Source organism: Sus scrofa, chromosome 15 (assembly GCF_054392235.1).
Source record: "Sus scrofa isolate SSC_HxYL_T2T_F1_AM1 chromosome 15, Sscrofa_HxYL_maternal_Yorkshire_Landrace_v2.0, whole genome shotgun sequence".
In the NCBI taxonomy this organism is placed as follows: domain Eukaryota; kingdom Metazoa; phylum Chordata; class Mammalia; order Artiodactyla; family Suidae; genus Sus; species Sus scrofa.
In genome coordinates this window covers 124,642,742-124,786,920 of record NC_139397.1, presented here as the reverse complement: position 1 = coordinate 124,786,920, position 144,179 = coordinate 124,642,742, and the positions used below count along the sequence as shown (strand labels likewise).

Below are 144,179 nucleotides of genomic sequence, written 5' to 3'. Positions count from 1 at the left end.
GCTCATTGTGTCATTATTGTATTAAAGCAATAATGAGTGAAGTACAGGAGTTTATTGGGTAGCTTTGAGTGTATAATTGTCAAAACAATCGAGATCAGAGAATACACTAGCCTAGCAATTTAGCCATAATTACACGTGGGTTCGCATGGGTCAGTTTCACTTCTAACTCAATCGGAATCTCCTTGAGGGAAGAAGCCGATTACTCTCCTACATCTACAACAATTCCTTGCATAATTATGGGCATGTATATTTACCAAACATGTGTTGACTGATTGATCAACTGGCCTATGGGTGTCAGGGCCTCTTTAGATGTGTACGAAGCTGTTTTCAAACTGATTAACAGGGCTGGATAAGAAATAAAGCCCAAATTTCACTGTCAGGGCTTAACGACACTTTATAAGCAAACATATCTACACCTACATCATCGCAAATTGGAGAAAATCTTCCATCTGCAGCTATTCTTCATTTTCTCATTGGCTTTGCAGTGGCTCATTAGTGTAATGGAGATGCCTTGAGGCAAGCTTCTATAGCCTTAGAGCACAGGCAGACATCCCTGAGCTCTGGAAAGTACCTGGACAGACCCTGAAAGCATGAGGGAAAGCTTTGGAGAAGGCAATTGAGAAACCTCCTGGCGAGACATTGTCTGCGGATCACTGGCCCGATATCACATAAAGGCCCCATCTGAGCCATTACAGCCTATTGTGTCAATGTGTTTTCTGGGAGGCTGTCATCCATAGATCACAGTTGGCAGCGAAGGTAATGCCTCCATGGGAACTGTTACTATTTCCCGTCGGTGAATTCTATTAGAGGTCCGTGGGTTACTGCCACTGGAGTTCATATTAACTCAGTCAAAGGGATGGTGATTGATTCTGTGGAATTTTGTGAATACACACAAAATACATTTCATACTGTCACCTGGGTTTTGTATTGCACTTCCATGATCCCTGCTACATGGTAAATCCAATATCATCTACTCGAATTGCTACGGAGAAAAAAACCAAATTTCTCATGCCATTTTAAAGCTGAAATGCCTGCCCATTTCCTTTCTTCTCCAGTCACAAAAGATTTAGACCTAGCTGTAAACCATTGACTTCTCTTCTGACTTAACAACTTGATCTGATGGGAAGGGCATTTACTGAATGCCCACTGTGTACCAAGAAAGAGCAGTGGGAACTATGGATGATACAAAAAAATTAATAGGTTTATGCTTCCAGGGAATTTACAATATAGTTAGAGAGACGGCCCTCATAAAATGATCAAAGAATATAATTACAAAACAAGTAAGAGGAAGTGCCTGAATAAGACACAGTTGCATCACAAACATAGTGCAATAGCTATGTTCTTGTAAAGATGAATGGGTACTGAATCCTATGAAGCAAGGGAAAAAAATAGCTATTTATAGAAGTCCTTTATGGTAAAGTATTTTTTTTTCATAGCCTAACTTATTGATATTAAAATTTCTAAATTGTGTACATCTGTTCCTTGATGTAGGTTGTATACTTTGGGCTCCAGGCCAAGAAAAACACCAAGTTGAGGAGTAACCTTAGAAAGTTTCCTCAGAGTTCCTGTCATGGTGCAGTGGTTAATGAATCCGACTAGGAACCATGAGGTTTTGGGTTCAATCCCTGGCCTTGCTCAGTGGGTTAAGGCGTTGCCGTGAGCTGTGGTGTAGGTTGCAGACGTGGCTTGGATCCCACGTCGCTGTGGCTGTGGCGTAGGCCAGTGGCTACAGCTCTGATTCAACCCTTAGCCTGGGAACCTCTATGTGCTGTGGGAAACGGCCCTAAAGAAGGCAAAAGACAAAAAAAAAAAAAAGAAAAAGAAAAGGTTCCCTCAATTAATTTAATTTTAGATGAGATGCTGAAAGTGAAGGCCATGAATTGGTAGTGATTTTAGAGAAAGCTGACTTTCCTACCTGCTCAAAGTAGAAAAAAATAGCATCAGGTCTCCATTTCCTTCCTAAGTGGATGTTGTTCTTTTTAGGGAGAGCTGGTGCTAAGATGCTCATGTTATCTCCATTGGGGTTTTGTCACTGGTGTGAGAGTCCTTCCTTTCTTCCTGAGCTGAATTCTGACATACTCTGTGTTCAGCACCTCAACAGCTGGAGTCCTTGTGTATACATAGAGACTCTTGGTGGTTCTCTGACCCCACATCTGGACTCCTAGAGGAAAAGTAGCTACTCTCAGGACATCCCAGGTTACTGTGGTTAATGGGACTCTGAGTGCAAGGAAAGAGAGAGTCTCATTCATTGTGGAAATTCTTTTGTTCCCATGACTCTTCTCTCTGAAAGTCTTCAAAAAATGGCAGTAATGTTGGAAGTTTCATTAGAATGAGGTCTCCATCATGGAGTAATGATCTGGATGGATAAAGTTCCTCCTTATTTCTTCCTAAAAACTCTCACAATATTCCTTGAGTTTGTACCTCCCTTTAATTATTAAACTCTCCTGGTTGTTTGGATCCTCCTAGACAGACAGTTAGATAGATAGAGATAGACAGCAACAGCCTCTTAGATGGTTATTCTAATTTTCACCTCTCTTTGGTCCAACCCATTCTAATACTAGCCAGGATGCAGCTATCCTCAAGTTCAGAAACCATCACATCACTCCTCTGATCTAGAATTTCCTGTTACTTACGGTAACATGTCCACATTCTTTACTCTAACATCAAGTTCCCTAATACATGCCCTCTCATTGCAGCCAAATCCTCTCTCCCTACCTCTCTATAATCATCGACAGTGCTCCTCCCTCTGTACTCTCTGCTCTCTCCTAGAGGTAAAGTTTCTTCCTCTTCTGTAGTTTTTGGTGAGCTATCCCACTACTCAAAACCCCATCACATCTCCCTTCCAAGCCACACTTTTCGGAGCATACATTTTTCAGATCATAAATCGAATGTGGGAGTTCCCATCGTGGCTCAGTAGTTAGTGAATCCGACTGGGAACCATGAGGTTGCAGGTCCGATCCCTGGCCTTGCTCAGTGGGTTAAGGATCTGGCATTGCCGTGGGTTGTGGTGTAGGTCGCAGACGCGGCTCGGATCTGATGTTGCTGTGGCTCTGGTGTAGGCCAACTGCTACAGCTCCCCGATTCAACCCCTAGCCTGGGAACCTCCATATGCTGTGGGTGTGGCCCTAGAAAAGACAAAAAGACAAAAATAAATAAATAAATAAAATAAAATGTGGTTAAAAGAACTACTCACTTAGACACCTTGTTTCCCTGGGATGATGGGTCTACTGCCTGCCAAGAAGGACTGAGGAATGCTGTGTGGGAGTCTCAGACTTAGCAAAAATGCAACCCAATATCCAAACACCCCCTTTGGAGGGAGCCAGTATTGGCCAAATGCAGACATAGGCTCTGCAGGGCTGAGAAGGAATAGAGGATACTTGCCTTAGGCAAGACCCAAAGCTGAGAACTGTGAGCAGAGAAGCAATTTAAGTCAAAAAGGTAGAGGGCAAGCCAATGCTCAAGTTCTAGAAACACTATCTCTTAAAAACACCTTCTGATGTTCGAGTGTAAGGGTTGCACACCTGAGAGTTCAGAGTTAGACAAGAGTCCATCACCAACAAGAGTCCCTGGGAGCTGATGGGGTATGGCAGGTACGTGATATGGGAGAACCCCCTTCTGAGCCTCCAGAACCAGGAGAATAAATGTTTGTTGTTTAAGCCACCCAGCCATGGTATTTTTATTAGAGCAGTGTAAACTGACTAAGAGCAAAGGACCTAGTCAAAAGTGAATCACATATATTGAAAGGCTAGTTTAATGATATTAGTCAGTGAACAGATCTAACTTGAAATCTTGCATCCACATGTCAACAGTGGGTAATATTTCTGCCATAAAGTGATATACATACTCTTAAAAAAAAAAACCTCAAACAAACAAACAAAAACCCTTTGTGTTCTGCAAAAGTCCGTACCAAAAAGAACAATACTTTTGGGAAAAATAATGTTGAGGCAGACCAACTAACACTGAGGCAACACCGTAAACAAGTACTAATAAAACAGTAATTGCAATAAAATCCTAGCCTTTTCTAATTCAAAGTCATACTAATTTCTTAATAAATATATTCTGTAGCATATATCAGACTTTAAAAATGAAGGTGGCTTGTTGAAAGTGATGTTGAAGGCAGTATTGAGTCTGCAGATGTTGGATACAGGCCAAAATACAAAAAGATTGGGGAAACTGTAAATAATCATGTCTAAAGCAGAGCAGAGTGAGCGGAGCAATACTGTCTTCCTCTGTGACTTGCTGCCTTGAGCAGGGCTGATATACTCTGCATCCAGCTGCCATTCCTATGTGACACACAACATGATTGTGCTGGCAAGAAAACTCTGTGAAAACCAGTGTGCTGTTTATATTCCATTAGTACAGTTTCCTTGCTTACCAACCATAGAGCAGCTCTTTTACATTCTGAAAACTTGTTTAGAAGCAGAACAGACTGAATATATACATCTTGAGCAACGACAGACTAGAGAATTATCTCTCTCTTTTTTTAACTTATCTTTTTTTTTTTTTTTTTTGTCTTTTTAGGGCCGTGCTTGCAGCATGTGGAGGTTCCCAGGCTAGGAGTCAAATCGGAGCTGTAGCCGCTAGCTTACGCTACAGCCACAGCATGCAAGATCTGAGCCGTGTTTGCAACCTACACCACAGCTCACGGCAATGCTGGATCCTTAACCCACTGAGCGAGGCGAGGGATCGAGCCCGCATCCTCATGGATCCTAGTTGCGTTTGTTAACCGTTGAGCCACGACAGGAACTCCAGAGAATTATATCTCTTGAACATCATGAGCTTTACATGGAAGAAGGTTCATAATGGCTTATAGAAGTGTTTTGTGTGGTTTACAAAAAAAAAAAAAAAAAATTGAATTGGTATGTCCAATATTCAGACATAGAGTTTTGTTTTTTGTTTTTGTTTTTGTTTTTTTTTTTTTCTTTTTGCCATTTCTTGGGCCACTTCCCATGGCATATAGAGGTTCCCAGGCTAGGGGTCGAATCGGAGCTGTAGCTGTCAGCCTACACCAGAGCCACAGCAATGCGGGATCCGGGCTGCGTCTGCAACCTACACCACAGCTCACGGCAACGCCGGATCGTTAACCCACTGAGCAAGGGCAGTGCTCGAGCCTGCAACCTCATGGTTCCTAGCCAGATTCGTTAACCACTGCGCCACGACAGGAACTCCAGACATAGAGATTTTATATAGAAACGTGGATTTGCTTCCCCTTTATTCTTATGTGGCAAGAATTTGATGGTCTGGATAGTGACTACCTCCATTTAGGGAGTGGCTCTACTCATGTGTGTTATCTGCCTCATGCTGCTGTAGGCATTGGTGTTGGCAAGACTGGTTACATGTTTTATTCTCCAGGGCTCTGCTCATATGCATGTGTCTTCATAAGTTGGATGTTTGCAGGGTAGGGAATGCCTGCATTTTATTTATATCCATGGTCCTCTTGTGGACGTTTCATTACCCGAAGATGCATACTCTTTAATTTAAAACTGACCCAGATCCATACTAAACAGGTCACAGGTAAGTGAGATAAATGAATCCCAGAAATAGAAAAAGAAATAATGAGTTTTATGGGCAAATCAAACATTATCCTCCTAATTATCACAGTTAGATGCTTAAGAAAGATCTGTTGATCACCTTTGAACAGTGAGTATTTTAGCGTATTCTTTTAAATTTAATTTGTCTTGATTGCTGTGATTCTTATAGAAAGACAAGTATATATAATGTCAATGTAATTTTATTAGCTGCCTCCCACACAATTGCTTTAAAATAAGCTAATTCTTCTTTGCTACACCTTGAGGTTCAATTTTTTTATAAACACAAACAGAACATAAAACCTTTAATTTTTGTGTGTCAACTATCTAATTATTATTTTTACTGTTGATCTTGAAATGAAATCAATACACATTGACACAGTAAGTTAGAATCTTTCAAACAAGACGATGAGCATGTTGTATTAATCTAGAAAATAATGCTATGGAAGTTCCCGTTGTGGCTCAGTGCTAACCAATTTGGCTAATATACATGAGGATGCAGTTTCAGTCCCTGGCCTCATTCAGTGGGTTAAAGATCTGGCATTGCCATGGGCTGTGGTGTAGGTCACAGATGCGACTTAGATCTGGCCTTGCTGTGGATATGGCTGGCAGCTGCATTTCCGATTGGACCCCTAGCCTGGGAACTTCCATATGCTGCAGGTGTGGGCAAAAAAGAAAGAAAATAAAACTAGTACTGAGTGACTCCTCAGAATGATTCTTATGTTAAAAAATTTTGCTTTGAGATTTGGGCTTTCTTTATATCTGATTCTTGTGGCAATGTAATCATCCCCCTACCCCAAGAGAGTGAATAATTAAGAGCCCTGTTTCTGTGTTTGACCATGGAAGGGTTTGCATTATGTTTAAGCCTTATTTAAAACAATTCATATTCTTTTCTTTTTTCTTTTCTTTTCTTTTCTTTTACTTTTTAAAGCTGTACCCATGGCATATGGAAGTTCCCAGGCTTGGGGTCGAATCAGAGCTGCAAATGCTGGCCTACATCACAGCCACAGCAATGTGGAATCTGAGCCAGGTCTGCAACCCACACTGAAACTGAGGGCAACTCTGGATCCATAACCCACTGAGTGAGGCCAGGGATGGAACTGGCATCCTTATGGATACTAGTTGGGTTCGTTTCTGCTGAGCCACATGGGAACTGCCCCTTGACTTGATTTCAGTTCACTGCAAAACAATTCACCACATTCTGTTCCAACAATGATTGACAGCCTTGATTTAAGACCAGTAAGTTAAAGTCAGATTGTTCAAAGATGGCCACTATTCCCTATCAGAGTGTGAATAGTCTATAGAAGATATACAATCCATAACCTGTTATACCTTTTCACAGAAAGAGTAGAAATAGAGCACAAAATATAAATGTATTAAAATATTAATGTAATAGGTTTTTTTCTCATTATTTTCCCTGGTTAAAAGATTATTGACACCAATTTGAACAGCCATCTCGTATGACATAATTAAGTGGATTATAACTGAATATTTGCAAGTCATTGTTAATTTAATACCCCACCAGACCTGGAAGCTCAACTTACTGTTCCTTTCGGTGTTATTGCTAATTAGTTGTGTTTTCAGGGTCAGAAATAGTCAATGCTTTTTTTTTTTTTTTTTTTTGGTTTTGCCCTTCTAACACTCAAGTGTTATATAAATATTTTTGTAGATTTAGTTGTTGATTCTGCAAAGACCTTGTGATTGTCTACCTTCCTGTCCTTCTGTTATCATAGTATTTCTATGGAAAGTAAAGTGATGTCAGAACAGAAGATGAGGAGTTCCTGTCATGGCTCAGTGGTTAATGAACCTGACTAGCATCCACGAGGACATGGATTCCATCTCTGGCCTCGCTCAGTGGGTTAAGGATCCTGCGTTGCCGTGAGCTGTGGTGTAGGTCGAAGATGTGGCTCAGATGTGGCTTTGCTGTGTTATAGGCCAGTGGCTGCAGTTCCTATTGGACCCCTAGCCTGGGAACCTCCATATGCTGTGGGTGCAGCCCTAAAAAAAATAAAAAAAATAAAAAAAAAATAAAAAAAAAGAGAGAGAGGGAAAAAAAAGAATAGAAGATCAAGTATATTTCCCAGAAAAGAAGAGCTCTCATCCTCTCAGCATCATCTGCTACATCTACTCCCATTGTTGTCTCCAACCATCTTGAGAGGTTTCTTTTTTAGCTTTTATCTCTGAGTTCTTAACTTAGTACCAAACTACTTTATATATATTCCCCTTCCCCAAGTAGATGCTTATTTGTTATTTTCCAAATCTCCTTACCATCATGGTTTCTAACAAGGATGTCTACTCTCACCTTTGGTCATTGTATTCATGAGTATTAAATACATTCTTGAATAGTTACTTGAATTGCCTGTAAAACATTTTAAAAATTACTTTCAAGGAGTTTCCAGCTAGGAAGGAAGCCTGTATGTGTGCACAGCGTGCCACTCATGACAGCAAGCCTTCATGGCCGCAGAGATACCACAGATATTGTCAGTGACCGTGAAGTAACAGTGAGCCCCAGGCTTCAGACACGCAAGCCTGTTTAGAGAGGGCACTAGCATTGGAAGTTGGCAGAGTTGTCCTGATCTTTACAGTGTAAATATTTAGTCGTCCCCCACCTCTTACCACAAATGGTTTAGGACTATTTACAACAATATGGCAACAATAATAGAGGGAAGCAATAAGCCAGGACAAATGAAAAGAGACGAGACATGTGCCAAGCCTAGAGTTAGCAGAGTGGCTGTTGTTGAACTGGATATCAGAAGAAGAGGGTTACAATCCAGGGTCCATCCACATTCTGGTGGCCTTGAGCAAGATGACACTTCTCTTGTCTGTGACTTCCTCATCTGGGCTGTGACTTCCTCATATGGAAAGTATAGGGATTATTAGGTAATTTCTGAAATATTATCCAGCTTTAAAATTCCAGGTTTCTAGGATTTAGGGTTTCATAAATTATTCAGCTAAATATAAAGGAAAAAATGGTTTTAAGGCTGAGGCACATCTTATAAGTCTAACTAGTTATCTTGCAGATGAGTCAATCTTACTATTGACTGTGGTGTAGACAGTGCAAGAAAATGCAGAAATGTGGAACCTCTCTCACCTGTTGGGGTGGGGGTGGGGGAGCTCAGGGCTGACTATGCTTTCATTTCCACAGGGATAGCATATGCAGTTATCCCCCAAGAACTACAGCCTCTTCTTTGCGCTGCAAAATCTCATTTGAATTTCAGATACAACCTATTTTTCACGTTTATCTACTCATTCAATTAGGTATGAATATCTGACGTTTCTTTTAAAGGAAAATTACTTTGTAGTTTTTATATAATATATATTTTTGTATTACAAAGATATTGTAAACAATTCAGGAGAGTAAAGGCAGAAAGTAAAAACAAAACAAGCAGACAAGAAACACGACACTAAATCTCAAAACCCAGAAATCATAATCATTGATTACTCAGGTGAAAGTACTCTGAAAGAAAGGAGGTAAATAGAAATGTTTTTATAACATTGGGTCATATTATATTTACTATTTCAAACAAGAAGAATTCATTTTTAATTTAATGCAAATTTAATACAAATAAAAAACAAACTGGAGTTCCCGTTGTGGCTCAACAGGTTCAGAACCCTACATAGTGTCTGTCGGTGAGGATGTGGGTTTGATCTCTGGCCTTGCTCAGTGGGTTAAGAATCCGGTGTTGCTGCGAACTGCAGCATAGGTCATAGATGAGGCTCAGATCTGGTGTTGCCATGGCTGTGGCAGCTGCAGTTCCGATTGGACCCCTAGCCTGGGAACATCCATACGCTGCAGGTGCGGGTATAAAAAGAAAACTAAAAACAAAACAAACAAACAAACTGAAGTAAAACAAAAGGAATTACTGAGCTTCAAAATGAATGCTTGCTCCCAAATATCTGTTGTGGGGAGGAGACCTCTGCTTAGTTTATCCCACATATTTATGTTCACATATTAGGAGGTATAGAGACCAAAAATTTTAATGCTGAGCTCATTCCCCTCACTTGATTGTTTTCTTCTACTGTGATATTTAAGTGCAACATATGACTGTATCTTACAGTACTCTAGTTGAACTTGAGTGTTTGAACCACTGGTACCATAAAGGTAGGTGCCACTGAGCCAAAAGGAAAGAAAGTCCGTATGTTTGTATTTAATGTCTGATCCTCAGGGAGTTTCTACAGAGATGATATTGGGGCCCCGAGTATCATCAGTGCGTGGCATGCGCTCCTTTGCACAAATTTGTTTACTTTCGAAAACTGGCGAGAGGCAGAATGATCAAATAGATGTGTTGAGGAGAGTCTGAGGATCTGCCCCCCTACTCTGACACCCCACTCAGTAATTCAGTGGTTTCCAAATCAGAGAGAACACAGGATAATCTTTGAGAAGAAAACGAATGTTTAACTCAGTGTTACAAAATCTCTATTTTTAGTGCATGCTTTATAATATACATAATATGTTACTGCAGTGGAACAAGTGAAAATCACTTACGAAGAAATGAATAAAAAGATATACTTTGAGGTGCAAGTTTAAAATTTTCTTAGAGGTAGGTGTGCCCAGTCAAGACCCCTACATTAAATGGTGGGAGCAGGGCCGGACTTTCTTTGTGCCTCTGTCTCCCTGTTTACTAATTGAGGCTCCTCTCCCTTTTCTTTCTGCCCCCTCCCTTTCAGAGAAATTGGGAGAGCCCGAGAGAACCCTGTTGCCCTAAAGAGCAGAAAATTCCATAAACGTTCTGCATTAAATGGGGTCATTTAATTCAGATTAAAAATTTGTTTTATAGCACTTATTTTAGTTCATATGTTAATGGTCTCCATTTCCTTTGTTTAATTCATTTTGTTGGGCATTATCCCAAAAATATATCCTGAGTTAAATTAAGAAACAAAATATACATATATATATTTATATACATTTATATAAATATATACATATATTTATGTAGTAGAGGACTTTTCACTATACCTGACAGATTCGTATTAAATCCTTGTGTCTTAATATATGACTGAAGGAGAATAACATAAATGGACTCTGAATTTCTCCCATGTAGCTCATTTACAAGAGTACCTGAGCTTACTGAGAATTTGCCTCTCGTTGGCCATTAGAACACTTACTAGAATATTTATAGTTATTAACACAGAAATTGTGTTTGTGTGTGTCCACGTGCTGAGAGAAATGTAGCTCCCTGGCTACTTGTCATTGGGGCTTGCTTAGATTATAATATGTCATACATGAATTTAAAAAAATAACTAAATTCAAGAGTGAACTGATGTGAGAACTGATTGGCTAATGGGGGCAAAAGTGGAGAGAACCACTGTGCTCAGCATATCTTGTGTTTCTGGAATTCGGAGATGCAGTCCCTCAATAAATCCAGGCTGTGGAACTATTTATGTCTGACTCCGTGGCTGTATCCATTTGCTAGGGCTGCCACACAAAGCACCACACACCGGGTGACTTAAACAACAGAAATTATTTTCTCATTGTTCTGGAGGCTGGAGGTCTGAGATCAAGGTGCCAGTGTTTTCTTCTCATGTCTCCCTCCTTGGCTTGGAGGTGAGTCCCTTCTCCTTGTGTCTTCACTTGGTCTCCCCTCTGTGTGTCTGTATCCTAATCTCCTTTTCTTTGAAAGACATATTTAAGGACATATACAATGTAAGGATGTATTTGTCACATGGGAGTAGGGTCCATCCTAGTGACTTTATTTCAGCTCTTACTTTATCTCTTGAAAGACTCTATCTCCAAACACAGTAATTCCTAGAGACTAGGAGTTAGGACTTCAACACATGAATTTCAGGGGGACACAATTTAACTAATAAATAAGGGTCAAGGTCAGCATTCCATCTAAGTTATAGCTAACTTCACACTGGACAGTAGCATTTTTGCCTGGAATATATACACTACTGTGAAATGTTTTATGGTGTAGCTGTTAAACAAAGTTTGTTGCTTTCCATGCCAGAAGTGGCCATACTCCAGAAATGAATGCAATGTTTCCTATGGCTTTTCTGTAATGAGAGGTGGAGAGGAAAGAAAATTAGGGCCAGTACCATCAGTTACTGTTATAAAGTATTTAGAAGTACACATTCTAATCTTATTTGTAGGTTCATTTTCATAGAAAGAATTTGACTTCTAGATGAACATACATTGGGTTTATTTTCCTTCTGAACTTGAACTCTTTAGAATATAGAGAAGAGGATAAAAATATAATTAGTTTACTAAGCTGTCACAGAAGATTCTCTTGTAACTTTTGCAGTATTTTCCTTAGCTGACCAAGCACTTTTCTCGCAGGAAAGTAAATAGCAAATAGCTATCTATGTAATGGGTCAGAGCAAATAAATTTGGTCAGGTGCAGGATAAATAGATCACAGATTGACTAAAATCATCCTAAACAAAACGAAACAATCTCTAAGCCATACATATCCAACCTGACGACTTTCAAAGGCAAAACAAACAAAACAAAACCAAACAATCTAGTGTATTCATGACTAGTTCATATCTCTATCAAAGGTATGTTTCCTAAAATTTTATTCTTGTAACAATAGACGACCAGGGCACCAACCAACCAACCCAAAACTGTGAGCCTGACAGATTTTTTTTTTTTGTCTTTTTAGGGCCAAACCTGCAGCATATGAAGGTTCCCAGGCTAGGGGTCCAATCGGAGCAGTAGCCATTGGCCTACGCCACAGCCACAGCAACACGGGATCCGAGTCACATCTGCAACCTACACCACAACTGACGGCAGTGCCGGATTCTTAATCCACTCAGAGAGGCCAGGGATCAAGCCTGCATCCTCACAGATACTAGTCAGATTTGTTTCCACCGAGCCACGATGGGAACTTCCTGACAGAATTTTTTACAAACTTTAATACTCTATGATGTCATAGACCAGAGAGGTGGTCTAGAGATTCTGGAACTCTCAAAATTGAAGAGAACTAATGGAATGATTGCTGCCTCAAGAGAAAGGAGGACAATAGGAAAGGTTTATAACTAAGTCTGATATTTTAGATAATGATGAATAATCTCGTAATAACTAGGAAATAATTGGAGAAAATATATGGATAGAATGTATGGATAAAGAAAATATTCAACTTTCGAAGTAAAACAAAATCCATCCCTTTCATCAAAGATGAAACAAACAATTCTTTATTTTGTGTTCATGAAGATAATTAGAAATTTTTTTTTTTTTTTTTTGTCTTTTGTCTTTTTTTTTTTGTCTTTTGTTGTTGTTGTTGTTGCTATTTCCTGGGCCGCTCCCGCAGCATATGGAGGTTCCCAGGCTAGGGGTTGAATCGGAGCTGTAGCCACTGGCCTATGCCAGAGGCACAGCAACGCAGGATCCGAGCCGCGTCTGCAACCTACACCACAGCTCACGGCAACGCCGGATCGTCAACCCACTGAGCAAGGGCAGGGACCGAACCCGCAACCTCATGGTTCCTAGTCGGATTCGTCAACCACTGCGCCACGACGGGAACTCCGATAATTAGAAATTTAACAAATCTGTTAGGTATCAACTTCCAAAAACCTTTGGATTTTTCTCATTTTTATTTCAGTTGCATCAATTTCTTAGCAAAACCTGATATCATTACAACTGTCAACTGGAATCATAGAATTCTAGAATTCAGTGGAAAGGTAACGATTTTCCTTCCATGAAACTCCCTTAGTTTTGATGGTATTGGTCTATCTATCTTGACTTTTCTTCTACCTTTCTGGTTGATTTTTCTCAGTCTTTTTTTTTTTTTTTTTTTTTTTTTTGCTTTTTAGGTCTGCATTTGCAGCATATGGAGATTCCTAGGCTAGGGGTCTAATTGGAACTACAGCTGCTAGCCTACACCACAGCCACAGCAACTCGGGATCCAAGCCACATCTGTGACCTCCACCACAGCTCACAGCAACGCTGGATCCTTAACCCATTGAGCGAGGCTAGGGATGGAACCTGCATCTTCATGGTTTCATTTCTGCTGCACCACAACGAGAACTCCTTTCTCAGTCTTTTGTGCAGACTCTTCTTTGTCTGTCCATCTTCAGATATCACTGGTTCGGTCCTTTACCTTCTTCTCACTCTTTCTGGTTAATCTTATTCACTCCCATGTCTTCTGCTGCCATCTTGTTGCTGGTGACTCCCAGTAACCTCTCTCTTCTGACCCACAGCCCATTAAGTCCAGCTCTTTTCTGTCCTTCCCCACCTTGATACTGCTTGATAAGTACTCTATGCTCAAAATTGAACATCCCAGACTGAAGTTTTCACTGCCAGGCCAGAAGATGAACCCCACCCCATGATCCCCACCTCCTGATTTTTATGCCTTTGTACCCTTTCACACACTGGATAAAGAAGATCTGTGTGACCAAAAGAACACTGGAAATGATGAAGAATGTCTTCTGAGGCTTAGTCATAAAAGATATTATGGCACCTCTCTTCCTCTTGCTTGAGCATTTGCTCTAGGGGGAGCCTGTTGTCATGTCATGGGGACACTTAACTGCCCTATGGTGAGGACTGTGTAGAGTGGAAGATGTTTCCTATCAAGAATCAGCACAGGGAGTTCCTGTCGTAGTGCAGCAGGAACGAATCCAACTAGGAACCATGAGGTTGTGGGTTGGATCCCTGGCCTTGCTCAGTGGGTTAAGGATCTGGTGTTGCCATGAGCTGTGATGTAGGTCACAGGCGAGGCTCGGATCTGGGATTGCTGTGGCCATGGCTGTGGCCAGCTACAGCTCCCATTCGACCCCTAGTCTGGGAAGCTCCATATGACACAGGTGCAGCCCTAAAAAGACAAAAACAAACAAACAAACAAACAAAAAGAATCAGCACTAAATTGCCAGGCATGTGAGTGAGCCAAGCTGGAAGCAGATCTAGCCCCAGTTGAGCCTTCAGATGACTACAGCTCCAGACAACACTTTGATTCTAATCTCATGGGAGACTCTGAATCAAAGCCATCTATCTAAGTCACTCTCAAACCTTGTATCATAGAAACCATGTGAAATAATAACTGTTTATTCTTGTTTTGAAACACCAAATTTGGGGTCATGCAGCAAATTTATAACCAATATGCCAACAAAACCTAAAACTCCTCCTGCGTTTCCTTCCTCAGACATGTACATGAAACCACAATCCAGTTTCAGCAATTCACATAATAGGAGGACCTTGTTTAAGATAGTGGCAATAGATATAACAGAAAATGAATGGACTGAAGAGACATTAAGGAACAATTTGATCGACTTGATGACAGGACATGAGGAGTTAGAGAGTGACAGGAGTGTAGGATATGTTTGATCACTTAATTTATGTTTCACTGAGCTCAGTTCCAAAAAGAATGAGAGAAAAATCCAGCCAATAACCTTTACAGAGCTAGATCTTCTTTCATACATCAGCTTGCACAATTTCTTCACAGGAACAAGATTTTAAACATCACGATTGAAGAGAGAAAATAGGAAGAGGAGGTTACCCTCAAGGTATATCAACAGTAATCTTTCATGCTCTCATATATCTATTTGTACCCTTAAAATTTCCCTTATATGCATTGCCTCATTTGCTGCTTATGACAATATTGTATATTAGCTCAACCAGTTTTTATGTAAGTTTACAAAATGACAGAAGAGCCAATTCAAGCTGGCTTAAACTAAAAGAGTTTTATTACTAAAAGCGGACAAACAAGTACAGCTTCAGATCGCTATGATTCAGTCCACAAAGCTGCCATAAGAATCCATTCTTGGCTCTTTTATTGTTTCCTCTGGGCTGGATCAATCTTAGCCTCAGTGTGACGTGGTTCAGTGTCTTTAGGCTCGTAGCATGACAACACTCAACATCTGACTGATAAAGCTAGAACAAGTCTCTTCAAGTAGCTTTCAGGGAATTCCTGAGATTCACTCCACATAATCCATGAAAATATGGAATTCTGATGGGCCAGGCTTAAGTCACAGACTTCAGCCCTGGAGCTGAGAATGGATGAAGTCTATCCTGAAGCTGTGACTGGAGGAGAGGCAGTTTTCAGAGGAAAATCTGAGTAGAGTTACCAATGCAGGCAACTCAGGATACCAAAGAACCAAAAATCAATAGCTGTCCATGAGAAATATTATATGTAAAAGCTGGGAACATGTACCTGACCCATAGTCATTACCAAGAAAAAATGTTGTTAGGTCTAAATGTGAAAACTGCAGCAAAGAAAGTATTTGAGCTAGAATTCGACCCCAGATAGCCTGCATATTAGATTGATTTGGGCCACTTCTACCCTGGCCCTGCTAAAGTGGGAGGTTAACAGTCCCACAGGTTGCAGACAGTAGATGGTTGGCCTCCCATCTCCACCCCCATCCACTTTCTCATTTCGTGGCTGGGCTGAATCACCCTGTATTCTACATACTGACAGTGGAGGTCAAGGCTATGCCCACATACAGTCATCTCGGAGGCTTCTGTGACTGCAAAGATCCCCGAGACTTGCAGCATAGAAGCAAAGTTGAAGGTGGGGAGACAGTTGGCTCCAATGAATCAGGCAGCAACCTGGAGGGAAGGGACACCTCTACCCGAGCTTGAGGATCAGAATGGATGGCTGAGCATCCTTCATTTGCACATACTGTGCATCCTTAATTTGCGCCAAGACCACTGCTAGCCTGGAGTCCCATGGACGGGAAACTTTCCTCTAATCCCACAGTATGGAGCACAGTGTCAAGCAGGGACACTGCAGCAGAGTTGTGGCAAAAACTCTGAAGTAGTATGGGAAAGTATGTTTCCAAGGAGGGGCCAAATGGATTCTTTGTAAGCAGAGTGCTGGGAAAATATGAGTAAGAGGTGGATGAGGTAGGCCAGGCATGATCACTTAGTCATAGCATCACAAGAATGCTACTCAGAGTCCTTACAAGGTTGTCCAGTAAATGCCCTGGATCAGGTGGGTCAGCTTTGAAACCATCCAAAATACCCAGTCTTCTGTTCTAGTTTTAAAGGAATTTGGAAAGGATGATCCCTAATTTGGAAACGTGTTCTAATGCTGAAGCACTCTTCCAGCTGAAAATTCTTTCTTACATATTACTATCTCGTTAAAGAGAGCTAAGTAATTTGAATATAGGAAGTGAATTGAAGGACCAATTTTTCATGTCTGTTTGACCTCACATTTTGTCATCTGACTTTTCAGTGTCCTTTTGTATCTATAAATCAGAAATGATAAGTAACCTCCTTTATGGTATGATAATGAAGATAAGACACAATAAAAAATATATTGAGCCAGAAAGACAAAAAGTACTCTTTAAACCAGTGTATTATTATAATCCACTTTATTACAAATAATCATGGTTGTCATGATACAACAGGAAGAAGAGCATTTCTAGTTTGGACAAAGATATACGTACATACAAATTAAGGAAAGATGAGTAGTAACACTTAGCTGTCACTTGATTTTTCTTTTTTTTTTTTTTCTTTTTTTCTGTCAGTTTTCTTCTGTACAGCAAGGTGACCCAGTCACACATACACATATACATTCTTTTTCTCACATCATCATGCTCCATCGTAATTGAGTAGATAGAATTCCCAGTGCTATACAGCAGGATCTCATTGCTTATCCCTTCCAAAGGCAATAGTTTACATCTATTAACCCCAAATTCCCAGTCCATCGCACTCCCTCCCCCTCCCCCTTGGCAACCACAAGTCTATTCTTTATGTCCATGAGTTTCTCTTCTGTGGAAAGGTTCATTTGTGCCATATGTTAGATTCCAGATGTAAGTGATATCATACGGTATTTGTCTTTTTTTCTGACTTATATCACTTAGTATGAGAGTCTCTAGTTCCATCCATGTTGCTGCAAATGGCATTATTTTCTTCTTTTTATGGCTGATTGGTATTCTATTGTATATATATCCACATCTTCTTAATCCAGTCATCTGTGGATGGACATTTAGGTTGTTTCCATGTTTTGGCTATTGTGAGTAGTGCTGCAATGAACAGAGGGGTGCATGTGTCTTTTTCAAGGAAAGTTTTTTATGGATATATGCCCAAGAGTGAGATTGCTGGGTCATATGGTAGTTCTATATATACTTTTCTATTGATTTTGCATTTGTTATAAGGATTTCACATATGTTTTGCATTGAGAATCCCTATCTTTTGGGGTGTGCATGTGTGTGTGTGTGTGTGTGTGTGTGTGTGTGTGTGTGTGTGTGTGTACTGTACAAAGAATAAGCAATGTTTTGCATTCAAGGCCAAAACTGGAAATCAGGGTGACTTAAAGTTTTGTTCATTAATTTTCATATCTGTCTAACCCCCACCCCCAGGTTTGTTAAAACCAATCTTTTGCTGTCTAATTTGGGAGCATTTTCTGATGTGAATGATCATAAGTCTCCCAAAAGGAGTACTGCTCACTTCTTTTAAAATCAGATTGTTATGATCAATATACAACTACAGATGTGATAAACTCATTTGAGTAATTAAAAAAACAAAAAACAAACAAACAAAAACTAATGGTGGAGTTACTGTCGTGGCACAGTGGTTAACCAATCTGACTAGGAACCATGAGGTTGCAGGTTCGACCCCTGGCCTTGCTCAGTGGCTTAAGGATCCGGTGTTGCCATGACCTGTGGTGTAGGTTACAGATGCGGCTGGGATCCTGTGTTGCTGTGGTTCTGGCGTAGGCTGGTGGCTACAGTTTGGGTTAGACCCCTAGCCTGGGAATCTCCATATGCCGCGGGAGTGGCTGAAGAAATGGCAAAAAAAAAAAAAAAAAAAAAAAAAAAAGACAAAAAAAAAAACCACCTAAAACAAAACAAAAAACTAATGGTGATTCCTAGGTGGGACCAGATAGTCATATATCTTACCCACAAGCATTAGATTTTTCCCAGCAGAGATGCTCAGTAGAAGTCTGGAAATTTCTGTAGTTGCCAGCAATGTCATGACTACTGTCCGAAGCAGAAAGGGTACATCATTGAATTCTCCCTTGTAATGCAATCTTGTCTTCCTGGAATTTGTAATATATTTCTAATATGGATAGGGAATATATATATATATTTTGAGAGTGCACAGTCATGTTAAAGTAAATACTCTGGGGAAATACTTTCAATTAAAATTCAGAAGGTTTAAAAATCCAGGCTAGAAAGGATTTCCCTGACCTACAAAGCCTAATAAGATTTTTCCTTTCCATTTCTCCTTCCTCAGCCTCTGTAAGTGTGTGGAGCCGTCCTGCTTTCTTACCTGGTGGCCCCATTTAGCTCTGCCCTCTAGACATTTAAGTCAGAAAATGACTTTAAAGAATGTTTTGAGAAAACTTGACATACTGATCTACTCTGAAACTCAATGAATTTTTTTTTTTTTTTTTTTTTTTTTAAGCTGGGAAAGAGGAAGAAACCACAAAAGCAAAGCAATAGTAAAATCTTATAATCAAGTAAGAAAAACCTGACTTGGAGATGAAGAGGCAGAATTTGTAGTGATTAAGGGAATTAAAACAAGAAAATCAGGGATTTTAAGGCCTGAAGTGAGTACGGGAAGTGAGGGCAGATGTGGCACTCTTGTGGGAGTGGCCCTGTCTTCTTTCAGGTTGGGGACCAGTCCTTTACTCTCTCTGGGACTCATCTGCTAAGTGGGCTACAGATGCATAGACTAAAGAATTTCTTAGTGCATGTTAAACATAATATATGTAAAATATCTCTAACTTTAGGCACATAGGTCCTCACTAATTTGGAGTTAACATTGTAAAAAATTAAATGCCTGGGTATGAAGAATAGAAAATATCTTTTTTCTGTGATTGTGTTTTCATCAGGATTATGGTTAAAATTATAGCTCTTCAAGTAAAATTAATAAAATATACAGGTCAGAACCGAAAAGCAGGCATATAGCAACAGAAGTGAATTTGAGGAGATAAGAGTGTCCATTAGAGGAGTTCCCTGGTGGTGCAGCGGGTTAAGGATCTGGCATCATCTGTCACTACTGTGGCTCAGGTTGCTGCTGTGGTACAGGTTCCATTCCTGGCCCTGGAATCCTGGATGCCACAGGTGTGGCCCAAAACAAACAAACAAACAAACAGAGTGTTCATTAGAGGTCATTCTTACCTGAAGGCAGGGCTGGACAAGGGTGAGGCAGAAGAAACACCCAGGGCTAACGTTAAGACATGCTGACCTTACATTGCCCAGTGCTGAGAGTGAGTGCCTGCTTCAATTTTTCTGCCTTGTTCTAGTCTCTGTCCCATTTGGAGGGCATCCTGCCTGATTCTTTGGTAACTACACCTTGCCCTCTCCCCAGTACTTTCTTTCATACTTACAGTATCTGGAGACACAACAGCCACTGCTCTCAGACTTCTTTGACTTCCCAAAGAATTCCAAAAGAGATCACAATAGGACGCAGCCTGTGAAAGGGAACAGAGGTGCATTGAGAACTACAAATTTTAACTGCAGAGATGATCTCATGTTCAATTGTCAAAGAAGTTCATGGAGGGACTCGCTAAAATTTCCACTGTTGAGGGTTACAAGTCATGACCTCATTTTCTCAAATGATGGCCTTAGTATAAACGCTAAGAATAGCAAGCAGGATCTTTTTTCTTGGCTTGTCAAGAACACCACTGGGGGCTGGAAGACCTGCCACCTTCAAGAACTAGCCACAAAAGGGAGTTTGATTGCAGTTGGTGAACAGCCTCCAACGTACATATTTTTCTCAGACATTGTTTTCCAGAGTGTCTGCAAAGGTACGGTACTTTCATTATTCAAGCTGGTCAAGCCCTTTTCCGATCTAAATCATTTGTAAACATAGCTTGATAATAACTAGCACTTTTACCCTGGATTAATTGGTATTCTTTGATAAAATCATGAAAAGCCAGTTCTTGGAGAATGTGATATATTAAGATGCATTTGGCTCTAAATAACAGAAAATCCACGACAAGGACATTTAGTATAGGGGTTAACTTGTCTCGTGTAAGAAGATAAAGAGTCAGGCAGTTCCTAATGTTGGTTCAACTCCTTAGTGCTCCTGGTTTTTTCCTTTTAATCCCAATAAGGCTGGGCAGCTCCAGCTGCTGAGACAGTATATAAGGCAGAAAAAAGGAGGGACCGTGGAAAGATAGCACACTGTGGCAGTGCCCTTTTAGGAAGAAAGCAAAACCTTCCCCAGAAACCCATACTCTCCCCATGTTAGGTTTGAATTGTGTCCCCTCAAAAAAAGACATGCTGCAGAACTAAGCCCAAGTGTCTCAGAATAGGACCTTACTTTGAGATAGGGTCTTTACAGAGGTAATCAAGTGAAAATGGAGTCATCAGTGTGGGCCCAATCCAACATGACTGGTGCCTTTATGCACAGAGGAAATGTGGACACAGAGATGTGCCCACAGGGAGAACACCATGGGAACTGGAAGGCAGCCAACTTCAAGCCGAGGAGAGATACCTGAAACAGATCCTTTCTTCATAGCCCTTGGAAGGAACCCATCTTGCCAACACCTTGATTTCAGACTTCTAGCCTCCAAAGCAGTGAGATAATACATTTCTGTTGTTTAAGCCACCCCAGTTTGTGGTATTTTGTTATGGCAGCCCCAGCAAACTAATATATTCTACAAGGCTTCTATTTACATCTTATTGGCCAGAAGTGTGTCCTTGGCTACTCCTAACTACAAGGAAAACTGGGCACGTATGTAGGTAGCTGAACATACTCCAAGCAAAGCATTAGGATTCTAGCAGCAAATTTTAAAAGGAAGTTGGGCATTAGGTAGCTAAGCAAGAGCATTTTTCCACAGGGGAGAGACTATTTGCTTGGTAGGTGGTAGGATGGGTAGTTCTCCCTCCAACATGGCTCAGAAATTTGAATGAATGCTTTGGAGATCTGATTGAGCAGTGGCAAGAATACAAGGGGTCTGAACACTAGCACTGACATTGCCGTTGCTTGCTATATGGTTTCACACAAGTTGCTTTAACGTCTAAGCTTCATCTTTTTTATCAGGTAAATGAGAATAATAATCTATGCTCTGAGAATTTTAACACTAGCTATATCATAGAACTGCTGTGAGGACCAAGTGAAATAGCAGATATGAAAGTACCTTTGAACTTACCTATAGTGCATTCTGAATAGTCTCTTCAGATATAAAAGGATAATTAAGGAGGATATATTTCAACTTCTGTGTCTTGGAAATGAAGGAAAGTTGGAACAAAACAGACCTCTCTTAGAATTTAGAGGAAGTGAAAGGGGAACAACAGTTCCTCTCAATCCAGTTCTAACCATCTAGAAGATACCAGCTGATGAAGTGACAGTGACACCTCAGGAAACACCTGCTTTATCTCCGAATAAATACAAGTCAGGGAGATGGGTATAGCTAGGTGGAACTGGCTCTAGGGCATCAGAAAGCCATTTTTAACAAGTTCAGAAAAAGAAAGGTTGTGAGTCCTTGGCCTATAACAGTGCTTCTCAAACTTTACATGCACACACATTATCTGGGGATTTTGTTAAAAGGCATATTGTAATTCAGTAGGTCCATTCTGCAAGTCTAAGAGCTTATCACTGCTACTGACCCAAGAATCACACTTGGTTGTTATTGCTTTTAGGCCATACCCATGGCATATGGAAGTTCCTGGATCTAGGGGTTGGATCAGAGCTGCAGCTGCTGGCCTGTACCACAGCCATAGCAATGCCAGATCCGAGCTGTGTCTGTGACCTACACCATTAACCCACTGAGTGAGGCCAGGGATTAAACCTGCATCTCATGAATACTAGTTAGGTTCATTTCCACTGAGCCACATCGGGATCTCCTATAGGGTTGACACTTTGAATAGCAAGATCTACATCACTGAAAAGGAAAGCTGAACCTAAGAGGGACAGGAGTTTTTTAAAACTGAAATTCTGACAATACGTAGATGAATGATTCTAAGGAAAAAGATGTAAGGAATCTAAAGATTCCTTGACTGTCTTAGGGTAGTTTCAGTAAGCTCAGCTTCTAAAAGAATGTGTAAAAGTTGGAAGGGGAGACATATAATCAAGGCCAATTATAAATAAATTGTCTAGAAGCTTTAGAACAAAGTAAGCTATTATTTTAAAAGTTATTTTAATGTTATTTAAAAATTAGTTAAATTTTTAAAAAAGAATGCAAGGGTACCCAGGAGATAGACCTGTTTTCCTTGGTATCGTGGTTGTCCTTATAATGACCTATTTGGGTGTCCACCAAAATCTCCTCCTGTGTCAGACTGTATTCTGAATCTTGACATCATTTCTTAGTAAAATTCTAGAATTAATTATTAAACCAATAATTTGTATGGACCCAGAAATGGAAGCCACAATCCCCAGGGCCAGCGTCTATGCCCCAAGATAGAGTCAGGCCAAAACAGCCAAATGTTCTTGTATAAGTGATGACCTGGGCAGAGGCAGAGGAATTGTGGACATAGTACATCCATGCAAAACAGCCAATAAAATCTTTTAAGGTATCCTCATGGACAAGTTGAAAGATCTGTGTGATGACCAGTCCACTGACTGTATAGGTCTCCTCAGGTGGCTCAACTTGGAGGGTAGTCTTTAAAAGGGTTCAGCATTCTAGTCTTGTCTGCACAAATTGCCCTTAGCAATTTGGGGGGTGGGTAGGTAAGAAGCATAGGGTAGTGACTGAGCATAGGGTAGTGACTTTGGCTTCAGATTTGGCCTATCACTTAGAAGCTATGTGGCCCAGCGTTGGTTACTGAGCTTCTTTGGGCCTCAGGTTTTTTATATGTATAATGGGTATACAATTAGTACCTAACTTGGGGTATTATGAGTGCAAAACAATATATGTAAACAGAACAGTGTCTGGCACATGAGAAGCTTCCTACATGTTAGCTATTAATATTAGGTCTATTCAATTTGTCGGTGACATGGAATTGAGGGGGATAGCAAATGTGGTAGAGTATAAAATCAAGAAGTTCCCGTTGTGGCGCAGTGGTTAGCAAATCTGACTAGGAACCATGAGGTTGTGGGTTCAATCCCTGGCCCTGCTCAGTGGGTTAAGGATCTGGCGTTGCCGTGACCTGTGGTGTAGGTTGCAGACGTGGCTTGGATCCTGCATTGCTATGGCTGTGGCGTAGGCTGGTGGCTACAGTTCCGATTAGACCCCTAGCCTGGGAACCTTCATATGCCATGGGAAGCGACCCTAGAAAAGGCAAAAAGACAAAAAAAAAAGAATGTTTTAGATATAGGTTTTTTGACAGAAAGGAAATTTGAGCCAAATGTAACAAAATTTTCCAGTGAATAGCCATGTATTTATCTAGATCATGCCATTACCATTTTGCTATACTTGATTTGTTACATATCTGTCTATATATCATCTTTAAAAATACATTTTAAAAATTTTTATTGTGATACTGTCTTTAACACATAGGGTATTTAGTAATACATTCCCTAATTTCCAAACACATGGAAATTATTTTTGTTATTGATTTCTGCTTGATTCCCTCTATAGTGGGAATAGTCTCTTTTTGTACAGTTTCACTCTGGAATTTGCTGAGACTTTCATATGGCACAATATATGGTCTATTTTGGTAAATGTTCAACACCCACCTGAAAATATGTTTTCTATAGGCATTAAGTGCTATATTCTCTGTTTGACAATTAGGTAAACATCGTGTTGCTCAAATTCTTTATATTGTACTGATTTTTTTCTGTTTGTTCTATCAATTACCAAGGAGAATTAAACTCTATCAATGTGATCATAAATTTTTCTACTTTTCCTTTAATTCTTCCATTTTACTCTATCATTTTGAGGGCATATGAACAGATTTATATGTGTTCTCTCTTTTTGGTGGACTCATAAACTATCATTTTTATGTCTAGTTTATTAACTTAAAATTGTCTAATATTCTCAGAACTAAGCCAACTTTGTTTTGGTTATATATACATGATTTATCTTTTTTCTTTCATGATCCACCCTTCTTTTTCTATAAGCAGCATACATTTCCATTTTTGATCTACAAAAATAGAAATTTCACTGTACTTGAGTTTTTTTTTTTTTATTTTGTTTGAGAGTGCCTTTTAATTGGATGTTTTAGTCTATTTTCAATTATTGGAGTAATTAAGATATTTGAGCCTAAATCTACCATCTTACTATTTGTTTTCTATTTGTACTAATTGTTCTATTTCTTTCTCTCCTTTTCTAGATTAGTAGTTTTCTTCCTCCCCTTTTATTTCTTGTAATTTAATATTGTTATTCTTTTAGTGGTTACCTTAGAAATTATAACATTTCTCTTTGGTTTGTTAAAGTCTGATGCACATTTGAACTTGTTACATATCCTAGGATCATGGAATATGAGAATATTTAAACTCCATTTACTTCCCTATTGTGGTCTTTTAATTCCACATAACTTAAAGCTTCATAAACATTATTATTATTGGTTTAGAGAATCAATATTAATATCCAGTATATCCAATCAGTATTTATATTCTCCACATCTTCATCTGGCACCACTATCCTTCTGACTTTAGAACTCTCCTTAGCAATATTTTAGAGTGAATCTGTCCCTCAAAATTTTTGAAGGACATTTTCACTGAGTATAGAAATCTAAATTGACAGTTGTTTTCTTTTAGCACTTTTATGTGTCATTCCACTGCCTTCTGCTTCCAGTGTTTCTGTTGAGAATAAAGAATTCTATCTTATTTTTGAACTCATAAAAGTAAAATATCTCATACTTAACTGTTCTTCAGATTTTCTTTTTGGTTGTCAGCAATTGTTCTATGAATTGCTTAGAAAGAGTTTTGTTGTATTTATCCAACTTGGGGTCTAGAGCTCTTCGTAGTCTGTGGCTTTTGATGTATTTTGTTTAATTGTGGAAAATTCTCAGTCATTATCCCTTTGAATGACGCTTCTCTCCTGTTTTTTCTTTTCTGCTTAATGGAATCCACTTACACACATGACAGAATGTTTCATCTTGTTCCCTTGCCATTTATGTTCTTTATCCTTTTCACCATCTTTTGCATTACCATGTTGTTGCCCATACTTCCAATATTCTCTTTATCTGTGTCTAATTGGTTAAACTGTGGATTAGAGTTCTCTCCAGAAACAAAACTAATAAGATATGTATATATGTATATTATAGGGAGTTGGCTCATGCAATCATAGAAATCCCACAGTCTGTCATCTGTAAGTCAAAAAGCCAGGAAAGCCAGTGGCATAATTCAGTCCAAGTCTGAAGGCCTGAGAACCAGGGGAGCCAATGATGTAGATTCCAGGCTGGGTCTGAAGAACCAGGAGTGCCAAGGTCAGAAGATTGATGTCCCAGCTCAAGCAGTCAGGCAGGAAGGGCCAAATTCTTCCTTCCTCCACTTTTTGTTTTTTTTTCAGGCCCTTAAGGAATTGGATGATGCCCATCCACAGTGGGGAGGAAAAACTCCTTCACTGAGTCCACTAATTCAAATGCTAATCTCACCCCGAAATACACTTACAGACACATTCAGAAACAATATTTAACCAAACATCTGTGCACCATGTAATTCAGTCAATTTGACACATAAAATTAACCAGGACCATCACTTCCATTACATTTTTATTTTTGATTATTGTGATTTTTAGTTCTAGGATTTTATTTTTTGTTAGTCCCCAGTTCTATGCTGAGGTTCTCCATCTTGTCATTTAACTTCTTGATTGTGTTAATGACAGTTATATTAAAGTGTATGTCTGATGATGAGAATGTCTGTATTTCTTATGGGTCTATTTATACTATCCGGTTTTTAAAATCCTGGTTTTGAGGAAGTTTTACATTTTTATACCTGTTTGTTTTTAAATGAGTGCTGGACATTAAATATAAAAAAAATAGATTAGTTCAAGGTTTTGGATTACCTTTTCAGAGTGAGAATTTACTCTTTTCTTCCGAAGATGGCTTGACTAGGAGTAGACTATTTTATTCCAATTGGATCTATGATATGTCAAAGCTGGACTTCAGTCCTGGTAAGGTATGGTCTATTTCTTCTCTCCATATTGCCTCGCCCTCAACCTACTGGTCAACTCTAAACTCTAATATTTATACTCCCAGGCTTTGAATTTATTGAATCCTTTGCTCATCTTCCTTTTCAGCTGTGTTTTCTGCTCAGCTTCATGACCGCTCAGTTTTCTCTTAGGTAATTACTTCCAGTGAGATAAAACCATGCTGATCTTTGCATTTCTCTTTGAATTTCCTTTCTTTCCAGGATCCAGGCTTGATGAGTTATTGCTAAATTATTACTTCTTCAGTACCTTTATCATGTAATTTTTTTTTTTTTTAAATCTTATCTCTGCACCCATGACACATGGAGGTTTCTGGGCCAGAGATTGATTCTGAGACTCAGCTGTGACCTACTCTGGAAACTTTAACCCACTGTGATGGGCCAGAGTTTGAAACCACACTTCCACAGCAACCTGAGCTACTGCAGTCAGATTCTTAACTAACTGTACCACAGTGGGAACTCCCATCATGTAATTTTTATATTTTGTCTAGATTTTCTCCAGGGCAAGGAAGGGCAGGGTTTATCCACTACCAGTTAGTCTATCTTTGCTGGAAGCACGCATGATAATTTTTAGGCTCTTTTTAATATACAGCAAGTGCTAGGAATATTAAGTTTAAGAGTGCACACTGCCAGAAGCAATGTTGAATACCACTTTTGCTTAGATTTTAGCTCAATAATTCCCTATCTTGTTCACTCATCAAGGCTTATGTCTTAGAATTTTGGTTGTTTTTATATAGAGGGAGTCTGTAATAATCTAGTATGTCATATTACTCTTATACTTTTAATTTAACTCCCTCTTAGCAAGTTAGTTTCAGAAGGGCAAGAATCACATCTCACTCATTCTTTTAGCCCCAAGCCTGGTGAATGACAGAATAGGTGCTCCATAATTATTCATTAAATGAAACCAGGTGGCTTTAAATGAGACAATCTGGGCACATCCGAGTGGGCCCACCAGAACTGAAAAATATGAAGCTCAGTTTTTGCTGAAAAAACCAAATGTCTGCACTCACAGAGACAAGATTCTGTGCCTTGGTTCACACCAGGCAAATTTGCAAGGAACTAATTTATAAATAACAACAGACCTTGATCAGTGTGTAATGGGAGATACAGCTGGAATGATAATGGATACCTACTATATTTCTTCTTCCCTTATCCTTTGGTACTTAACTTCTGTCTTTAATGCTCATAGTTTTCTGTACTATGTTTCCTATGTTTTAATGTCTTTATTCATACTTCTCTGAAAGTAGAAGAAATAATAAACAAGAAGGTAAATAAATAAAAATTGGTATTATGTGTTTACAAAGGGCAGTCCATTCAGAAGACCAAATTACAGATGAGAAGATTGCCATGGTAAAGCCAGGTCAAAAAAGGGGAAATTCAGGGTTACCATATAACTTACTTTCAAAATACTAAAGTAGATCTCCTTCTATTCTAAGTGATCTTTAATTAAAGGTCATTTAGCATCAGGACATCCTCTACCCCAGGACAGCATAGAAGAAACTGGCATTTAACACATTTCTGTTCTCCAGCTTTCTTTTTGCTAACATTGTTACCAGTTCCCAGAAAAGTCTGTTACTACATCACTTTGTGCAGTGTTACAATATTCAAGATTACAGTCTCTCTTAAAATGTAACAAATGTAGCAGTGACTGTTTCCTGATAGACTGGGTAGTATCTTATTTTAAAAAAATGTATATTATCTCTAAATCATTCTCTTTAAGTGGGTTCTTTGACAATGTATCTCACCCACTTTATGTGGACTTTGGTAGCTTTAATTACAGAGAATTTCACTAGGAGCCTTAGGGCTTCTATTTTCTTTCAACCACATTTGACATCATTTGAGGTAATGCCATTTTCTCCTGTTTAGGCCAGGCTAACAGAAGCCAGCACAAACAATACAGTGTCCAAACAATAATGGAGAAAGAGTAACACTGTTTTAAATTTTACTCAAAACATTTTGTATGATCTTTTTAAAGTTGGTTTTTAAAAAAAGTTTGTGCTTATCATAACAGATATTAGAGTTATCTAATAAATGTTCCCTAGGAAGTTGCAATCTCAAAAGGGCAATGATGCATATGAGCACATGGAAAGGACGATAACACTTGAGAGGGGCTTAACATGGACACCCATCAAAGATTAAGAATCGATACTACAGAAAAGCAAAGTTTAGGTTAATGTATGGCATGGAGAGAGCTGGATCGAATACTCACGTTTGGACAAGTTGGGTGGAGGAAGTTAGCTTCTCTGAGCCATACTGACTTTTGGCCTTCATTAAGTGGTATTTCCCTAGCTTCCCAGCAAAGCAGAAGAGCATGTCATATGTGGGGCCCAGCTTGGGCAAGGCCAAAATGTGATGAACCTGTGTAAAATGTGACCCCCTTTGCTTAGAACAATCTCTGAGCATTGCAGAGCAGTAAGGGGAGATGGTGAGAGCTGGGAGAGGATTGTGAAACATTCTGAAGTAGATATAGAAGCATTTAGACCGCATACATGGAAAGGTAGGGCATTTGCCATGCTTACTTCTGAGAAAAGCAGTAACCAGTATTAAAAGCTGACTCTTCCAACCATTCAAATAAGCATCCTTCTGGTAAAGAAAATTCAGTGACATTCAAATGAGCAACAAGTCAGCAAAAAACTGCTGCCGATGTTATTAATCTTCCAAACTACCCAGTTATATCATCCACATAAAAATCCATCATTGGACACTTGTGGAATAGGTATCCCTCACTTAAAGGAATGGTCATTGTCAGCAAAGTTTGCAGTCCAGACTTTCTATCAAATCAATCTTATTCTCCCATTGATTTCCATTACCAAATCTGAGATGCATTCTGCTGTTAAATCCCATTAAGTGTGTACCAAACCCTCTGGAAATGACGTGTTTGAAAGAAAAATGAAAATGTCCTGGTAAAACACAGACAGTGATATTTAGTATATTAATAGCAATGCTGTGCTGTATTCACCATGTCATGACAGAAATTACTGTGATGAAACATAACACAGTCCTACAAACGATGCTTCACACTCTGCAAAGGATAATAATCCCTAAAACACCAGCAACTTAATTTCTCACTAGCTTCACATTTACACCTTGGCATTTCTATGATTACATAGCCAAAGGAATTCTTTTTATTATTTAAAACCCTTCCCCATTTTCTACTGGACTCTTTTCCAAAATTGTTGTCCAGAAACCCCTGAATAGCTTGTGATGCTGTTCTCAGATGGGGAAAATCAGCCAACGAGACTCAGTCATAGTGGTTTATCCCAGTCCTTGCTGGGATTTCCCCATCATTGGAGCAACTGGGCATCTCCTAGAAAGAATATTGCAGAGGAAAGCAGTGAATCTGTGAAAGTAGGACTAAACACTTCAAATGCTTTTTCTAGCTTCTGAGACACAGTGCTACTATCTGACATTGATAATGTATCTGTGTTTACCATTCTATTTTCAACCTATGCACTTTGCATAATGTATGTTAAATGACCAAATGTTTTGCATAATATATGCTGAATGTTTTGCATAATATATGTTGAAGGACTGATTGAATTTTGATAATGATTTTGTTCTTCATTAGAGAATATCGATACTTCTAAGTGCTGGTACCTCAGGCCGGAAAAGTGACTACACACATTATTCTCCACAGGAATTATGCACCACAGGTCATAATGGCACTAAATGTCCACCATTCTAAGGTCTGGACAGGACTTTCCTGACAGTGAACTTTTGCTGAATGTTTGAATTCTTTACCTTTATCATTAAGGTAAGTCAATTTTTGTTAATGACTACTGAAGTCAGAGCAATGTGCCCATTACCAGTAATGCACTCCAGGTATTCCCTTTAACCTCTTTCGTATAACCCACCACAAGGCAAATTCAACATTCAGGGTTGGTTTTAACATTTTATTTAAAAAATGGATATTGTTATTAAACTATAACATACACACAGAATTCTGAAAAATCAATGATAAGATTGGGATGTTTTCTGGAGATCAGCAGGGTACATGCCAAGAATTTTCGGTTATTTCACCAAGAAAAGGGCTTATTTTGTTGTTTGTTTTTTTATCCATCATGTCCAGAAACCTCAACATGTCAGAGTCTCAAAATTGAACACACCCAGGGAGTCAGGCCCATGCTATGCTAACTAAATTCAAAAGGAACACATGTATAACTACAAGGACTTTGTGTGGACAAAAACAACCAAACTGTCACAATGAGCACCAGGCTCCTGTGGTTGTAACCAGCACATTCTTTCCCTAGAGGCAAAACAAATGGGAAGTCAAATTATGAGCAGAGGGTACGTAGGGAATGAAAACGAGGAGATATATATTCTCAAGGAATATTTTGTCTGAGACATAAGCATCCTGATAAAGCTGCTGTTAATTTTATCAATCGTGAAACAACTCTCGAGTTGTCCATGTATATATATGTATGTATGTCATTGTATATATGGATACATACATCTTCTTCCAGGTTCAAACTGTCTCTCAGAGTCTTGTTACCAGTCTCCATCTCTTTGGCATTCTTGTTTTTCTCTGATACAAACAGGCTGCTTCCCAAGTTCATACTTTGTTCCACTATAGTAAGACTGTAAGAGAAGCAAAAGTTAATAATGTATGAAAGTTTTTATTAATGATATGGCCACTTACAAATTAGTCCACTTATTAAAAAAGGAGATCTTTTAACACCACACTCCTCTTCCCCCCAACCCCCTCTACAAACAGTGCAAATACAGTCAGTTCTGTTGCAAAGTGAAATTGCAAATCTTACAAAAGGTGTAAGGTGAAAGAAAGTGAGGTTGGTAAAACTGGCACAGGAGGATCTGTAGAATTAAATAAACGAATGGAGGCAAAATCAGCTGGGATGATGACTGTGTTGATGCTTCAGAAGAGAATAGTTTGAATATCAGAGAATTAATTGAGAGCCTTGGGAAAACTAAAGAAGCCCTCAAATATTTTTACAAAGATAACCATCTTTTTTTGATTATTCTCTAAAAGTCAAATATGAAATAAAGCATGTTGTAAGGTGCTTCACATTGTGGAGAAAAAATTAAGCCCACAAAAATCATCTTGATTTATTATTTATTCACCCTATAATTAGCCCATAGTTGTACTTATAAATTTTATTCACTATAGGATAGAATAAAGGTATTTTAATAATGTTGAGTTTTATTTTCAAAAAAGTCCCTTTTTTCACTAATTGCGCTGAGATTTGGTCTTTGTTTTAAGTAGATTTACTTTAAGGAGGCATTTCCAGTACTAATCACACTAGGATAATAAGGACTTCCTATACTAATGACAAAGAACTTTTCTAGTAGTAATAGTCTGATGTCTTGATTGTTTCTTTTTACATGTTAAATTTTCACTATTTTGTTCACAAAATATCCTCATTTCTCACTTCTCGGAGGGTCACTTATTGACAGAACAATGGGCAAAGTATGTGCCTATTCTGAACTTTGGTATCTTCGTCTGCAAAAATGAGCAATAATAGCTCTATTGCAAGACTGTGGTGAAGATCAGATGTGAACATGTATAAAATGCCAGGTACAGAGAAAGTATTCAATCCGTGGTAGTTGTAACGGTGCTATTTATTTTTGGTTTGACTGCCAAAGTCCCCTGTGGTCTTAATTTGTTGATTATTTTGTATGTTTGGATTCTTTACATGTGCCTTGCAAGGTGAACCTGGGGTCTCTAGGCTATTAAAGGTAGCTAAATATGACTAATACTGAAAATGTGCCTTAAGGGGCGCCTTGTTACATAAATCTCTTTGATGAATTTTAATCTATAAAGCTTTGGAAAAAGCCATAATGAGGTTTTTAGGATTTACATGGTAAAATTTTAGTTCTTCAGTAAGTTGGTTAGCTGATATTTACATGGGAAAAACCCCAATGGAAGCCTTACTTCTTCACATCCAAGCAATTTTTATAAACAAATCTTGACTTAAAACCAAGAAAGCAAGTCTTCACCTTGCAGAGAGCCCTATGCAGAGCACAATTGTGGAAGTCAGATGCTCTAGGGTTTAAACCCCTGTTTGACTGCTTCCTGGTTGTGTGACTTTGACGAGCTTAATATTTCCAAGCCTGGGTATCTTCATCTGTAAAGCTGGGGACAATTTGTTGGGGTTGTCATGAGGACAAAATAAGACATTGCGTACAAAATGTTTATGTTATGTGCCCACACAGTTTGGCACATTGTGCTTAATAAATTATATCTATTATTTATGAGATTTTCAAATTCATAAGTTAACAGGTATATAAATATACTGTTCAAAATGTTAATAGTGTAACACAAAAACAAAAAAATAAGTTAACTTGAATCTCAAACATCAAATTATATTCTTTTGTCTTGCTTTGCTTTTGCCTCGAGTTTCCTACATTGAAGTTTCTTTCCTTCCGCTATTACTCACAAGCATGACTCCTGCCCCAGTACTTCTCAATGGCCTCCTCCCTGTCCTCACACACAATCAGAATAGCGTGTCGAGGGGGAGAAGGGGAAACTATTCCAAATTGGCAAGACATTTCTATCTCCTTCTTCTAAGACTGGTACATCACCCCCATGGGTTTGATTAGTTTAGATATTAATTTACTTAAAGCCAGGAGATTGTGGTGGCTAACATTTAGAACTTAGCTAATAGTACCAAATACTATGCTAGGTGAGTTACAAACATTATTTTATAACATTTTGATTGTTCATAATAACCAGGCAAGGCAGATACCACTATTCCTGTTTCTGAGATGCACAGCCCAGAGGGTTTGAGCCAGTAATTTTCTTAAAGTCTCATGGCTAGGAAGTGGCAGTAGGGATGACCATAAGGAGCAAGTTAACACATTCATTGGGATGTGATGGCTCTAAGTGCTTTTCTACCTCTGGGAAAGGCCCAGGCAGTCTTCTCATATACTGGCAGTTATATGTGTGCTATCGTAATACCACCTTATTCATGTAGGACTTTTAACCTTTTTATACCATTTATCCCCTGGCACCATGAATATGTATGTATAATACTAAATGCACCAAGATCTGTGTAGTCCATGCACATACATTTACAGTAAATTCACAATTATACAGGTAGATCTGACCAACAGAATCCCAGACATCAGAAAGTAAATAAACTAGATTGTCCTCAACTCAATAATTCCTGTTTAATTTCCCCTGACAAATACTGAATTTCAAATGGTGTTTGTTCTATAAAACAGAATCTTTCAAATATTGAGATATGGAGTTCCACATAGTAAGAAGGCGAGACAGCTGAGAAGGGTGATTAAGGTGGATATGTTTCTTCCACTGCAGGGTGAATTAAGTTTCTCATCTCTGAAGAAATACCAAATTCTGCAATCATTCCAGAAGTGGAAGTTCAGCTCTCAGTGCATTTTGGGGAAGCTTGAACGACTAACCACTTAAGGTCAAGCAAACAACTGTTCAACCCCAACAACGTGCGTAGTGCAAGGGTTTCACCTAAGAGACAACAGGGTCTCTATAGATAAAACTCTATATGATAGCTTCAGAAAGTAATTCGGTTCCTCTCCTCTCACCACCGCACTTTGGGCAGGTAGACATCCTCTCTCCAAGCCACATGGGGAGCCTTGCCTTTAACACCAGAGCAAGTTGCCAGCTCCAGCCTGCACCCCACGTCCACCCAGCTTCCCTCTATTGTCTTTAACACACTCCAGTAAAGTGTCCCCTTCCAGTCAGCGCTAACTGGGGGTCTGACCCCGGCTGCATTCCCCCTTCACGGGGTCAGAAGGCAGGACAGGCTGGGGGGCGGGGGGCGCACCGCGGCGCCAAGGGGCGTGGGGGGCGGGGACTGCGTGCGGGCGCGGGGCGGGCACAGGCTGCTCTCTGCGCTCCGCTCCCCTTTGTTCTGCTCCATTGTGAGCGGCACTTTCTCCTCTGGCGCTTCTTCTCTGCACCCTGGCAGCCTGTGGGGAATTCGTGAAGGGGCTTTTGGTGACTTTTTCTTTCCCGCCCCCCACGCCGGTTTATCTTTTAGGAAGTGAGGAAGTCCTTTGCGCTGCCCCTCCCTCGCGGTTCCCCGCCCCCGGGCCTAGGAGGTAGGTGGAGTGGGAAGTGGCCGGCCCTCCTCCCCACGCTGGCTTCTCAGTCCCCCGCCCCGCTCCTCCTCCAGGAGGCATCTTAACCCAGCGTTCTGGACTTTCACCTCCTGACCGGCCGCGTCCACGCCAGAACGGCAACATGCGACCCTTTCCCTTCTCAGGGGAACCGGCTCCGAACGCCCTGGCTCCGCTAGGCACCAAAGCGAGGGTCGGAGGCCGGCGTGCAGCCCGATCCCGGCCGCCTCGGCGTCCCCGGAGCCAGCGCAAGTGTCGCCGCGACCCTCCCCGTCCCTCGCGCTCGTGTTACCCGGCAGCCCGGCGGCAGCCTCAGCCCCCTTATATAGCCCTCTAAAAATAGCTCGCCTCGCACCGCCTTGTAAGGCAGCAGGGAGATCCGCAGCGCGCCAATCCAAGCCCGTCGCCAGGACCAAGCCCCGCCCCAGGCCTCGCTTCGTGCTCCCCATTGGTCTTCAGTGACTTCATGAGCCCCCTGTTTACCTTACATGGTCACACGCGGCCTAATGGACGCCCTCCTCCGAGATCCCACGGCTGCGCGGAGAGCCGGGCGGAGGGAGGGAGTTTGGGGAGGGGGAAGAGCAGGAGGAGGAGAAAAGGAGGGGGGGAAGACTACAAACTAGCAAGGATGGGGTGGGGGGTGGGGAGAGAAGGAAAGGGGGGGAGAGAAGCGATCGCGAGAAAAAAAAAATGCAACCTCCCAAAATAAAGAGCAAAGATTGCATTAGGAGCGAACAGCGCTGCAGAAATAGATGGCAGCTTCGTGTCAGTGAGTTTGCATCCCCCTTCCTGATCCACGAGCTGGAGTGATTAGAGCCCTGGAAGGGAATTGTTACTCCCGTGGAGAAGTCCCCTTTTCCTGGCAGCCGTCTGCACTGTACACGCTGGATGCCTCTTTCCATCCGCCCCACTCAGTCTCTCCTTTCTCACCTCCTCTCTCCCTCTCTCCTGCATTGATTTTTTTTTTTTTCCTTTTTAGTTGACTGAAACAAAACAAAACAAAAGGGCCACTGGATGTCTGCCTTCTTGGGGGGTGAGCCAGACAGACTGACAAACAAACAGACCCAACTGTGTTCGGGGGAGGGTTTCTCCTCCCGTTTTGCCCGGCAGCAGCAGCATGGACGTGTTGGCTAGTTATAGTATATTCCAGGAGCTACAACTTGTCCACGACACCGGCTACTTCTCAGCTTTGCCATCCCTGGAGGAGACCTGGCAGCAGGTGAATGATTTAAATTACTTGTGTAAATCGTGTGGCGGCGGCGGAGGCGCAGGGGCTGCGTTGGTGTGGGCTTGGGGTTGAATTTTGTGTTGTTGTTGTTTATTTTTTTCCCCCTTTTTGGCTGTTTGTTATTTAAAATGTTTTCGGAAACAGTCATCTGCTTACCTCTCCACCCACCCCCTAACCCCTTAGTGTGCCGAGCTGAGCAGCCGGTCTGAGCTGCCTGCGTTTCAGTCGCCAACACGCATCCTTGCGCACACGTTGTCGAGCTCAGTGTCCCCCAGCAGAGACCTCCCTAACTTCTGGGGTTCGGAGGAGAGGGTTGGGAAGGTGGTTTGGGTTACAAGTCGTCGGTGACAGGTACCGCTTCCCTATATGCAGGAGCTCTACCTACTTGAATCTTGAACCTTAAATCAGGTTCATCTCTTTCAACTGTGCTAACGACCGTCAGGTGGAGGGGAGGCGGTAGGAGCAAAGCGGAGTGTTTTCCCAGTAATTAGGGAGTATCTGTAAAGAATAGAAACTTGATTTTGAGATTAGAAGGTGGGCAGAAAGAAGAGGAGCCCAGTGATAAGAGATACTTGAGGATATTTCCGAGGAGGACTGGAAGATGTTATCTGTCTAATGCTGAACGTGCATTGTAGGTCTTTCCAGTGCAACGTCTTCAGAAAGAGAACACCTTCTCTATGTGTGTCCTTGCTTCTCTTTTTTTGGAGGGGGTCCCTCTCCACTTGGCACAACCTCTGACAAAGGGTGATGTGTACTTCCATGCCTCTGACTTTGTCTTAGAGGACTAGTTAAGAAACTCCTAAGATGCTGAAGGGCACTGATGCCAAGTTGGCTGGGTGTCCCAGTAAGGGGGAAGTGGGGCTGGTGACAAGTTCCCTGGGCTTTGTGAAGTGGAATAAAGAAAGTGCTGGTCAGTGGAAAGTGCTAGATCTGCTGCGGAAATGGTGGTTTTCTCAGTAAGGATTAGGAGCTGCTGAGGGGACATTAAATGCAGGAAAGATGGTGGATGGGGGAGTGGAGGAACACGAGTAGTCTTTCAAAATTCTGCAGTGTGCATCATGGAAAGTCCAAGAAGACGGTTTGAATTTGCACATTGGAAGTGCGAACCTGCATGGTCCGCCTTGGAAAAACGTGCTTGCCCTTGAGGAGGGGCTGCAAGAAGCTTGGTGTGTGGCTGCTCGTGTAACTTCTCCGCTCCGTGACAGCAGCTTGTTAAGGCTAATGAACGGCTGAATTTCCTCTGCCAGTATCCAAAGCGGGATTTGCCAGCTTGAGCCTAGGATGTAACAGTAGCTGCTTTAGGGAGAGAGGTTTGGCTTTTGGTGTAAGGAGCCAATCCTCTCTCTGTACCATTGTTACTAGTTGCTATTCTCCCTTCTGATCTGAGGCTATGAGTTTCTCCAGGTACTGGCCTCCGGTGTCTCTGCATCCACACATGCATTCCTGCCCAAGGATGCTGGCTGATGGATTTGACCATCTCCCTCTAAATGCACACACAGCTCAAGCGTTTTTAACATAAGGCATTTCTTCAGTGTATCCTTTCCCTCATCCTTAAGGAGACTATCTCACCAAGGGTCTCACTAGAGCTTTTTCGTTCTTTTATTTCACATGCTAATTAAACCAAAAGGTGGCCAGAATTTCATTTTCTGAAATAGTCTTCATTTCACACTGTCAGCCCACTGGTGTCGAATCCGTTTCCTATTAACAACTGTCTAGACAGGTTAGGGAAGAGAATCTGTTGATTTAGTCAGCCTGCCCAAGGCAGCCCTTGTTTGTGACCAACTGTTAAGCAGTGTTGGAGGGAAGAAAGTTGGCTTTATTTGTTACAACGTTCCCTCCTGATGAATCACCCAACTTTGTTTTGGTTCAAGTTTTCACAGTAGTAAAGCCTGCTTTGGGGAAGGCCTCTCCAGACAAAACCTGCTTTTCTAGATCTGGTTAGACCATCCATGAGAAAGTCTAGATCTGTAAAGAAGCATCACTCTTTTGCTAATTAGAGGATGTATTAGATCTATTGTTTCCTCGGAAGCCTTCTCTGCTTTTCTCTTCCTCCCCTCTTCATCTCACCCCCTTCAAGGAACCTTTAGCTTAGTTTCTGTCTGTAGGCAAAGGACTTTTCACTCTCCCTGCACTTCCCTCCTTCTTTCTTGCCTGAATCCTTTCCAACTGCCAGCTACCCTCACCTTAAAACCCTTTGCCAAGCTCTTTCAGAGGCAGGCCCCTGTTTCCTGCTGAAACAGAACTTGTGAGGACACAGCCCTAAATGAGATATCACTCCAAGGAACCTTCTTCTCTGGACTCTGTAGTCACAAATGCTTTCTGTAAAGGTGACTAGGGCTTTTAAGTTCATGTCGATGACATAACCTCCAACCTCTATCTCTTCCTTCCTCCCTCTCCCTGCCCCCTTCCCTCTTCTGAGTAAAGGAGAGGAGTGTGGTTATATGCAGTCGTTGGTTCCAAATCAGCCATCAGATGGTGAAATTTTAAGGCTACTCTGCTCAGATCGGCTCAAGAAGGTTGCTGCAAAGAACCCCAGGCAGGAGGAAGTTTCCTCATGCTCTGGGGTAATCAGATTTTAGAGGTCAAATGAGGAGCAATCATTGGATGTACTTCTGAAAGTGAACAGTGTACCTTGAGGAGATGAGCGAAATACAGAGATTCCAATAATCTGATTTGGTTCGTAAGAAAGAGTGGCTTGGATGATAAATCCAAGAACATCTGTGCATTTGAAAATTGAGGATGGACTATTTGAAGATTTTACTTTACACTTTCATCTGAGATAATTGTCTTGCTTAATAGTCAGCGAGCTTGTCATGGCCCTCCTTCTCAGGGGTCATCATTTTGACATTGGAATTTCAGGCGATAATGTCTTAGGCACATACAGCTCCAACTCTGAACATCATTGCCGGTGTAATTTTAAAATCCAGATGGACATCCTGCATTAACAGCTCTCCATTCCTGGGCTCTGACTGCATACTTAAGCACTTGGCCCAAGTAACATCATCCCTGCCTGTCATATAACTGTAAATTACACTGTGCTTATGTGGTCTATTATTTTATGGAATTCAGCTGACGCACAACTCTGAAGGCTACCAGCCTTAGGCTCTTTGAAAACTTGCAGGAAAATTTCCAAGAGCTGTATGAGCAAAAGTGGGAAAAAGTCAAGGGTAGGACGGAAGCTATAGTAGCATATAGGGTACCACTTGATGATGGCTAAAGGGGGACCTGTTCACGAATTTTGTTGCCATTAGAAATCATTTTTCTGGACCCTCTGCTGACTTGGAAAATAAAAGATTTGGTACAATACTGTTGGTTGTTTTTTCTTTGGGAAGCTACAAAGACTTTTAGAATTTGCATACACTTTTTATCCCTAGGCTACTGTTTCATGATTTCCAGTCAAGTAATGATATTTTAAGTCTTATTTGCACTTAGCTTTGCTTCATGCCATTGAGAAGCATGGTATGTTTACTTGAAAACTCTTATGGAATTATGCTTGTTGGTAATGCTGATTCATAATTGGCAGATGGGGTCAGCTTCAGGCCTCCCTTTTGCTCAGAGAAAATTTTCCACTGCTACTGGAAACAAATAAATAAATCATAGAACATTCCTCCCTCCTCCTCCATTCCCCGATTGTTTTAAACTAATGGCATACTTGGCTACTGTAAGAACGACACCCGTCCCAGTAACACCACAATTTCATCTTGGTTTCAGGCACCATGAAACACTTTTTTACAAGGGCCTTTGGTATGAAGCATCTCTGGGGGACAACCTACAAAAATGGTTGCCTTCATGGAGCTAGGGATGGGATTTGATGTGTGAGTTTCATTGCTTCTCCCTCTATATGGGGATAGTGCCTTTGCCTTGCCTTCCACAGGCCTGAGCAGTCAGGGGCTGCCTCAGCCAGAAAGACAAAGCAAACTATAGGGTCCCTGCATTCGCAGGTTTGCCTCTGTCCCCAGTTTGCAGAAAACCTTGTCATGAATTAGAATTTCTTGGCAACAGCACCACCCAGGGAAATTTGTAGACACAAAGGAGCCTTGCTAACCACACTGAAAGGATAAAATAGCTGGCTTTTTTTTTTTTTTTTTTTTTTTCTCTCTCGTATGTGATTTGTGTGCTCTTTAGTTACCATAAATCTATGGGTTTTTTTATTTGAAGCAGTGACTTGGTAGATAAAAAAAAAAAAATTACAACTGCCACTGTTTTCCAGATTTTCTTTATAAGGATGCAGTCACTAAATAAATGTAGCTTTTTTGCAAGTGAAAGCACATGTGAATGCCATCAATCACACACTTAGTCTTTCTTTAATAGATTCATTTCCTTGTTGTTTTTAATAGATACATCTTTGTGTAGATTTGGGAGCTCTCAAACATTATCATTGAGCCTACCTGTTTGCAGTTGCGGTAGTTTAAAGTGAGTGAATGTTACAATGCAGATATTTTTATTACATTTGTCTTTAGTTGGGGGAATAAAGGAAGTGGTGACTTCTTTGTTCTCCATGAAACTCCCACCCCCTTTCCCTACCCGGAGGAGAACGTGATGTTGGGGTCCAATCCATTTAAAGGGCAGAGCAGAAGATGCACTGTGACACCTCACCCTGAAATGATTTATGTATGGGTATGTCAGAGACCTTCAGTGTTCAAAATGGGCTCTTCCTCTCTCCCAGTCCATTCTAAATATAAATGCCAGCGGGGGCTATTTGCCTTTTCACTTAAACGGGAATAGTTTAGAGAAGGTCCTAATGGAGCTTTTAGTAGCCATTGTCTTATAAATCTTCAGATTCTTCCCCCTTCAGAGAATTCCTGTATTTTAACTTTTTGAGCACAAGAAGGCAATGCAGTCTTCTCTAATCATTCTGTGCGTATAGGGGAGAAAAGACAGTTTCCTCTGGCCAGTCCCACCTGGCCCATGTTGATAGGATAGCTGACCAAATGGACTGGCAATCACCCACCATCTCTGCAGTTTGTAGTAGCGTGCAAGGGGTTTTAAATCACCTTTGCTAGACTCCATGATTGGCAAAGGCAGAGAACAGCTCTGTGATTCTGGTTCACTTGGTTTGTCAGTTAGTACGTATGTTGGAATTGGGATTTGCTGAAAGTTTGGGACAGCTCCCTAACCTCAGTGGTGTCAGAAGGGTGAGGGGGCGGAGATTTATCACTCTACAAATTAATCCCTTTGTTTTTCCAAATCACCTGAGCACTTGCTTAGCGTAAACAGATGGAAATATTTTAACCCCAATTGCCACATCTTACCCAATGCAGTGATCAGGAAGCTCTGCAAGTACTAATGGTGTTAAAGTCCGTGGAACAAGATACAGCCTCTAATCACTGTTACACGCAGCTTCCACAAGATAAGAAACACTCTTCTCTGCCCGGTTACATTGTGTGCTCATTTTAAAACATCCACAGGAGAAACCAGTCCTTACTCAGTTTAAGAGTTCCCCAAATCAAGTATTGCATTTCTTGGACAAGCTTTTACCTAAGACTGGTCATAGTCTTGTTCCTTGCCCTTCTTCAGCTTCATTTTCTGTTAATTTGGAGAATCATTTTTCCTGCCTCAGGTCCTTTTTGTTTGCCTCACTTGGTATTTTGTCATGGCGCTGAGAACTTGGTCCTGCTGAGTGTATTGTGTCCATTAGAGCAGCTTCCAGCTGCCCCATCCACCATGTGTGTGACAGACGGATGGACAGCTGAGGGTCAGCAGCAGCCTTGAGATGTGGGTCCAGTATCAGCCTCCTGGAGATGGAGTGACTTCTGGTTTCCTAGTGATACCATTGCTGTTTGAGCTGGGAGATGCCCTCAGTCACACCTTGTGGGCTTTTCTCTGTTTATATTAAAATATGGAAAATATTTCACAGTCAGTACTTCATTCCTTAATTCTGCTTATGTTCAAGATACCCTTTGGGTGATGCCAAATTGAATTGGGTGTAGATTCTGCCCTCTATGAGCTTGACTTCAGTAGAGAGAGTGAGCATGTTCAAAATTAAGTAATATAATATTAGAACCCAGTTGCCAAAAAAAGAGATTTTTAAGTCCTGGATTTGAACACTGACCCTTTCTATATTTACCCACTTTGTTACAACCTCGTTTATAAATCATAAATGAGTTCTGTTCTGCTTTTTTAGCTAATGGCGTATTGGGGCCAGTAGCCCTTTTAGGGCAGATGAGTAGACAGTGTGAATACACATGTCCATCATGGCCAGGAAACAGCATCCATGTCTATGTCATTCGGAAATGATTATAGGTAATTAAAATAATTAATGTAGAGCCATATGCAATATCTATTTCTGAATATGGATTTATTGATGTTTCCTGAGGGTCATATTGAATGTCAAGCTCCAGTCCTTGTACCAAAGCTAGACACAGAGTATCTTAGAATTTCAAGTCCTGAAAGGGTCTTGGTTTCTTCGCCAGGACTAAGACTCTTTCAAATGCCCAAATCAGTTTGCTTGCTTTTCATCACACTGTTCTGAATATAATTTGAGTCACTTCTTATCTTTTCTCCTCTCTTTTTCTCTCTCTCCCCTTAAAGGGAGGCAAGAAAGTCCCATTTTTTACTTTGCACAGTACTAGTACATGGAATTTTGGAATTGTCTAGGCCCTAAACCAAGCTATTGCATATCTTGGTGAAAGCTTGTGTGTGTAATTTAATCTCTTTTACTCTTTTAATAAGGTGTGGTAACCTGGAAAATGTATAGTGTACTAAAAAAAAAAAAGCAAACAAACAAACCACAAAAGCCCCCAATTACAATTCCAGACTTATGGGAAAAAACTGCTGTCACTTAAATGATAACAAATGGGGTAAGAAGAAGGAGGTACATTGAGATGGATGCAGTAGGGAGTTGGATGGATGATAGAACTGGGGTTTTATGTGGAAAGCATCAAATGTGAAAGAAATGGTGAGATGTTTTGTCTCTGACAACTTGCCAATAAAGGGACTGCATGGAACTGTAGCAGTAATCATGTGCCAATTCAGGAAAATCTTTCTTGAAGTGTTTTAAAATTTCTTGAGAGGGTTGAATGGGCAGCAGCGAAGTTGTAATGTTTTACAAATTCAAACAAAAAATATTGCACATTGTGATGAGTTGGGAAGAGAGTCAACTTCTGCGTTTTTTTTTTGGTTTTGTTTTTTTTTTTTTTCTTCCCCAAGGTCTTTGTGATATTTTCCTGGGTTTCAGGCCCGCTTTTTCGACTTGGAAACATGGAGCTGACAATAAAGTCTTTTGGGGTTGTCCCATGATGACCTCAGCTGAATATGCCCCAAAGCTTGATCTCATCAACTTCTTTCTTCCTTTTCCTGGCTTCCCTATTTCTTTTAATGAGTCACCCTTTCTTCTGTGATCCAGATTTGAAGGTCCAGTCACCATGGCTCCTTTCTTTCCTTTGACTCTAAGCAGTTGAAAAATGCCATTGATTTGGTTCGTACAGTACTTTGCCATGGTCTTCCACTTTCTTCTTGCTCTGCCATTGTCCCAGGGCAGCCCCACCACTTCTCCTGGACTGACCTGCTGCCTCCATCACCATGTTTCAAACTGCCAGTGGCTCCCTCTCTTGTATCAGATGAGGCCAAATTTTTAAGAGTCAGGATGTTCCAAGACTGGGCCTAGGTAATAGTCACAAGTTTCCCCCCTTGTTACCAGGTGTGGTAATTGCCATCCAAATCAAAGGACTCCTTTTCCTGCTTCTGTCTTCATTCATGTCATTTCCTTCAGTCTTTTCTTTCTTCTTTCCTCTTTCCCACTTTGTCTCTTTGTCTAGATTCTACCCATCCTTTAACTTTCAGGTGGTTGCCACATCATCCAGCAAACTCCCTCCCTTTCCCTTGGCCAAGAGTAATTGCTACTGTTTCTACACTCTTGTGTAGAACTTTTCACTTCCTCATGATGCTTTTCAGTTTTGTCATGTAGTATAGCTTTTCTTTTTCTTTTTTCTTCGTTGCTTTATTTTCCCAGTTAGGTCATATGATTTAGAGCAGAGTCAATGCCTTGGTTGTAATTTCGATAGTAAATTTTTAATATGTAACTATTCAGATTTTTGGAGAGCTTTGCACATGGTAGATATTCAGTATATGATATGACTGTGACATAAGATTTGACTATGCCCGTAGCAGTGGTTCCCTACTGTGGCTGCACCCCAGATCAATTAAATCAGTATTCATTTGGGTAGAACCTAGGTGTCAAGGTTTTTAAAGGTTCTGGGCTAATAATAATGCAGTCAAGGCTTGGAGCCATTAATCTGTAGAGGGTTACTATCAGAGAAATCACAGTTGCAGATGCCTGCTCCTTATATGGAAATATTTCATTTCATGTATAACTTGGAATCTGAGTGTAACAGGTTTATAATAAAGCGGGACAGTGTTGGTGAATGTACTTCATCCAGGTCCTTGGTTAGTAGCAACTATCCAAGTGCTGTTTCATCCTTCTTATTTTGCTTTCCCTTACCCTAAAGTGTTGAATACAGTCTCATTTAGCTCACATTTCCTGTGACCCACTAGAAGTTTGCTTAACCTGGTCAGATTCCACTTCTGGTACCTTTGTGGTGATGGGCATTAAACTCCAGCCATGCCATGCTTCAAATAATTTATTCTCGGCAGGCTTTCGACCATGATTTTCCACTTACCTCAGCCTGCTCTGTGGTTTCAAGGGGGTGGATGTGTGCATGAACATCTGTTGGATGATGCCAGATAGGCATTAGGTAGCAGCTCTACATATTTCTTACTGACCTCACTGTTTGCCAGTAGACTCTGTTTATAAAGAGTTTCAAAGGCTCCATGTTTCTAGTAAGAGGAGCAAAAATAAACTGTGGAAGAATTACCACTGAGGACATTCAGGCAAGGAGGCTGCCTCCTCATCCATAGAAGGCTTAGCTCTTGTCGTAATGACTGTGGGCATGCAGTGATGTTCACAAAGAAGCCTTAGAAAGGCCTCTATTTCAAACTGTGATGTTTGCAGAAATGGATGTACTGTAGCTACATCCTTTCATCTATAAACTGTCTTTGATGGGGGTATAGTTGGCAAGAGAGAACATCATGAGAGGAGCTCAGAGCTTAGGGTTGAAGGATGTCTTTTGGAAAGCTCAACCCAGCTGTGAAAACGGCAATTAGCCATGGAGCAATTGCTCTGCAAGGCAGTGCCTGCCTGCTCCTGACCCCGCTTTCAGGCTCACCTTCCCGAGCCGAGGAGGCAGGAATTCAATGGGGTGGTCATAGAGCTGCCTCTTATTTTTGGAGAGGCGGCAGATTCGCTCAGCCTACAAAGGAGTGGAAATAGATTCCCCCACCCCTACCTTTTGAGCTCCTAGTGTTTGTCCGTGTTGCCACTACAGACCCTGTTAATAGCACACAGTTCCTGCCTGAGGGGTGAAGGGTGTCTTCCATGAGGAGGCCCCTCTGCAGAACTGGTTCTCCTGTGAGCTTCCTGAGATGCTGCTCAATGTCAGCCTTAGTCTCTGGCTTTGGTTTCTGTGTCCCAAGATGGTTTGGCCCTCACCTGAGCATTTGCCTCCCTGTATTAAGGTTCTTGCTTTCTTTCATATGGACCACGAGATGAATTCCTCTGTGATGGGGACATTCATGTTGGCTGGTGAGAGTCTAACAAACATCTGTGTTGAGCTTTTGCTCCCAAGGACTCGGGGTGTTTTGCTCAGGATCTCTTGTCATTGGCACATTCTTTCTGTAACTAAGGAACAGGCAGGTATTACAGAATTTCCCATCCAGAGGTGAGAAAATTGGGGCAGAGGAAGATTAAGCAAGTTGTGTTAATGTGGCTGCAGAGCAAATGAGTTGCAAAACTGGTGGTGGAACACACTTTCCTCTTCAAGACTTTTGCCACTTGGCTCTTCTGCCTATGAGCATAATCAGCATCATCATAATGTCTAGTACCTATCTAATACTTCCTAGAGGTGATCTCATCTAAGAACTTACATGCATCATTTCATTTAATCCTCACACTAACCCTGTGAGATGCATAGTCTGCTTATCCCCATTTTATAGATGGAGACACTGAGGTGAGGGTTATTAAATGACTTGCCTAAAGTCACACCCCTTGGAAGTAGCTGAGCCAGAGTGCACACCCAGGCAGTATGCTCAGGACTCTGAATTTTTACTTTTCGACTGTCTCCAGTTTAGGTAGGAGACACTGAGGCAGAAGCTGAAGGTCATAGCTGGGACTCATCTCCTCTTTCTGGGCCTTGGTTTTCTCATCTGAAAGAGAACTGGGCTGTGCTAGGTCTCCTTAAGGTCATAATGTTTGCGGTAGTCACATCATACGAGGCGCTGAAATCAGGCACAGCTGGAGAAAGATGAGAAAGTCCCTGTCTCTGAGTCTCCTTCTGTCATCAGTGGAAAGGAGTTAATAATACCTAGGTAAGGGCAGGCCTGTGGGCTCTCTGCCCCAGGGTCTGGCACATAGTACTGACCCAACAAGTGCTCTTTCCTTCCCTATTTCCAGCCATTCTTCCTCCCATTAAAAATAGTACAGATGGGCCAATGCCTTTTTTAACATCGCTGGTCTCTCTAGGATCTCAGTGATTCTGATGGAAGGTGGGCCCAGGGCGAGGGCTGACCATGTAACATGGTATTCCTCTGCCCATCCCACAGAGCAGCTCTCTTGAAGTCACTTGTACTTGGAAGTGGGGCAGCAATATCCATTGTCCCCAGAAACTCAGGCTCCTTTAACATCCTTGGAGTTTGCTTGGCTTGTTCACACAAATGTCCAACCCCTTCCCTTTCTTTCTGGTCTTACTTGTGACTTCTCTTAAGTTTTTCCAGCACACGGTTATTTTTCCTTAAGAGCCAGAATTAGGCACATATACTGTAATACATTGCTGGTTTCTACACCTGCTTTTTCTGCCTTACCTGATGACTGAGCTTACAGCAGCTTATGAGAGTGAATCAGGTTTTATGAGATCTATAAATATCTCTGATAGGATTTTTATTTCATTTTCCCCCTTCAAATAAGACATAATGGAAGCACTCACGTACATAGGGAATATTCTTTCTGTGATAAAGTGGGTGTTTTTGAATTGGCCTCTGAAAAAGCAATGATTTGATGTGGTTGTTCATGTTGGGAGTTTTATGGGGGAGGGGGAAGAATCTTGCATATGCTGCTATAAAACTTTAAGATTATTTCCTCATATGGAAGGTTTAGCCCAACACCTATCGAGAGATTTATTTCAGAGATGCCAGCCTGTGTGCAGACTGCATTTCCTCCTTCCGAGGAGTGTGTATTTGTGTTTTCTTAGGCACATGGAAGCCAGGGAGGAAAGTCCCATTCCTGGCAGGAGAGGGGCTCCCAGCAAGAACATTTCCAGTTCTTTGTCTTGTCTGCTTCCAGCTGCCCCCAGGGAGGCCGTGCGCACCCTTCCCTACACTTCATGGATTTCCTAGGAAGATTTCACACTAGGTAATATATCTCAATGAGATTTTTCCCCTCCCTTGGAGTTTCACTTTTTAAAAAAAGAGTCTTAAGCTTATCCAATTTTTTAAAAAATGTACACTCACCATTACCAAGCATAGAAAGGATTTTTCTTACCTTGCTCTTTGAGGAGTACCTGAAAGAACCTTGAGCATATAACTTTAAAGAATCCATTAAAAAAAAAAAAGTGTAAGAGTTCTGTGTACCTCATTTTTCCTCTCTGGAAAATGGAAGTCAGGAGCTCCATTTGCCATCTTACTCAGGACCATTGTGACAGAGTTAATTATGGATTTAACAATTATTTGTGAAAAATCGAATATCTGACTCTGCTTTGGTTTTTTTCACAACCTTTTCTGGCATACATCTTCCCCCAGTTCTCATTACCTTTGTGTTTTAACTAGATGATAATGTAATTTAACCTCTGAAAGAATAAACTGTGTCAATTTAGTACACCTGATCCAAAGGCACGAAGGATTTTTGCTTTAATGTCATTTAATTTTTTCTATTGAACGTCATCTCAGTGTGTAACATAACCCTGGTGTTTTGGCTCTCCTGCATACACACAACTCCTGCTCCGTGCCTATCATCAAATGACGTGACTTCTCTGGTCCTCAGTTTTGTCATGGGTGTACAGTAGGGTAGAGTCAGGAACAGTCAGATGACCAGAGATTACAAACAAGAAGCTCCTAGGCAAACTGGCTTCACGAGCTATTTGTTTGCCCAGCATACTTACTACAATTTTCTTTTTAATTGGAATGCTTTTAGACAGATCATGTATTCCTCAATGAACTGTATCCCCGCTATTTCTACCTCGGTTTATTTCTGATCCCTGACCAGGTAAGCATGCATTTGGCCTGGTGACCCCCAGACCGGCAGCTCTCTGAGTTACCTTCCCCTCCAAAATGCTATGGTGTGTGGACAGCCTTTATTTCTTCTTCAGTCTCAAGCCGGCTTGATTTCAACCCTCTACCCAGAATCCACTTTCATTTCTTTGTAGATTTCTCGGCCTTGTTGAATGTCTTTGTTTGGGATTCTCTTTTATAAAGCAGCTTCCAAATTGCATCTCAATTTCTCCTCGTCATCCAGGTTCTGTTGTAGATCATCGAAATCTGGGATGGAAAAGACCATCTGCTTTCCCCACTCCCCGCCTGGGCTGAGCAGTTGCTGCAGAGCGTGTTTATTCCTTATTGGTATTTGCAACATTTTCCAATTTGGAAACTGACTCTAAGTTTCCTAAGCTTGCAGCCTCTTCTTGGTGGAAGTGGGAGTAAAATGGGACAATACCAAACAAAAAGTCCTTTTGGTCAGACAGCCCTCATTAACAAATGCCTGCCATTGTCACGGTTTCTTTTGTCACTCTGAGACCCAACTGGTCAGTGGTGGGAAAAACTCCTTTCTGTGGAAGAAAAACATGTAACCATTTCTGAGGTTTCTTAGTCTTGACATAGAAGCATGTGGTACAGAATCCCATTAAGTGCTTTAACTGCTTATTTTTCGTGGCAGTGGACTTTATATGACTTGTTTCACTGAGGAAGTGATGCTTTTTGTGTGAAGAACTCCAGGGCATTATAATAAAGTACTGTCTTGAGAATCAAGTAATTTGCTTTCTTCCTACCCTTGGCACTCCAGTACTGCCAGCAAGCACTTGGCCTTCATTTTCTAATGCTTTCAGGATGCTATTCTACATTAGGGGTGTTTAAAAAAATGTATTCTTTTGTCTTGGCTCCCTGATATTACTAAGGATATCATTTAGGTTGACCAGATGGTGATTTTCAGGGTCATTCTTTTCCCGTTATAAAAGCTAGCCAATCTTTTGAATTGCTTGATGCTGGGGGTTCCTCCTTTTTTCTCCAATCTCCAATTACTTTTTCTTTCTTTTTTTCCTTTTTAAAAAACTTCTGAGTGCTAAGTCATTCTCTCGTTAACATATATTTATTAATTTTTAAGTTAATAGCTGTTTATCTCACTGTGTGAATTAGCTATTAAAATATTTCTGAAAAATATCTCTAGAAAGGAGAAAAGAAAGATAGAAAATAAAGAAAAAGAAGAAAAAAGAAAGACGGACAGACATTATGTGGACTTTAAATGTCCTTGCACATTTTTTCTGTGAAAGAGAAGCAGAATGCCAACCATTTGTCTTCCTACCCAAGATGTGCCTGCCTACTTTTTCCTCCTGTTTTTGCATGTATGATCTCTTTTTTAACGCTCCCTATTAGAGACTAGGATTTTACAGTAGTAGAAATTTGAGGACCACTAGACATCTCACTGCAATCCCTTGTCCTCCTCAATTTGCGGATAACCTGCCTGAGCTTTAGAGATCATTATTTAAGTCCAAGCCAGTATTGGACCTTCAAGGATTGTGAGCCCCTTTTCAATATTTTAAATGCATTCACATGTTAACCCAAGGCACAGTGCAGCTTGGCTCAAGGCAGTGCTTTTCAAAGGGTGGGCTGTACCCCTTGGGCTTCTGGAGCACAGCGTTAAATAACAACAGAATCACTGCAGGAGGGAGTATTATTCCCTTTTCAGTTTTCTTTCAATCCTTCTAACTCTTGGAGAAAAACTCAGCTTTGTGGTAGTGTGTCTTTAAGGCTTTGCGATCTTTCCTTCTCCTCCTCCTCCTCCTCTGTCTCATGGTCCATCCCTCCTCCCACCTCCTTCCCTCCCTCCCCCATCCGCCCTTCCTTATTCTTCCCTTCTTCCCTCCCTCCCTCCTTTCTTCCTTTCTTCTTTCCTTCCTCTCTCCCTCTCTGTCTCTCTCTCTCTCTTTCTTATACAGAAAGAGCAGATCTCAGACCCACAGCTTTAGATTGGCAAACATCCAGCTAAAAGTTAATAGTATCATTTTGGTTTTATTGTTTTTAGTTTTATGATTATCTTTTAGTGATGAACATTTACAGGAAGTATATTTTAAAATATATGCACCCTTAATACATAGTGCCTTAGTGAGGCAATTAAAAATGAAAATAATAGGGAAATGATTATACAGATGGAATGCTGATTGGTGAAAATGCATGAAGGTGGAATGAACTGAAGTTTGAGGGATGCTGGTGTGGTAGAAAGATCAAGGGACTTGGAGTCAGAAAACTGGAATTTAGTCCTGACTTTGTAAGTATAAACCGGGGGCAAATTGCTAAGCTGCATTTTTCCCATCTGCACTGTGAGGTTTATAATAATAGGATTGTTATAATCAAATGATATATGGCTGTGAAAGTGCTTTGTAAACTGTCACATGCCATATAATGTTATTGTTTTCTATTCTGTGGTAGTGAAGGCTTTTGTTTCAAACCTTAGACTAGCACTCCTGGTTGACTTTTTCCTCCTTATGATTTCTGTTCAGTTTTCCGAGCTGGAGTATAGTGGCTTCTTACTTGTTCAAGTGGGGCTCTTACTTGTGTCTTTCTTATTTATGGAACTTTGAAAATTTTTTGTACTGGTTGTCTAAAAGTGTGGACATAAAACTCTCTCATTTCTTTGGGTGTGTGTTACCTTTTAAATAAATTTTGAAAAGGTAAACATACCGTCTACCTATAGTTTATAGTGTGTCAGAACTTCTGAATTAAGGTAATATACTTGGCTTAAATTTTTAAGACACATTTTAAAAAATTGAAGTATTTTACCATACTTATGAAACAATTAGTGTACATTTGTGTGTGTGTTGGTTCCCAGAGATGAAGGAAGTTTGGGTTTTATGTGGAAGGGAGAAGCCTGGGGACAGCTTGCTTCTGAAAGTGGAAGTTTGTGTGGTTAAAATGACTGATTAACAATGTCTGTCACATGTTGTTAGATGATAAGAAGCTGGGGACTTGCCTGGATAGGAAGTCCGAGACTTACCAGGACTGCTCAGCTGACTTCCAGGGAAACCCAGCTTGTGCTACACAGGAATTGGAGTGACTGGGCAGCATGTGTGCTCTCTGGGACATGGGCCTTTATCCTGGCCTGAGGCAACTCTGGCAGGCGATATCTGTCCATGTCTCTCTGACATGAGCACCATGCTGCCTGCGTTGGTCAAGCCCCATGAACTCTTCAGCTAAGGATGCTCAGATTGCCATGCTGCTTAAGATGGGTACCAAAGCAATAAGAATTTGGGAGCCCACAGTGTCCAAAGGCCCACTCTCCTACTGCCTCATCTGCAGCCCTGGTAGAAATGAAGGCACCTCTGGATCTCTCCTGGTGAGAGGACCGCCAAGGTTTCAGCACATCTCTTTTTGGGGTTGAGTAGCTCTGTTTCTATACATCCCTTCCAAGGGAAGGTTTGAAGCTAGGGTGGCCCTTGGGAGCCACTCCTGGCATGGGCCTCTCTTGCTCCGCCTGTGTGGGTCAGATGGCAGGCCTGGCCCTCCCCTCACCCTTGGTGGAGTTGGATGTGGTCCCTGAAGCTCACGGCTTCCAATTTGCCCTGGCTCCAGACGTTCAAGGGGAAATGGAGATGGAGAGGGACAGGAATCTGCTTCTGTAGGGATTCGTCAGGACATACCTTTGGCTCAACCTCCCACATGAGAAATTTGATTCTGGGGTCAGGAATGTGACAAAACACTCGAGTATGCAGCTGGATTTTTGCCATCCATGTGATTTGCAGGGAAGTGTGGCCATAAAATGCTTGAGATCATGAATTGGATGGACTCCCCATCTGGAGGGCCATACCTTTCTCTGCAAAATTAAGTATTTATAGACTTTTAAGGTTTAGTTTTGGTTTTTTTAAAAAAGGATGGAAACTCACTCAGCTATTAAAAGAAAAACAACCATAATTTGCTTTGGATCTAGTGGTAACATTTTTAAGTTCACAACAAATAGCTTCATGGGAAAACATTGTTTTGTTCTTTAAAGAAAATCAAACCCATCCTGAGACATTTCAGGAACCAACCGATGCTACAGCCAGGGTCAGCGAGCACCGTGGAAGCAGCAGAGGCCCGGACCTGGTATTGGCTCTGACATTGTCAGAGAGCTTCGTCATCACCTGTCACTCCTTGTCCTCTCACTTTCAGGTTCCTTCACTGTGGCTTTCCCCACCAAGCACTGACTTGTTTCATTTTAAAAACACTTTTTATTTCGAAATAGTTATAGACTCATAGTAAGTGGCAAAAATAATACACAGAGTCCCATGTTTCCCCCAGTGGTGACATCTTATATCGCTGTCAGATGTCTTAGCTGTTACGAGGCCCTTACTGTGGAGCAGTGGGGTGGTTGTGATCAGAGGGAACACCTTGGAAAGAAAGGGCGAAGGCCTTACAGGGCAAAGGGAACTATGGGCAGGGCTGGAGGGGGGCTTGAGAAAGAGTCAGACCATCCCCTCCCCAGCCTCTTTGCACCTGGGGCCTTACAGCTATTGCAGTGAAAAGCCAATTACCTTCTGTGTAAATGAGAAAAAGGAAGAAATAAAACTCTCTATGATATGTGCTGATTTGCATAACATTTCAAATAAAAAGATATACATACATACTTATTGACAGTTTTAGGGAGGAGGAGAGGGTGCTGGAGATAGAAAAGGGAGATTTTACTTTTTATACCTTTTCTGCTCTGTTTAAATGTTTTTGACCTTCACGTATGTTCATTGCTTTTAATTTTTTAAGAGAAGTCCTGGTGATGGAGTGATGGGCCACTTATATTTTTATTGTTTTATACACACACACACACACACACACACGGTTTTTTTTGGTTTTATGTTCAAATAAATTTAAAATATACCAGGTTTCTTGAGAGGATCGATACTTTGCACTGTTGACAGTTGTCTATAATTATACCACGATTGCTGTTCTTTTAGTGGGGCCAATAAATTAATCCCACTTCCTCACTCCCTAATCTATTTGAGAAAATAGATACAGGAACCAGAGAGATAAAGGTTGTGTCAGCTTTAAAATTGATAAAGCTGGATTTAGACCAATTGCCATCTCATTCCAGCTTCCCAGTATTTACCCCGTTCCCTCCCCTGCTGGCTTGTGGGCAGACCCATGCATGGGGAAGTCTGTGTTCCACCGAACAGCAGGTCCTGCCTACCTGGCCCCTCAGTGCTTCCCCAGAACAGGGGGCAACTGCCTTCCAGGAAGAGATCAGGATGAGGAGAGAGGAATGCGGGTTGCAGTGTTTTTTCTTAATGTTTTTTCTTCCAGTATCACCCACCACTTCCTTTCTCGGGCAGGAGTGAGAGAGGGAATCAAAGGAAGTTTGGAAACTTTATTTCCAGGATATTCGGCGAGGTATTTACTTCTGAAAGAGGGAGTCCTGTGTCTGCCGAATTCTGGAGGAGAGGAGGGAGGAGCAAGCACAGCAAGGGGAAGGACTCAGGGTGCAGAAGGCAGGCACGAAGCAGCAGTGATGCTTTTACTTTGGTCTGATGCAGGGAAAGGGCTCCAGGGTACTTTGTCCTACATACTGGTCTTTGAGGAACACTTGGCCAGAAAGAGACTGGGAGCAGTCAGGGAAGGGGGATGACCCAGAGTGTGTTCGGATCTAGCGTGTCCTGAATTCCCCCCACCTCATCCTGCAAGTGAAAATGGAAAGAGTTTGAGGGCTATAGGCAGGAAGCCTCAGTGGAAGAGTGGGAGAGATGGAGAGATGACAGCAGAAGAACCCTGTGTTTCCAAGACACACTGGCCATGGAGACTGCTTTGTCCCTTGACAGTCCACTTGCCTCTTCTTGGCCACTTCCCATCAGAACAGAACTCACCCCTGGTCCTTGAAGTCAGCTGGCTTTTGCGGATCAGAAGCTGCCATCTACCAACAAGGGATGAAGGCATTGGAATAGTCAGACTCATCCATAGTAACCCACTGGGATTCTTGAGAAGAAAATAGCGCTCAGTTTTATAGTTGTGCATCATTTCTCTTCTGTTAATTTTTGTGGTGTTCTCTTTCTTTAGGATTTTCTCAGGGATACCTTGTTGATGAATAGTTGTTAGTGATTCTTCTTGTGATGAGGAGTGAAGTCAGAAGCCGTCTATGTTGCCATCTTGGTGACATCACTCTCCTGGTTCTTTTTAATTTCTTCATTTAATTCCTCCCTCTCTTTCTCCTTTTCTTCCTTCCTCTCCCCTTTTCTTGAGGGTTTTTAACGTGCCAAGCATTGTGCTAGGTGCTGAGAAAGAGTAGTGACCCAGACATGCTGTCTGTGCTCTCATGGAGCTTAGTGTCTAGAGGTGGACCCAGAAAATAGATACATGTGGGCATATGCACTGTGAGTGGCATATAAAGAAAAGAACAGGGTGCCAGGAGAGAGCATTTTTTCAGTGACTTTCCTAGTTACTTCTGAAATGGTTAAGGAATTTTCCTATTCATCTCACAGCTCTTTTATATACTTCTCAAAATGTTCTTCTCAAAACTTTTTCCTGGAATTATATAGTTACCACTCAAAAGAAATAAAAAATGGAACAGACATTTTGGGTTGAGGACGCTTATAACCTTTAGACAACAATATTTCATTTATTACTAGTCTCCTTTTGGGTTTATAAATTCTCTTCTATGTATGTGGCTGGAATTTTAATCTTTCTAAGCAAGGAGATTATCACACTTCATATTCCGTGTATATATATTGCTAGTGTTTGAATAAGTATATTATTGTTTAAAGGTTTTTTTTTTTTTCATTTTACCCTTAGCTTTTTAGAAAATAGGTCTATGTTATTCCTTCATAGGAAAAAAATGAGGGAAATAAAGAAAAGGGAAAGCTAATGGGTCTTTTCATGTCATGAAGCAAATCATGGTAGGCAAGAGATTTTGACTAACCATGTTAGTTAAGGCTTTAATGATATGTTATTATATTTCCTTACAAAATCTGTGTACACAAACGCAGCAGGTAGTTTATGGTCACCAGCAGTGGCAGTTTTTAAAAATATAGATATGATGAGCATTCTGTTCCTGAGTTCTGCCCCAGGCCTGATTGGTGAGTTGCCATTGTGCCCTGTTGAGTGATGTGAATAATATCAATAAACACATAAGGTTGTATTTGTCTGATGCTGGCTTGGTATGTGGCTAAAGGAAAAAAGCAAAAAACAAAACCTTTCTGGGAAGAAGGATGCTTCTTTAACAGCAAGTGAATTGAACTGATGTATATATGATTTGCAACAGGGGATGCTTAACCTTCAACCTAGAATCAAATGCCAGACTCAGATGCTGAAGACAACAGCGACATTACAGAGATGAGAGTTTTGCCTGATAAGCATGATTAGAGGAAGGATTTGGGGATTAAGATGTATCTGAAGACTTACTTTGTTTACCTCTAACATCTGCCAATTTTCAGCCTTGCAGTGACAGTTACTGGCATTGCTGAGGGACAGTGGAGGATATAGGAGAAACCAAAGTATATCTTCATATGAGGAGAAAAATAAAAGGAGCCCTGTTCATCGGGTGGGCATGAGATTTGTGGGTGACAGTGACTTGGTGATAGAGGCAGTTGAATTGGGTCATGTGACCTATGAGAGGGAAGGAATGACCCAGCTGGTTGGGAGTCCTAAGCAAAGCAGAAAGAACTCAAGGATAGGATTGGTGGTTTCATTTCCATGCAAGCAGAACAAAACCTCTGTATTTTCTTCCAGTGAAAAACACTTGAAAATGTTCGTTTTGGTACTTGTAGGTGACCCAGGAAAACAAGGGGAAAATTAGCATCTATGCGACTCGGGATGAAAGCCTCCCACATTCGTGTGATGTTTTTGAAACTGCTGCCTTGGGTCAGCCCCTGGCATGACTTTTTGGAAGTCTGCAGCAAACAATTACTCTTTGTCATTCAGACCTTGCTGGGTTTAGCTGTACTTTCTTCCACTATGACAACTCCTTGACCAAGGGCAAGATTTTTAGGTGTGTGTGTGTTTGGAGGGGTGCTGTATCAACACTGGGTTCATATGTTGAGCTCACGCGCATTTGCCTCCCGAGAGTTAAGACTTTAATGAAGCATCCTTTCCCTAGGAGCCAGCCTGCTTCCCTACCGTCTTCCTTCCCCACCAAGACAGAGAGTGAAGCCTTCTCTTATGATATTGCAGAGTTAATAATGCTGTTCTATTGATTTTGTGAGCCTCTCAGTCACAGGGGAATGTGTGGGGGATGGGTCCATGCTTGCAGTGAGCTTCCTCCAGCTCTCTTTCCAGCCCTGGAGCTTTTGTTTTGAATCTGGAAGCTTCCAACCAGAGCTGGATTTCCAAAGGTCAAATGTGCCTGCACATTTTGTCCTTAATGAGTTAGCTCTGCCCTGGAGCCTTCACTGAACTTGCCAACGTTCAACCTGAGTGGTAGCAGCAGCAGCTTCACAACCAGATCCAGTTGCTTGACACTCCACCCTTGAGAAGTGCCAAAAGGAGCTGCTGAGGGTTATTGGCCAGGAGAGTGTGGTCATAAATGCATGTCTACAGGAATGGGTGAGGTTTCCTCTTTGCTTAGAAAGCCAGAAAAACAGCAACAGAAAGGGGATACAAAGGAGAAAAACATACTCAGGCGCTGAAGCTTTGGTCCCCTCACCAACAAAACTTTTGATGGTTTTTAATGAAGAATTTATCAGTTTTTTTTAAAGAAGATATATATTTTTTAATGATCTATTTTCTTCCTCTTGTTTTTTCTTCTTTTCTTCCAAATTTTCTTGTTTTCTTCCCCCTCTTACTTTAAACTTGGCATACATAGGTCAGCTGATATCTGAGAAACTGATGCTTCTTTTATTTGATAATGGGAATTTCTTAGTTCTGTTGATCTTTTTGCCTTGGCTACCAGGAAACTTAGGGCTGAATTTAAGTCTGTGCTTGATCCAGTAGCATTATTTTTTAGCTAAGATTTCTGTCTTCTCATTTTATGTGCCTTATGTGTTTCTGTTCTCATTTTATGTGTTATGTGTCTTAAATTATAATTATGTGTGTATAAATTTGAAATGGAAAATGCTTCAGATGGTTTTGTGAAACATTTGGGTTCAGGAATGTTACTTGGTAGCATTAATAGGACTATTGATCCTCCCTAGTATCTTCTGAGCTCTTAATCTTTCCCTGACTTATCACTGAGGATCTAGAGAAATAGCCAACTGCTGTTTAGTACGTACACTGGTAAAGCTAAGCAATATCATTGTCAGCCAAAAAAATGTTTGGCACTTTCTAAGCCCTGGGGATGCATTTTTGCTGCCACATTATAGATACCCAATATATCAGATCCCCTACTGCCCATCCTTTTCCAAGCACACAATGGGGTTTGCATGTATCTACATCATTGCTCATGTTATATGTCTTTCTAGAATGTCATTGTTCCCTTTCTCTGCTTGTCAAAAGCTTACTCATTTTTCAAGGTCCAGCTCATATGCGACTTCTTCACATGGCCTCACTGACCTTCTAAGAGAGTGAGTTGGTCTATTTGCCGTGTTGCCATAACATCTTGCGTGCCCAAGTTGTTAGTCACACTTATACCCTGTTCTCTTTAATTGCATCTGTTTCTATCCCTTTTTGTCCCTACTATACCCTGGGCATCTTGTAGGCAGGTATTGAGCCCTTGGTTTCCCTGAAATCTCTAGCACAGTGTCTGATATAAAGTAGAGGTTCAGGCAATAATTGTTAAATTAACTTAAAAGAAGTACAAGACACGACACCTGCCCCTGAAAGGCCAGCAGAGTTCAAGTGGGGTGTAACCTGCGTATCCTCGCAGAGTTTTTCTCCTTGGCCATTATTCTGCTAGACAAAGGCTACCAGTCTGATCCAGTCACCCCTGAGAAGAGCCCATGATAAGTAATAGTGGCTCCTACTCAAGATTTTTTAAGAAATTCATTTAAGATTTATTGAGCAGCTGCTGATGATACCAAGCACTATGTTTAACCCAAGGGAAGTTTAAAACTTGGTGTTAGACCTCTCCAGGCACTTGTAGATTGGTCAGCACATACCCTCTCCTGCTTGACATTTCATGGTAACATCTCTGTAGCTTTCCCTTTCTTGCGTCAAGATTCTTCCTGAGCACAGGGCTTCCAGCTGCGTGGTGCCGGGCAAGAGTAGCTAAGCAGAGGATAAATGAAAGTGCTGCTCCTTTGTGATTTCCTCCAGCTCTCCTCAGATAAGGTATTTCATAGGAAAACTCTGTGAGAAGTGTTTACCACAGTGCCCACCCGTCCCTACTGTCGTATTCTTTTCATTACTGTTTATTAGCCTCCTGGCCCTTGTGGGTGTTTGAGTTTGTGAATCCTGACCTAGATGTATCAGGAAGGGCATTGATAACATCTAGAGGAAGGGATCCTTAGTAACAACATTTGTCTACCCAGCACCTCAAGGACAACTGTATGACCTTGATTCATGGCACCCCATCTGGGAGACTGGGCAGAAACTGCGGTCTAGGGTCTGAAACTGAGATACCTGAAGGCCCCTGTAAGCAGAGGGACCAAAATAGTAAATTCCATCTTTCTCCTGCCCTGCTTCCCTTAGGCAACCAAGATTTGGTCTTGAGAAAACAAGAACTGAATAGGAGGTGACTTGAAAAAGGTCACAAAGCTAATTACGCAGAAAGAGCTGGTAAAACCCCCCCTGATTTTGGTCTGTGTTCTCTCCATGACACCACATTGCCTTTGACTTTATGTACCCATAAAAAATCCCAGGGTTGAAAGATGCTGATATCCAAGATTGAATAGTTACCCATCCCCATAAGATGTAAAATTACTTGATTTTTAATAAAAGATGATCTTCCCACAACCACACATTTCTGAATCACAGTCATATTCTGGCCATTGTTTCTTCGTAGTTTACTACCAAGTGATTATAGACAAACCACTTTAAAATTAATGTTTAGGGTCAAGTGTCAGTTTTGCCATTGAGTTGGTCTGCTGCCCAAAGTTTGATGGATCCCCTTGGTTAGAAGTGTATATGTATCACCTGATAAGAGCTATTGGCATCCAAGATTTTCATACAGGAATGAGGTACTTGCTGTTCATCAATTTTTCTTTGCTTCCTTTTTTTCCTCTTCTTCTTGTTGCTTCTGTTCCTTCCTTATCCTTTTTCAAGCTATATTTTCTCCTTGAATCTTGAACAAAAGAAATGAATGATTGATAATACTGGTGTTGAAAGTGGGTGAAATCCGCTCTTCTGAAGGATGCTGGGTGGGAGGGGTGCTGAATCTGGTTTAGCCAAATATACTTCTTTTATGTTTGTTACAACTGGGAAGTATTTTTTAAAATGTTGGATGGTAGGTTCAAATCCCCCCTTAAAAAGTGTGTCAGTTTTTGTTTGCATTTATTTGGCCTTAATCCAATAAACAAGTAAAATTGGGTCCTTAGTAAATTGTAATGATAAATTTTCTCAGTTCAAACAATACTAGTTCCACTTCTATCTCAGTGATGACACTTGATGTTGACACATGGGAGTGACTGAAATCCTGCTTACTTTTAATAATCCAACCAACATATGGAACAGCCAGAGAAAATTCAGAAATCTCCTAGTAAAGAGTGTTGTCAAAACTAAGACCTCTTGTTTCATTTTCACCAGGAGATGCTACTACATAGAGCTTGTGAAATGCAGTTTGGGATTGGGTATTTTGTTTTTAATTTGGGAAGGTCCTGAATCTTTGTCAGGAATCTTATTCCTTCAAGGTTACTGAGGGATGATGGCTTGTTGAATTTTTTAGAATGTTTTGAGATCATGGTAGAAGGCTCAGAATTGGACTAGGAAAAAAAGCCAAGAAACTTCTGGTTCTGTTTCTGGTCCTATTGATAGTATGGCTAAAGAAGTATAGAAAACCCTGTTTCTTTACTAGCTTGGGTTCCACATCGATAAGATGAGGATTGTAATTCTTGTTGTCTAGGTGGTCCCATAGGGGGACTCCGAGTTTCCATGAAAATACTGACTAGCATTTTTGAAAGCTTTTCATAAGAAAATTCTCTGTAAAAGAGTGTATGTCATTTCATACCGATTGGATTGGAAAAGTCTCAATTTCATCTGGCTGCTATACTTATGACTTTGTTTCTGAATCTGTCAGCCTGTTTTCTAGAGAAAATGGAAGGTTTCTATAGATCTCTGATTCAGTGAATCATGGGTTCAGAGCTCGCAGTGTGCTTTTAAGTACAGTGGAGAGAAAGCATTCTTACTTAGCAAAAGTGATCCTTTCATTTGTACAGCTGTTTGCAAATCCTGCTAATGTGGATGTCATTTTTATTTTCTTTATTCAAAAAGCACATTCAAGAATTCATGTTACTGAAGATCGTGCCAAATATGACCAAATTTTATGGCAATTGCAGATATAGACACAACATCAAAATATCTCCTTAATTAAGGCAGCGGCTGTGCTGGGGCCCACATTCCAGGATTCTCAGTAGAGAAAACATGTTTTCTTTACAGGGGAAGTTTTATTAGCAGCAATGTTCCGGTATGTAGTTCAGGTTAATTAATGATGTAGTCAGACTGGTGTCTTGCCATGAGTTTTATTCCAGTAAGTAGGGCACTCGGAAATCTCATTGGCATATACTGTCATGCCAATATGGAATCCCTAATTTGACCATTAAAATACATCTCAGTGAGGTCTGTCAACAAGATAGTTTAAGATTTCTTAATGTGGATACTGTCTTACGCTGAGGATTCACTCAGCATTAACCATTAAGTAGTATGTGCATGCACTGGTTTCAGTGAGGATATACCACTCTAAAATATTTTGTTGGCTCAGATGATTGAGACCTCAAAGCCCCAGACCACCCACAACCTCTGGTGGAGTTGACCTTCAGTTGTGTAAGGAGATTTGTACCAAGGACCACCTTTTCCCCATGAGAGTTTTTATTAATTTTAAATCACAGTGGCGTTTTAAAACTTAATTTATGTTGTGAATATGAAGCAACCTTCCTTGGAGGTTGAAACAACAAAGCAACTGGATTGGAAATTAGATTTCCCCCCTTATGCTGCTAATGTAGTTCTAGCTCCATTGGGATTTCCCCTTTGCACGGGCTGATGATTTCTTTGAAACTGTATGGAAATTGGTTCAGACAGGAACAAAGGGGTGAGGGGATGGCAGTGATGATTCAAATTAGTGTCTCTTCCTCAGTGAGAGTCTGGTGTGCCTGAAAGTGCATGTCATATGGTACCAGGCGAGCTACCTAAGGTTAAATGAGATGCCAGGGCTACTGGAAACCAAACTTCAGGGCCTCAGCCCTTGGTTCCTCCCTGTCAAGTTGAGTTGAATTGTTAATTTGAAATCTGCAATATCAGAATATGGTTCAGAAAAGAGCCAAGCACAATTTTTCTGTGCTTTACATGATGAGAAACCTTCTCTTTGTTTCTCCTTCATCTTTTTCCAGCCAGTGTGTGAAAGATTCCTACTGCCTACCATAATAAACAAGAAAGGGAGCGGCTTTGTGACTCTGGGAACAGCGACAGGTTTAGAGAAAGGCATCCAAAAGACATTAAAGAGAATCTACATTGTCAGTGGTATGTGCGCACACACACACACACACACACGTGTTCACACACACACGTGTTCACACACACACAGGGAACCTGTACAGCTTATATTCAATATTTTCACCCTTAGCTCTTGCCTAGTTCAAACGCCATACCCTCTTAATTGGATTTTGGCTTACTTCCAGGCTCAGTGTTTGAGGGCTCTGTATCTGTGAAATAATGATCCTGAAATAAATAGCACCTCTCAGAAGAGATATCTTTTTATGTAAAATTCGTAAAGGGAATGGAGAAGAATGAAATGCTTTGTGTTTAGGAATTTATGGAAAAGTCCCCAGAACGGGCCAGAATAGGAATGTCAAGGACCTCATCTGTATAAGTGGAATGTGGGTCTGTTTAGGGTGACAGAAAACATGGGTCCTTGCTCACCGCGAGATGTGAATGCACTCTTCCATTGAAGAACTGGTGTATGTGGGGATGCCAGCATTGGAGACCAAATGGATGTGACCCTCAGGTGCTTCGGGGGCCAGTGCCCAGAGGTGCCTTTCTCAGGGATGGTAGAAATGATATAGAATAGTTGAACCTCAGGGCACCAGTGAATAAACCTGGCACGGAGGCCAGGAGACGGTGGCTTTTTTTTCATCTGAACCATAGATGATGTGGTACCAACTCCTGAGAAGAAACGCTTTCTTGGCATCTGTTTGAAATGGGCAGATGTGAGAACCCTGTGTCCTGAGAAGAGGCTCCATTTTCCTCAGTCTGATGAGGATGAATCATGAGGGCCTTCTCCATGCTAAACCATGAACAGAGGAGAAACGTTGATGCAGCCCTTTGACCTAATAAGGTAGACATTTTAGAATCCATTTCCTGATGGGAGAGACCAGCTAACATCCTCTCTGGAATTTGGGATTGACTAATGGCTTCATTGATTGATTTACCCATTAAATGAGTATGTTTGGATGCCTTTTCCAGGCCCTGTGCTGGGTGCTAGAGATTCCTTGGCGCATAAGACTAGGTCCCTACTCTTCTGGAACTTCCCCAATAGTAGGGAAAGATAGACGGTAGACATGCACACAGATAATTTAGGTCTTTTTAGGGCTTGGTAAGTAACTACAGGGCAAATAAAAGGAGGTGGTCTGATGGAGAATGAAGAGGTTGTTTGGGTGAGTTTTATCTAGGCAGATCAAAGGAATCTCTGAATAGGTGGCAGTTAAACCAAAACATAATATAAGAAAAGAAATTAGGTGTGCTGTGACCTGGGGGCTCTGAATTCTGGGGTGCAGGAATGGCAGGCACTGTGTGTGTGAATAGGGGAGGGGTAAGAACTGAGGAAAGCAAGACCCGTTCATGTAGGGTCTGATTTGCCATGGCCAGGAAACAAGCGTGATGGCAGGCCATTGAAGGGTTGTCAGCAAGAACTTTGAGCTGGAAGGCATCTTTGAGAGTACAGCCCACCCATTTTGCAGCGAAGGAAATGAACTCCCTGCTCAGGTTGAGGAGTTAGGGGGAAGGGGGAGAGGCGGTGTTGGAAAGGGAGGTATTGAACTTGATTCCCCAGACCATGTTCTTTCTACCAATAATAAGTGAGCATTGAAAATAGCAATTTGATTGCTTGTGTGTATTGCTTCTCTTCTGGTGGTTTCTGGAGGCCACAGGAGAAAAGATGAAGTGGCAGAAGGGAGAGGGATGCTCTCTGGGATGAGAAGACGGTTTTACTTCCCACAAAGGGCTGCCCTGTGGCCTTTTAGGAGTCTAAATGTGCCTCTTATTTGGGAATGCTGGGTGTGTCAGACAGTAAGCAGTTAAAGTTTTTTGTTTTGTTTTGTTTTAATGGAAAGCATTGAAGAGACAAGTAAAATCACCTGTAATTAAATATTAAATACCGCTGAATCGTCCAAGGACAGTTGTTGGTGATGCATGCATACGCATTGTTTCTGATATCCTTTTTTTTTTTGTCTTTTTGCCATTTCTTGGGCCGCTCCCGTGGCATATGGAGGTTCCCAGGCTAGGGGTCCAATCGGAGCTGTAGCCGCCGGCCTACTCCAGAGCCACAGCAACACGGAATCCGAGCCGAGTCTGCAACCTACACCACAGCCCACGGCAACGCCGGATCCTTAACCCACTGAGCAAGGCCAGGGATCAAACCCGCAACCTCATGGTTCCCAGTCGGATTCGTTAACCACTGAGCCACGACGGGAACTCCTGTTTCTGATATTCTTTTGGTAAAGAAGGAAGCATTTTTGGCTGTCATCATTTTCTGGGACCCATGCCTGACCAAAATTGTGATCAAATGTGTTGTCGTTTGGACCGAAGTGTTTTGAGTTGCTTCATTCATTCATTCATTCATTCAATAAGACAAATTCTTGAGTCAGGCCATGGGTCAAAAACAGGACCAGGTGTTTTGAGGAACCCACGTTCTAGTGAAGATTACATTTAAATGCTGGTGAGGCTGATGTCTGTGGGGAACCAGAGAATTAGTTTCATAGTGTCCTATAAATTTGGATTAGTGAGTGTGTGGGGCTTCATGAGCGAGGCCCTGAGGTCCCTGTGAAGAGTGACCAAGGACCACCTTCCAGCAAGCAGTCTGTCCCATAAGTCCCTCTCTTCTGCCTCTCAGTGTACACACAGGGCCAGTTTCCTCAACTGTGGTGAGCAGCACAGTGGCACATCCATGCAGCCCCCTTAAATATTTTGGGAAGTTGATTCCAAGTACCTGAAATTAATTAAGTAAATGTGCAACCATCTATGTCAGGAAAAGCGGCTTAGGGCTTGGTCTCATCATGTTTTTGGCTGTCATTTTTTGCAGCCTGAGGAGTAGAACAAACATTCCTCTTAGGGCCCCCACATTGTCTTTAACATTCCACAGTGGAAGTCCTTGAAAACTCTCTTGGTTTTGAAAATATTCTCTGTGATCACCAGCCACTAAATTGCATCTGCCACTGAGGGCCCCAATGGGATATGAACCTGTTGTTCTGGGGAAATTCAAGCTTCGACTGGGTTTGTGTGTGAGAGAGAGAGAGAGAAGTTGTGTGTGTGTGTGTGTGTGTGTGTGTGTGTGTGTAGTGTACATTGTACATGTGAGAAACTTGCTTTGGGGTAAAAAAGCAACCATACATGTATATGTATTTTTTTATGGGCAGCAGAGGAAGGGTATGTTTAACCCAACTGAGAAGGATATAACAACGTGCCAGAAGGAAGTCAGTGAAATGAGCTTGCTTTAAAAAACAAAAACAAAAACAAAAAAACCAGTAGCCTGAGTCAGCCTGTGCAAGTGATTTGGGAGAGGAAGGGGAGATGATGTCATGGGTTCGGCATGTTCCCGTCTTGGCCACTCAGTGCAGAGGGGCCCAGGGAGTTTGGGGCGGGTGTGTGTGTGTGTGTGTGTGTGTGTGTGTGTGCGTGCGTGCGTGTGTGTGCGCGCGCGTGCGCAGAGTTAACGGGAGCGGGTGGGGGTGGAACAAGAGCAGGTTGTAAAACAGGATTAATAACCCCTTGTCAGACCTTTCCCTGTTACTGTGTTTTTCAGTAATTTTGGTTTGAATGAAGGCTCTCTAGCCAATTAATGTTTATTTGTTTCCTTTGGCAAGACCCATTGGGGGAAGGGATGAGATGGGTGAGTTTAAAATTTTTGTTTTGTTTTTATATTTTGGAAGAAGAGGCAAGTCATGTGAGTCTGGGTTTTCCATGAAGGCTCCCCTGCCCAGCCCCCACCCTCAAAACCCCTCCCCCAGCCCCCCTGCCCCTGCCCCCCCATCCCAGCCCACCCCTTTAAGAGGCAGGAGGCAAGACATGGCCAGCTGGTGCCTTGAACTGACACAGGTGCAGAGGCTGTGGGGGGTGGGGAGCCAGGAATAATTACAGGTTTCCGAAGCATCAGGCCCCTTCTGACACAAGCCCTCGTCTCAAAAACTGCTCTTTATGGAAAATTAATGGTGAAGCTGAACAACTGTCAGGATCATTGTTCTTGGGCAGCATCGCTTCTCTCCCAAGTCCTTGGGTTCTCGTGAGCCACTGGGATGGGGTGCCCTCTTTCCCAAGCAAGATCTAGTTGGTGCTCTCCATCCCTAGAGGAAATGGGTTTTTCCTCTAGGGATGTCTCTTCTGCATTTTTTTTCTCTTTCTTAAACCACACTTTCAGCCCAGATGTAGGTCTTCGCTCTAGTGTAGGATGATTTTTTCATTGACTACTAGGACATAGATTTTATTTTGTCTGTGAAAGTGGAATGACCAAATCAGAGACACTAATGAAACTTGTTTTCATTCTATAAGGTAACAACTGGGATTTCCTCCAGTGTGTGTCAGGCTAAACTGAGGCTTCTTTGGGAGATAAGGTGATAGTGGACCCAGGCATCTTATGCAACGCAACTGTAGTAAGCAGTGGTATCTCGCCACCTCTCAGAAGTTGAATATAGCTACAGTCCAGTGGCCAAGTTATAGCGAGTGACTCTCCTTAAGGACTGATGGGGATTAGGTGCAGTCATTGTGGGTAGAGGCCAGAGCAGTAGACTTAATATATTCTGAGAAGTAACATATGGAAAAATAACCCTGAGCTGAGGTAGAAGGGTCTTTCGTCCACCTTATCCCTAGTGGACACTTAATTAAGGATCATAGACACTGTGAAGGAGGAAAATGCTTTTCCAAGTTGTTGGAAGTATGGGGGACCCCATGCCTTCCTTCAAAGAGCAGAAGAGGAGTTCCTGTCAGGGCTCAGTGTAAACAAATCTGACTAGGAATCATGAGGTTGTGGGTTCGATCCCTGGCCTCGCTTAGTGGGTTAAGGATCCGATGTTGCCATGAGCTGTGGTGCAGGTCGAAGACTCGGCTCAGATCTGGCGTGGCTGTGACTGTGGCTGTGGCGTAAGATGGCAGCTATAGCTCTTATAAGACCTGTAGCCTGAGAACCTCCATATGCAATGGGTGCGGCCCTAAAAAGCAAAAAACAAAACAAAACAAAACACACACACACACACACAAAAACCCCCCAAAACCAAAAAAAAAAAAAAAACCACAAACAGCAGAAGACCTGGGCTCCAACTCTGCCAAGTTACATGACTTTAAAACTCAACGCTTAATTTGGATTTGAGTTGTTTAAGGGGGAGGGTTTTTTTTGTTTTGTTTTTTTTTTTAAATGCGCTGCAATGAAGGAATCCATGGGAGATGAAAGGGGTATTTGAGGCTACTTATTTCAAAGACATCATCCTCTCCCTAGGCCTTTAATCTTGTCTCCTTCCTCCTCAGCCTCCCCCAGGAAAAATATACAACAAATATTTTCTTTGCATGTTGAAAATAGTTTTGGGGTGGAGAAACGCTGAAGAGATTTGGGTAGAAATTTCCCAACTTTCATATTTGTGTAGAATTCAGTTAATTTTCACAGCATTGTCTCTCAGAATATACACATTACTGGAGGGAAAAATTTAATTTGGTTTCAGCTCCAGCAGCCAGCTGATGTGAGGAACAGTGGGAAGGAATGTGCTCTTACGCTGGCTACAGTGCTGTGGTCATTTCGTGGTGTTCAGCAGTTCTGACAGCGATGTGTAATGTTGTTGTACCTCTGGGGTGTGCTATTGATGTGGGTTTTTTTTTTTTTTTCTTTTAACCTAATAGCTAAAAAATGCAGTAAGAGATTTTTGCTCATAGCATATACTTGCTTACCTCCTATTTTTAGACAAAATTTATTCTCTCTTAAATAACCTTCCACCCTAATATTTTCTGGCAGTAAAAGTCAAGCAAAAGTGAATATTTGTTTAAAATCTTCATAGAAATCACTTTCCAGGTCTTAAAAGTGTGATTCTTGTCACCAGTTGATACATCCTCTCTGTCATGAGTTAGGTTCAGTGTTTTATTCTCCTCAAACCTGCTTTGAAATGTTGAAACCCACTGGGCTTCTCAGTCACGAGGATGCGTCCTTCCCCTCCTCCAACCCCTGAGAAAAATGGTACCAAAACTCTCTGCCCATGCTTTCCACTTCCTTTCCCATCTTTCAACTCTGACCTTATTTTAAAAGACTAAAAATGTGTCAGAACCATTACATCATAGTATCCTTTGAAGGAGAAAAAAAAAAATCACAAAGTTCCCATGAATAGCATCCTTTGCAATCCTATAGAGTTTTCAAGTTGGTTTTAGCAGTCAGAAGAATAAAGATTTTGCTAAAAAGTGTGAAGTGTGAGCATAGTTAATAATATGTTAGAAAGAATGAGTATTTTAGAAGATTGCTTTACAAAAGAAATCCAAATTACCCTACTATCAGAAGGTTGTTTTGTGTCACTTCGAATTTCCATTCTGGGACACGTGTGATGATTTCAAAGCACAGAAAAGTAATTAAGCTTTGGAACACTCACAGGAGAAAGGTAAGGGATTCTGTTTCCCTGTTGCTGTACTTCAGACTGTTTGGGGATTGTGGCACCATGGTTAATAGCACGTGACAAAACCACACATAATAAATGTCAGGAAGGGGCTCCCATGGGCAGCCAAGTACAATTCACCTGTGTGTGCAATTACCTGGGTAAGCATTCTTTCTGGGAACCAAAGTTCACCCCTTCCTTGCCAGAAGCATCATCTTCATCATCGTCAATATAAATACCATCAGGTCAGGGTCTGCTCTCAAAAGAAGCAGACTTTGTAAATTTCCATGAAGGAGGACACTGTATTTCCCCATATTTTTATATCTGTACTCTTTCCCGATTTGTTTTATCTCTTTGTACTTTTAACTCTTGGCTCTTGAAGGTGAGTGAAAATAGATGGGATGCTTGGAATGAAGGGCAGCTGGCTAAAGGGAATGCAAATGACTGACCATTGATTATAAACATAGGTAGTAGTAGGTGACATTTTATTTCAGTGACTCTATACTATTCCAGAAAGAAATCATTATCAAAATTCAATTACTTTTATTTCTGTTTTGACTCACTGACTCATGTCTACATGGATCCAAAGACTCCAAACATTGCTCATAAGACGTAGTTATAGAGTGGTGGCAAGAATATTGGAACAATGGCTTTGTCTCATGTTCAAATTAAAAGACACGGGCGGGGGGGGGACTAACTAGAATTTTTGTGTTTTAAAAACACTTGGGTTTAAAGGGGTGGAATTGAGGTGCCTGGACTAGAGTCTACCCCAACGAAATATGGGTATGGTTATAGTGCTGGTGATGGGTGGAGGTTAGGTGAGGTGATTCTAGCTCATTTTTTAAAACATTCTTAGAACTACTCCCACTTCAGACATTTGGATGTATCTCCCATTAATACCACAGAGGTAGAATTTAGCTCTAAAAGATTATTTTTATTTTTGAGACCTATATGATACTAGCAGTATGATCATTGTTTTTAAGGAGATCATGATCTTAATAAACCAGACATACCACTAATTAATTTATGGACGCTTAGATTCATTTGGGAGATACTGTTTAATTGTCTAGGATTGAGGAGAGGTGTCTTTCAGCACTTGACAGTCAGCATATTTTCTTAACTATTTTTTCTAGACAGTGCTTCTGGAGAGAGACTTCATGCTGAACTTTGAATAAAAGAATTAGTGGGAGAGAAAAGGAGAGACTTTGTCAAGCATATGGGCTTGAGAGCAAGTAAGGAGAGGAAAAATAAGTGAGGGAAACCCTTCAGGGGAAGGTTTTAGGGGAAATGGCAAAAGTGCAATCCTGACTGGCAAGTTTCATGTAAATTATGGTGAGATAAGGACAGGTTGAACAAGAGCCATTTGGTGACCTTGGTTATCATGCCCACATATGACCAAACTTCTCACATATTTCTTGAGCCAGTGGCTCAAGCCTTAAGTTGTGTTGTTTGGCCAGGCTGAGGAAAGCCTCGTTTCTCCAGGGTGAGGTACCCAGACAGCCATGATTTATGTCATTACATTGACATCTGCCAACTCCAATTTGGTTTTGGTGGGCAGACAAACATTTGAACTCTGTATTGAAATTTGCAATCTGGAGACAATCCTAGTGTGCTGATGGGTATTTCTTTTCTCTCTCTCTCTAATTATTTAGACTTACAGAAGAGTTGCAAAAATAGTACATAGAGTTGCTGTAAACACTTTTCCCAGCTTTCCCTAATGTTATATGACCATAGTACAGATATTAGAGCAAGAAATTAACATTGATAAAATACCATTAACTAATGCATACACTTTATTTGAATTACATTATTTTTCCTACTGATGTCCTTTTTCATCCGGGATCCTAGCAGGAATCCATTGCATTTAGTTGTCTAATCTTAGTTTCCTCCAGGCTGAGATAGCTTCTTAATCTTCCTTTGTTCTTCATGACCTTGATACATTTAAAGAATACTGGCCAGTGATTTTGTAGAATGGCCCTCAGTTTGTATTGGTATGTAGTTTTCTCATGATTAGATTGAGGTTATATACTTTTTGGCAAGAGTGGAGCAGATTAATGTGTCCTTTTCAGCCTGGCATGTCAGGGGAATATATCAATATGCTGCTAAATTTCATCGTATGGTTAAGGTGGCGCATGCCAGGTTTCTCTACTGTAAAATCACTAGTTTTGTGTTTGTAATTATTAAATATCTTATTGAGGGGATACTTTGAGACTAGGAAGATACCTTGTTTCTCATCATAGCCTCTTCTATTAATTTTAACATCCATTGGTGATTCTTACATATAGTTATTATTACTTTGTTGTTTGACTAATGGCAATTTTCTGTTTCCATCAATCCTTCTATGTTTAAGTATAATTTTACTATAAAGAGGAACTGACCTGTCTCCTCCACTGGTTTATTCAACCATTTATTTATGTCACTATGAATTCATAGATATTAGTTTTATTCCATGGATTATAATCTGTTATTATCATTATTTATTTTTGTTGCTCAAATGATTTGAGCTTTGAGAGCTCCATCAGGTTGGCTCATGAGTCTTTTTGACATACCTCCATCACTTAATGTGCATTAACTTACCTTCTCGTACCACAAGTTATTCTAGGCTCATCTTTATTTTCTTTGCCTCTAATTCTCAGTCAGTTATTTCTCCAAGGTGCTCCAGTTCCCTTTATTGAATAATGAAGTATAGTTTCTTTTTTTTTTTTTAATTGAAGTATAGTTGATTTGCAATGTTGTGTTAGTTTCAGGTGTTTATAGCATAAGAGATTCAGTTATACATACATACACATTATTTTTCAGATTCTTTTCCCTTATAGGTTATTGCAAAATACTGAGTATAGTTTCCTATGCTATATAGTAGGTCCTTTTGGTTATCTATTTTATATTTAGTGGTATGTATAATGATATTTAGAAACCAAGATCTTTGTGCTAGGTGTGCTCACTGCTACTAAGGTGTCTTTGCTCATAGACTCCTCATTGACAGAGCTAGGAAATACATGTGTATATACATATACATGCATATACACATCTATTTTTATGTATGCCTCTGTGTCTATGCATTAAAATCTTTGAGTAAATACTGATACCTTAAATTCCAGTTAAACATCACAGGCATTTCTTAAGGGGTTCTTGTCATTATTTTTTAATAAACATTGGAGATAAACTGTCTCTTTTGCTTGGAAATAGCCTAACATTGAAATCCTCCTCGTCCTTAACATTTTAATCTTTAGCACTCCTGATGAGTTTCTGATTGACCGAATCTTCTCTGTCTAAGTTTCATCACCAGCAGATATTATAAGAAGTGGGCTTCTCCAGGTAGAAATATTCCATAGTGATTTTAGAGGACTATCCAGCACATTCTGATGGGCACTTACGTTTCTCTAACTCAGGTGGAATAAGAATGCCCTGTATTAAGACTGTAAATGATAGCCTCTCTTAAATGGTCCAGATTTCCCCACATTTGAGTAATGGGAAGTATCTCTCCATCCTTAGATCATCAGTGTGGGTCATGTGTTCTGAGATTCAAACTAGGCCATACTGGGTAGGTTATTTTTTAATCTCCCCTGTAGAGTGTGTAAATGCATTTGAAATATCTCAGTTCCTCAGAACTCTGAACATGAAAAGATCTGAGCTTCCTAACAATCACAACAATTTCTTAGTGACTTTAGAAATTCTGAGCTACCAACCATGTAAGAGGACATGACATATAAAAGCTCTATCTATAGACACTGGTGACCGTGGGTGTGAAATGGTCCTTGTGTGTGAGGCAGGGAACTGCCTCAAGGACCTCTTATAACCCATGATTCAGCTGACTACCTGGAACATATCTGTGTATTAAAGATCTAGTTCTGCTTTTTGGGCCAAGCTAAAAGAGCATTATAATTATGTTCCAGAAGACATGTATTAGTGACCATTTCTAGGATTGCTAGCCTCAGCCTAGTCCAGATTAGGGTCACCAGATGGCTTTTGTAGATTGGAGTAGAACAGAATGATCAAAATAGTAGTGTAAGGTTAATTTTATCTTTGTTAGGTAGACATTATGTACTTGATGGGTACCAGAAACTGTGCTTGGTAGATGATTATTTAAAAATAGACGGGAGGTTTCAGGGGTATTATAATTCAGAAGTGAATTGGCTAGAGATAAGCCTGAGGATTTCAATATTGGAAAGAACTAAATGATAATTTCTAGCAATAATTTGGAAAAAGGAAAGGGGAAATCTTTGAAACAGAATTCAGAAAAGGGGCAAATAAGAATAAGGTAAATTTCTAGACCTGAGAAGGTGGTAGTATTAGTTTCAAATATAAAGTGATGTAAAGCTACTCAGCAAGAGCTATTATCTAATCAATAAGTGAAATAGAATAGAAGTTATTTTTCCAATAAACTTTCATTGATTAAATACCTCCATATTATATAGAATCCACTGTCCACTCATCCTCTAAGAAGTTTGCAACATACTTTATTCTTATGCTATTTGTTATCCCTTTGCTTCATGTAATTTTTAGCTTGTAATTCTTTATTCTGTACCTACACTGAACAGATGTGTTACTCTGTCTTTTATTTTTTATTTTTTTATCTTTTTTGTCTTTTTGCCATTTTCTTGGGCTGCTTCCACAGCATATGGAGGTTCCAAGGCTAGGGGTCTAATCGGAGCTGTAGCCACTGGCCTATGCCACAGCCACAGCAACTCAGGATTGGAGCCATGTCTGCAACCTACACCACAGCTCAGGGCAACGCCAGATCCTTAACAAGGGATCGAACCCGCAACCTCGTGGTTCCTGGTCGGATTTGTTAACCACTGAGCCATGATGGGAACTCCTGCTACTCTGTCTTCTAACACATAGAAAGTCTTGCGCCTTGCTGTGAACACAGTAGTCGAATGAACACTTGTGATATGACTGTTGAATGAAGATTGGAACCATTCATTAGTTTATACTATTAAAAATCAACATTGAGACCCAAAGGTGATTCATCTTTAAAAATCTGCTTTTCTTATTCAGTAAAGCAGCCTTACCTGAAGGCTGATTAAAAACCAATCTTTCGAAATGTCACCAAAATAAAATCCTTGACAGATACACCACAACTCGGTATATCATTAAGAGATATTCTTAACAGAATAAGAGCCTAGAATCAGAACACTGGCTGAAAACATAGAAGCTCTACGGAGGCAGAAAATTAGGAGGTAGCATACTTTAAATTCACCATCAGTGTTTCTTTGTTGAAGCCCAGAAGTTAGAGCAAATTGAACTGATGGTATACGTTAGCACCATGGTTTTCTACCAGATTCTGAAAGGGTAGGATTTTCAAGTGAAGGGTGCTTTTAGGTTACAAACTTAAATATCCACTTGTGCCATGAAAATGTTTCTACCGTCTTTCAAAGCCTTATGACTATGGTGGATGAAGATGTGTTGCAAGTGGACTTTTTGGGTTTTTTTTCTTATTTCTTTACCAGGTGAAACTTTATATTGAAATTGTGTCTTTAACAATTCAAATAAATAGCTGTGTTTGAACTTATTTTTATCACATAGTCATAGATGTCAAACTCTTGCAATGGGACTCATGCTCCTTGCCACACAATATGTAGCAATTGTATTTCGAATAACTTGCGGTAAACAACAGGGGTTTTGTCTTGCATGTCAAAGGTTTTAGAAGAGGCGTTCTTTAGAACAGTGTCCGCTCCTGCTGGTTAGGGAATCCATTCACAAGGCAGGCCTTAGTGTTCGCTAAATTTGTGTCTTGGTTTGGGTGGGCACCATTTAATCTTCAGGGTGAGTTATAAAATTGACTTGTTTTTGTGACTTGCTAAAGTGTGTTTGCAAAAATGAGGTTCGACTGTGAGGAGTCTTATCTTGGTAGGAAAAACTTGTCTGATTCTGTTTGCTTTTTTGCTTACATGGGAATTACTAGGAAGGCTTAGAGTGTCTCACCTGCTGAGTTGGATTGTGGGGCATGAGCTCATTTTTATTTTTATATTTAAAAAATTTTTTTGGGAGTTTCCGTCATGGCACAGTGGTTAGCGAATCCGACTAGGAACCATAAGGTTGCGGGTTCGGTCCCTGCCCTTGCTCAGTGGGTTAACGATCTGGCGTTGCTGTGAGCTGTGGTGTAGGTTGCAGACGTGGCTCGGATCCCATGTTGCTGTGGCTCTGGTGTAGGCCGGTGGCTATAGCTCCAATTAGAGCCCTAGCCTGGGAATCTCCATATGCCGTGGGAGCGGCCCAAAGAAATAGCAAAAAGACAAGAAAAAAAAAATTTTGGGGGGGGGGTTCTATTTTATGCCCACAACTGCAGCATATGGAGATTCCCAGGCTAGGGGTCGAATCAGAGCTGTAGCCGCTGGCCTACACCACAGCCACAGCAATGCCAGATCCAAGCTGAGTCTGTGACCTATACCACAGTTCATGGCAACACCAGATCCCTGTCCCACTGAGCGAGGCCAGGGATTGAACCTACATCTTCATAGATACTAGTCACATTTATTTCCGCTGAGCCACGACGGGAATTACGAGATCATTTTAATATTGAATGTTCTCGAGGAACTTGATGGTGTGAGATGGCCCTTCTGGCTTTCTAGTTCCCCAACTGTAGTAGTTGAACTTGTGTGATGTGACCCCTGTGAACCCTTCAGAAGTGTCTAGGGAGAAAATAACAAGGTCAGACCTTTCCACAAGAGAATTTCAGATAACGAGCCATGAAATAGTCTCTGCTCCTTGCTGTGTCTTCTTCCTCTGCCTGTCAACACGTGGTCTCGTGGTGTTCTCTGCTTCTGATGGCCATTTCTCTCCCTCCCTCCTTGCCCTCTGCAGACATGCCTTGAATTGGAACGCTACCTGCAGACGGAGCCCAGGAGGATCTCGGAGACCTTCGGTGAGGACCTGGACTGTTTCCTCCACGCCTCTCCTCCCCCGTGCATCGAGGAAAGCTTCCGGCGCTTAGACCCCCTGCTGCTCCCCGTGGAAGCCACCATCTGCGAGAAGAGCTCGGCAGTGGACATTTTGCTCTCTCGGGACAAGTTGCTATCTGAGACCTGCCTCAGCCTCCAGCCAACCAGCTCTTCTCTCGACAGCTACACGGCCGTCAACCAGGCCCAGCTCAACGCAGTGACCTCATTAACGCCCCCGTCGTCCCCTGAGCTCAGCCGCCATCTGGTCAAAACCTCACAGACTCTCTCAGCCGTGGATGGCACAGTGACGTTGAAACTGGTGGCCAAGAAGGCTGCGCTCAGCTCAGTGAAGGTGGGAGGGGTGGCAACAGCAGCGGCAGCCGTGGCGGCAGCTGGGACAGTTAAGAGTGGACAGAGCGACAGCGAACAAGGAGGGGTAGGGGCTGAGGCATGCCCCGAAAACAAGAAGAGGGTTCACCGCTGTCAGTTTAACGGGTGCCGGAAAGTTTATACAAAAAGCTCCCACTTAAAGGCCCACCAGAGGACTCACACAGGTAGTGGTACAAGTTGGCCGCACGTGGTTTCTTCTTTTTCCTCCTTTAGCCGCGTGGTGGGAAGGGCTTCTCTCTGCTCCGAGAAGTGACATCCATGACAACTAGGAGGTGCAGGCAGAGAGGCAGGAGGGCCTGGGTGGGGAAGCAGGGTGTCTCTCTTAAGGTCTCCAGATGTCCCGGGCACAGAACATGGCTTTGTCACCCGTGGGCTGTGAGATACTTTCAGAGGCAATGCCAGCCACAGTGTAGAATCCGACATTGCTGAGCAAGGGCTCTGGTGGTGTGACTCAAAGCTGTATGTGATCTATGCGCTTGTCGCTTTCCTGACACTTTGCATTGTTTTATGAGTATAATTCTGTGCTTTTGATCAACACTGGAATCTGAGGACATACATTTGAAAGAATTCACGGTGGAACAAGGTAGCCAGGGTGTCCCTATTCACTCTTTTTCCAGCATCCCTGATTTTTCATCAAAGTCACCAACAGCAGGAGGGTTTCAGAGTTCATTAGATGTGATCATTCTGTAATTAATTGGCATCTCCTCTTTTGCATTGTTCTCTGGCGCGTGCTTTATGGAGAGATGGCAGAATTGCTTTTTAATGAGCTTGTTACTGAGAAGATGCTAAAGTGATTACATTGCTATGTGTGTGGTAAGGGCAGTGGGGACCAGTGGGGACTGTATATTTTACTCAGGACTTCTGTGGCGACTCCCAGGAATCATCTTGATCTTAGGAGCAATGGGATCATATAGAAGAGTGGGTTTTACAGAGAAAAAGGTGAGATTAGCATTTTCCTTGAATCTAGTCTTTGTTCTCTGTTTTGAGTTGGATGCTTAGGTCTGGCATCTCTTCTTGGGGTTAGCATTGGAGGAGCAATTACTGACACTGGTGGTTTTTAAATGAGGCCCCAACAGTGTATTGCGGGCTTGGTTTTTGCATCCTGTGTGCACAGTGCAAGCTGAGCAGGGAAAAGCTCCCAAAGTATAAGCAGAAGAATCAGAGTGTGGTCGAGGAGAAATAGGTATCTAGGAGAGGTCTTCTGAGCTAGGAGATGTGACAGTAAGACTTCTTTTCAGGCTCGCTGCTCTGTGGTGGTTTGTGGATGGTGCCACCAAGGAAGTGTGCCATGCAAAATTCATTGCCTGGAAAATTAGGAAAACCTGGGTTCTAGCTCTAACGTGGTCACTAAAGAGCTTTGTGACCTTGAGTACAGCCCTTTACCTCTCTGGTGGCCTCATTTTCCACATCTGCCAAACAATCCAGCTCTTAAGGCCCTTCTCAGTCTGGGGGAAGGTGGTCTGTGAAGTGTCTTTGTGCAGGACAGAGGAAGTCTCCTGAGGTAGGAATGCATAATACGTGACTAGAAGCCATCACCGTCTTGAACCTCAGAGGTGCTCCTGTGGGAGGATGAGAGCAGACGTTGCTTCCTCGCAGCACAGGACTTAGGCATGTTCTCCTCTAATTCTGAACTTACTTTCCCATGTGGCCCTCGCTGGTTCATAGAAGGTCTCCTATCATGACCTATGAACCTGTGGCTCAGGTTGGGGTGCCGCTTTTGGCTCCCATTGGTGTTTGGGTTTGAGTCCTCCAGTTCTCAGATACCAAGGCAAAAGCTCCTTGCTATTGTCAGCCTTTTTTTTTTTTTCTCCCCGATATCATCCCAAAGGTCATTTTTATTTACATTTCTTTCTTTCTCAAGTCAATGAGTAGAGTAATGAGAAGACATAGTGCTCTCAGGCTTCAGCCATGACTCATCTCCTGTTTCCCCCAGGAAACCAGAGAAGGCAGGATGAGGCGAGATGGTTGAGCTTTGTTGGAGGTGTGGAATTCATGGTTATGAGCACATTTACGAATTATTGACCTGAAAACAGGCTATGTCCTGCCTAGTGTGGAAGCTGGGCAGCTCTGGAGAAGCAAAGATTCTTTTTTGGCAGTGGGGTGGGGGGTGGGGCGGGGGATGGGGGATGGAGCGTCCAGAGCATTTTCTTCATTTTCTATCCCTTCTTTCCAATGGATGCGCTAGAAGGATAACTCTTAGGAGTGGTGCATTATTTTGTGCTTTGTTTTTTGGGCTTTGTCCACCCAGAGTGATTATCAAGGTGGAGCTTCTTAGGGTTTCCTAGCACCTGCAACCACTTGCTTTATAATTGCTGAAAGTGGAAAGACTCCTCCCTGTGGGGAATTTACCTAAGAAGGCACTATGCGTTATTAGAAAGGCAGCCCTGCAGAGTGGTTAAGAGAAGGGCTTTGCAGTCAGGGAGACCTGGGTTTGAATTCTGGCTCTATCATTTCCTAGACTTATCATCTGGATAAGTGATTTATCTTCTCTGAGCCTCAGTTTTCTCAAAACAGTGATAATCATGTTTATTGCCTGGATTGTTTAGAAGGGTAAATGAATGAATGTAGGTATCATACTTGGCAGATGGTAAGAGGTCATTAAAGACAGGGTTGGTAGAATTGTGACTATTTCAGATGATATTGATTAGCAAGGATTTTGTGAAAAAACAGCTTTATGTAAACTAGAAATAAACTACTTAAAGTTAAATACCACCAAATAGCAAGAAGCTTTTCTTTCCTCACTTCCATAATTTCAGTGTGGGAGGTGATGATGCCTGGACATTAGTCACGGAGGGTGAAATTGGACATGCAGGCGCTGGCCATTGAAGTTAGCAGAAATGTAGAGCATGGCTTTCCTAAAACAACACAGGCAACAGTAGCCTTGCACCCTCCAGAAGCCTTTTGCCAGTAAAACCTTCTGCAGAGCCGAGCGTGGAGGGAAAAGTTGGTGCTCTAAGAAACAGGAGGGGAGGTAAAGGTGGGAATGGAAGATGGGGAGAGGGAATCTGAATTCATTTGAATTAAACGGATGAGAATCAGAAGTATTTATTTGGAATTAGTGTGAAGGGAGCACATGGGGAACTGAAAACAAAAGTGATAATTTATGTAGTGTGGATGAACTAAGAATAATGAAAAAAGCATGAAGGGATGGAATCCAATTAGGTGCAAACATATCAAGGAAGTGGACTCGTAAAAGCTCGAGGGCAAAGGTATATGGTGATGGGAATTCAGGTCGGAGACTAGTCCACTGATGGAAGTGAGTGGGGTGGGGAGAGCTGCTGACCAAATGTTGAAATGATGTTTAGAAAAATGGGCTCTGGTTGGATTCAGGCAAGCTGTTTTAGCACTGGGCTCGCTTTAATTCAGTGAAAATATTTTCTTATCTTTCAGCTGTGGAAGCATTATGAGACATTAAAAAAAGAGAGAGAGAAAACCATCCAGGAGAAAGAGAAATATTGGCGTTTTGTTCTCTAGAGTTATATATATATGTCTGTGTGTGTGTGTGTGTGTGTGTGTGTGTGTGTGTGTGTACACACACACACACACACCCTATCTCTTCTATATGGTAATACATTGAAAAAGAGACCCACTTGCAGAAATGAAATAAAATGTGTGGGTCTCCATCTATGCATGAGGAAAGACAATACGTTGTTGGTAACATGGATCTGCTTGCCTTGAAGAGTTTTTTAAAGTGTTATTCATTTATTCTTTATATAGATAGAATTTACTGAGCTGGAGAACGTATGCCGCTTCTCACCGCCCGCCCCCCCCCCCCCCCTGCTTCTGGGGCTTTTTTTTTTTTTTTTTTAAGGATGCTGAATCCTTCAAACTTTTTGCCCTAGAGGATGTTGGGCAATGAGGTGATTTTTCTTTTTTTTCAGGTAGCAGATGTTCAAGTTGGTAGCTAGGCATAAATACGGGTTGCCCAAGGAGGTGAAGTGAGGGATGTGGGGGGGACCAGGCTGGGGGTGGCAGAAGATGAGGCAGGGACCGGCACAAAGCGAATATTGTGAATTAGCAGAATCTCAGTGAAAGGAAGCATATAAAAATGGACATATGGTTTATTCATTGGGAAGAGCACTTAGTGCTGGTATGAGCGTAAAAATGTCCTTTAGCAGCCAAGCCATCACAGACCCTTCTCTCCCACTCTGTATTCTGGTTTTTGTGTAATATATTTTTCTTTCTCAATAATCCAACCATTATGTTCATCGTGTTGTTCATCTTGTTGGAGACAGCTAAGCAATCCTTATATCTTGATGTGGGGAAGTCCTTCACTTCCAGTTTTTTTAAAAAAATCCTTGATGTTGTTTATTTTCAGCAAAAATCCATTTGTTAAAGTGTTAGTAGTTTCTATTCAAAAAGAGAAAATAATTTTCCACATTTCATCTTGATCACTTCTGAGTAAATGAAGAAAAAAAAAAAGGCTGCGATTGAAATGGTGCTTTGTGTTAAGTGGACAGACTTTGCTAATTTGGAAATTCCTATCAAAGCATGCCTACATTTACACTGTTAAGAGTGAGTCATGTTGGTAAAGTCAGCACAAAGGCCAGCAATGAAATCTTTGGTGGTTGGTCACAGAAGAGGGAGAAAAGAGGCCGTGTTCTTGTATATCCTTAGAAGACTCTCTCTATAGACTGGGATTCCTTTTAGCCTAATCCAGGGATGGTGAAAAGGACATCCTATATTTTTCACTGAAGTATATAAAGGTATGCTTTTCAGGTTGAAAAAAATAAAATGAGTATGCAGTTTTACTTAGAATTTTATGTCTGCATTGGGGCAGGTCAACAATGAATCAAGCTGAAGCACAATCTCTAAGTTTAATTAGGATTTAGGGAAATTGTTTTTAAATAGAAAGGTGACTAAAATATTATCAGCAAAAAGATGAATGTAGTGTTTAAAAGATAAACACATGTGATTATTGTATACATATAATGAAAGTGTTTTAAAGTTTGAAATACAATTTATTTTACTTATTCAACAAATATTTATAAACACTTGCTATGTGCCAGGCATTGTTCAGAGTATTAAGAAACAAAATTCAACTGAGTAAATTTTAAAGATCTTGGTGGCTTTATTTGATGATTCGTGAATTGGGCAGCATCTCACCTAGCAAATAGAAAGGAGCTCTGAAGAGCCGTACAAAATGAAAGACTTTTATAGGCAGAAGTGGGCTGGACAGGGAAGTTATACCAGCAAAGAGCTGATTGTTTGTGGCAAGGTCACCTTCCTTTAGAGAATGGCAGGGGTCTGTTGGGCAGATCACCTCACTAGTGCTGACCAGGTAATTCCAGATGGACTGGTTTAAGATTCTATTCCTGGGGGAAGCTGAACCTATATTAAATTTTAAGTTTCAGTTTGGTGAAATAGAGCTTAACTCAAGTGATTCCATTTTGGGCCAGTTATCTCTTTTTAAACAATTCTCCCCTTTTGATCAGACTCTTAGCCTGAGAGATGTGATCAACATTTAAGGCATCAGTGCCACTCCCAGCTATTGCTCTAAGAATCTCGCAGTTTTTGCTAATTCTGATTCTATTCATAGGTTGACTTAAGGTTTCTACTTTTTCAGTTGGTCTTAGGGAGATCACTTGCTTTAGTAGTTAGTGGCTACAAACATGCATTTAAAGCACACCAGGGAGACTACTTTGCTTATTATAAGCAAGATAATTCCCAGTGTTTGGAGTGTACTTTAGAGCCATGGTCCCCAAGACCCCAACCAATCAAAATCAAACACATCAAAGAAAGACCTTGTTGAAGGAGTCACTTTTTATTTTATTTTTTTAATTTTTATTTATTTTTTGTCTTTTTGCCTTTTGAGGGCTGCTCCTGTGGCATATGGAGGTTCCCAGGCTAGGGGTCTAATCAGAGCTGTAGCCACTGGTCTATACCAGAGCCACAGCAATGCTGGATCCAAGCTGCGTCTGCGACCTATACCACAGCTCACTGCAACACCAGATCCTTAACCCACTGAGCGAGCCAGGGATCAAACCCGAAACCTCATGGTTCCTAGTCGGATTCGTCAACCACTGAGCCACAATGGGCACTCTAAGGAGTCACTTTTTAAAGCCAAGTAGCTTGTTCAGTGATTATATGTAGAGGAGTTTCAGCTTCCCTAGAAATGTTAATCAAGATGCAACCAGTGGTGTTGGACACAGCACAGACACCTGCATATTCAACTAAAGGATAATCAAGACTATCATTATCAAGAACAATCTTGGTCAGAGAGTCTAAGGATTTTTCATGGTGGATTCTGCAGTACTTTCAAGAGTTAAAGAAGGTTCCTGATCATAGTCTCATTTGTACTTACTCCTAACCAGGGAAGTAGGGACCTGCCAAAGGAAGCACATCCTGAATCCTGAATGCCTTCTGATAGGTCCCTTCTAACTTGACCATGTAAATCAGGGGAGTTGACCAATGAGGTGTCTCAGTTTGATTGTGGACAGTTAGAGGCACATTAGATAATCTAGGAGGCATTGCCTGGTTATGTGCCAGCTATCTAGGCATTCATAAGCCCAAGGAGAATGATGATCACCACAGACAAAGATTAGTCATGTCAGGACACAGAATATTCCCACTAAGGTGGCACGAGGGATTCATTTGCAGGGATCATTGCATTTGCCCATTCAAGCTGGGGACCAGTTAGGTTTTCAGTACATTTGAGAATTAAATTTCCTAGCCTGAAATAAAAATTTCTTTTAAATTCCTTGCAAAGATGGATACTGCTAGCAAGATATTTTCATGATTGGGGTAAGATCTGATTTAGGCCATCATAAGAACATAGAGGTACAAATGTAGTATGGTTTGTTTGTATTGTGTCTGTTGGACAGTACATCTATAATTTGAGAAAGGTAAAAACAAAGCACAGATATTCTGGCCATAAAAATCTGATCTTGTAAGTGACTTCTAATTGGAGTTGAGTTGTAGCTTTCAGATATTAGGAATAGAGGAAAAATGGGTCACAAAGAGGACCAGGGTTCCCTAGCATTAGGGACAGGTCGGCATTTTTAATGGCAAATCCAACAGTCTAAAAGGTTACCCCTCTTAGTAACATCCTGGGGGTTATGGATGATGGGGTTGTCTTTCTAGGCCAGGGTCACAGTAAAGGACGAAAGACAGGTAGAAAGGTTGTTTACATTTAAAGTGTGAGATCTTGATCCAGCATCCTGGGTAGAATCAGTCTACCTTGATGTCGGCTACTTCTCTTCTTAGTCACTTTCATTTGTAGGTCTTCAGAGTTTGCCTAGGGCCAGATGTCAGGTGGAGCCTTCTTCAGCCGTGAGATGTGTACCCAAGGTTCAGTGCCTTCTAGGTTTGCAGTAGTGTCAGTGGTCAGGAGCACTTGGTAAGGTCCTTTCCTTAAGGCCCACTTTTGTAAAAATATCAGAGTATAACAATAACTGCCTATAAATTATAAAAGACTTTAAAATGCCCAGTGTTAAAGATCTGATGAGAACTTATTTGCTAAGGAAATGTTTTATTTCTATGATATACAACATTTTAAGGTAGATACTGGAATTAAGACTGATAACACTTTACCAAATCATATAAGATTTTCAGGAATTTCATACAATTTCTGGAACACTTATATATCTATACAGATACAAAATAAAGAAGACTTAATATTACCTCTTTGACAATGTTTCCTGTTTAACATATCAACTAAACCTATTTGGTGTAACCTCTCTCCTTTTAAAGGGGAGAGAATAAAGCCTTCAAGATGTTCCAGGGGCTCTATGGAAAATCCCAAAGAGGAGTTCCTGTTGTGGCTCAGGGGGAACAAACCCAACTAGTATCCATGAAGACATGGGTTCAATCCGTGGCCTCGCTCAGTGAATTAAGGATTTGGCATTGCCGTGAGCTGTGGTGTAGGTCACAGACATGGCTCAGATCTGGCGTGGCTGTGACTGTGACATAGCCCTGCAGCTGTAGCTCTGATTCGACCCTTAGCTTGGGAACCTCCATATGCTGCAGGTGCGCCCCTGAAAAAAAGGAAAAAAAAGAAAATCCCAAAGATAATTTGAAGTTAAAAAACTTCATTTAGAATTTGACTTGAGGGAAGTTGGTCAAAAATATCCACTTCAACAAAGTGACAGTAGATATTGTTACAGGCAGATACAGAAGCTTACATAGTTGTAAGCAAAACTTAGCTCCTTTAATATTGAGAAGATTGGGTTTTCTTAAGTAATCTAAGACCTGGTAAATACAGTTTGAAGCACAGTAAGTTATTTTAGTAAGACATGAAATCTTTACTATTCAGGCAGATTACTTAAAAAATAAAGATTCACAATCTATTATCAAAGGCAGACTAAAAGTCCTATAAAACCTTATCATTTTAGCAGAGAAAACCAAATTCTAATTTTGTACCAGTGTTCTTTTGATATTAAAACTTTTTTTAAACTTAAATAAATTCATTCTAATCTTAGCCAGCTTGACCATTCATAAAATTTGTTTCCCAAGATTCCTTTTCCATAGACTTTCTACAATTTTGTCCTTTTTTTCCCCTCTTTCTTATTCTGGAACAGTCATTTTACTTTACTTACCTACTTTTTATACAGTTATTTTCCTTCAACCTTATTTTGTCTTTAATAGTTTTAAGTAGATATTGATTAGAATAGCTATTGGAATTCTTAATTTATAGTGAAGACTAGAAATAAATTGTGGACTGTCTCTTACACTGGCATTCTGTGGACTGGCAAATTTATAAATATACTTCTTAATTTCGAGAAATATATTCTTCCGCATATAAATTTTCCAATGAGGCAAAAAACTGAAAAAACTCATGTTTACTAATAAACCCAAACATCTTAAATTTCTCAGTAATAAGCCAGTAGATATTTAGGATTAATGTTCCAGTATTTTATTTGGAAATGACCTAAATATTCAATGACTACCTATCATTTAATTTAACTTAGCAAAACTCTAAGGTTTCAAGTTACCAAAAAGGTTTGGGGAAGCTATTTAAGCAGACACACCATAAACCATAAACCACTGGAAAGTAGAAACTCTTATCCCACTTATATCTATTTAAATCACTTGTTCTTAATGGTTATGTTTAGATTACTCATGAAAATTTTATCATACCAAGTTATTTTTCTTGCTAAAAAATGTAGTAAAGGGGATAAAATACTTACTTGTCAAGTAAACCCAGGTAGAATAAAAGTTGTATGTCTGCATTATTTTCAATATTGGTAAATCTAAAGACATGCCTATTTTAATTAAACTAGCAAACTTAAACTAACTTTTATTTGTGGAAGATTATCCTAGGTCATGAGAGCTTGAAAAACATTTGGGTTATATATATATATTTATATATATATCTTTTTTTTTTTTTTTTTTTTTTTTTTTTTTTTTGCTATTTCTTGGGCCGCTCCCACGGCATATGGAGGTTCCCAGGCTAGGGGTCCGATCGGAGCTGTAGCCCCCGGCCTACGCCAGAGCCACAGCAACGCGTGGGTTATATTTTGTATTTCTGAGACTATATTTAATTTGTATAGGATTTGTTTGTTTTTAAGCCAATTAAATTAAGCTCTTTACAAATTAATTTTAGTAGTACCACTCAGAGGTAGAAAATGTCACACATCTGTGACACATCTACATCTGACCCTTGAACAGTATGGGGTTTCAGGTGCTGACCCTCTGCATAGTCGAAAATCTGTGTATAGCTTCGAGCTGGCCCTTTGACTGTATGTGGTTCCTCTTTATCTGTAGATTCAACCAACCAAATATCATGCAGTACTGTAATATTTACTACTGGAAAAAACCTGCATGTAGATGCATCCTTGCAGTTCAGATCTGTCTTGTTCAAAGATCAGCTGTCTATAAGACACACATAAGATGTAAGATATATAGACAAATGCAGAGAGAGACCTTATAGCTTCCATTTTCAAATTTTAGTCATAATCAGGTACAATAATACAAAACTCACTAGTTATATAAAATAAGTTGAATCCAAATTATGTTTTTGGCAGATGGAGTAAACTAAGCCTCAGATGGCTAAACCTTTTGACTAATATTTGTGGAGAAGACACTTAAGATTTTCCACTTGTCGAAGCTTCAAGTAATTCCTTCCCCCCCTTCTTTTTCTTTCCAGTAGAATTACCTCTCTGGAGTCTGCATTTCAAAGAGATGGCCTAGATAAGATTTCCCAGAGAAGACCAGGTAGAACATTTACATCTCAAAGGCACAGGGAAAGAATGCAAGTTCCTCCTAGAAGGATTCTTGTTTCCTAAGGCCAGAATTTTTACAATACCTACAAGCCTTTTGAGATGCATAGGGGAGATTTGGGGATTGGACTTTGAATTGTTTCACAAGCTGTATTTCTGGTTTTGCAAAAATTTGTAAGATAAGGACAGTTGCTTTTAATTTTTCAAAGAAGAGGATTGTAACCTAAACGTATCAAAGAGTTGATTTGCCCATCCAGCCACATTATCTTCAATTTGCTTTTTTATATTGGGGAGAAGATTTCCAACTAAGATGGAAATGAAAAGATTTCTAAGTTCTGGATTTAGAGCTGTTTGTTTTTGGAATCTTTTAGTAAATACCTCCACAAAGGTAGCAGAATGTTTTTATTTTTAAATTGTTGGGTATTTCCCTCCTTCTGGGTACATAGTTTCATTTTATCTTAGGGGAGAAGGTTGAAAACATTTTTTTTATCAGGCTCTGAATATCAGCCTCCAGTTTGGCCAACTTCTGATCACAGAGCTACTTAAAAAATCCTTTCAGATATCTTGTTGGTTTTCAGCTGAAACAAACAATAAATATAAATAAATAAAATTTTTAAAAATACCGGCAGTAATGAACAACTCAGTGGACCCGAGGGGTCCTCAAAGAAAGTACGAAAGGTATTACCCTCCTGAGATTCTGGGCCTCTCCCCAAAGATAGCCTGAAAAGAAAAGAAAAAAAAAAAAAAAGATTTAGACGTTTCCCCTGAGGACTTTCCATAGACCCTAGCTGCAAATGGGGTATAACTTGTATTTTTGCCTGATCATATCTTGGGGCCCCCAAATTGACAAACCAAATTTTCGGGACATAAGACAAGCAAGAAGGCAAGGGCAATTCTTGGGAGAGAAAGGATCAATAACCACTAGATCTGGATTTAGAAAGGAAAAGACAATGTAAAATTTTATTTTCTTCTCAACTGGGCACAACAGACAGAGATTCAGGAGAGCAGACTCTGGTAAGAATTCTCATCCTGGAGTTCCCATCTGGCGCAGTGGTTGATGAATCCGACTGGGAACCATGAGGTTGCGGGTTCGGTCCCTGCCCTTGCTCAGTGGGTTGATGATCCGGCGTTGCCATTGCCGTGAGCTGTGGTGTGGGTTGCGGATGCGGCTCGGATCCTGCGTTGCTGTGGCTCTGGCGTAGGCCGGTGGCTACAGCTCCGATTCGACCCCTAGCCTGGGAACCTCCATGTGCCGCAGGAGTGGCCCAAGAAATAGCTAAAAAGACAAAAAAAAAAAAGGAATTCTCATCCTTCATTGGATTCTGCCAGTTTTGCCAGGATCCCGTCTGCAGGTTGTAGACTCTACCAGAATTTGACAAGTTTTTCCTATTAATTTTAAATTTTATTTTTCCTTGGCTGTTTAAGGGAATAAGGTATCAGTTTACCTGAAAACCCCTCTGAGTCTTATCAACTCTGGGAGGGGTGCATATGGGGTCTTCCTTTGAGGGTAGATGGGGGGGTGTCTGTAAGACGACTAACTTGGTAGACTTTTATTTACATCCAGGTAGTCTTTTGAGAGTAGTGCAGGCAGGAGATGAGTAGAAGGTACACCAAGTGAAGGAGAGTAGAGGGGAGCAATGGGAGTTGTGTCCATCGCAGAGTTTTTTGGTTTTAGGTACCTCTTGACATTATCATTAGCCTTTTGTAACAAATCTTTCAATGAAGGTATTTTGGAATTTTGGCCTCCTGCTTGCCAGTTACAATAGGTATCCTATTCTGTTTGATTTGGGGAGCCTTGCTTTAAAGCACACTTCTTAAAGGATCATGTCTAATTGGAACATTCCCCACAATGACCATTGTAATTCTAGGTTGTCTTTAGTAAGGTTTTGCCATTGTTGTAGATATTTATAGCTTATAGGACCATAGTTCTTAGACATAAAATAAGCAGGTGTGCCAGAAGGTGGTACACTCAATTCTTTGAAACTTAAGGATCCCCCTTTTTTTTTTTTTTAAAGCTAAGTCTTGTGTCTCTTGGAGCCAAAATTAATATCTGAGAGGGATGTGGCACTGGGTTGGGGGATTGTGTGGTGTTTTAAAATGTATCTTGTGCGGAAATTTTCTTGAGATTGACGAGTGACCTGGTGTCATCTAACTTGTTTCATGACCAATTTATCCTAATGTAGGAGCCTTTTATGTTAGGTGACAGGTACTCTAACAGCTTTTAAATGCTCCACCATACCCATCAATTTTGTGGCTTTGGCTTCTGAGATTCCCATTAACAATAGTATTTACCTCATATGCATGTTAATATACCAGCAGTAACCAAAGAGATATTATTGCAGATGGACCAAGAGAAGGCTTTAGGTGCACACCATCAGCTGTTCCCACTGTGGAACTATAGACTAAACCAACTCACCCTAAGAAATGGGGACTGTGAATTAATCAAGGGCTAGGTACTTGGGTGATAGAACCATCTGCTAGCTGAAGCTGACCCACTAAGCCCTGGACCGGGACCATGGACAAAGTAAGGGCTAAGGACTGGAAATCTGTTAGAGCCTCTGTCAGTCTAGACTGGCCCATTAACCCCAGACTGAAAAGCCAATTAAATAAAGAGCTCAGTACAAAGAGAGGAGAACTCAAAGCTGAGAGGAACTTGGAGTTCTCTGGTGGCTCAGTGGGTTAAGGATCCAGCATTGTCACTGCTTTGGCTTGGGCCACTGCTTTAGTATAGGTTTGACCCCTTGGCCCAAGAACTTCTGTGTGCTATGGGTACATCAACAGAGAAAGATTTGAGAGAAACTTACCTATAGCCCTTAGAAATGATAAGAAAGACAACTCAAAACTTATCACTGAAGCTGTCAGAAGTTTCCTCTGGATCCCACCACTGCCCCCAAATCTGTTAAGAAACAAAATTCAGCTGAGTAAATTTTAACTCTCATTGGCTTTATTTGCTGTTTCATGAATTGGGTAACATTCCATCTAGCAAAAAGAAAAGAACTCTGAAGAGTCATACCAAACGAAAGACTATTATAGTAGGCAGAAGGGGGCTAGATGAAGAAGTAAGTTATACTAGCAGAGCTGATTGTTGTACCCAGGTCACCTTCCTTCAGGGGATGACAGGTGCCTATCAAGCAGATTACCTCACTAGTGCTCATCAGGTAATTGAAGATTGACTGGTTTAAGATTCCCGTCCTGGAGGAGGCTGAAACTGTAATTTAGTTAGATATTAACTCTTGGTTTGATGATGTGGGGCTTAGCACAAGTGACTCCATTTTGGGTGTGTTGTCCCTTTTTTTAAGACAACACAGAGTACTAACTGGCTGTATGATCACAGCACACCCCAGTGCCTGCGACTGCCTCTTTTTTAAAAGAAGTCTTTCACAAATTAACCACTTAAAGCCATATGAATCTAATGACACAGATACTATTCTTTTTACACGGATGAGGAAAATGAGCCCAGGAGAGGTCAAGTAACTTGCCCAGTGTCACATAGCTCCTAAGTGGCTAGGTCAGGATTTGAACCAAACAGTATTGCTGCAGTCAGAGCTCTCAACTTCTCTGCTAACTCATGAAGGGAAAAGAAGTCATGCAGACATTTTTCTTAATAACCTCTTATTAAGAGGAAATGAGAAACTTATAGGTTAAATATCAATTGACAATGAAAACTACTTTAAATATCTTCTAAATAGATAAGAACTGGGAGGATTCTTAAGCATATTGCCTCATCAGATGACTAAGAACCAGAACAAGGAAATTACGAAGGAATGATCTTCCGTTTCCAGGCCCATTATTGTTACTGCAGAAGTTACAGTTATTATGGTTATTACCATTAAGCCTTTTTTTTTTAACCGTGGAATTAAAGAGAAACTTTCTTATAACATTCCCAGTTCCCTCATTAAAATGACAAATGTTAATACTCTTATCTACATGAAATAATAAAAACAAGCATCATCCCATATAGGAGAAACTGAGGACCAAAAACGTAAAAATGCCTTAGCCCAGGTTATACAACCTGCCTGGCAAAATTAAAAATTATCCCATGTCTCCTGTCCCTTAGGCTCGCATTCTATTTAGTAGATCATCTTGCTTCTTTCTTCCTTTACTTGTTCATTCAGTCATTCTGCACACAGGTATTAAGTGCCTATAGATGTCAGGCGCTGGGCCACGCAGTGACCAACAAGTAAGAAAGGAAGGACCGTTTTGATAAAGAGTGCTAAAGAAAGACAGAGCATTACATGAGATGAGGGCTTCTGTGGGTGGTCAGAAGCAGAACGGATATTCAGAGATACAAAGTCGCTTTTCTCTTTCTGGAAAGGGTGTGTGTTTTTTTAAAATTGATGCTGTTCATCTTTTAAAATGATGCCCATGTGATAATATACTAATTTATATAAATAGAAGCCCTAATTCAAGGTCAGGCCTATCAGCAGGATAAAAATTAAATACCTCAGTCTGGAACCGTAGGGGGCCCATCGACCACTTTCAACCTCCTCAGCTCCATAGATAAGAATTCTTTGAATTTATACAATAGCAACTGAAATAGGGCAATTTTAAGACATTAAGGGGCCTTTAATATGCTGAGACACATGGCTGCTAATGAAGTTTATCCAATGTTGAGGCAGAAACTCATTAAACCCCTATTATGGGATGGAAACTAACATAAGGGTTAACTGTTCAGTTCACAAGGTGGAGAGAGTTTAATAGGAGGGTTTGATAGTTTGGATTTAGCATATTCAAAGGCTTAAGAGAAAGAGTTTGAAAAGAAGGGGTGTGAATGAGGTGGTGAAAAACAATTGGTGGGAGAATTTTATGATCCCGGAAGATCTTAAAACTTCACCACATGATAATTTAGCAATATGATAGTAGCGCTTAACATTTGTGGTAAACATATATTGAATAGAATGGTTTAAACTCAGCGTATACACAGCAAACACATTTGTTTTTTTATTGTAACATGGTAATAGATGTAGGTTTTGCGGAATTCCTATTCCAGATGTCCTTTTAATGGATAATTGGTAGCCACAAAGCAAATAAACATGTTAAAAATAGAATTGAGGAGAAAGAAAAAAACATGAAATTAATAAATATCTCGCCATAAATAGTATTTATTGAACTCCCACTGTACCAGACACTCTTCCTTCCTTATCTCTGGGAACCTCGCTTTTTGATGCAAAAGCCTGAACTATGGTTTTATAAAGTCATTATATTTAGATCCTGATTTCAAAAAAGAGTAGAACATGGACTGAGGATGAGAGGTGAGAAGAGGGAAGAGAAAAGAGGCAGTGGAAGTAACAGAATTTCATAAATGCTAAGATGGAAAGGTTAGGCCACCTCTGTTTGCTGGAGAAGGGAAAAAGAGGGTCGTGAGAAGTCTGTGCACATGAAGGAATGGTATTGGAAGGAAGGCTGAGTGTGAACTTCAAAACAAAAACAAAAACTGTTCTCTTTAATAAATAGACTATGTATAGAAGCTGTTTCTCTTATAACAATGTTAATAACATGATCATCATGGTTATCTGGGATATATTATACTGGGAGGTTGGAGGAAAGTTAAACAGAGCCTCTTAAACAGAGTTCAGGCTAAGATAATATTGTACGAATTAATTGGTGGTAGGCAGTACTTTCCTTGTGTCTCCTGAAGTTGAAACAATAATAGAGTAATTCTGTGTGAATCAGGAAACAAAGGGGAGTTTAAGAAAGTCATGTGTAATGAAACAAAACCCTTTTTTAAAAAAACTTTAGAATAATCTTTTTCAAAACATTAGTTAACAGATAAGGACAGATGAGAAACTATTTTTAAAATGATGTGTCTTTCTTTGAAAAATACCTAGTTTGAATTTAGTAGAAATTATAGTTGAGACCTTAAAAATAGATCATGAAGAAAGATACTTTTCCTATAAGGAAGTTAATTCTGATAAGCAAATGGAACTCTGGGGATCCAGCCTATCATGGAAGTATAAGAGGACTCAAAGTCGGGCTGCTCAGGTACCAAACGGAGAAACCAGGCAGTTTCAATTTGTCCACACCCTAATGGAGGAGAACTGAATGGTCTGGAACAAACCTCTATTTCCTAAAAAAACCTCAGTTCCTTCCTTCATCATGACCCACCAAAGAATTTTATATCTGATGCCTTCCTGTCCTGAGACATTTCCTGCCTTCTTTGCCTTTCTTTCCCCTCCTTTACATCAGAAAGGATCTGGTAGCAATACACTACTGATTTGTGGATTACATATCCATCAGCCAGTGCAAAACAGTTATGGAATTTCAGGAATCTGCAGGCAAGTAGGAAGACAAGATGGGGGTGGCGTTTTGGGACCTGGAGCATTCCCCACATCCCATTCTTTCCTCCTCCCCTGCTACTGGGTTTTCTACATTTTCTAAGAGTAACCTGTTTTCAGCCATTTTAAAAAATAATGTAATGACAGGACAGTTATTAAGCTAAATGTCAGTAGAAGCAAAACCATTCATAATAGTCCAAAGTTAGTGACTTTTTAATGTGCTGGCTATCTGGCCAACCAATGACAGTCACTCCCCATTCTTGTTCCTGCAGTGTCCCCATATTTGGTCACCAGTATGAGGACCTGACTCACTTATATAAAGGAGGCCAACCCATTTAACTGATTTCAAGAGTATCTGCAGAGAGAATAAGCTTTCTACAGTCTATCCTATATATCTATCTGTTCACCTTTCTTCCTCCTTTTTCATCTGTGGCTATTGAGGTAGGTGAGTTGGTGACTGACCAGGGATTGGACCCTATATGTTCTTAAGGGTGGATGACCAGAGCAACCCATAGCGAGTTCCCTATGGAACCTAAGTCCAGCTTTGTCTTAAACAAGGCCTCCTTGGCAGATTTTCTTCCTTTTCGGACCCTGCATCTTTTTCTTTCTTCCCTTCAAAAGTTATCTGCATTGATTAGACTCCTTTTATTTTGTTTGCAAGATAAAATGCATTTATAACTTAAAAGTTATTTTATATGATAAATCATCTGGTATTAGCAGACACACTTTAGGCTTCTTTTGTCGTTTCTGCCTTCAGAATGTATCCTCTCTCCATGACATTAAATTGATGTTTAATTTATGGAATTCAGTAAAGTGAAACAGTATTATGCATACTGTTTCCAAGCAAACAGTGTAAAATTTTTAAAAATCCCAAATTTGTTAGGATAGAATAGTTTCAGCCTTTTCAGTAGCTGTGCTAAAGTTAAGAAAAGCCATCAGTCTTTTTGTTGTGGGCAGGAAGCCAGAAGCCATCCTGGATTGAGAAAGTCCTTTTCCTTCGTGAAAGAGTATTGCCCAGTGAAGTGTGTTAAGATGTCTCATGTCTTCTTCTGGGGCCCTTGCTGTTTTCATAGGAGGGAAATTTTGTAGGAAGGACTATATATTGTTCCAATATTGAAGCCACTGTTTAATGAGAGCAGTTCTAGGGGTCTCATGGATGCTGAATTGTAGAATTAATATAATCTGTGCCCTGATGACGAGAACTCAGGAAAAAAGGCTGACACCAGTACATATTCGGGTATACAAGGGAGCAATATGAAGTAGGAATTATTTCAGAATAACTGTAGTGGTCATGTTTAAATGTTTTCTATCCTCATTTTGTATGTTCATGTGGTTTAATATCACCTCCTGGGGGTTAAGGATCCAGCGTTGCCGTGGCTGCGGCGTAGGTCACAGATGCAGCTCGGATCTAGCATTGCTGCAGCTATGGCATAGGCTGGCGGCTACAGCACAGATTCGACCCTTAGCCTGGGAACCTCCATATGCCGTGGGTGCCACCCTAAAAAGACAAAAAGACAAAAAAAAAAAAAATCACTCACTGGAATTCATTACTGTGATTATGAACTTACATGGTGTTTGAATCCCCTTACTGCTGTGTACACACTCTTCACTTGTACTCAGCTTCTCTTGTAGGAGGGAAATAATGATTCCTCATATTGAATTCTCAATTGGTCATGAGCCTGTTGAAACTAGTATCGGTATTTTAAAAAGAGCAACAAAAGATACATCTCCCTTCTCTGATATAGGTAATAAGACATTTTATGTTCCTAGTGTTCAGGAGAGAGTATCAGAAAATCAATATGAATAAATTCAAGTACACAGAGGATTCAACCTATTTGAAAATGTAGTGTATGGCAGAATGACGGTATGCATTATTAAATATTTTTTACTTCCCTCACATGTAAATATTAGCATGAAGAAAAGGTACCATAGGCTCCTTACAAATTTAGTCAGAAGGCGATTTGCTGGCTTTTTTGTGTTTTTTTTTTTTTTTCTTCATTCTTTGTTGTTGTTGTTTAGTGTCTCAAGGCTTATAGCTAATCTGAATTTGAAACTAAATACTGTCATTACAGAAGATTTTTTTTCTGAGTTCTTCCAATTTCTCTGGGGACAAAATAATGGCTGCTTGAAGCAGTGGAGAAACAGTAATTAGGGCAAATAGTAATACTGTGCATGATTGAAGAAAATGTGAGGAAGGGAGGGAGAAAATGCAACAGACAGACTTGTACAGCCTGTTACTAGGAAACCACATCAGCATTAAATACAGTGTGCTAATTGGCTATCCTGTTTCTGCCTGGGTACCAGCCTGGGCCTGCTACACAGCTGTTTCTGCTCTTTCTGGTTGCTAGGTAACTGCATCAATTTTTTTTTCCCCCTCTTTGTATTCTGGAGGCTAATTGGCTACTTCTGCTCCTGGTGTTGCTGCTGGGTACCAGTCTGGGCCTGCTGCTCTGCTGTTTTCCAAAGGGATTTAATGGGGGGAGGGGAGGAAAAAGGGAAAGGAAGATATGCCGGCAATTAATGGAGCGTAAGTGCAAATTCTACACAATGTCTGGCACCTGCGTCCCCTCAGCCTGCTTTCTCAACTAAATCCTTTAGCTATGAAAACACATTAGAATCTTCAAGTCTTTCTTCTCCCTGCTTACCTTTTGAATATAGTTTAAAAGAAACAAGATATTTGAAGGCATTACTTCAATGATGGATTTGATCTTCTTAAGAAAGAACTGGCAAATTATTACACATCTGTAGCTGATATGGACACTAATAGAATTTGTGCAGACATTAAAATTTCTAACTTAATAACAAAGCAGCATCTTTAACATCTTAAGGAGAATGCCATTTTATCTCTCAAATGGACCAAATTCTCTTGTAGCCATTCTTCTTGATACCATACAGAGTATAAAGAAATCAAATGGACTTAAAAGCAATTATGAGATTTTCCCAGCTGTTTTATTCATTAAGAAGAAGTAAAGGGAAGCATCTAGACCGTTGAATTTCCATTATGGATTTCATTCCTCGGATGTGTGTAGCACATGTCCTAAGTACTTTTTTGGTGATACCATCGCATTTTTACATAGAAATAAGCATCTGATTTTTTGCTTGCACATCTGATTTTTCTTTCCTTATAGCAAACAAGAAAATGGAGTACAACATAAACCTAAAACCAGTTTTTGTGATTTTTTTTAAAGCATAATTACTTTCCATATTATTCTATTTCCTAAGTAGAGGTTTCCATTTCATCATTATTGAAATTCTTCCTGGAAGTGTGGGGAGGAAGATTCTTCAGAAATGAACTGATGCTTCAAGGAGTTTGCACTTGAAATGGTTGAGAAAGTGTATGTAAATTGAGGCCCCTGGAAGAGCCAACTTCATCCCCCTGGGAAAAAAGCCTGTTTTATTGAGAAAAACTAAGAGCATGTTGTGTGACTGTGCACAGAAATAGTTAGCAAAGGCAACTCTTACTTGATGCTAATGGCTGGTAGTGGTTTCCCATACTAATGAGATCTGTCCTCCTCGATCGAAAGTAAAACAGGAGAAGCTCTCTTCTGAGCCACAGCCCTGCCAGTAGTAAGGAGATCAGATCAAGCCCTATGGAATCATTGCTGCTTCAAGTATCCTTAAAATAGGTAGAAGGCTTCAAACCAGGCTAGGATGATGGAATGAAGAATGCAGTATTCCACAGATCTTAAGGAAACCAGCTAGCCATTAGTAGTGATTGAACTCCAGATGAAAACCTCGTTATCAGAGGATAACTACAGAGCAGGTATGCATAGATATTATTTCTCTGTCTAATAAAAGGACCCGTTGTTAATCTTTTTGAAATATCATGGGTCAACTGAGTACCATGCTGTCAACTGAAGCAGGATATGGAGCACAAACCCAAGGAAATCCCAGCTGTTTTTGTCCATTGCTCCTCACTCATCGATTGGATGTGGTTACGTAGCTTCATTTTGATTCTGATGAGACCTGAGAAGCCCAAGGCACGGGTCTTGGAAGGCGGAAGCTGTCACGGTTTGCCCCAGCCGTAAACAAACACCAGTACCCACTTTCCTAGCTTCCCGCATTCCTGCTCTTCAGGTGGGCAGATTTTTATTCTTTGTATGTGTCCATCTTTAAAGCAATGGTGAGAGTGTCAGCATGCTCTGGGGGCTAAGGAAAGGAGGTGTTTCACGAAGCTGCTTCAAACGTTCAATTCTCTTCAGGCACAAAAGGCCTGCTTTGCTAATTCTCATCTGCACACAACATTGCTACTGCTTGTGTGAGGTCCATCCACTGACAAACCTGGAAAAGAGAAGTCTGGCGGCTGCCAGGAGCCTAGCAGGACTGCTGCTAACCCATGGCATGCCTTTGTGCAAATGAAAAAAACCACTCCCCTTCCTTAGGGGCAGAGGCAGCCGTGTGCTTGAGAGGCAGGGCTGGATTCGGCCCCCTCAGCCCTTCAGCTGGACACCCTGTGCTCACAACCTCACGTGGCCGCCTGCACCCCAGGGGAGCTGATCTGCTCAGCGGGCCTTGCCTGACCCTTCAAGAACTTGAGAAGCTAATGAGGTCTGGCAGGAACATGAAAGTCGTGTGACTGTTCCAGGGAGGCGTTGGGACCTCCTTTCGATGGCTAAAGAGGCCAGCCATTGTGTGTGAGAGCAAACCTTTTAGCCCAGCTCTTTGCACATGTGACATCATTAGGTGCCTAATGCAGTGGTTCCCAACCTGGGCCCATTTTCTCCCTCGGGGGACCTTTGGCGATGTCTGGAGATATTTTGGGTTGTCGCCTTTTGGAGGAGGGGTTGCTACTGGCATCTGGCAAGTGGAGGGCAGGGATACTGGCAAACATGCTACAGTACACAGGGCAGCCTCCACAGCCGAGAACCATCCAGCCCCAAATGGCCAGGATTGAGAAAGCCTGGCCTAACGCAACCCAAGCCATCTTTCATTTCATCTCTTTGGGTTACTCTTGCACCACTTGCCAAATGTTTCCTCATCCTTTTAAGACTACTGACCAAGTGCTGCCTTCCCTTTTGTGCTCTTTGAAAAATTGACTAAGTATCACTATTGTATAATTTATTTTTTCTGTCTGGTAGACAATTTGCTGTACCCACCCCCACCCCCAGCTCCCTTTGCTTTCTAGAATTAACATTCATGCTTATAGCTCCTCTCAAATGACATCCCCTCCCCTCTTGCTGTAGGCTCCTGACCTGTAATAATTTGCGATTTCGCTGAGGCAGGGATTTAAATCGCATGGGCCGCCAGGCTGATAGGTGGGAGAGAGGCTTTTAGCCAGGAAATGGGTCTAGCTGACCAGGCACTAACGATCATTTTCTACCTGTCCTCTCACGTACAGCAGCCTCGCCAAATTATAACAATGGTTTTCTTATTATCAAACAGAAGGTTGACTGTTAGGGCACAAATAAGTTTGGGAATAAGTGTTTTCAGTCGGAAAATAGAACTTGCATGTGGAAACCTGTATTGCACTAGTATGTGCTTCCTCAGTCCGTTTCCTCATTCATGGTCAGGTTCTCACCAGCACCTGGAGGAGAGTACCCTGATGCATTTTGAGTTCTCAGGGAGGAAGGTGCTACCTCAGGTAAAAAGATTTTAAGTGGCATTATCTGCCAGACACGTACTTTCTGCTTGCATTTTGTCAGGAGATGTGAATTATGCATTGGCCCTTTCAACTGCATTCACATGCATAGAAAATAACTTTGTCAGACGTGTCATCCCCAGATACAATGGACAATATGCTATTATAATTGTGTGGAGATAATACTGCTGACATTATTCCTCTCATACATGTGAATGTGGCTGTAGGGAGGACGTGACATCTGTGTCTTTCACACAGATTAGCTTATCCCTTGCCACTTGGAGAGATTGTGATTAGTGAGCTGGCCTCCTGGGGTCATGGTAAGTGTCATGTTTGGGATCACAGTTGTTATCAGACCTTAGTTTTAGGTCCAGTAGGGAATTAGTAATATTTATCTTGATGACCTGAAGAGGCAATGGTTATTTAGTCAGCTCCCCGGAGCAGATGTGCTAAAGAAAGGGTAGGCTGAGGCATTCCTACTCAGATTGGCCTTGGGAATGAGAAGGGAGTTGGGGACCAAACCTGGGAGTGGCTGCCTCCACATTATTGCTTGATCCAAAGACATAAGCAATAATGATATCACTTGTATTGATTGTCACCAAGAGCTTTCACATTCCTCATTGTATTTACCTCTCACCTGTGGGGTAAATCTTTTATGATTCCCATTTTATAGATAAGGAAACAGGCCCTGACAATGATTTTCAAATGTTTCTGTTCTGAACCGTAGTGCCTAACCCATTCTGTTTGTCCTTTAGAAATCAGTTGTTATTGGGGGGCGGTGTTAAATTCAAATAGAATATAAATGAATTTAGCTGTGTTTTTGGCTCAACAAAAAAAAATGGCTTAATAAGTTGCCATCCTACTTATACACATGCTAAGTAACAAGTGAGTTGTTACCATATTGTCCTATATGACAGCAAGTTTAGAACAGCTAAGAAAAAGGAATGATTGTCTTATCTATGTTCTATTTTGATTGAACTTAAGAGTATTTGATCTTGTTTTTTTCCCCCCATTTTAAAAAAGAAAGCTAGTTTTGAAGATGCCAACAAATGCAAGGCATTGATTCTCGAAATGATAGCTCAGTCCTAGTGCGTTTGCATATTTTAGAAACTTTATGAAGAGAAATCATAAATAGAAACTTCTCCCTGACCCCTTAAAAGAATACACTTTGGCAGTCCTTTTTTCCTTACAAAACCAGAAAATCCAAATGGAGGCGCCTTAGAGAAAAGTGGGAGGAGCTACGGCTGTGTGGATCTTGACGTTGCCGTCTTGCACGTTGCTGTCTTAGGTATACCAGAGCTTTGCTTGCAGAGTTCGAACAAATAAACCTTTCATACATCCTTCCCACTACTGTCATTGCTCTTATTTTTATTTGTATGATACCTGTGGAGTTAAAAATAATCCTATTTATCCCTCTTTTGCCCCACTTTTTGGAGGCTATTTATGGCTGTGTTAAATGTCTTCAGGAGAAAAACGCTTGATCGATACAGGAATTATAAATCCCTAGTGGGCAAAGATCCAAACTCAGGTGAAGATTGTGCTGCTGTGTGCAGCCACCTCCCCTCTGTAGTCACAAAAGCACACGGTGAGGGAGAGCTGCTTTCCAGCATTCTGCGCACAGGACCTACAGGAACCTCCGAGTGACAGGCATTCTTGCATTGTCTTGTGGAGATCTAAAGGAAGAAAAAGGTTTTAACACCAAAGACAAAATCCTGAAAGGTGGAAGGAACAGCACACATGACCCCTGAGGGCTCCACTTTTTGAGGCTTGTTTGCCTATAGATTTTTCCTTTATCTGATCCTGGGTTCCTGTGCATGTTGATATTTTTAAATATACTCCCCCCTTTTATTTATTCTACCTGCCAAAGAAATAACCTTAATAAATGGTTGGAACGGGCAGGCTCTCATCCTCACTGGATGGGAGCCTCTTGCTTGCTTAGAATTTGCTGCTAAGCATCAGAATGCTTTCTCACCCATGTGTGACTATCCCCCCCTCCCACAGTCAGATCTTGAAGTTTTTCTCTGTGTGTGTTTTGTTTTGTTTTTGATGTCCATCTTCTCCACCAGGAATGTTAAATAAGCAAAGGCAGGGACTAGAAAAAAATCCTTTCAGCTAAGGATGACCTTGCACACATCCTTCCTGCTACTGTCACTGCACGAAGGACCTTAGGCACAAAGCTTATGGGATCAATTACCGCGAGCTCACTGTTAAACTTTTCCTTTTTTAATCTGTTGTGAGAAGAATAAAGCAATAATTAAAATTAACTGAACAGCTTTTGCTCTATTGAGGCGTTAAATCTTTGTGTAAACACAATCATATTGTGCAAACATGGGTCTTTTCACTTGGCTGGTTTAGACAGTGAAACCACTGAAGTTTCTAGGTCTCTGGGTCAAGGGCCCATTTTGACACGGTTTGAAAGGTCACCTGCTCATTTGTGTCTCTGCCACACTGCACACAGGGCCGGGAGCCGGTACGATTCCTCACTGGCCCTGCTGCGGCACAAAGAGGAGCCGGCTGGCATGTGGCAGATCTCAGGTCTGAGGCCTGCACACAAAGCCAGAGTGCTGCCCACGGGCAGGTGGGGGCGCTTGTGAGCCCCTGGGGCCCAGGCAGCGAGCCGGCTGGAGCGTGGAGAAAACAGCAGTTATAAAATATAAATGTGTTTATTATTACACTGGGCCCCATGCTATATAATTTTACACACTCATATTTGTGATTTATGGCCGTGGCTCCATACGGAGGAGAAGCTTGCTAATTCATCCAAATTGATAGGCCTCTGAAGATGATCAAGTTGGAACTGAGAAAAAAATGGTCTCCAAAAAAAAAAAAAAAGTGGCTGCTATGTCAGAGTCATCTTTTGTTCATTTATTTTGATAAGCAGAGCTTTGCCTTAATTATTCATGTTCCTGCTGGCCCTGGAAGGAGTGTCCCTTTTGTGTCCGTACAGCCTCGGCTGGGCGCTGGGTTCTCCACGGGGTTAACATCCAAACACCCAACCCGGCCCAGCTTTCACCCGTGTGAGGGGAGACAGCTGAAGGGAGCAATGTGCACACCTGCCACCCCTTCCTGAAGGATGGGTGTTGAGAAAGGGAGAAAGACAGCCCTAGTCTGGGGCACTACGTGCGAATCAGGCAGCGTGCTGATCTTGCCCCTGTGCCTCTGCCCTGAGTCCTCCCAAGGTGGGGGGTGATTTTCCCATCTTAGGGAGGAAAAAGTGACGCCTGGAAGAGTCCTGGTATGACCAGCTAATAAGGGGCTGAGCTGACCTTTAAGTCAGAGTCTGACTCCAAAGCCTGTTCTCCTGCTGTATTCTGCTGGAATTTTCTAGGAAAACATCCAGGAAGGGGCAGAGGAGTGAAGACCACAACCCATTACATTTGCTGCACTTTCAGCCCATTTCCTGATCTTAGCAGCAATTATCATCGTTTCCAGCAGCTTTCCAAAGTGATTTTTGTCTTGGCAGAATCTTGACTTTCTTGTTCTGGGAGCTCTTCAGAAGGCAAGCACTTGGGAACAGCGTGCGCTAGTTCGTCCCGTGATTCGTACCTCTGGCAGGGGAACCTCATGCAGATGGAATACTGCCACCCCAGGATAACTTGGATGCATAATTACTAGAGTTGGTACTGAATGGCCCGCCCACTCTATTCAGAGCAGACCTTGGGAGGCACCCCATACACAACCTTTTGTTTCCCCCTTATTCAGTCAATTTCTATAGCCTGTTGGCACTACTTTCCAACTATGTTTTCTATTTGTTCACTTTTCCCCTCTCCCACCGCCAGGAGCAATGCCGTCCATGTTGCAGCCATTATCTTCTCTTTCCCAGACTCTCGCAGAGCCTCCTAGAGCGTCTCCCACATCAGCTCATTTCCCTCTGCAGCCCATTCTCCATTTTGTCACCAGGGTGATTCTTAAAGATTCAAATCTGATCGTGTTATGCCTCTGCCTAAAAGCTCACCATGGCGGCCGTTGTTCTTAGAATAACGTCCGAATTCTTAAATGTGGTGTATAAGAGGAGCACTGTCTGATAGAAATAGGTAATACAAGCCACATGTATGATTATAGATGCATATCCTGGTAGCTTTATTTAAAAAGTGATTCATTATACTAATTAATTAAACACTGGGCTTTAATTTCAGCATGTAATCAATGTTAACATGTATCGATGAACTGCTTTACATTTTTTCCCAAAACTAAGTCTTTGATACCCAGATGTATTTTACACTTAGAACGCATCTCAATTCAGAGTGCTCACATTTCAGATGCTCAGGAGCCACCTGGCCCTAGTGGCTCCCAGACTGGACTGAGCAGTTTGGCCTCTGGCTGATTCTCCAGGTCCCTTGTGTCACTCTCTCTTTGGAGTTCACACCCTCCTCATCCTCCTCTTTGGATTTCTGGGCTAGGTGTGGGAGAGGATGTGGCAGAGGGGTGGGAGTTTGAGAAAGTAGCCCAACACGGAGCCATCTTCAGTCTACCTTTGGGCCCTGCAGGGCTTTCAGACAGACTGAGTTATGGGTTAAAAATGAAGCCCTTGCTTTCCCATTGGCCCTGGGGATTTCTATTTGGTTGTCACGTTAAACTGATGTTTTTTTAAAAAGGTGAAGGCAGTGAAATGCAAAACCACTGGTAGAGTTGATATGTGGTACCAACTTTGACTGCCTACCCCACACAGAGGTTCTATAGTGAGTAGTATGATTATATGACCTAAAGGTGAGACCATGGGATATGATGAGATGAGTGAGGGGTGATTCATACCCCTCACTTCTAGCCTCAGGAGATAATGTTCCTTCACTTGTTCATTTTTAGAAATCAGGACTTCCCTGGTGTCTCAGCGGGTTAAGGATCCAGCATCATCACTGCGGTGGCTGGGGTTCAATCCCTGTGCTGGGAACTCCTGCATGCCATGGGCGCAGCCAAAAAAAAAAAAAAAAAAAAAATAGAACAGCTATTGTAGGGGGTGCATCTAAAGAGTTCTAACATTCTTTGGAGTTGAAAAATTTATTTTATCAGAAAATATTTCCAAAAGGAATATGAACATTTATTTTTCTTGTTGGCATTTAAATAAGAGGAAGAGTGAAGTAGAGGTTAATCACAAGGACTCTGAAGGTGAGACTGCCTGGGTTTCCATCTTGATGGTAACACCGGTAAGGTGGTGAACTTAGTGACTGGCTTAATTTCTCTGATCCTCAGTTTCTTATCCATAAAATGGGGGAGGATAATCATATGTATCACATAGGGCTGTTGAAAAGATTGAATCGTATGTATCACATAGGGCTGCCCTTAGTGTCTGCAGTGCCAGCACATAGTAAGTGCTTAATAAAGATTAGCCAGTAGCCCAGGTCCCCAGGATTTATGAAACACCATCATCAATTGAGGATGGATGGAATTGGGCCACACTTCTTGGCTTAGGATGAACATTCAGGATGTTTTTTTCTGGGAGTTCCCATTGTGACTCAGCAGTAATGAAACCAACTGGTATCCATGAGGATGTGAGTTCGATCCTTGGCCCTGTTCAGTGGGTTAAGAATCCAGTGTTGCCATGTAGGTCACAGATGTGGCTTGCTTGAATCTGGCTGTGGCGTAGGCTAGCAGCTGCAGCTCTGTTTCAACCCCTAGCTAGAAACTTCCATGTGCCATGGGTGAAGCCCTAAGAAGACCAAAAAAAAAAAAAAATTATTTTTCTGGAAAGATACATTTATGGTCCGTGTGTGACATTTTGTGTTTTTCTCTCTTATTTGGTTTTCTACTATATGTATATCTATGTGAGGAAGAAAAACAGAGACATCTCATCAGGGTTTGATTTACTGTCTTCATATCTAGTAGAAAAAGCTAGTGGAAAAGCATATTTCAGTGAATGAGATATGAAGCCTGAGAGATATGGTGAGATATATACCCTATATTAGTGGTACATGGGCTATGAACTATTTTTCTGTGTGTGGTACAAGGTTGTGCTATTTGGCCCAAACCCTTTGTCTTTCTAATCACTGAGACAGTCCCAGCTAAGAAGTTAGGGTTTGGAGAGTTATCTCTGATCATTAAATGAAAGACTAGCTGCAGGAAGTGGTATGCTCCTAGCATGGAGACACTGATCTGTACCGATCTTAGCTAGAAACACATGATTGGAGGCCTTTTATTTGCCAGCAAGTTCTCTCCAGGCACTGGGTGCTGATAGGAGCCACCTTGCATAAAGAAGGGTGTTTGTTGGGAGTATTTTATTTTATTTTGTCTTTTTAGGGCCATACCTGCAGCCTATGGAAGTTCCCGGGCTAGGGGTCGAATCAGAGCTGTAGCTGCTGACTTACACTGCAGCCACAGCAATGCAGGATCCTAGCCACATATTCGACCTATATCACAGCTCACAGCAACACCAGATCCTTAACCCGCTGAGTGAGGCCAGGGATCAAACCTGTGTCCTCATGGATACTAGTCGGTTTTGTTACTGCTGAGCCATTACAGGAACTCCTCGTTGGGAATATTTTAATAATGACTTTACCTACATAGTACTTTATAGTATACAAAGCACGTGCCTAAACATCATCTCTCTTCATGCCTCATGCTGACACCATTGTCAAAGAAGAGATTAGCCCCGTTTTGCAGGTGAAAAAAGTGAGACTCAAAGAGGATGTAACTTTCCAAGGTCACATAGTAAAGAGTAAGAGCCAACACTAGAACTGAGGTCTCCCAATTGCAGGCTGTGAGTGTTTTCCACTAAACCATAATTGCAAACATGATAACTCCATTTCTAGATGTTCTGGCAACCTTTCTGAATTTAAAAAAAAAAAAAAAAGTGAATTGAAATTTGAAATAATGTTTGTACTGCAGGTTTTCCATTTGGGCATGTATCGTTTTCATTCATTGGTTTCTGTTACCCTATGAATTAATAAGAACATAAATGGAACTATTTGTGACAGAGATCCAAGCTAAAAGAGGCATAGAGAAAATGGAAGTTTTTTGTTTTTGTTTTTCTCTTTCATGTAAAAGTCCAGGCTCCCAGGCAGGTGTGCTCTCAGAAGCTATCAGAAGCCCAGATTCCATCCGTCCTGTTGGACCCCCTTCCCTAGGATTTCTGTCCTTAAGAATCGCCCATGTCCATGCAATTCTAGATAGCTGTTCCCAGGCCTGCTTTCCAGGAACTAGTTTTCATGCAACTATTTTGAACGTGTGGAAGGGGAGAGGATGTCCCAACCTTTAAAAGTACAGCTTGGAATGGCACTTGTCACTTCCACTCACATCTCATCAGCCAGAACTTAGTCATATGTCGACATGCAAAGGAGCTGGGAAATAGAATCTTCATTCTGAATGGCAATGAGCCCAGCTAAAATCTGGGGATTCTCTTATGATAGAATAGGGGAGAATGAATATAGAAGGACAATTGGCCATTGCTGCTCTGCTCTTAGTCTTAAGAATAGTCTCTTTTTAAGAAATTTAAATACGAAGCACTTAAGTTGAGAAATTCTAAATGTATAATATGGTAAGAAAAAAAATTCTAGTGCATTTAAGTTTGTGGCACATTGCAAAATCAAAATAGCTGCATGAAAGCTTGGTTCCTTTGGTAGACCAGACATTCTGAATGGAAATTTAATTTCCATTTTGTATTTTATGAGAATATGGCTGTATTGGAATAACATGAAGTGATTGGGAGATGAATAACTTTGAGAGAGCAAGCCTATAGGGTCAAATTAACCACATCTTAATATTCTTGCACATTTTCCCCTCCAAAGTATAAAGTCACATTGCATTGACATTTTCATCCAGGGTGAAAATTTAGTGGAAGAATGAAGATAAAGTCGTTTGTAGCTGTGGGTTTAGCACAGATGAAATTAAGGCTGTTTGAGGTTAGAGGTATGTAGGATGACAGATTGTGTGCGGGTGTTTCTACATATGTGGGTGTCAATATGTTTGTACTGAATTGTTTGCATATTTGGGGGGGTTGTGTGTGTGTGTGTGTGTGTGTGTGGATTCCATAGGTGACTCTAATCATTTTTTCTTCCTAATTCCTATCACAGAGCAGCAGAAAGAGGGTGTAGGAGGATCTAGGTTACAGTGCTTAAAGGAAGCTTTAATTAAGGCCTAGTCATGGACACAGTTGTTTGTTCAATCAAGTTAGTCCAGGATCTTTGGAATATCTCCAGCATTCCAAGTCTTGGAAATATAAAGGAGAGTAAACCTGGCCTCTGCCCTTCAAGGGACCAGCCAGTTTGGGCCTTACAGCATGTAAACAAATCACTCAAATAATAAGACTCTTCTAAAGGAAGTTACAGGAACAGAGAGGAAAGGGCACCCAAGGCTACCAGAGTCATATCCCAAAGGACATGCTTCGTGAGGTGCTGGCGCCATACATTAGGCTAGACTCTGAGGACACAACTGTGTAGAGACCTGGGCTCTGGCCTCAAGGCAGTCAGCCTCCCAGGAGATGGCTTGTCAGCAAGGTCCCTAAGGCTGTGGTTCTTAACACCTGGCCAGTCCATTCTTGAAATTCTTCTTCATATACTCACCCTTCACCTCATCTGTGATACTCCCCTGTTTCTCATCTCTGGCCCTTTTTACCTACTGTTGCTTCTCCCTGAAATGCCCACTGCCCTTGTCCCTGGCATCCTTCACATTTCAGTGAAGCCTGTCTCTTCTGGGAAATCTACCCTGGTGGTCCTACAGAGTCTCAGGGGTGGCCTCCTCCACACGTCCACGCACGCACATTGATCAGACTCATTGGGCTTGTGTCCGTTGTGTGCATGTGAGGGCTTCCCCACCTGAGAACTCCCTAAAGCAGAGACCCTTTCCTTTGTGCTTTAATCTCCAGTGGTGGTATTGCTCAGCGTGTATTATTACCAACAATCAGTGCTGGCTGAATCCAGGTTGTTCACACTGAAGAGGCGGATGGTATTTTCTCCATTGGTGAGTTAAACCAGAAGTCTCTGTTTTTGACTTTGCCTGCTCATTTGTGGACAGAGATGAGGGGTTCTAGACGTTCTGGCAACCTGGATGATGCATGTTAGGGTTCGTGAATCTGGAAAGCAGAGTAGTAACAAAGCTTTTCATACTGTTGATTTCTGACTGATCACTTGTCTTTTCATTAGCAAGTGTCATACCGAGTGCAGAGGGTGTGCCTGTGCTAGTGCTGGACGGTGGTTGATGACAAAGAGGCAAGTGAGAAAGCCTCTAGCTCTGTACCTAGACACACATCAGATATGCAATTGTATTTATTGAATGTGGCGGTGGGGGGTGGGGAGGGGGATAAGATATCCCAGTTTTGAAAGTAATTTCCATGAATGTGGGTGGGGGAAAAACAGGGAAAAAAAAAAAAAAATCAAGGCATGAAAAGGTACATCTACAGGAAATAGCAAATAAGTGGCCAAAGAGTGAAAACTCAGACAAAGCTCTAGTCTTCAGAGGAGGAGAAATACTTTGGGCTGGGGTGACGTAGGGAAGACAGATTTGAGGACATTCCAGTAAGCCGGAAGGGCTGGGGAGGGCTGCTTGGGGATGTTGGGGAGTGAGGGGGTTTATGGAAGGAGTGGTGGATAGATAAGGGTAGAAAAATAAGTGGGATGGTTTTATGGACATCTTTTCCTAAGCACATAGGCCGTGGTATGTGAAAAGCATCTTGCTTAGGTTATCATTTGTCAAAATAAGAAACTAAAATTTTCCCTTGGAGTTATTCTTTTTCTTTTTTTTTTTCTTTTTTTTTGGCCTTTTTGTCTTTTTAGGGTTGCACCCACGGCATATGGAGGTTCCCAGGCTAGAGGTCTAATTGGAGCTACAGCCACAGCAATACCAGATCCAAGCCACATCTGTGACCTAAACCCCAGCTCATGGCAACACTGGATCTTTAACCCACTGAGCGAGGCCAGGGATCGAACCCGAAACCTCATGGTTCCTAGTCGGATTCGTTTCCGCTGCGCCACAATGGGAACTCCAGGGTTATTCTTAAACGTCATGCTTGGGTAAGGTACATATTTGGGTTGTTTTAGCTAATGGGGAAATTGTCCTTGAAAAAAAAGGGGTTAATCTTGGAAGAGAGTTAAGTTATACAGACAAATTGATGTTTTAAATCTTGACTCAAAATCTGGAGGGAATTGGATCCATATCTATTTGACTTGAATGGTAGCTGATCCAAGGGAGGGCCCATCTCTCCATCATCTGTATGTAAATGATCCAGTCTGACCTTGAGGATTGATAAAGTTACTTTTTTGTTTTTTAATTTAAGGCAAATTACCTTATCAAATATTGATTTGCTTAGGCCACTTCTCTACCATCTGCATTTGTATAATCAGGGAGTAACAATTAATGTTCGCATTAGCTTAATCAGAACAAATTCAGGATGCTGACACTAGTCATTTGATAATTTCCTAAATCAGGTCTGACATGGCTTTTGAATTATCCATTCTTATGGGTTTTCTAAATCATTGGTCTATCTCCTTTCATGTATATCACATATGCAGCAGAAAATTAACTTTTTATCCTAATAGTAAGTGTTTTAACCTTATCCAGTTTTTAGTTGGCAAAAATGAAAAATTCAGTGAGACAAATTAAACATCCTCAATTAATGTGATGTGGGCTGATTGATGACGTCCATGTGTCCTGGGGCTGGTGAGATTTGTTTGAGCCTCCCCCCACTACACACCGGTACTGGACCTCCATGCCCCCTTTTTCCCCATGAATCCCAGATACCCAATCCTCTCCATTGCCCCCAGGTTTCCCCAAACCTGCCTGGCTGGTATCAAGCCTACCCCCCCTTCAAAGCTCTATGCTCCACAATTATTCTTTTTCTCACTGCCTCACTTCATGCAAGAAGAATAAATTCCTGCTGATAATACTCACTTGAAGTTGTACCCTTGAGTTGCCAGCCTCTGAAATTCATTAGATCTTTGGGGGGAAAAGGTCCCTGTTCTATGTTGGTTGCTTCTGAAGGGCACACTTCCGCATTCGAGGTTGCACTGCTTTCACAGCGACTTGGTGATACTTTTCATATCAACTAAGCTTGGAACATGTTGTTTGGGGTTAAAGCTACATTTTTTTTTTTTTTTTGGTCTTCATTCTTAAATTTTTTAAAATGATTCAGAAATTAATAGTGTGGTCATGGTTATAATAATTGACACTTCCTGCAAATGTCCTCTGCAGTCGTGATATCTTTATATTTGAATGCAGAAATCAAAGATTGGCCATGAGTTTGAAATGCATAGTTCTTAATAATCAAATTCCTTCCTAAATACATCAAATTGAACTGTGGCTTATAGAGTAATATCTTTATTGCCCAATGGAAGAAATATCCTACAAATTAGTTTCAGATAAATTCACGTGGTGTAGTTATCTTGGCAGGAAAAGAGACAAATGTTTTAACAACTTTTCAAATTTAATTTCTGTCTAGCTTTTAACGTTATTGTAACTTTGGTAATCACCAAAATGTAGTTAAATTTCCGAATCAATATTATTCTTTAATTTATCCTTAAAAAGCAAATAAAAATAATTTTAAAAATTAATATTGGACAACAGCAACAAAAACAAGCCAGTGAGAATCAAACCAAAACAAGAAAAGAAATGCAGAAAAAATTACCATGCTGCCAGGGAAACCTTTAGCCCCAAATGATCATGCTAACCTGTTTTACAACCTGAGAACATATAACTTCAGGTATGAGTGTTGAGGTCTAAATTTTTAAGTGAGTTTACAGTCTTTTGAGAATTACTCTCTTAAGAGTTGTGGGGTTTTGTTCTGTTGGGGAAGGGAATTAATTGTATCTCAATGAAAAATTACAATACACATTTTTATGAAATAAATAATCAGTTTGACTCTGAGAGTATTATGATACCCCTCACCTTATGGGAAACGTGCTGTGGTATCTAAAAACACAAGTATTGGAATCACAGGTTACACATTTGCAAAAACTCTGATTGCTGAGAGCTATATTTGCTCCAACATCTGTGATATTGCCAGTTTTCACCACCAATCTAGTCGTCCTTCTGCATTTCAGAAGGAGCATTTTGGAGGAGGTTAACAGTTATTAAAATGAAATATGTTCCCCCAAATTGATGGAATCCTATGTATTTCCTGGCTGTGTGACACAAAGCATGGTGGGCCCGAGAAGTGATTCCGTGCAATGCTTGGCCTCCAGTTTAAGTCTCATGGAGAAGCCCTTGTGCCCTTGCCCTGCACACAGAAGTGACAGAGGTCTCCGTTCCCATAGTCCTCGCTGGCGTGCCTGCCAACTTCCTTTTGATATCACCACCATCGTCAGTACATCCTTTATCCATATGGGACTTCATAATTGACCAGTCACTTTTATGAACTAGATTCCATTGAATCTCTGTAACTAAAAGGGAGGCAGGACAGATGTTTTAAAATTTCTTTCCCACACGGTTAAGAACAGTAAGTCCACCAGAAGTTAACTCATCCTACCAGGCCATATTGCTAGTGTGTGGCAAAGCCAAAACTACAAGAGTCTGTTTTCGATGACAAGTGTATTTTTTCTCCACCTGACCAGTGATTCAGTTTCCTGGAGGCATCAAGGGAAGTCCACCCTGATGGTCCTATGGAGTCTTAAGGGTGGCCTCCTCCGCACGTCTGTGCACACACATGGATCAGACTCATGGGGGCCTGTGTCCCTTATGTGCACACGTGGGCTTCCCCACTTGGGAACTCCCTAAAATAGAGACCCTTTCCCTTGCGCGTGCATCTCCAGCAGTGTCACTGCTCCATGTGCATTAGAACCAACAATTAATGTTGGCTGACTCCAGGGTTGTCACACTGAAGAGGCTGATGGTATTTTTATCATCAGTGAGGCATAGCAGAAGTCTCTGTTTTTGACTTTGCCTGCTCACTGTGGACAGAGATGAGAGGTTTTGGATGATGTACATTAGGGTTCCTGAATCTGGAAAGCAGGGTAGTAATGTAATTTTGGGGGCTGGGCATTGGGAAGAATTTAGGAAGGGGGAGCCCTTATGCTTGAAAATGAATGGTGGGAATTCCACACAGAAGATAGGTTTTAAACTAGTGCTGTCCTCAATAGAACTATATGCAAGCCACATATATGATCTTAAATTTTCTGGGGAAATAAGTGCTACTTTAAAAAAGAATGAGAAGAAATAGGTAATAATAATTTCAATAATATGTTTTATCTAAACCAATATATCCAAAATATTATTTCAACATAAAGTCCATATGAAAAAATACTGGATGTATTTTACATATTCTTTTCAATAATAGATCTTCAATATCCAGTGTATTCTGTGCTGCTGTGGCTGTAGTGTAGGCCAGTGGCTACAGCTCCGATTCAACCCCTAGCCTGGGAACCTCCATATGCCACGGGTGTGGCCCTAAAAAGACAAAAGACAAAAAATAAAAAATATTAATGAGGTGTATTTTACATACTCTTTTCAATGATAGATCTTCGGCATCCAGTGTATTCTATGTTTGTTGCATGTCTAAGTCCACATGCTAAAATTTAAATGGTTAAAGTCAAGTGCAGTCCTACCGAAAGAAGAGTATAAAATATTCTGTATATTGCTTCCGATATTAAATTTTAACTAAAATTAAATTAGAAGTTCGGTTCTTTAATTACCTTAGCCACATCTCATGTGCTCCCAGCCACATGGGGTTCGTGAATACTGTATTAGACACCTCAGTTGTCGACAGCTGTGGGGTAAGTCAAAATCCTTTCTCACTTCTCTTTACATTCTAAAGTAGGAGCTATACTTCATTAAGGATATAAGGTTTAAATCTTAGATTATAGATTTTTAATCAACCATTTTTAAGGTGGTGATCCAGGCAATGAAGAGTTAATCTAACCTAGGCCGGTTATTATGTTATTAGTTGTTTCAAACATTTTTTAAAAATTTGAGGAAATGTTTGTATGTTCTGTAAAGTGACTGGTGCAGTGTATAAACTAAGTCAGGTCCCAGCACCTACTTGGTCTTTGGGTGAGCAGATAATGGATAAACGAAAAAAAAATCAACATGGAGCATAAATAAACTACATATTTTATGTAGTAGTTGTAAATGCTTTTGAAATTCTGGGAAATAAAGCCTTTGTCTCTTTTTCCATCAACCACCTAATCTAAAAATCTTGGAAAAGGAAAATATTTAAGATTCAGCTGGAATCTAAGAGGAGCTCTGAGATAATTTTCCAAAACAGAGATAATAACTTGGAGTATTTTTCACTTGTGATACGTACACCCTGAGAAGAGATTGCCAAGCTGTGGAGTGATGTTTACTGGTTACTCTTTCTCCAATGTTAAGAAAGCTTAGTGACATTTTCTCTCACAATGTCTTTATTCCCCAGGTAGCTCAAATTCTCTAGTGCTGCTGAGTGTGATGTGAAAGCAATTGATGGATCTTTGCTGGTTTCCTCTAGATGTACTCAGTGGCAATATAAACCCATCACAAAGTATTCTTCTTCCTTTCTGTTTTGCTTTTCCATTTCCTGATCTGAAAAATTTCAAATTCCTAATCCAAGTCTTAAGGAAACTAGGACCTTGAGATGCCCAGATAATAGAAATCTAGTAACCACATTTAAAAATAAATTAAAAGAAATAGATAAAATTAGTTTGAACTGAGACCTGGGCAGGTCAAAATCTTAGTCTCCTTAGGAATTGGGTTAGGAACTTGAAATTTTGCGGATCAGAAGAATACAGAAAATTTGCATCAGCAATGTTTATTCTCAAGAGACTTTTAGTGCAAGATTCTGAGGCCTGATCATATTTCATGTTACAATCTATATCTTAAAGGCAAATGTATAGTGCAATACGTTTGACATATCACTTGTGCTCTCCCAAACACATCTTCAGTGAGAGCATTTACAAACGAATTCTATAAAATGACGCACTTGGATTCCCAGAGGGGACGTTGCTCCAGAGACTGTGATCCCAGGTGTGAGATGAAGGTTACAGGAAGATTTTCAGGATTCTCCTTTTTTAGGCTCAGGCAGATAGAGAAGAAGTGGGAAGTAATCTTTGATGGATGAAGGAATACTTCCTGAATCCACTGCTCAGTTTCACATTTTACTCCCTATCACAGAGGAGTGGCCAGGTTTAAACAAGCAAGCCAACATTTTCTACTCTTAAGCCAGTTCAGCACATAGAGAGGCTGTCCTGGTTAGCAGCCTTGTGGCTCAGTGGTTAACGAATCCGACTAGGAATGATGAGGGTGCGGGTTTGATCCCTGGCTCGCTCAGTGGGTTAAGGATCTGGCGTTGCCGTGAGCTGTGGTGTAGGTCAAAGACGCAGCTCAGATCCCGAGTTGCGATGGCTGTGGCGTAGGCTGGCGGCTACATCTCGGATTTGACCTCCAGCCTGGGAACCTCCATGCACCATGGGAGAGGCCCTAGAAAAGGCAAAGAGACAAAAAAAAAGAAAAGAAAAGAAAGGGAGGCTGTCTTACCCCTCCGTGTAACCTCGGGTCTTTGTTGCAAATGGGGATATTTTATTCATGCAGTGTATTCTGCAGGATTGAGCCAGGCCCTGCTTGAATGCTGTTGGTATCATGGTGAACAAAAGAGATGCCTGCATGAAGCTTACACTCTCCTAGGGGAAGCAGACAGCAGTCCACACAAACAATATGCAGTCTCATTTCCACGTGCCTAAGTGGTGTGAAGGGGAAAGAATCTGCTGTTCAACAGAGGATGGGGAGGCTTGGTCTCTCTGAGATGGAGACATTTGAGCAGTGCCCTGAACGAAGTGAGGGAACAAGAGTGCTCCCTGCTAAGAGGGTAGCAAGTGCAAAGGCCCTGAGGTGGGAGCATGCCAGAAGAACATGGTGAGCCAAGGTTGAAGGGGGGCAGATCATGTAGACTCTATACCAGAGGACCTTACAGGCTTTTGACATTTAAAAGCCATGGGAAACCCAGGAGCATTTACACTTTAATTTCTTCTTAACCTTTTTTGAGTTACAAACGTCTTTGGCAGTCTAGTGAACCCTGTGGAACCCTCTACAGAATGTTTTTAAATGCATAAAATAAAATCCATGGGATGTTAGAGAAAATGATTCTATGGAAATATAAAGATTAAAGTCCCCTGTAAGGGACACACATGCTCTCACATTTTCAAAGGGTCGCTCTGACTGTAGGGGCCAAGGATGGAAGTGCCAAGACCAGTGAACTTGGAGCCACGCTGTTTTCATTTTCCCTGTAGAGCAGTGGTCTTGAAATAGGGTTGTTGTGTAACAGTCTTTTTGAGTGTGGGAAGAAAAATTTATCGCGTCTGTTTATATTTAATTGACTCTAGTTCTTTTAAATTCTGTATTGAGTGTATGTTTTATTTGTTTTTGTAGTTTTTGAAAAATTGTATTGAAGCATAGTTGATTTACAATGTTGTGTTAATTTCTGCTGTACAACAAAGTGCTTCAGTTATTTATGCGTATACACATACCCATGCTTTGTCAGATTCTTTTCCCATATAGATTATCACAGAATATTGAGTAGAGTTCCCTGTGCCAGGCAGCAGGTCCCTGGAGTGTATACTTTATGATATCCTAATATATTAGGACATTAGTACATTTATGTAATTCATGAATAAATCTACATGTATTGGAGGTGCATGTTCAAAAGGTATTTGTGACATTATTTTTTGATCAATCCAATGCGATGATCATGATGTAGAAAAAGTAACTCTGTAAGAAACTTTGTCTTTTTTTTTTTTGTCTTTTTCTAGGGCCACACTCACGGCATATGGAGGTTCCCAGGCTAGGGGTCAAATTGGAGCTATTGCTGCCGGCCTACACCAGGGCCACAGCCATGCAGGATCTGAGCCACATCTGTGACCTACACCACAGCTCATGGCAACTCCAGATCCTTCACCCACTGGGCAAGGCCAGGGATCAAATCCACAACCTCATGGTTCCTAGTTGGATTCGTTAACCATTGTGCCATGACAGGAGCTCCAAAAACTTAAAAAAAGAAAAAAAAAAAAAAGCCACACTGGTTTAGACCACATTTCATTTCAGAGGCCATTTTGTGGAGAAGCATGAATTTGTGCTGTGATTTGGCCTGTTAAATCAGTCCTGATTCTCAAGCATCCTTTACTCTCCTTTTAAGAGCCCTCATCTGGGAGTTCCTGCTGTGGTGCAGTGAGTTACAAATCTGATTGAAGGGGCTCAGGTCACTGCGGAGGTGTGGGTTCGATCCTGGTCCGGTGCAGTGGGTTAAAGGCTCCAGCATTGCCACAGCTGTGGTTTAGGTTGCAGCTGCAGCTCAGATTCAACCCCTGGCCTGGCAACTTCCCTATGCTATTGATCAGGCCATTGAGGAGAAGAAAAAAAAAGCCCTCATATGCCTTATAAATGTGTTTACCCCTGATTAGATCTACTGTCACGTCTGATGTGATATGAACCCCTCCCCACCCCCGCCAGGAAAACGAGTTCCTGGGGTTAATTTCCAGAAAAGAAAAGTAGTTCTTGATACTCTCCCTAAAATTCAGGGGCTTCTGAAGAGCATCTCCTGCTGGCCCTGTGGACCGTGTGGGCATCGTCCTACTCCTTCGTCCATCCTCTGTCACATGCCTGCTTCACTCACACACTCCTTCTGGGCTTGAGTCCTGATATTTGAAGCCTGTCTCCCATCTGCCTGTCTCACGGAGACCTCGCTTGAACATTTTTGTTCGCTCTTGAGGTGCAGGGAGCCAAATGCCACAAGTGTAGCGTGTGGTGGAGGCATGACATTTTCTGTTTTATACCCAGGAATAGTATCTGGAGTGGAGCAGGAAGAGAAGGGAGGGTGAGGGAGGTGAGCTGATTTTGCACGAAATCTGCTGTTATCACTGCACTCACTGCCTTTTTGTTTTCTTTCTTTTCCACACTCCCTCTGTCCCTCTCTTCTTCTCTACCACTCTCCTTCCTTCCTTCCTTCCTCCCTCCTCCATTTCTTTCTTTCTTTCCTTCTTTCCTTTCTTCTTTCTGTGGAACACCCTACTACTGGATTAGGGAGCTGTAATCTTGACCATGCAAAATGCTGACAGAAGCATTTCCCTGACTTGAGAGTAGATAATGGTTTGTGGAAGTGGGTGTGGAACCCAGAAATGAAGCCAGCCTAACTGCACTATTTGTGAACTTTAAATATGAAGTTATATTCCCAATTCTTTGTATTTTTTCTGCCCCTCTGATTTCTGAACTCTGCCTGTTTCATGCACTACTACCTCTTTGTTTGGCTGAGTTTTCTCTTGGTTATTTTAAATGCCTTATTATTGAGTATTTGTGGAAATAGCGACATGTAGGTCAGTTATTCAGATCCTGGAAAAATAGCTTGTCAGTTATTCAGATCCTGGAAAAATAGCTTGATGAATCACTATAGCATAACTTGGCTAAACTAGCAGGACATAAAAGGGCTTGTCCCCAGTGTTATTTCTATATGGCACCTGCTGTAAGCAGGAAACAGTGTTAGCTGACATGATTGAGAGCCAAGTCAAGCTGCTGGTAGTTTCTGTCTGTGCAGTGGCAAAAGGGACTTAGCCCCTGGAAGGACACGGAAGTAGCCCCTGGGGAGAGGATGGTTGGTTTGTGCCAGGAATTAACAGAGTATCTGCATTATTTTCTGGGAAATAACTAAATCCTTTACATTATTTGTCAGAATAAAACAGAACAAAAGTAAAAAATTCAGCAAGGGGAAAAGCAAACACTTTGAAATTAAAAAAAAAAAAAATTACCCAAAGACATCCACTTTAATCGCCTTCATTTTCTCTCTGTCCTTCCTGTGTCCTTCAGAATGTGGTTGCCTTTGATAGATGAGTCCATTCAATTGTGGGATTGATTTTGAGGACTGGATCTCTGCTTGCTGCTGTAGAATGTCATGGAATTTCCAGAGGCCTTGCTACATTTGACCCATGCTTGGTGCCCAAAGTTCCAAGACCCTCCAGTTTTACTTGCATTTGAAGGTCTCTGGGGGTAGAGGGCGTTTTGAATGCGAAGTCTCAGGTGCCTCGTTCTGCGTTTGCTGTCATTGTTTGTGCCAGATTTCCTTGAAGTCACAGAGCCTCGTGGGTGATCAATAGCATTCAGTAAAATGATGCCAACAGGCCTCTCTGAGAGCACACCTCTCTCTCCAGCTTGGGTCTCTTATTTCCCCTTCAGCATCCCACTCCTCTGGAGCACATCTGAAGAACACTCTTTTTCAGGTCCATTCTCCAACAATATATTGAAAAAATATTTCAAATGCAAAAGACTCTGTTTTCCAATGTTTAGGTTGCCCCCCGTGACTCCAGGCACAGCTGTCTGGACCCTGAGCCCTGGGACTTTGCATCGACAGCCAGTTAGACCTGTCTTCTCAGCAGCCTCTGAGAATATAGGCAAATGGGGGCAGGGAGGGAGCTCAGATTAACTGAACATTTACCTCATGCCAGGCTCCAGAAACACCTGGTACACCACAGCTTGTTTAAACCTCACAATAAACATGGGGATCTCACCCCCATTTGACAGAGAAGGACACTGAGGCTTGGTGTCTGTCATGAACAAAGCAAGATCCCAGGTGTGCCAACTCCAAAGTTGACTTGACTCCTCCACTCTTCGCCTTCTTGGCAGCAGGCACACTTTTCTAAAATCGTGGCTTTAAGGATCCAGAAGGTGAACTTTTAACACCGCTCTGTGCTGCTGCTGCTTTTTTATTTTTTCTGGTTTCCAAAACTGAATGGGTTTCCTCCTGCGCCGCTGGCCTTCCTTCATGTCCTCTTGGTTCGATTGAAAAGAAATGCCCGCGTTTCTCATTCCTCTTCTCCATGGGTCTTACAGAGCGGTGGCTCACTAGGGCACCAATTTAATGAAATAAAAATTTCAATCATGTTTGGTCCAATTCTAGGTGATACAAATACAGAATTGTGAACACTTTGTAGTTAGCTTTAAAGAGAAGGGAAAAGGCGGAAAGAAGAAAATGGGTCAAGTACAGTATCTGGGCAATGTCTCCTTCAGTGCTGCCTAGTGAAGGGCGATCTATTAAAAAATGGAGACGTAATGGGACCCCCATACTACCTTGGCACTGGTGTATCCCGAAATTTCAGGTTTGGCAGTTTATAATATTTACCAGTTATGTGAATCTTATATGTGCCCAGCACTGTTCTAATTAATATATAGTGCATATGTAAATTAGTTTATCTTCCCCAAACCCTTTAAGGTCCATACTACTATTATCTCTAAGAAAACAGAGGGCACTCAGAGAGGGTGATTAACTTGCCCCAGCCTAGACAGTTAGGGGCAGACGTGAAAGCTGAGCCCAGGAAGGTTGGCTTCAGAGCTGTTGACTGCACTGCTAACCAGCTTCTCAGTTACAGGGCTCAGGAACTTTCATGATTTCAAAGATTATTTTTCTTCTTATTAGAACCAGTCCTCCATACAGTTGGAAGGGTAAATATTTGTCATGTTGGGTGACAGACGTTGATGAGTTTAAAAAAAAAGGTCTTAAGAAAAGTCATGTACTTTCTCTTCCATATTTCTCCATCTGTATTTACTGTGCGAAAAGGTCACTTGAGCACAGAGCTCGAATTTCGTGCTCCTAAGCAACTTCATGGTGGCTGAAACCTTGCTCTACAAATTGACTTTAAAAATATTTTGTAATAATGTGTATCACTCTCGAATATGAACACTCGAGTCATTAAGTGACGAGCTTCTTTTTTTTAATAATCATTTTTACTTTTTCTATTATAGCTGGTTTACCGTGTTCTGTCAATTTTCTACTGTACAGCAAGGTGACCCAGTTACACTTACATGTATACATTATTTTTTCTACATTATCATGCTCCATCATAAAGGACTAGATATAGTTCCCAGTGCTATACAGCAGGATCTCATTGCTTATGCATTCCAAAGGCAATAGTTTGCATCTATTAACCCCAAATTCCCAATCCATCCCACTTCCTAAGTAGGTCTTTTGCAACTGTACTTCACATAAATGCCAGGAATCGTTAAGTGATTTTTGTCTTAACTCTCGAATCATAGCCTTTTCTTGTGACTGTCCAGCCACTCACATTTACTGGAAGGAACAGGGGTTCTGGGAGACCCGAGCTCCTTGCCTTGTCAGGCAGCTGCCTGGCTACAGTTTGTGGTAGGAGGGAAGAGGAGGAGGGAGAAGACCAAAAAGGCTAAAATGGTAAATTACTGTAGGTTCTGGAGAAAAATAGCATTAGAAGCATTTGTGGTTCAGATGAAAATAGCACATTTCCTTTCTGCTTGGAGTGTGGGGGGTCAGAGTGCTCCAAGGAATAGAAAATAAATAAAAATTGATCCCTCACCCATCCGAGGAGATGCTCTGGCTCTGGGAACTGAAATGATGGCTCTAGATTTGAAGATCTTGTGAAACCACTTTTGAAGGTTAATAATAATAGCAATAATAACAATAAAAACATCCAGAGACTAAAAGAAAACTATGATATGCTCTGTTGGGAAATGTAGTTCTTTCCAAGTCTGAAGAATAGGCAGCAGACCCTGATCAGGTGTATCGCCCTTTTGTTCCTGTTGCTGACCATGGTCATTCCATCTCTTCTTGCAGGTGAGAAGCCTTATAAGTGCTCATGGGAAGGGTGTGAGTGGCGTTTTGCACGAAGCGATGAGCTCACAAGGCACTACAGGAAACACACAGGTGCAAAGCCCTTTAAATGCAACCACTGCGACAGGTAAAGAAACTAAGAAGCTCCTGGGATGGGGAAGGGAGATGGTAGAGTGGGCGGGAGGGTGGGCGGGTCGTGTGCTCTTGGGTTTATCTCAAGTGTGTCTCCCAGAGACTCAGGTGTGGGCATGCCTTTTACTTCTCCACTGAAAACACCTATGAGATAAGGGTGCCTTCTTGCATGTAATCCAGAGATGGTATGAATGCTTGGTTCAGTTACGCAAGTATTTCATGAACACCAGAACCATGTTAGTCACTGGGTATCAGTAAGACAGAGCTCCTACCTCCAAGGAGATGACTGACACATGATTCTAGTATAATAGGAAAAGTAGCAGGATAGAGAATGGTCACCTGTTGCTTCTGATCTTTTTATTAACATCAATACCATTTTTCCTCTCATCCTTAACAACATGAGAGCATAGAAAGCCTGCTTAACAGAGGGAAGGTTAGTTACAAGGCTTTCCTTTGAGCGCTGCTAGGAATGCAGTTACTGAAGAGAGTTCTCATTCTTTGGGGGCCTGAACCATCCTTTCTTTGAGAATAGGTGCACAGGTCTAAAAGATGGCCAGGCTTTGAGAACTGATCCTATAATTCAATTTCAAACCTTCAGCATTTGATAGTGGAAGAAAGAGCACGTAGCAACAGATACTACACAAGTAATAGTATCTGACAGCCCTGGCATTATCAACCAATAAACCCCAAAATGGAGACTCTGCAGGCCAAGGTGAAGGCAGGATTAGGTTTAGTCATAATCAAATAATGGGCTTGCATCTGAGCGTGTTATCCTTCTAATCCTATTTCTGTGTTTAAAAGGAAGCTTAAGAAAATTAACCATCTTTTTAATGCAATACTAAAGGTCTCGGTTATGATGAGAGAAATGCTTCTAATACGATAAAAGCCCTGAAAGCCTCAGGGTTCCCCGGCTCGGCCAGCCGCTCGCAGGATGGCAGGAGGGCTGTGCAGGATGTCCGCAGAGGCCTGGCTCTGCGTCGGAGGAAATGCGATCGCTTTCGCATCCTGCCTCCCCCATCCTTGTGCCGGCACCTCCCTTGCCAGACCTTCCTCTGGAGTAGTGCCTGTTTGTTTGGAGAGTCGGGCAGGAGTGGCCAGATCTCATGGGTGGCCAGTTGGCTTGGTGCTCCTTTAAGATGCTTATAAAGGAGCGATCATGTTTTTCCTCCTTTTTTTTTTTTTTTCCTTCTTCCTGAAGAGGCTATTTTCCTCTTATCTTCATTCTTTAAGAACTAAATAAAGCCCCCAGGCCTCCTGGAGCCTGAAGATAACCTCCCACCCCAGGGCTAAGGAAGTACACTCCATGAAGCTATTGTCTCTCATCCCCTTGGAGCTCCCTTCTGCTAACCTTCCTGCCCCCCCCAACAACCTGTTTTTTAATGTCTCTCCCATTACCTTGAGGGCTCCCTGAATTTATGTGAATCCGCAGTTGTTCTTTTATAGATTATATTTCAGTGATGATCTTCTCTCAACTCCCATCTCAAGGGCATTCCTCTCTGACCCTGGCTACTAATAGAGAAGGGACATAGATGGTCACTCTTGGTCCACAGCTTGGAGAAAGAACATTATTATATTAAGGGGGATGCAGAGGAATCCTTTATCAGTTACCCAAATAATGGTGGTAGTAGGTACAGATGAGGCACCCTGTCCTGAAGGGTGGTGAGGTTCTTCCCTGGAGATGGAGCATTATGGACAGCCATTATCCTTGGAAACAGACAGAGAATTCTTAGGGGGAAATTACCAGTTAGTATTCTTCTCTTCTTGTCTCCTGAGTTATTAAGCCATATGCAGCTGTCTAGCACTTGACATATGAGGATTCAGTCTGACCATTGGTGTGATTTATATGAAGAAATGCTTCAAACCCATTGGATATTTCAGTGAAGGACATGTCAGGGATGGAAAATTTACCTAGTTCTCTGTGCTCTTTTCTTCATCACAATATACCTGGGTTTCTGTAGCTAGAAATCTGCTGAGGTGATGGCACAAGTTCTGTAACATGGTACTTGGGGAAGCTGGTGAGTAGCTCAAAGTCCTGTGGTGTGGGCTGAGGGTCAGTGTGTTTTCACCAATGTCAGAAACCAGGGAGTGGAGTTGACTGGTGTCTCCTGACAGGTAGCACCTTATACTTCAATTGCAGGAACTGCACTGAGAATTAAAGCAGGTCTGGGAGACAGCGTAGGGAGTTGGAGTGGTCCCAGAGCCAATGAAAGGAAAGCCTGGAGTGGCTGGGGACTTGATGTTCCATAGAGGAGTTTGACCTTCAGAAACAGGGCATCTGTAGTCCTCTGCAGGACACAGAATCCTGATAGTACCACAGTGCATGTGAGCGCAGAAACCTATCTCTTGCCTTGTATAATTGGAGCAATCTGACCACCCTATTTAGAAGCTAAACTAGGATTGGGGTTTCTGGTCCTTAAAGCATGGACCAAGTCTAACTTATGCTTGCATTTCGCCTATAGGGTAGATTCAAAAAAATACATGAGTTTTTGTTTGTTTTGCTAACATTTAAAATTGCTAAATGTCACAAAAATCTCTATTCCTGGCTTTTTGTGGAAAAATCAGAAGATTTGGTAAGAGTGGGCTCACAGTCCCATGTGGCCATAATTTTCTGGAGCTGGAGAGTCATCACGTCCTATCATGGTGGCCATGTGATCACTCATGTGTCGCTGCGCCCCCACCCCCGCCCCAGTCTCCTCGGTGTGCAGCGTCAATTGCCAAGGGTCATCCCACGGACTGTTGTCTCCTCCTACTGGAGAGGGCTATTCCTCCATCTCTGTGCCTTGTCAGCAGTGGAATCAGATGGTTTCAAAGTGCTGTGTTTCCTACACTTGACCCATCGCATCCTTTTACTTGATCTGTCTGGCCCCTGAAGACGTTGGGTTTTAGGACCTCTGGCTTTAGGTTCGGGCTAGAGAAGAAAGCAGTGAGGTGGCTCTGCCATTTCTTAATGAGCACTGAGCAGGGCAGCGCACTAAGTGGTCAACTGTTAGGGGCCAGCCCAAAGAGCATGGCTCCTGACGGCAGTTATCAGGGCTGTTTCCACAAGAGAAATACGCAGATATAATCCAGGGAGACAGCTCCTAGGGTAGTACCTCCAAGATCTTGGGGAGTTGAGAGGAGGCATTTTGACCTTTGATCTCCACGTCAGCCCACTTCTAGGTGTTGAGAAATAGCAACCTGAATCTAGCCCTTTGGGGCCCTGGAGGGTTGTTATTGGTTTAATGCCCATGTGACTTTAGTGGGCCTTTTTCATAAGCAAGAGAAAGGACAATAGGGGTTTGACTAGTTCTCTGTAATGAACAAATTTCAATCACTAAGGACCTTCTCATTTAAGGTCATCTGACTGCTTTGTAGTCATAAATACCCTCTTGGGGTAGATTACCCTTAGAATTATTTGATTCTGCATTTCTAGATGCTGAGTCTATCTATTGCTTTTTACTTTACTATTCCTATGTGGAACTCAGTAAATATACATTAATAAATGTAAATTAACCATGACTGAGTATCTTGCTGGTGTGTATTGAATTTAAATAAAACCTCAATGGTAAGGGACCTCGTCTAATTCGAAGCTCCATACACTCCCTAGAATTTGAACAAATAATGATGCTAGTTTGATTCAGGAGGCATGCTGTCACATTTCATACCAGGCTAAAGATTTGGTTTGTTTTTTCCCTTTTTTTTTTTTCCTGAAAGAGCTTGAAGAGTAAAGATAGATACTTATGCATAAATTGCTAGATACCCAGCACAGGCTAGGCAATTGGCAAAAGCAGAATAAAAGTACGGAACACACACATCATTGAGTGGTTCTTTCAAATGAAGTTCTATATCAAGAATACTATTTTCCTGTAAGTTCTCAGGCTATGGAAAAGAAAAGAAAAAGGTTTTGTACTGCTAAGACTTCTGCTTTGCCTCTTACCATCTCAAATCCCCTATTCCTGTTTTGGACAGGAAGGCTCTTTTGTGTCTGCTCTCTTGCTTTCTTACAGGTCCTTGCTGCTCAGGCCTGACCAGATTAATCTAGATTAGTTTTCTAGTTGCTACCATTACCAACTGCCACAAATGTATCATCGTTATTTATCTTTGGAAATTTATTATCTCACAGTTCTGTAGGTTAGAAGTCTAGCACAGGTCTCACAGGGAGTAAAATCAAGGTATGGGCTGGGCTTCTTTTTGGAGGCTCAATGGAAGAATCTAAGTCCTTGTCTTTTCCAGCTTCCAGGTTTGCCCACTTTTCTTGACTCCTGTCCCCATCCTTTTTTTATTTAAAAAATTTTTTTTTGCCTTTTAGGGCCGCATTTGCAGCATGCGAAGGTTCCTAGGCTAGGGGTCTAGTCAGAGCTACAGCTGCTGGCCTACACCACAGCTACTTCAATGCCAGATCCAAGCCGCATCTGTGACTACACCTCAGCTCACAGCAGTGCCAGATCCTTAACCCACTGAGCAAGGCCAGGGATTGAACCCTCAACCTCATGATTCCTAGTGAGCTTCATTTCCGTTGTACCACTATGGGAACTCTGACCTGATTCTTTAATCATCGTATCAAGGCCTCATGCTGCCATCTCTCTGGTTTTTTCTTTTGACTTCCTCTTCCATTTTTTAAAGACCTTTGCAGTGACCTTGGGCCACCCAGATAATCCAGAGTAATCTTCTATTTTAAGGTCAGCTGATGAGCAAATTATTTCCATCAAGCCTTTAACTCCTCTTTGCCTTGGAACCTAACACATTCACAAGTTCCAGGGATGAGGTATAGATATTTGGGGAGAGCCATCCATTATCCTGCCTACTACAAACTCCTTAAATCAACAGCTCAGCTACTCAGAAGCTGGTATGGCCAAGAGCTCTGGCGTCAGGCTGTTTGGGTTCAGGGTTTGGCTTTGCCTCTCTCTGATGAATCTCCCATCTGGTAGAGGGCATAAGAATGGTACCTTCTTTATAGAGTTCTTGTGAGGATGTCAACTTTAAAAAAGAAATACCTATGAAAAGAACTTCCCAACTTAGATCTTCCTTTAGGCTACTGCAGTGATGGCAAGAAGGAGAAAAGGAAGAAAGGAGGGAGGGAGGAAAGAAAGAGAAGAGGCAGTGGGCAGTACTTAGTGTACCCTCAGGACAGCACAGAGTTGCACAAGTCAAAAACTAAATCCCCTGCAGGCTCTATTGCTTTTTCCCTTTTCTTTTCTTTCTTCTTTTCTTTTTTTGTACCAGTAACATCAAGTACTTGCTTTTGAAGAAAAGTTATCACCGTTTTATAGGAAATCAAATCCCCTTAGATTTGGTATCTGCAAGATGCTTAGATGGAACCCAAGCATCTTGCGGACACCAAATCAGGGCATGAAATAAGTGGTTAGAGTAAGGATTACTATTACTCAATGTGTTATGGGAGTAGATCATTTTCTACTGCACTTTTCCCACTAGACTTTGCATTTTTTTCATTTTACCTTTGTTCTGTTGTGCTTCATTTCCTTGAGGTTCTGTCCAGCACGTGTGCCTGTTTCAGAAATGACCACAGACAGTGTGCAGAGAATGTTGGGGTGAGGGGATAAGGCCGGTGTTGTGGTTTGTTGTTCTAGGAATGAGCAAATACAGGGAAATTCTGCAGAACAGGAAGCCTTTCTAACCTCACCAAGACAGCTTGCTAGCATCCCACCCTGAGTTTGGACTCTGAGGGTATTCGGGGACCCTGGGACTCTCCTCCCAGGTGGGAAGGTGGCTAGTTTCTAGAGGAGGACCTGAGGGGGAACACGCCCCCAGGGCCAAAAAATGACTGCTCACTTCTGTGCTGCCCTCTCAGGAATTCCAGCCAGAACCTGAGATTGTATGTAGACTTCAGGGGTGTGGAAATGTTTGCTCTATTAGTTATAAGCACAAAACCCTGACTCATACTGGCATTAGGGTATTTAGTAGTTCAGATAATTAAGAAGAACAGAATTGGATTAGTCTTTAGGATTGGCTGAGTCCAGGTTCTCAGATGTTGTCATTAGGACTAGAAACTGTCTCCCTTTCCTCTGCAGGCCCCAATTTTTCCCATTGCCTTCATTCTCAAGCAGGCTTTTCCCCACATGGCCATATGGACACCTGCAACTCCAGGCTTCAATCTTGGTACCCTTACCCTAAGGGAGAGAGATCTCTTCCTATATTTTCAGCAAATGTCCCAGAGCTGGCTCTCATTGACCTTTATGAGTCACCTAATGGTCACTAGCAGATTACTATGGCCATGACTTCAGCCTCAGGAGGATGGTCAGCTCCATTCAGTTGAGAGTGCAGGAGAGTTGCTACCCCGGGGACAGTCAAGTTGGTGGTATCAGAAGAAGGGCAGGAGTAAAGACAGCCACTGCGTTCGCCCTGAGGCTGAGGAATGCACTCAGTGGTGGACCTTGGATACTGAGAAATGGTTCAAAAGAGGGGGCTTATAGATCCACCGGGGTCCCCATCACACATGTTCCACTGGCTGGCTGTGCGACTCTAGCCTCAGTGTCCTTACCACACGTACACCAAAGGGGTGTGAATACTTAGCGTGGAAAGCTGCTAGGGATGTTACTGGGGTAATATTGGGGAGATACCTAGCACATGCCTGCATATTATACCATACTTAATAGACATGAGCTTTTTCTCAACTTGAATATAGAGTGTCTCTATAGATGTGCGAGTATCACAGACAGCATTTCTGGGCTTTCCTTGTGAGGTTTAAGACTAAAATCCAGTTGTTGAAATATTAGCATTTCATCATTCAGTAGTACAGACTAAGCATTCTTTGCTGTGTTGATAGTATGTGGGCGTGGCACATCTTGTTTCCAAAATACTTTTACATTTGTGTCTCCTTTAATAATGACAGTAATGATAAGGATAGTTGATGCTCATTGAGATCTTACCATGTGCCAGGAAATCTTCTAAGCACTTTACGGAGATCATCTCATTTCATTCCCACAACCCACCTAGGAGGTAAGCGCTGTAATTATCCCCGTTGTACTGAGGAGGAATTAAAGAACAGCGAGGTTAAGGTGCTCAGAGTCATACAGCTCCTGGAAGAGCTGGGATTCAAACCCAAGCAGGCTGAGCCCTGAGCTCCCCTTCCCTACACACCGCCTTGTCTTCTCAACTCCCATGCACTGCCTCTCTTGAAGGCAGGAGGAGTCATTTTCTAATGGGTGAAGGAAGTGGAGTTCTTCACCCAGATCCCTCTAATATCCTTGTTGTTTTTCTGTCTCCTAGGTGTTTTTCCAGGTCTGACCATCTTGCCCTCCATATGAAGAGACATATCTAAGAAAGCTAAAGGCCAGAGTTGCCATGGCATCGGCCATTGTCTGAAGGAAATGCCGCGAGGCGGGGCTGGACTTCGAGCGGGGACCCATTGCCTCGCAGGAGAAAGTTCTCACTGATAAACCTCTGTGTACACACACGCACACATGCGCACACACACACACAGTCATGCACTCAGCTATATTTAAAATATATACGTCTATTCTTTATGCCTTGCCCTAGCCAGATGGTCGAAGATGAAGAAGAAGGGAACCCGGTGAACTCAGCAAGGCAGTCTGGCTGCTGACTTCAGCACTATTGGAATTATTTCCCGCTGTTGCCAATGGAAATCAAAGAAAATGGCTGTGACGTCTCTGCAGGTGGACGGCAGTAAGAGGGGCTCATTTAACTTGCTTCTCAGTGCAACTTGATAGGAGAATACAACGTCTTAAAGTTGCATATGTGTAGCACTAATGTTTCTTTTTAAATAGTTGGGGGAAAATGACCTAGAAAACCAAATTGCAGTTTGGTAGCCAAAATTAACTCTTGGTTTATTTGTCCTTTGTGTGTGAAAAGTCCTACTATTCCGTGCGTCCGACTTCCTCACAGAACTGTTGATCAGTTTTGGTTCTTCTTAGTACTATTGAGATCTTTCCAGTCGATACCAACGGCCTTAGCGGCGGCAGACTCTGGAATAACACCTTACACCTTTCTGGCCTGCATTTCTCTAGACTTCACTCTCCAGGGAGGAGTTTTCTTTTCTTACTTTTTGACTCTTGCACACCATATGCACTAGGGATTCTGGAAACTTCTAGCATGACTGCAAAGTGGCCAAGAGAATAAAGTCCTTGATGATAAATCACAGTATATCCCTTGAGCCTCACCTTATTGCCAGTGCTAGATTTTTTCTTTTTAATCTCTCTTTTTTGCTAACGAAAACTTGAAAAGCTTATTTGGAAGCTTAAATGTTTTACCTTTTCTCCATGGACTAAACCTCTCCAGGACTCTCTCTCTCTCTCTCTCGGCACCTGGATGTCCAGCTCTCGAAGCAGCCAATCAGATGGGACATCACACTTTTCTCATCCCCCTTGAGGCATCATGACCTCAGCCTATAGTGATCGACCCCGTGCTATGTGTCATTGCTACCCAGTAACCAGTTTCAGCATAGATGTCGCTACTCTCAAAGGGCAGCTGCATATTTAACTCACTCTGGGTTATGACCTGACAAAAAGCCAAAAATACCACTCTGTCCAGGAGTGAGGAAAACGGAGGTTGCCTCCCAAGTCTGGTGGCTTCAAAAACCATCACCCTCTCTTCCTCTCTCATACCCACTGAGTCATATCACCCCACTTGTTAAAACTCACCATTCAGAATGCTGTTGTGGGAATGAAGGGTGGACATTTAACGAAAGGGTTGAGATGTTTCTCTCATGGTCCGTCTAAAAGGAGAGACACGTTTCTGAGTTTTTTTTTTTTTTTTTTTTTTTTTTTTTTTTTTTTGGCTAGGCCCACCATGGCTTGTGACCTAGAGCACCCGGGATCAAGAGAGGCCTCACACTTACTCTGCAAGCTGACTTCGAGGGGTTACATGCCTCACTTTCCATCCCCCCCCACACACATCCAATATCGGTCTCCATCTACCCGCATTCTTAGCTAGCTGGCACTGGCCTCAACTCCAAAGACTGCCTTCAGGACCATTAAATGGCCTATGCAAGCAAGCGGGGTGGTTATTAGGGCAGATTGTATATTTTGTATATTCTGGGACCATCCCTTCAAGACACGTCTAACAAAACAAAAATGGCATTTGGTCCGCCCATGGTTGCTGCTCCTTCCTACCAGCTGGCTCCCCTCCTGCCCTCCTTTGACTGTTTGATTCATTGACTGTTAAAATGCCAACCCATACCTATTTGGGATGCAAAACTGAAGTCTTTAAAAGGAAATAATGTAAGAAACAGATACATTTATGACAGCAACCTTCAAGATCCTTGGCATTTGGTTTCTCAGCTTTCTACAAACTTTGATTTCACTGAAATGTTGAAACTACTCGTCTGAGGGTAAAGGAGCCTCCTTATCACAAATGCTGTAGCTGCCAATTGGACACTTGGGGCATTCTGAGGTCTGGCCCTTAAAGTTTTCTTTCTCTTTTTCTTTTTTTCAATTTAGACCAAAAAAAAAAAAAAAAAAAACAAAAAACAAACAAACAAAAAAAAAACAAAAAAACTCCACAAAAAACAACAAAAAAAGAAAACCACCCTAAACACACACACACACACACACACACACACACAAAATCTGCCCATTTGCCAGAGGCAATTATGTATATGTTAGTTGGAGGGTATTTAAAAAAAAAATCAGTTTTATTCCAAAGATTTAAAACTAGACATGACTTAGAAACCATTTCTGGAGCACTGCTTGCTGACAATCTCGTAGTTCTCGACTGCATTTGAGTGCATTTGTAGCCAGTCCATCAGGGCATACCATGGGATTATATTTGAATGTGTGGTACATCCTTTCTCCATGAAGGATGTGTGAGGGACCTTGAACCTCAGCTGTATTAAACTGTAGCGCCTCCAGTCAGTGCACTAGATGATACTTTAGATACCCCAGATTGTGTTGGTTCCTTGGTTTCCCTTTCTAGAGCAGCCTCCAGCATGACTGCACGCACACACCAGTGATGGCATTAGCCGTGGCTGCCATGATTTTACAAACGTTCTCTCCCCAGCTGGAGCTGCTCTTGCCTCTCGAAATGCTATTATTAAGGGTTTATGATACTTAATTTAATTTTTGAACTGACCAATGCAAGGCTCTATTAAAAAGAAAGTTTTAAAAAAAATGCAAAAGAGTAATCATTGCTTGTTCACTCCCCGTTGTCATCTGCGGTCTTGAAAAGATCTCATTTGAATGTGGCAGAACAAAGGCCCTTTGGTCTTCATCAGTGTTTGAAATGTTCAGCAATTCCTCTCTCTTTTGTATGAGCGAGGTCCTTTGTAATCTGCTCCTGACCTTTCTCCGAGCAGGATGCACTGAACCACGATGGTGCAGCTTGCTTGCTTCAGGCATCTGTTGACTGTGAGAACTGGCCTGAGAATCTGGTGGGTGCTAAGCGTATGGCTTTGAAACTGTTCTTCTCTAGCCGGTTTGACACCTCTGAATGATTACCAGTCTGGTCTGTGGGGGGTGGAGGGGAGCGGTAGCCGCAGTCATTTTGGATACAGATTTGTGATAAAGAACCCATCATCTCTGAAATGGCAGAGGTGGTTGGAAAGCGTGCTGGAGTGAACGGGCTTTCCAAGAAAAACCCGAAGCTAGTCTTCTTCCAAGAGGACAGGTTATTTAGAACAGTGCTTTAATGGACATTTGAAACACAGGAAACCACTTTCTCATTTAAATTGTTACCTCCCAACCTTCCAGGGGATCTCAAATTTGAAAGGAAAAACCCGGCATGGTGTTTCTTTAGTTGTCCTCTCAAGCACGCTTTATCCAGGGTTCAGAGTTTAAAGTATAGAAAAAGAGTGTTTCTAAGCCATTGACAATTTTGTTTCAATTTGTGCTTCTTTCTCCTACCACATGGCTGTAAGTCAAAGATGTGGAAACCTGAAATTATAATGCTGCTCCTAGCTACTGGCTTCCTGCCCCACTGGTGGTTAATTGGCCCAGCGTAATGCCTGGTGGTGATGAGTATTACGTCCAGAAAAAGAGATGTTTGGATTCCATGACAAAGCTGCATTTTATAAAAATATCAGAGACCCCCAAATGAACTTCATGCTGGCCATTTCCTCTCCTCTCTGTGCTCTCCTTTGCAAAGCCCTTCAGTCTCCCCTCTCCTCCCCACCTCCACCTCCTGTGCCCTTTCTACATCTTTGATTGCCTGCTTATAACAGGGTAAAAAAGACAGCCAACCTCATGCATGATGAGCAGAACTAGTTCCCTTTAAAAAAAACAAACAAACAAAAACCTTCTTTGAATCTAGAGGCCAGAGAAGGTTTTTGGTTTTTTTTTTTTCTCCTAGGGACTTCAGTTTGGGATAAGCTTCCAGATTAGCCATGTCTACTTGCATCAAAGGGGAAATAAATGGGACTTTCAGGGTGGCTCAGCCAGTGCATTCAGAACTTATGCCTGTAGCCCCGACTCCTGAATTCTATGGCAAAGACAAAAGAATTGAACTCAAATGGCAAGAACGACAAAATTTAATGATTAATTTTATTGGTTCACAATGGTTTCCTCTGTGGAAGTCACTTCGTAAAATATAAAGTATAGTGCAAGATACTTTTGGCTTCTCTTGCACGAATTGGTTTCAGGAGAAGGAAGAAGCTTGGGAAAGTCAAGAGATGCAATGTATCTAACTACAAAAGTCAAATTAATTGTTTCTTTTCTAAAAAATCTGAGGAGGGCCAGCTTTTCTGGCCGCCATTTTGCACCCAGATCTTTGCCAAAGTGAAAAGTCATTAAGTAGAACCTGGTTGAAATCTACTCGCGGAAGCGTTCTTTCCCTGGCATCTTCCGGAAGTGGCCGAGGACAAGTGTGGGGAGGGAGGAGGAGGAGGGAATTTGCATTCCGGGTCTGGATGATGGTAAACATGGTGATATTTCCCTTTGGAAACTAGAGGGGCTGGCTGGCCTGAGTATACATCAATGCCTCTTTGATGGCCTACTTTCCTCAGTGAGGATCTTTGGGAATACTTGAGTTGGAACAACAAAAATGTGTCAAAGGAAGCAAAAACTGTTTGTAAATGTGAGATCCCATGACTAACTGCCTGAGGCTTTAGGATTTTCTCTCGCCTTTAACCCTCTCTTAAATCTCCTCTGTGGGTTCCTAATAGATCCCGGAAAAGGGACAAATAAAGCTGCAATTAACTCTCTCACGTGCACCCTTCCAATATAGTACTGTATTCTTCAGGTGTCTTGCATGTACGTACAAGTCCTCGGAAAACAGGTAAAAAGAAAATGGAGAGAGAAATCCTAGGCCGTCGCTTCACAAATATCCCAAACGAGATGACTCTTTTCAAACAGGGCTCCCTCTCAGCAGTCATGAGGGAAGGTTGATACGTTCTTTGTTGGGGACTGTTTATACAATTTTTTTCAACTGTGAGCTTTGGAATCGTAAACTGCTTTGACTCCAGCTTCTGTCTACTGCCATAAAATGGATCCCACGTCAGAATAATGAGGGTGGTATGAGTGCACACAGCTGGACACGTGTGCACCTGTACCTAATGTACCTTCGCAGAAGGAAAACACTTAGGCTACTGACGTTTACGAGGAGTAGCCACCAGTGCCTACTATCTTTTGGGGGGGATGGATGCTTATAATTGCCAGTATATTGAAAACACACTGGGAGTTCCACATAGAGGGGAGGGGCTGAGGGTGGGGAGAGGGGACATTTTAATCCTAGGCCTTTGGGCCCGGGGCAGAATGATTTCTGCAAATCTAGGTCCTGAAAGGCTTTGGGGCTCATTGGCTAGTTCTCAACCTTTTTTGCTTTTTGTTTTTCTCAGCATGCATTTTCTACCTAACCCCAGACTTGGTTGCATTTCTTTGTCTTTCACTTCTGCTTCATTCCAGGGAGGAAAAATACACCTGTTATGGCCAAGATCTCCTTGCTAACACAGAGGCAAAAATAAATGTTTAATGTTTTTGAAGCCTCCCCCTTCCTTTCCATAAGCCCCCCACCCCAGACTCCTTCTCTCTTGTCGCCCCCTTCCTCCTCCCACCACATAACTTCCCAGCCACCACTTTTCTTTCCAATCTCTATGACCCTCTTAAAAGTTGCTCGAAGACCTTTGTTTTTGCACTATACATTTCCTTTTTGCCAGATGTGTCTAACAAGTGTGTTTGGAGAGACCTACTCCCAGCCCCCTCCCCTCCCCCACCTCCCTCGGTCACATGCTCTCAGGCCTTCTCTGGTATTTATAATATATCACAGAAGTACCCAGTCTTATAGCCCTCGGTTATGCCTTTTTTTGACATTTTATTTTTTTTAAGCTTTTTATATATATATATATAAATATATTACTTTGTCAAGTTTTTTTGCTGTACAAAAGTCTTAAGATTTAAAACTATTATTTGTATTATATGATGGTGGTATGTTAATGTTACAAAATTATTAATGAAGAAAAAATTTATTTTTGTTACTGGTCTGTTTCATAATTCTTTTTTAAATTGGTATATTGTAAGATATCTATGCAAAAAATGTTATGTGACGCATTTTTATTTAAGAATGTAATATGTGTAATAAACAGTAGAATGTGTTTGGCCTTGGAATGCCTTACTGTATTTCTCCTTAGCCTGTTTCGTCAGGGAGAAAAAAAATCCTCAAAGGGACACAAATGGGTCCTTACATACCTCATGAGAGTTTTCTTTCTCAGAGGAGGGGAAGGCGAAAGATTGTATTAGGTCATTTGTCTTTGTTTGGGAGGTCGCTGAGTGTGTGTGTGCATGTGTGTTTTATGGTTTCAATGAGGTAGCTCAATGCCCAGATAAGAAGGAACACTGAAGACGGTTTATTTCTTCAAGGGGAGGAGGAGAGCAAATGGTTGGAGGTTATGAAAAGCAATATTTTAGAACGAGGTGGATTGTGGGATGTTATTTGTTTGGGGGGTTCGGAGCAGCTTATTGAAAGCCGTTTATTTGGAGAGAAAAGGGAAAAGTCGGTTCTGGGATGGCATTAATGAGAGCAGATTTGCGGAGAATAACTTGAAGCAGTTGGTGGAGGAGGGAAGAAGGGCAAAGGTGAGAAGAAATAATTGAGGTGGGAGTCAGTTTACAGGAGGAGGCTGGTGACAAAGTGGGGAAGAGACGGCTGGTCAGAGGCAGCGCTATTTGGGCGGCTCTGCGGAGTACCAGCAGGGTGCAAATAGAAGCGGCCTGGAAACCAAGAAGAGGGAGCATTCCCAGAACTGGAAAGAATACTTACCAAAATCTTCTCTCCCACACATGATTTCCAGGAAAGAACATCCAAGTAAAAGCAGGAAGGCAGAGCACCTGACTGGTGTTACGATCCCAGCCCCCCTTGCAGAGCGCATCCCTGAGAAAAGTGGTGTATTCCCTGGGAGCGACAGTGAGCACGTTTGTCCCCTGCACGGGACATGGTGCTACTCAAGCTTTCTTTTCACACTTTGGACTTATGAACACCAAAAGAATGGTGAAGCTGATGGCTTGTGTCCTCCTCCTAATAAAACTCAAGGTAAAGAGAACAGTAGATGCTTCAGGGGCCAGGGAAATATTTTAGAAAATTATCAATATCTATTGCCATGTCTTTCCGTGCAGGCCTGTGAGCTGGACAGCAGGGCCAGCCAAGGCCGGCTGATGGGAAACTATAGGCTCCAGTGGGAGAAACACTGAGCCCTGGAGTCCACAGCCCTACCTGGTGATCCCTGGATGTTTAGTAGACCCATGACTAGCTGAGTAATGTAACCTTCTCATGTCCAAAGGGCATTGGCTTAGAAATGTCTTTGCATGAGGAAAGGTAATACAGTTTTGCAGTAGTACTTAGAACAAGGCTTATTTTTCTGTAAGAATAAGCCTGACATGTCAAAGGATATCAAATTGAACGCGTTAGGTAGGGGACAACCTACACTGCGCTGAAGTGATAAGAGGGGAAGCTACTAAGTCTAGTCTTTCTGCCATGAGGAAAGGAGATGGCTTACATAGTGAATATTCTAGATGACTGAAGCTTCCATATTTAGACACATGACTTTTGTTTAAAATGTGTCTGGAAATATGTTACCCACTGCACAACTTTTCAAGCATCGCTTTTTGCCACATAAGGTGCATTCAGGAGTTCCCGTTGTGGCTCAGCAGTTAATGAACCCAATTTACATCCATGAGGATGTGAGTTTGATCCCTGGCCTTGCTCAGTGGGTTAAGGATCTGGCATTGCCGTGAGCTGTGGCATAGGTTGCAGATGTGGCTTGGATCCCTCATTGCTGTGGTTGTGGTGTAGGCCAGCGGCTCTGATTGGACCCCTAGCCTGGGAACCTCCATATGCCCTGGAGGCGGCCCTAAAAAGATCCCCCTAAAAAAGACAAAAAGGTGATTTCAGGGGTGGCTCCAGACTATCCTGCTATCTGACCCCACACTAAATGACTCCAGTCTTACCCCAAGCAACTTCCTTTGCTGCATCCTTATTTGGAAGTTGCAGGGTTTTTGTGTGGCAGTGTAGCAAGCAGGTATCGCCTTGTCAACTCACAGATCAGAGAAGCAAACTTGGTAACCTAATAAGCGCAAAAACATAACTCTAGATCAACAGGCAGTAGTCTGAAAGTGTAACCTGGACAACCTAGGGGAAGAAAGTGCACAGGCATTGTGAGGGCTCTAATCTGGGGTCACGCATTCAATTGGAAATTCTGTGCTAATAGAAAGAAACCTCGTAAAAAGCAGGGCTCGGTGGAATTGATAAATAATTTAGTAGAAATAGCTCATCTTCCACTTAGGATTATAGTTAGAAAGGGAGATGGTTAAAACTTTTAACTGGAACCTGATTTTGAGATGACAGTGAATGAGCATGGTTTTCCAGGTTCCCTGCGATAAGCAGATTCATGATTCCTTCTTCAACATTAAACATTTTGTCTCAGCTGTTCAAAACGACCAATATTGCCTGGCTTGAACTTAAGCTATTGTTTCCTTAAAAATTCTGCCTGATCATAATTTAGTTGTGCATAGATAGCATCCCACTATGTATTTAAAAATACGGAAACAACCAAGACACCTACAAGAGGGGGCGAGAACAAGATTTACCTTTGATTTGAATTTTTACTTCATTTACACTGCATTTGAGCCATCCAATAAGACTGCATAGTAATGGAATAGCTGTAATATACCAACATGACACTTTGCCTTCCCAGAGAGAAATTGGGACTTCAAGAGGGCATGTGACTTCGAGAAGGCCCAAGGGGCACGGCAAGTGACAGTGCTGGCTCCCAGTTCCCCTGGTTCTGAATTTTCCTCTCCCCCTCACTGCTGCTCCGTGATCTAGGAGCTAACTTGATGCGTATGTGTGTCTCCCCATGACTTCGCCATTGACAACACTGACTTAATTTCCCCATTTCCTTCTCTTTAGTCACAGGTGGTAACCTATACTATAGATAAATCATCACTTTCTAGAATTGGAAGGGATCTTAGAGATCTCCTTCAATGCCACCATTGCTCTTGAGCACACTGGGGCTCAGAGAGATGGCAACCTGCCCAAGGTCAGACAGCACGTCCTTCGCAGAACAGGAGTCGACCCAGAGTTGTTGATATGCTCAACTAGTCTTGGCGATGGTATTTCTTCCACTTTAGTCACTTGAGTGCAGCCTTCAAGATTCTTGTGATACCCTTGCACTAATATTTCCTGAATAGTTTTCTTTAACTCGACCCACTTTTTAAAACCTTAAATACCTGGGTTAGCTTTGTCCTAAGCACAAATTTCTGAAACCACTGATTGGATTGTTTTCCCTTTAAATATAAGTGAAAATAAAATTTTACTCAAAATAAAAATGCTCATAATTGTGTTATATTAAGAGACTCAGTTACCACTGGTGGTATTGGAGAGGCATTGTTCTGTGCCATTCTCTGAAATCTATTCTGTACCATTTCTCTTTAGCTAATTATTTAGTCCATATGATGCTCCTTGGAGCACATTTCAAATAGAATCTAAAACTAAGTGCATGTGAAAATTTAATAAAGACTGATTTGATGACTGGGAAGTTACTTAAGGACCCAGAGGTCTCTTAGGAGGAAGAAGATAATGTGGCCGTGAGTGGAATGAGCTTGCATCGTCTGCCTTCCTTTCCCCTCCTTGGAACACCCATCTTCCCTCAGGAAAAGGCGCTCTCCGAGGATAGGCTCACGGCCAGGTCATGCCATTATTCTGCGAATGGAGCCCTGAACATTAGGCATCAGCTACATCAAGGAAATCACCCTTTCCTCGCGTCTGCCCATCGACAGTCAATGCCTAGAAACAGATGCATGCTATGAAACATGGCTTCAAAAGATGTATTCGCCTTCATGGCATGTTTCCTGGGATCCCCCACTTACCTCTGTACATGCATACAAACACACACACATACACACACCCCGCTCAGCCTCCCAAATATTCTTCCAGCCAGCTTCCCGAACCTGACATTCTACTATTAAACATTTAAACTTTTTTTGCCCCCAAACTTTCCTATTTTAAAACTTCAACTAGAGAGTTCTCTGATCACCTAGAAGGTTGAGGCTCCTGCATTCTCATCGCTAGGGCGCTGGTTGCTGCTCTGAGGTGTAGGTTTGATCCCTGGGCCAGGAACTTCCACATGTTGCCTGTGTGGCAAAAAAGAAAGAAAAAATACAGAAACAAACAAACAAGCAAAAAAAAAACCCTTCAACTAGCCAAGAAGAGGTAACTCTTTATACCTTATCCATGATGTGCCATTAGTGCGTATGAGTGTATTCCATCCTTTCCCAAGAAAAGCTTTAAGTGCAAGAAGCATGACAGATGTGGGGATTGTGGAGGATAAAAGTCACAGAAGTGTGTGGTTAACTTTGGGACCGAGGAGGCGAAGACAGGTAAGCCATCAGGCAGGCAGTTCTTTGCCCATTACCATGGAGGCACAGGGTAACAAGTGACTTCATAGAAGGAAGGGGCCAAAGCAATATTTTGTTGCCAGCAAAGTCTCCTATGTCATCAAAACGAGAGTGTACAGGAACCTGGGTCTGTAGAGCTTATTACAGGAAACAGCTGCCAGCAAATGGGTGGTCTCTGGTTTGATAATGGCAATGATAGATTCCTGGTTGTGGGGCTTGATTCTGTTCCTTGAAGCAACAACTTCCAGGGTCCTAGTCTTGTGAGCGAAAAAGTCAAGGTCCCTTCATGAAGATGGAAATGTTTATTCCATCACTGGGGGAATATTTAAAGGATCATCACTCATGGACTCGAAAAGCCAAAGCAATGATGATATGGTCTCTGCAGCTCTACAACATATTATGATCTTGGGCTTGAGTTTGCAAACTGTCCTGAGAAATACATGATGATAGAATCACCAGTTAAAGAACTCAGACTATGAGGAATAAGCATCCTAATCTTATTTACATGCTCCGGTGAACTCATGGAAACAAAGAAAGATTTGCCACTTGAAGCCTTAAGGGAGTTGACTCAGTGTCCAATGGGCACAAAATCACTTTCCATCCCTGCTTAGAAATACCTAATCCCACTCTGTTTCCAATGCTAATATGACGATATTAATGAATGACCAAAATTTGAATCTTGTCTTTGGCTTTGGGAACTTGTAACACTTTTCTGTTTCCAGTCTTGATGTTTCTGTTTTCATATTTGTTCCCATTTATTTTCATTTCCTCTTTCCTCTCTCCCTCCTCTCTGCCTCCTGGTATCTGGTGTTTAGAACTGACTCCAAAGCCCGTTTTGGACTTCTCTTTCTGGTGCTGCCCCAAAGACCTGGCCCTTTGTCCTGCATTCTCCTCCTTCCTCCGTCCTTCCTCCTCTGTATTTTTTTGGTGGCACAATATCCCAGTTGGAGGGTGTTGATTTTCAGCATAATTTAAAATGATGCTACTAAGAGAATGGTTTTTGTTGTTTTCCTGGTTTCCTTAGAAATAGTTAGAAACAGAAAACCGCAGAATGACATGGAGAATTCCAGCCCATCCTTGTTTGTTAAACACTGTGATATGCCAGGCAGTGGGTCAGTCACTCGGCATGTGTGTGTTGTACCAGATGTGTCAGCCACATACACACCCACTGGACTGTTTCTGAACAAGACATATATGCAATAATAAAATAACTACTTGATAACTCTCTTGAACCTTAAGAGAGTCAGGATTGTAAAATGTCAAATATAAATCGGCCCCCTTAGCTCACAGTCCTATCCATTACAATATAGGTGGATTTTGATTGAGGCAGTGTAATTGTCCCCACCTCCCACCCCCGTAGAAGTTGGCCTTGTTTAAATGTACATAGAAGCGACCTGTGTGTGGTGCTGCTCAGGGTGTGAGCCAACGACCTCCTGCATCAGAATCATTAAGCGTTCTTCTTACAGATGCAGTTTTCTGGGGCTCATCCCAAACCTGAATCAGATTCTTTGGGGGGTAGGCCTGGACATCTGCATTTTAATAGGTCCTCTCAAGGTCATCTGCAGAGCACCTCAGAGTCTGAGAAACATTCATATAAAGCAAAACAACATTTTAAAATTGTATTATTTGCTATTGGGTTCTTAGTTTTTATTCTGCAAAAAATTAGATTCCAGAGGTACTTCTCTTTTGCTCAGTGTGTGCTATGTCTGTTCATATGTTTGAGATCCATCCCAGTAAGAACAGCCCTGTCACCAGTTATCGCTGGGTGACTTCCAAGGAGGTAGCTGATCAGATAAAGTTTCAGGAACCTTCTTCTCGATGTGTATTGAGATGCACCTTCTCTGGGTCTTTTCTCAGCAAAGACCTCTGGCGGTAACTCTTTGGGGAGAATGTGCTTTGATTTTGCTAGTTTTGATTCAACCCTCTGAGGTGGCCTTTGCAGCTCATGCTCTGTGCTGAGATGGTTCCTGGCAGAGGTCCTAACCAGGGCACAGGTGCCTGCCTGCTACTAGGACCTGACAACGTACCCACTTTGGGCTTAAGACCCCCCTTTGGGCCCTATTTGTTTCTTAAACCTTTGCTGGTTTTATGCCGTGGAGTCCATCCTTCAAGCAGAAGTGCCCTGGGACTAAGAACTTGGAGGAGCCCATCTAAGTCTGCTGTCTTGTCAGCACAGCCCCTCTGAGCTACGCCCAGTTTTACATCCAGATTGTCATCTATGAAACCAGAGGGAGGAATCCATGTCGCAGTTGGAGACTGTGGGCTTTTCTATATTCTGGGAACCTTGGTCCAAAAATAGGTCCGTGGAAGACCTAGCGGGGAAAAATAGGAGTGAAAAAGGAATTTTAAAGAATGAGTGTGAAAGCTCTTCCTGAAAATGCACAGATACAGATTCCCGCTTATCTCCTTCCCCTGACCAGCAGCACCCCAAAGATGAGGCAGGTGGCTCAGGGACCAGAAAGGGAACTGCCATAAATCGGAGCTAATCTGGAAAGGAAGGATGAAGCAGATACTCAGCAATCAATAGAGCGATGACTTGTTTTGTGGTAAATGTTTACAGCTCTGCTGCTGGGATGAAATCCTGCTGCATCAGAACATGGGCCATTAGAGGTGAAATGAGTTCACCTAATGCCCTCCGTGTGTAATTGGCATGCATCACTCCTCCACGGACGGCAGCCCCCAGTCCCGGGCTCCCAACTGGGGAAAAGATCTTACATGAGCCTCTGCATCCGCTTTACCTTTTATTACTTCATGATGCCCAAGAAAGAGAAAAATGACCGATGCCGTTTCCTCAGCCCCTGCCTGCAGGACGGGCTAGACAAATGGCACTTAACGTTTCCTTCCTCTCCTGACAGTGCTGCTGGGGGGAGCAAACCAGGAAATGAAAACAATGACAGCAGGGGCCGGATGGTTCCTTCATGGACCAAACTCGAGGTGTGATGCCTCGCTCAGCCGCGGAGGGGAAAAGAAGCAGGGCATGTGCTTCCTTGTCGTGGAAGAGGGAGGGCATGAAAAATGCTTTGACTGAAAGCGAGTGCACTAATTGATTGTTAATGACTGCGCAGCCCTAAATGTCTGGAATTTGGTTGCGATTCAATGTAATTTGACATTTGCCAACCATTATTAAATCCCTTTGATGCTCTCCCTGTGCAGCAGTGATGAGCAGCTGATTGGCTCTGGGGGTTGGAAAATGAGGCTGGCTGGGCACCGAGTCAGTGGGGTATCTGGAAGGCAGCCGCTGTCACCCAAGTCCCCTCAGCTTCGCCAGCCTCACACGCTGGCAGGCCCAGTGCCTCGTCTGCTGTCTTCTCCATCCCCTTCTCCAGGTCTGCAGGCTCTCGGCTCTTCCCCGCCTTCTCCACGCGCTGTTCCCTTTCCAGCTCCGGTTTCCCTGCTCCTTTGAAAGCGAACAATCCTCTGCTCTCTCGCTTTCTCTAACTCAAAAGTCAATCCCTCTTTGAAAAGCACAAAAACTTACTACAATTGTATCAAGATTAAAAGATTAATAAAAAAAAGTTGCAGGAGGATTTCATGAAAATCTATTTTGGGAAAAATAGTCCCTGAGAGAATGTGAGAGTCCTTGCCTTCCTCATATTTCATTTCTGTTCTCCTTTGCCTGCTGGCTCTGCCCTTCCTTCCACAAACAAGCATCTTTGCTTCCTCATCCACTGCATCCGGCCAGCATACCTTTCACCCACGCCGCCCCCAAATAACTGCCTTAGTTCCAGCCTCCGCAGCCCCTGTCTCCTGGCTCCCCTCAGGAACTGACATAGTCTCAGGGTCCCAATTCTAATTTCCCATGAGAAAGAATTTAATTGGCCAGGCTTGAGTCTAGGGCTCATCATCGGCTGCATCAGCCGTTGCTGGGGGGAAGTGAGGAGCCTCGGCAAGGCACCCAGTGTTCATTTTTCCAGAGCTGGGAGCAGGAAGGAGGAAAAAAGATGGACAGCCCTAGTGCAATGACCAAGAGGCTAACTGCCTCTTCACTTAGGGGTCAAGTAGCTCAGAATATCCAACAGAGCCTTGCAAACAGTTCTTTTTTTTTTTTTTTTTTTCTTTTTGAGGCTGCATCCATAGCATATGGAGGGTCCCAGGCTAGGCGTCTAATCGGAGCTGTAGCTGCCAGCCTACGCCAGAGCCACAGCAATGCGGGATATGAGCCACGTCTGCGGCCTACACTACAGCTCAGGGCAAGACCAAATCCTCAACCCACTGAGGGAGGCCAGGGATCAAACTCACATCCTCATGGTTCCTAGCAGGGTTCTTTAACCACTGAGCCATGATGGGAACTCCTCTATTTTTTATGTTCATAATTTAAAAAATTTTTTTATTTTTACTACTATTATCATTTTATTTATAGGCAAAGAGGCAAAGAAAAGTCATGATATAAGTTTCTGAAAATTGCTCTTTTTAAACCCAATTGTATTTTAAAACCATTCTCTCAAGTAGTACACCAACAGCTACTTTATTTATACTTTTTTTTTTTAATAGTTATTTCCCCAATACAATTTTTTTTTCCTACTGTACAGCACGGTGACCCAGTTACACATACATGGACACTTTCTTTTTCTCAGCTTATCATGCTCTGTCATAAGTGACTAGACATAGTTCCCAGTGCTACACAGCAGGATGTTGTTGCTAATCCATTCCAAAGGCAATATATATTCGTAATTTTTAATATACTCCAGCACTTACACTGACCCACTTATCTTTGCCAGAACCAATTTCTTCTCATCCACACACTTCTGCTGCATCTCCTTTCCAAAAAATTTAGGAAAGGAATTCCTATTGTGGCTCAGCCGTAATGAACCCAACTTATATTCTTGATGACACGGGTTTGATCCCTGGCACTGCTCAGTGGGTTAAGGATCCGGCGTTGCCGTGAGCCGCGGTGCAGTTTGCAGACTTGGCTCTGATCTGGTGTTGCTCTGGTTGTGGTGTAGGCTGGCACCTGCAGCTCCAATTTGACCCCTAGCCTGGGAACCTCCATATGCCGTGGGAGTGTCTCTAAAAGGAAAGAAAAAAAAAAAAAGATTTGGGGGTGGGGAGTCAGAAAACTTTTCAGGACTGATCTATGAGCATCAAGAGAAAAGCTGCAGCAATGGGAGGAAAAAAAACATAATTCCATTACAGTAAGGACAAAGATGAATTTCCTTATCAATTTATGTCTGAAGGATCACGAAAAGGGTCCAGGAAGAAAGGACGGTGGATGAGGAGTCAGGAGACATTTTCCCCGCTCGCTCTGACTATGCCTCTGTGAGCCGCGTGACCTGAGGCAAATCATTTAACATTTCCAGGCCTCGCTTTGCCTTTCTTAAAAAATAAAAAGAATAGATTAGCTGATTCCTAAATGCCTTCCTCTCCTTAAATTCTGTGATCATATAATTTTGAGGAATATTTGATATAGAAATCATAGACCAGCAAAAGAATTTGAATGGTTCAAAGAAGTATTCATGTTTCCATTCATTCTTGTAGTTCATTAAACAAAAATTAATAATTTTAATGTTTTAGTTAATTAACGAACATTTGAATGCTAGCTAATCTCTGGGGCTAGGCTCTGGATATGCAAATGGCACCAAGCAGATATGATCCCTGCATTCACAAAATGCACTATTCAGCCCATTAAGGAAAATCTTCTCATCTACTTGGCAGTATTTCTGAGATAAACCTTCTTTTTAGGTTTAATGCTGTTTTCTTCTTTCGAACTCTTCATACACTAACGATCTATAGTTTCTTTCTCTTTGTTAGACAAAAGAGAAAAGGGATGAAAGCCTTCTCTCAGTGAGACAATATGAAACTCTTACCTTCAGCTGCTAGAGAAAAACATGACATGACAAGGTAGAGAAAAATGGTCCACCTTGTCCATTTCCTTCTTTGTCAGGTCTTTTTTTTTTTTTTTTTTTCTTTTTTTTTTTCTTTTTGTCTTTTTAGGGCTGCACCTGTGGCATATGGAGGTTCCCAGGCTAGGAGTCTAATTGGACCTGCAGCTGGCGGCCTACACCAGGGCCACAGCAATGCAGGATCCAAGCCGAGTCTGCAACCTACACCACAGCTCACGGCAACGCCGGATCCTTAACCCGCTGAGCAAGGCCAGGGATCGAACCTGCAACCTCATGGTTCCTAGTCGGATTTGTTAACCACTGAGCCATGACGGGAACTTCCTGTCATGTCTTTTCTAACAGGAGTTTCTCTCTAGGTTCAAGATAAGTTCCAAAAGCATTGGAAGACTTTATATTCGAAAATAAATGTAAAAGCATTGTGGAATACAAGCAGACACTAATTATGAATTTTCCTTGAGGGTGACCATCCTGGTCTCTCTTAGTCACTTGAAGATCATTTCAAGAATGACAGAAGTCAACGGGGACCTGCTGTGTAGCACAGGGAACTCTACTCAATACTCTGTGATGTGGGGAAAGAATCTGAAAAAGAGTGAATGTGTTTATAACAATATCACTTTGTTGCACAGCAGAAATTAACACAACACTGTAAATCAACTACACTTCAATGCAATTTTTAAAAATGGAGAGCAGTTCCCGTCGTGGCGCAGTGATTAATGAATCCGACTAGGAACCATAAGGTTGCGGGTTCGGTCCCTGCCCTTGCTCAGTGGGTTAACGATCCGGCGTTGCCGTGAGCTGTGGTGTAGGTTGCAGACATGGCTTGGATCCCGCGTTGCTGTGGCTCTGGCGTAGGCCGGTGGCTACAGCTCTGATTTGACCCCTAGCCTGGGAACCTCCATATGCCGTGGGAGCGGCCCAAAGAAATAGCAAAAAGACAAAAATAAATAAATAAAAAATAAAAATAAAAATGGAGAAAAAGAGGAATGGAAGGAATGAATCCATGGCATTGATGCGACTTGGGTCTGGCATATGTTACCTGCTCCCTAGATGCTGCTGTCATTACCAGTACTAATAGAAAGCTGGCACGTTTCGGGGGCAGCTTCTTAGATCTGAGTCTAATCTTAGTCCTTGAGAAAATAGACCTACTGCTCAACCTCACCCCAGGTCTTGGACTTGGGGGGCCTCTGCTCTCACACCAGGGGAGAAGCGACAGCAGAGGGGCTATGGCCTCTCTCCTTTTCCCTGCAGCCGCCTCAAGGCCGTGCCCCCCAGTCCTCCGCCAGGGACTTGCTAGGCAGGCTGGGGGGCCAGTGTTTCCTAGGTTCAGTCCTGCTCTTTCTCCGGAGACATCATGCCCCCAAAGCGAACCAGTGTGTTCTCCAAAAACACAACCCCCCCGTGGAAATGTTTGCCTTTTTCTTTGCTAAGTGTTATGCTTTCCATATTAGAGGTCTGATTTCCTGCCATTCTTGGAGAGTACCGGGAGGAAGAAGGGTCCGGAAGCTCGGCCCAGAGGGGAGCAGTGATTAAGCGCCCACTCATTTCCGTCCTTTTCCTTCGCAACTGCGGGAAAGGGTTTTGAGGTGTTTCTTCTGCATCGGTTATTTTTGTACAGAAAGAACAGTGGCTTTGTTAAGGGATCCCAGATGATATGCACGGAAGATGCAGCGATTTCCCTTCGGTTCTGTCACTCGCCGGCAGGGTGGCTTTCCGGAGCACCGGCTCTCGGGCCAGCTTCCTCGGCCGGTCAAAGGAGACAATACTCGCTTGTTAAATAACTTGGATTTCCTTCCAAATAAAATGTCAGGCAAATCTAACGTACTATTATTATTGCAAAAGGCTTCTCTCTTGGGAAGTAGCACTCCGCGAGAGGTGAAGAAAAGAAAGGGCAATCCTGAGAAGGGAAAGACACCAGACAGCCTCACGGAAGAATATTCTGAGCTGTTCTCCTCCCCCACTACCCCTCCCCTCC

The 144,179-nt window shown here is 41.8% G+C and overlaps 2 protein-coding genes across 4 annotated transcripts; one reads left to right on the top strand and one right to left on the bottom strand.

The window, feature by feature from the left end:
• Positions 1-30,268: 30,268 nt before the first annotated feature.
• On the bottom strand, positions 30,269-35,028 carry LOC146396110 (uncharacterized). The gene is made up of 3 exons (XM_084998750.1): positions 34,534-35,028; positions 32,345-34,294; positions 30,269-30,967 (listed from the first exon to the last, which is right to left on the bottom strand). The coding sequence occupies exons 1-2, from the start codon at positions 34,891-34,893 to the stop codon at positions 34,070-34,072; spliced, it is 585 nt and encodes a 194-aa protein (XP_084854876.1). The 5' UTR covers positions 34,894-35,028; the 3' UTR covers positions 30,269-30,967; positions 32,345-34,069.
• Positions 35,029-35,165: 137 nt separating this feature from the next.
• KLF7 (KLF transcription factor 7) lies at positions 35,166-132,083 on the top strand. 3 transcript variants are annotated; one of them, XM_084997896.1, is made up of 5 exons: positions 35,166-35,213; positions 35,424-35,663; positions 74,537-75,167; positions 118,465-118,588; positions 125,800-132,083. In XM_084997896.1, the coding sequence occupies exons 2-5, from the start codon at positions 35,562-35,564 to the stop codon at positions 125,849-125,851; spliced, it is 909 nt and encodes a 302-aa protein (XP_084854022.1). In that variant the 5' UTR covers positions 35,166-35,213; positions 35,424-35,561; the 3' UTR covers positions 125,852-132,083.
• Positions 132,084-144,179: the final 12,096 nt, after the last annotated feature.

What these genes read in the sequence shown, in the direction of transcription:
- KLF7 (XM_021074496.2), top strand. Translation starts at nt 35,562, where the DNA reads ATGGACGTGTTGGCTAGTTATAGTATATTCCAGGAGCTACAACTTGTC. An exon ending in TGGAGGAGACCTGGCAGCAG is followed by an intron (nt 35,664 to 74,536) that starts GTGAATGATTTA and finishes TGCCCTCTGCAG; the next exon opens with ACATGCCTTGAATTGGAACG. An exon ending in AAATGCAACCACTGCGACAG is followed by an intron (nt 118,589 to 125,799) that starts GTAAAGAAACTA and finishes TCTGTCTCCTAG; the next exon opens with GTGTTTTTCCAGGTCTGACC.
- LOC146396110 (XM_084998750.1), bottom strand. Translation starts at nt 34,893, where the DNA reads ATGGGGAGCACGAAGCGAGGCCTGGGGCGGGGCTTGGTCCTGGCGACG. An exon ending in TGGACGCGGCCGGTCAGGAG is followed by an intron (nt 34,295 to 34,533) that starts GTGAAAGTCCAG and finishes AATTCCCCACAG; the next exon opens with GCTGCCAGGGTGCAGAGAAG.